Source organism: Lissotriton helveticus, chromosome 6, assembly GCF_964261635.1.
Source record: "Lissotriton helveticus chromosome 6, aLisHel1.1, whole genome shotgun sequence".
NCBI lineage: Eukaryota > Metazoa > Chordata > Amphibia > Caudata > Salamandridae > Lissotriton > Lissotriton helveticus.
In genome coordinates this window covers 178,650,308-178,794,486 of record NC_136067.1, presented here as the reverse complement: position 1 = coordinate 178,794,486, position 144,179 = coordinate 178,650,308, and the positions used below count along the sequence as shown (strand labels likewise).

General features: G+C 45.3%; 1 long non-coding RNA gene across 1 annotated transcript; it reads left to right on the top strand.

The window, feature by feature from the left end:
* Nucleotides 1-58,357: 58,357 nt before the first annotated feature.
* LOC144761274 (uncharacterized) lies at nt 58,358-120,060 on the top strand. The gene is made up of 2 exons (XR_013595656.1): nt 58,358-58,470; nt 119,428-120,060. It is a non-coding gene; the product is annotated as an uncharacterized LOC144761274 (long non-coding RNA).
* The last annotated feature ends 24,119 nt before the right edge of the window (nt 120,061-144,179 follow it).

Here is a 144,179-nt window from a genome sequence, read left to right as displayed (position 1 = left end):
TCACGCTGCCACGTCAGAATGTCCCCACCGCTACCCTGCATTTTTTGTATAGGGGCTAATGCCTGCGACCACAGTGGCTGACACTTACCACGCAGATAAACACATTGTAAGTTTGCATTTTTGATTTGAAAATTGCTTCAGTAATCCCTACACAATTTTAACAAGCATTTGTAATGCAATCGGTCTCGCCTTTGGGACCTTAAATGTATTTAGCAATGCAGCACATCAGCCTGGGTACTGAAACATGGAGGGCTAGTAAGCACCAAACTGCGTGACACACTAGGTATGGGAACACATGGAGAGAAATATTGACTCTCAGAGGAAAATTGTATAGTCCAAAGCTCTGTTTTTCATATAAAATCAGGGCCTTCGGTGGTCATATAACTGAAAATACAAGATTTAAAAAACAAATTATTGTCTACGTGTGCTCTTAGAAGACAATTTCTATGGACTGGAATCTAGAGAATGCAAACGTGATTCTGATATTTCACTGACCTCTGGCAGCAGTTTTCTATCAAGAAAGTTAAATAGAGGCAGTTGAACAAGCAGAGAGCAATTCTGGTGATTTACTGACCTATACTGGTCGTTTTCTATCAAGACAGTTAAATAGAGGTAGTTGAACAGAAAAAAGTCCCTAAGCAGAAGCAGACTGATCTCTAGAGCCCACACAGTACATACACATATCAGTATATACTAAAGTATATACAGGGGTCTTGAATGCTCAACCTAAAAATGACAGCTCCTGGCAGGATATGTGGCGTTGTGCAGCCACAGGCCATCTTGGAACAGGCTTTCAGTTTCAGAAAACTCATTTCAAAGTTACCATTTCATGTGCACATATGTGTCTACATCAGTGCTTCATTTGAAAATAAATAAGTGCCAGGGCCCTCGTCTGGAAGCCACTGCAGTTTGCACCACAGATTGTCCCACTCCCACAAGGGAGACAATCAGGACTATTCCAGGCCCCCAAAGCTATAACAATGGTTTGGGCGGCAGGTATTAGTCATTTTTAATGTGTATTGAATTAATATATCAATGTAGTTGTGCTCATCTCTACATTAGCCTAACAACACCACCATAGCACCAGTGTTGACAAATAGGTGCTGAGCACCATAAACCACTGGCTCAAATTAAACCCTGGTCTACGTAAATGTACGCATATACAATTGCATAAAGGCAATGACAAAGCCAATAGCTTGCCATTTTTTCACGTAACCTATCGGCTTTGCCAATGCTGGTCATGTATTCTCAGGAATACTTTATTCATTCATTTATGTTTAAACCACCATCATCCCATTTGTACGTCAATACTTGGGGCCACATTTACAGTTTAGAGCAGGAGTCTTCTAACTTGGGTGCGGGCCCCGCTAGTGGGGCTCCTAGTGACCCCAGGAGGACTGCCAGGTTCTGGCCAAAAGACGCATTATGTTGACAATAGTCCTTTGTTTTAAGCGGAAAAAAATTAGTGTCAGAAAGCCACTCTGTAATGGGCCATCACAAATATCTTTTATCATTTATATCCTAGCTGGGAGTATGTGTCAAAACGGAAGGGACTCCAAATATTCTTCAAAAACCCCATCTACATTACTAATAGTCATGCTGCGGATACTTTTACACTTTAGTAAGGTCCTCCCGCCCAGAATAGTATATTTGACAATCCTGTATTTTGGTTGCATTTGTAAAACGGTAACATAATTTTACTGCAATGTTTAAATATGTTTTGTGTTTAAATAAGTCAAGACATATTTAAACATTACCAATTTAATAGAATGAGAAAAATATTATGGTGGAGGTCGATGAATTTAATTTTTTCACTGGGGGGGGTGGTGCGGCATTAAAAAGTTTGAAGACAGCTGGTTTACAAGCAGTTACTATGAAGTAGACTCCACAGGCTGAGGTCTTTAGATTGTGACTTAGAGCATGGTGGATTGGTTCCTCCGCCACAAGGTGAGGAATCTCTTGTCTGCTGTTACTGCAGGTACATTAGGATATAATGCACTTCTAATAAGTCACATTTGTGACCGAGGACCCATCCACGAAAGTCTAAACCGGGCCTTCAGTCTCTTGCTTCATTCACTATATGAGATATGTGTATTCATTGTGAAAACTGAACTGTGTATATAAAGCATCATAGCTCACCTTAGACCATTAACAAATAACTGACTTTTAAAACCTGGTTCATGGTTTACAACACATGCAACAAATAGTTCCTTGTTCTCATGTGCTGAACTAAGTACATTTACTGCAATTAATTTCTCCTTGGGAGAGGACTGTTATCAATACTAGGTAAAGCAATTTCACAGGGCAGGGATTTCAAAAGCTCTTTAAATTGTTAGATATCAATTTGTGTGTTGCTATTGCAGCTACATTCACAGCTTTCTGCTGGCAGAAGACACTGACATCATATATTAAACGTGAAAAATGAGGGGCCTGATTCACAAAAGTAATCTGAGACAAAATCTTAACTTTGCGACTTTCGGTATTCACAAAAGGCATTTAGCAGTAGTAAAGTTTGGATTCCTAACTTTACTACTACTAAACTGAGACAAAATCCTAACTTTACGACTTTTGGTTTTCACAAAAGGCATTTAGTAGTAGTAAGGTTAGGAATCCTAACGTTATTACTACCAAATACCTTTTGTCAATACCGAACGTCGTAAAGTTAGGATTTTGTCTCAGTTTAGTAGGAGTGAAGTTGGGAACCCTAATTTTACTACTACTAAATACCTTTTGTGAATACCGAAAGTCGTAAAGTTAGGATTTTGTCTCAGATTACTTTTGAGAATCGGGCCCTACTACACTGGAGTTGTGAGTAGTGACCTCACTCTTAAAATTCAATTAAGAAATGAGGTACTGTTCACATTTGCATGCTTATAGAAATTATGACATAAAATAAGTATTTGTGTGTAGTAATGATAACCTCAATAATAGATATTTTGTTAATTTTGATCCCCCACCATTCTAGGATTACTTTTTATTCCTACGTTGTAACATGCAGAAAAAAATACCCTGTCAGTAGTTATACAAATTTACCTGAAGTGTTATATTGCTTATGTTGGATGCAATGAGTAGTCTTTGGTAGTTCTTGCGGGCAAGATATGATCATCAAGATGTTTAGAATTTGAAACAAAAATCCAAACAGTGAGTGGATGAGAAGCAGGAATGAGCCAGTGCAGTTGAGGTGGTCTATGAGTAAATATGCGGATGGAGGACATAAGTGGGTGTTCAGTGTGAGCAGGTGAGTATCCTATTCTTATTTTGACTGATAAACAATTGTTATCCACAAGTCCGCTACGGTCAAACATGGAGCATCAGATACCAGCAAGAGTTCGACTGCACTGTGTGAGTGGCTTTTGTGTGGTAAATTAATGGGGTGGTTGGGGGAGATGAAAATGTGTGTGTTTTTTAATGAGCGATTATTAACCTACAGTCACTTGCTTCATATACAGGGCACGTGGTGAAGTGGCAGAGAGAGGATTTTAACTCAGTGATGCAAGGTAGCAATCTCGGTCATCCATCTTGTTTTATCTCTTGGTCACACTACACCAAAGAAGCGGCCTTTCTAATACAAACATAGCTAGAAATTTTCTACAATACGATGCAAAAAATTACACACAAATGAAATTGTCATTTCCAACACATTGCTTTGGGCGGTGGTACGCCTGTTAGTGCTGGAAACGAGCAAGACGATCCATAGGGAGCTTGGCTGTGAATGCTGTTGAGCTTTTTATTTTCACCTGAGGGTGTTTTGCTCAAATCCCGGTCACATGCCATTCCTTATGCTACTTTCGAGTACATCATGTGGTTGAAGAAATGCAAAACTCGATTCATCAACCTTGACACACCGTTTATGACCTAGTTTTTTTGAGAGTCAAGGAACTGTGTATTTTTGTTTATGGTAGTAACACCAAAAGGGGTAGGGAGAAAACAAAAGAAATGAGCTTGCAGTGGCACACATAGTGTTGTAAAAAAAGTGCCCTCACTCACACACAAATGTGTGTGACATCCTTCATCATCGGGTCTGCTTACAATACACCCTGACGTAGCCACGCACAGGATCAAGCATAGGAAAGGGGAAGATGAACAACACAAAACAATCCTAATAGGTTACCTTGATGTTTTGGGGCGGAGTCCCCAGTTAGGGGGACTCCCCCCTAAAACATCAAGTATTACGTAGATGCATCCCACGTGATCGGAACGTGGTACGTGGAAACAGGAAATATAACACTCGCCGTACAGACTCTCCTCGAACTACACGGTGGTGAGAGGGGAGCTTTAGGAGGAGCACCACCCTTGGAATAGTACGGGAGCTTGCAGTAGGGCCTGACTCGGAGCGCTGTCTGTCTTACTTGGGATGGCAATGGACATGGTTTTCACTCTGTTCATTTGTCTCCGATCTATGCAGAGTGTGCCTACAGGGGGTTTCCCCTGGCCCTCTGCTAGTTCGAGTTCGACTATTAAATGAACTCGGTGAGTTGAGACCAGGTTTTTGGCCTGAACACTACAACTTGATACATGTCAGGTCAAACGTTGTTCTTTTTAACCCGAGTAGGTTGAGTAGTGGAGAAGCGTGGCTCAGTGGTTAGAGGCGGCAGACCTGGAAGCTGAGATCGACCGTGGACCAGGGTTCAATTCCCCGCCTCGGCGGGTCTCGGGCTCAAAATTCCACGGACTTGACAATTCTCACTCTGGTGCCTACTCAACTCACGGGGTCACACTCTGCGACTCTGGGCAATAGCATGCTTAATCTCCACTACGGCCCCTCGCGGCGGGATGCTTGGCTTTCACCTTGTGGACACCCTGCCGGGGTTTCTCACAGGGGAATACCAGGACGGGTTCCCTAAGCAAGCGCCGGGACGCTTACGGGCAGCTGTGCGCTTTACAAGTCTAGCACATTTACATTTACATTTACATTTAGGTTGATGTTTGTGTGGGTGTTTCACAACAGCTGACGAGCAGCCGTATTCGGTAATACATGTACAGACCGCATTGGTTTGTCCTGAGATTGGGGGGTGGCGTATTAATTGATACTGCACCTGGAAGACTGATATTTCATTTAATATAATGTGTGACATTTGATCTCGTTTTTCCCCCTGCACCCTCTGATTTTTTGGTTGTGTGATGGGGTGATGTATATGAACGAGACTTTGATTTCCTAGCCTAATTCATATATGATTTTGTTTTCAATTGCAGTAATTGTACCTCGTGCGAGGGGAATTTCCTCCACACGGAAGGAGATCTATGTGTTTTGAGACCAGAGAATTGACCAATGAAAGGTAACAAGGGGTGTTTCGACTGGGACTGGTAGAAGTCCTGAGGAAGACCTGTTTGACCCTGAACTGGTGGCATGTTGGCACGGTCGAAACATGTTGACAATCCCGGCAGTTTAAGGAGGAGTGTTAGGAGTACCTAGTTAGCTCTAGACACAACCATCCTTCACTATTGTAATCCTGGCCGTGGGACCCTTGAATAAAGTTGAAGTATAGGGTACCCTTGAGTTAGTTTTAGTCACTTTTCACTGCTCCATCTCTATCACTGTTCCCAGTCACTTTATTAGCACCTATTAGGATTGTTTTGCGTTGTTTGTCTTCCCCTTCCCTATGCTCCATCCTGTGCGTGGCTACGTCAGGGTGTATTGTAAGCAGTGAAAAAGGGGGAGGGGAGGTTGACAGAGCCTCACGGGAGCAACACCCAGGGGAGGATCTGACAGACTGGTACTCGCCTGAATCCTCACTTATCATCATCAGCTACTGTTAACCCGAAAAAAAGGGGGGATAAAGTATGTGCAATCAAACCAAAAAACCATTATGTGTTACACGTGTTACATAACCCATTGTAGTATGCAAGAACCTCTACCATTCGAGATAAAGACGTACCACCATTAAAAAGAGCTGATCTAAACTGGCAACTACAACTTTATTCTGTGCTGTTAGCTCACTCTATTAAAATCAACCGACATGTTTCATCACCGCTATTTACTTTACCAGTGATTTCTTCAGGGTTTTGGGTCAGCATACATATTGCACGTCTAGATTCTCCCTTTATTGTACCTGTAGTCAGACATGGGACAAAAACACACACATACACATATATTGCACTGATTGTGTCTCAATAAAAGTACCGATTAAGATACTGGCTTCAATATGGCGTCTCTACATCTGATTACTGATGATATTTGTTATACATTACCAGGTGGCCTCCAATGTTGAGCCTACCCGGCCCCCAAGGAAGAATGTGTGACTCTCGGACACCCCTACACCATTAGTGGGTTCCGTCAACCGCCTATAGGTCGGTCTCTGCAGTGAAACAACAAACGTATGTACAATGTTTATAAACTTGCCCATTTGCACTACGCTTGAAACCACCTTTATACCCTTCACCTTGCACTATGATTTTTAGCCGAGGGTGGGGATGTTACATGTCCCTAGTTGTAGCTTATCTCTTATACCCCCCTGACCCTATGGCAACTGGTGGTCAATGTCCCTGTATCTTTAATGAGACATTCGCTACGAGGGAACATGTCAAACTACATTCACTCGGTCAATGGACCCATATGGCGTCAAACTTCCATGGCGCTTATACTGCCGACATTCTATATTGCCCGCTCGATGAAATTACCCGATGGAGATCCCATCCCGTGAAGGCTTGTAATGGCTGCTTGTTCCCCTCCTTACCGTCACTGCGCGCTGATGTGGCCTCTGCTCACCCTGCGTGTAGCCTGATTCTACCGGCGTCCGACTTTCATCTTCGGGCTACCGGTCATGTGATCGGGGTGTGTTACGTGAACGTCGACGTGACGTTACTCGGCGTCTCGGCTCTATTCGGCCACCATCTTTGAATGGGTTGTCCTTCCTGTAATATACATCCCGGTTGATTGTAAATGTATCTTAAATCGATCGATGATTCTTACCGCTCGTGTTATTGGTGTTCCTGTTCGGAGTTGTTTAATTACACCCTTATAGATTTGTCAGTGAGCAACAATCAACCCACTACTCAATGTCTTTATTTATAATACTCAAGCCGCCTAACCCAAACACTCATTCATTACGTCAGTGTGCCTATAGGGGCAAATCCTGAGCTCTGCTCCCTGTTTGACGGTCTGTGGATTCATGGTCTCTAACATGTGCAGTACCAGACACTAGTAATCGATCCACCCACTTCATGATTGGTCTAAATTTGGTTATGCATCTATTTGCCACCTATCGTAAAGGGTATCTCTATGTACTGGAGAGGCTGAATGGTAGTGTGCATGTTAGAAGCGGCTGTCTCTAGTTGGCAGAGGTATACACTTCTGACAAATAGGGACACACCTTTTCTAGTCAGGGCAAGGAGATCACACACTTAGATAACCCCTGCTCACCCCCTTGGTAGCTTGGCAAAGCAGATAGGCTTATCTCAGAGGCAGTGCGTTAAGCATTTATGACCACATACAGTAATAAAGTGAATACACTACAAATGGACACGACACAGTAGTATTATAAAAATAAGTATTTTTATATAAGGCTTAGCACAAGACCAAATAACGACAAACATATACCACAATCTTAATAAATACTTTTGGAAGGAAAAATAATAGTTCAAGCACGGTTTCTTCTTAGCACAAAGTCTTTAGTATCAAAAGCAACTCTTCTTCTCTAAAACACAGTTCTTGGCAACAATGTAACCCACACGGGAGTCACACGACGTCGAGGCAAAGTTAATCCAAAGGTTCGGCGTCGACCGCGAGGAGCGCTACGTCGAGCCCGGAGTCGCACAGACCCCAACAACACAGTACCTTGGAAAAGTGAAGCACTCGATGATCAGCGGCGTCGAGATGTCCGGCGTCGCGTCTTCGGCGTCGATCGGGCCTCGGAGTCGGGGCGATCTGCAGCGGCGTCGACCGAAGTCAGGCGGGAGCAGCGCTCACGGGATGAAGCAGGATACGGCGTCGTCGATGTCGATGTTGCAAGAGTGAGCAGCGCTCACGGCGTCGAGAGGGCTCGAAGTCGATGCGATCAGCAGCGGTGCAGACACGAGGTCACTTGGAGCTGGAGCCGAACTCACTACTCACTGGCGTTGTTGCTGGCGTCGATCGGGCCCGGCGGCCGGCGTCGAGGAAGCGGGACACTGGAGCCGTTACTCACGATGTCGAGCTGGATTCGGCGGCGTCCGTCGGCGTCGAGATTGCTGGATTCTTTCAGAGGTGCTGGATTCACAAATTCCAGCAAATAGCACTTTAAGCAGATGAAGTCCTTTAGCCCTGTGACTTCAACAGGAGACTGGCACTCTTCCAGCCCTTGGAGATTTTCTCAGCAAAGAGTGAGAGTACACACACAGTTCCTCTCTCCTGGTTCCTTGGCAAAAATAAAGAAGCAATGCAGGATTCCCCCAACAAACAGCACTCTGGCAGAAGGGGTAGGCAGTCCTTAGATCAGCAGGCTTCTTGTCCTTGGTTCAGGTTTCCTTGTCAGAAGTGATCTGATTTCTTGGTTCAGGGGTCCTTCTCTTATACCCCTTTCTGGCTTTGATCCCTTTGTCCATGCAGGGGAATTTCCCCCCATCCTGGGTTTGTTGTGGGTGTTGCCAGGCCAGAGCACCTGGCCTATTCACTGGGCAGGGCAGAGTCCTCAGCCGCTCAGCAGGAGCGGAGCCAGCATTGTCACTGGCAGGGGCAGGGCCATCAGCTGCCCGGCAGGAGGCGGGCCAGGAAAGTCCCAGGCAAGCACAGAGTCATCAGTCGCCTGGCAGGGGGGCGGAGCCAACATTGTATTAGGCAGGGCAGGCTATCAAGAGCTACTCTCCCCTACTCTCAATGCAAATGCCCCACTCATCCCACACTGACTCATTCAGACTCTCTGGAGCCACCCAGCTCCTGTCACACGCACACCAGAACCAGCAGAGACCGGTAGACAGTTAGACAAGAAAATAGCTACTTTCTAAAAGTGCTATTTTCAAACCCAGAGTCCAAAAACCATCCACACAAACGGATGCGTTATTAAACCCTGAGTTCAGGGATACCAAACTCGACATTGCACCATGCTCCCCGAGCCCGCTAGGATTATAGCATTAATAATCCTGGCAGCCCATTCTAAATGATGGAGAGCAGGTTACCTTACAATAGTGAAAAACGACTATGGCTGTAATTCACTATTAGGACATGCCAACCTTGTCAGGCTTGTCCTACCTTATGCTTACAATGCACCCTGCCCGTGGGCCTACCATAGGGGTGACTAACATGAAGTTAAGGGAAGGTTTAGGGACTGGCAAGTAGGTGTACTTGCGCAGTCCTTGTGACAGTCAGGATGCACGTGGTCTGGCAATGGCAGACCTTCAGACATACTTTTACTAGGCCGCTCTTGTGGGTGGCACAACATGTGCTGCAAGCCCACTAGCAGCATTTGTATTTACAAGCCCTGGCACTCCTGGTGCACTCTACTAGGGACTGATAGTAAACCAAATAAGCCAAACATGGAAGTCAATCAATACAGCAATTTCACATAGGGAGCACTTGCACTGTGGCACTGATCAGCAGTGGCACAGTGCCCAAAGCATATACCAGCAAAAACATCGTAAACAGAGGAGGCAAGCAGAAAAAATGGAGGAGAGACTCATGCCAATGATGCCAGGTCTAACACGTGTCCCCTCCAGCTGAAATGTGGGGAGAACTACCCTTACCCTAGGGAGTCCTCATCACTAAGGCGGAAAAATCTGGACAGACCATCAGCATTGGCGTGATCTGTGCCAGGGCGGTGTTCCACCGTGAAGTCCATCCCCTGTAGGGAAATGGACCACCTCAACAGCTTTGGATTCTCACCCCTCATCTGCATCAACCATCTGAGGGGCCTGTGGTCTGTCTGAACCCGGAAGTGAGTCCCAAACAGGTAGGGTCTCAGCTTCTTCAGCGCCCAGACCACAGCAAATGCTTCTCTTTCTATCGCACTCCACCTCTGTTCCCTGGGAAGTAACCTCCTGCTGATGAAGGCTACAGGTAAGTCTCGGCCCGCTTCATTCACCTGAGCTAGAACAGCCCCCACGCCATGCTCTGAAGCGTCCGTCTGGACAACAAATTCTTTAGAAAAGTCGGGTGCCTGGAGTATGGGTGCTGTGCACATTGCAGTTTTCAGGGTGTCAAAGGCCGTCTGACAGGCGTCAGTCCAGTTCACAAGTCGTGGCTGCTTCCTGGAAGTCAGCGAAGTCAAGGGGTGCACAATGTTACCATAATCCTTGACAAACCTCCTGTAGTAACCCGTAAGACCCAAGAAGGCTCTCACCTGAGTCTGGGTTTTGGGCGGTGCCCATGCCAGGATGGTATCAATCTTGGGTTGCAGGGGGGCCACCTTGCCGCTCCCTACTTGGTGCCCCAAGTACACCACTGAACCCTGCCCAATCTGGCACTTACTGGCTTTGATTGTGAGGCCTGCTCTGCGCAGGGCCAACAACACTTCCTGGAGGTGGCACAAGTGTTCCTCCCAGCTGGCGCTGAACACTGCGATGTCGTCCAGGTAGGCGGCACTGAAATCCTCCAGTCCAGCCAAGACCTGGTTGACCAACCTCTGGAAGGTGGCAGGGGCATTCTTCATCCCAAAGGGCATAACCCGGAACTGGTAGTGCCCATCTGGTGTGGAGAATGCTGACCTCTCTTTTGCCCCATCGGTCAAGGCGATCTGCCAGTACCCAGACGTTAGATCAAACGTACTAAGGTACCTGGCAGCCCCTAACCGATCTATGAGCTCATCAGCTCTGGGGATGGGGTGCGCGTCAGTCTTGGTGACTGAATTGAGTCCTCGGTAATCCACACAGAACCGAAGTTCCGGTGAAGCACCAGGCGCTGCCGCCTTTGGGACCAAGACCACGGGGCTGGCCCAAGGACTGCTAGAGGACTCAACCACCCCTAAGGCAAACATCTTGGAGACCTCCTCCTTGATGTATGCTCTGACCTTGTCAGTCACTCTGTAAGCCTTGTGCTTGACAGGAGTGCTGTCCCCGGTGTCCACATCATGGACACACCACTGAGTGACACCAGGAATCAAGGAGAACAGATCAGGGAATTGTCCCAACAATTGGCGACAATCCTGCTGCTGTTCAGGGGTCAGTGTGTCAGAGAGGACAACACCATCCACTGACCCATCTTGCTCTTTTGCATACAGGAGGTCAGGAAGAGGCTCACTCTCCTCCTCCATTCCCGCATCTGTAGCTAGGAGCATGCCCACTTCGGACCTTTCTAAGTGGGGCTTCAAACGGTTGACATGCAGGACCCGCAAGGGGTTCCTGGGAGACTTTAGGTCCACCATGTAGGTGACATCGCTCTTTTTCTCCACAACCTCAAATGGCCCAGTCCACCTGTCCTTGAGCGCACAAGGTTCCACAGGGGACATGACCCAAACTTTCTGTCCAGGTTGAAGCTCTACCAGAGTGGCCTTCTGGTCGTACCACCGCTTCATCTCCTCCTGGCTGGCCTCCAGATTTGCCTGAGCAAGATCCCTGAAGCGCCTAGTCTGGTTCCTAAAGGCCAGCATGTAACTGTATACATCCTGGGGAGGTTTCCTGGGAGATTGCTCCCAGCCTTCTTTGACCAGACTCAAAGGTCCTCTTACCGGGTGACCATACAAAAGCTCAAAGGGGCTGAACCCTAGAGACTTCTGTGGCACCTCACGGTAAGCAAACAACAGGCATGGCAAGAGGACGTCCCATTTACGCCTCATTGGTTCTTCAAGACCCATAATCATGCCTTTAAGGGTACGGTTGAATCTTTCAACCAACCCATTACCTTGAGGGTGGTAAGGAGTGGTGAACTTATAAGTTACCCCACACTCCTTCCACAGAGACTTCATGTAGTTGGAAATGAAGTTGGTGCCCCGGTCTGACACCACCTCTCTGGGGAACCCCATTCGGGAGAAAACACCCATCAGTGCCCGTCCCACCACGGGGGCAGTCACTGTTCTGAGAGGGATGGCTTCCGGGTACCGTGTGGCATGGTCCACCAAGACCAGGATGAACCTGTTGCCCAGGGCTGTCTTGGGGTCCAGGGGCCCAACAATGTCAATCCCCACCCGGTCAAAGGGGGTACTGACCACGGGAAAAGGTTGGAGGGGAGCCTTCTGCTTCCGCCCGCTTTTCCCACTTGCCTGGCAAGTTTGACAGGTCTTGCAATGGACATCGATGTCCCTTCGCATCTGAGGCCAATAGAAATGGGTGACAAGCCTGTCATAGGTCTTGTCCTGCCCCAGATGTCCAGCTAAAGGGACGTCATGAGCCAAACCCAGTAGGAAGGCTCTGAAGCGCTGGGGTACCACCAGCACACGGGCTGACCCAGGCTCAGCAGCCTTAGGCTCGCTATACAGGAGGTCGTTCTCCCAGTAAACAAAATGTGACCCAGACTGATCACCTGAGGTTTGGGCTGAGGCCTGCTGCCTCATACCCACAAGAGAAGGGCACACTTTCTGTTCTACACAGAATTCTTCCCTGGAGGGACCACCATCCTGCTGCCAGTGGGTCAGCTCGGGCAGGTCTCCCAGTTCAGCAACTTGTTCACCTGTGGGTTCCAGGGCATACCCCTCAAGGTCTGCCTCCTCCTGGACCACGGGAACTACGGGGGACAGTTTCCCGCGCCCCCTGCCTCTTCTCTTCACAGCTGGGTTCTGGGCCATACTTTCAGGCTCCAGAACCCCATCAACACCCTTACTTGCTGTCATGGATCGAGTGGTTGCACACACCCACTCTGGCACACCCAACATTTTCAAATGTGTCTCCCTCTCCACCTTAGCCCAAGGGGAGTCTTCTAAATCGTTGCCCAGGAGACAATCAACAGGCATGGCGGGCCTCACAGCAACCTGAAGAGTACCTGAAACTCCCCCCCATTCAAAGGAAACTTGAGCTACCTCACACTCTCTCTGGGAGTTGTCAGCAGCTATCACAGGGTAGAATGCGTGGGGAACAACCTGCTCTCTGGACACCAAGTGACACTTGACAGCTGTCACACTCGCTCCGGTGTCTCTGAGAGCTTCCACTCTATGGCCATTAATGGTCACCCACTGCCTATATTTCTTAGTGTTACTAGGCAGAGGGGGTGGCGGGACCAATTCCATGTCTCCTAGGGAGACCAGGGACATCTCTGCGGGACCCTCCCCACCATGGGCAACCATCTCCTCCCCTCCCAGAGCTACACTAGCCAACTGACGGGGGGCGGCACGTGGTGGTGCACCGGGTGGTGCACTAGAGTTCTTCAAGGGACACTGAGGATCATAAAAACGGTGTCCCACCTGCTTACAAGCGAAGCAAGTCATGGGGCCCCTACGACCAGGTTTACCTGTCGGGGCCTCTGATTTCTTATCTGGGGGAGGCTGGGAACCCTTCCCTTGGTTCCCTTGGGGATTACTTTGGGGCCCTTTCTGGGACTCCTTCTGTTTACCCTTGTCCCCCCCACTCTTCTGCTGGGGACCCTGCCCACCTTTGGCTGAGTCTCCCACTGGACCCTTGTGGACCCTGGTACTGACCCAGCGGTCCGCCTCTTCAGCAAGTTTTCTAGGGTTAGATATCTTGCTATCAATAAGGTGCTGGCGCAGCTCTGGAAAACAGTTATTAGACAAGTGCTCCCAAGCAAACAAATCATAAAGAGCATCATAACTTTCCACTTTGCTGCCCTTTACCCAACCATCCATGGCTCTGCAAAAATATGACACATACTCCACCCACGTGGTACCAGGCAACTTCTTACATTCTCTAAAGGCCTGTCTGTACTTTTCTGGGGTTAGGCCATACCTTAACATTAAAGCATCTTTCATATGAGCATAAGACGTCCTATTCTCAACAGGCATGTCTAACAGGGTATCTCTTCCCTCATTCACAAAGCGACCCCACAACCCCGCTCCCCAATCCTTCTCAGGGACCCGGTGGGCCAACAATGCTAACTCATATGCTTTAAACCATTGACCAATATCCTCATTCTTCTGAAAATCTTTGATCACATCTTTGGGAAAATAAAACCTACTTTCTGCAGGCACAGATGGGACGCTGCCACCAGAGGGATTCAATTCTAACTTTTTAGCTTGGAGCTCCAACTCCCTCAACTTGGTATCACGCTCAAAAGCTAACTTCTCTCTTTCAAACTCTAACCTTTTTATCTCCAAATCAGCTTCTCTCCTGCCTCTTGCATTCTCTATCTCCAACTGCCCATTTATCTTAAGTTTTGCCATTTCCATGTTGTAGGCTCGCTCCTTCGCCCTTTCTTCTCTTTCTTCAGGGGAAAGACCTTTGGAGGAAACACTGCTGCCAGGAGGGGATACAGGCCCATTCACGGGCACTTCCTCCTCCCCTTCCTCTGTCGGTACCACCACCGGATCAGAGGGGTCTCTGGCCGCTAACCAGGCCTGCAATGCTTTAAAATAATCTTCCTTAACTTTGAGGCCTGTTGTAGGAACTTTCAACTGCTCGCAAAAGTGCTCCAGTTGCTTTCTGTTGTATTTCTTTATCTTCTTCCTATCAAACTCCTCCACAACAACAGGGGTAGTGACTCCGGCATCACTCATGGTCAAAACTGGCAGTTTCAAAAATCAAGCTTCAGGAAATTGGAGAACAAAAATAGAATATCCAACCAAAACAGATTGTGGCTGCGCTATGGTCTGCTTTCACTATGTAGCGCACACTAATCACTGCACATGGGTCATAAATGCAAAGTTCAAAATCCCACCGCTGACCCACCAATGTTAGAAGCGGCTGTCTCTAGTTGGCAGAGGTATACACTTCTGACAAATAGGGACACACCTTTTCTAGTCAGGGCAAGGAGATCACACACTTAGATAACCCCTGCTCACCCCCTTGGTAGCTTGGCAAAGCAGATAGGCTTATCTCAGAGGCAGTGCGTTAAGCATTTATGACCACATACAGTAATAAAGTGAATACACTACAAATGGACACGACACAGTAGTATTATAAAAATAAGTATTTTTATATAAGGCTTAGCACAAGACCAAATAACGACAAACATATACCACAATCTTAATAAATACTTTTGGAAGGAAAAATAATAGTTCAAGCACGGTTTCTTCTTAGCACAAAGTCTTTAGTATCAAAAGCAACTCTTCTTCTCTAAAACACAGTTCTTGGCAACAATGTAACCCACACGGGAGTCACACGACGTCGAGGCAAAGTTAATCCAAAGGTTCGGCGTCGACCGCGAGGAGCGCTACGTCGAGCCCGGAGTCGCACAGACCCCAACAACACAGTACCTTGGAAAAGTGAAGCACTCGATGATCAGCGGCGTCGAGATGTCCGGCGTCGCGTCTTCGGCGTCGATCGGGCCTCGGAGTCGGGGCGATCTGCAGCGGCGTCGACCGAAGTCAGGCGGGAGCAGCGCTCACGGGATGAAGCAGGATACGGCGTCGTCGATGTCGATGTTGCAAGAGTGAGCAGCGCTCACGGCGTCGAGAGGGCTCGAAGTCGATGCGATCAGCAGCGGTGCAGACACGAGGTCACTTGGAGCTGGAGCCGAACTCACTACTCACTGGCGTTGTTGCTGGCGTCGATCGGGCCCGACGGCCGGCGTCGAGGAAGCGGGACACTGGAGCCGTTACTCACGATGTCGAGCTGGATTCGGCGGCGTCCGTCGGCGTCGAGATTGCTGGATTCTTTCAGAGGTGCTGGATTCACAAATTCCAGCAAATAGCACTTTAAGCAGATGAAGTCCTTTAGCCCTGTGACTTCAACAGGAGACTGGCACTCTTCCAGCCCTTGGAGATTTTCTCAGCAAAGAGTGAGAGTACACACACAGTTCCTCTCTCCTGGTTCCTTGGCAAAAATAAAGAAGCAATGCAGGATTCCCCCAACAAACAGCACTCTGGCAGAAGGGGTAGGCAGTCCTTAGATCAGCAGGCTTCTTGTCCTTGGTTCAGGTTTCCTTGTCAGAAGTGATCTGATTTCTTGGTTCAGGGGTCCTTCTCTTATACCCCTTTCTGGCTTTGATCCCTTTGTCCATGCAGGGGAATTTCCCCCCATCCTGGGTTTGTTGTGGGTGTTGCCAGGCCAGAGCACCTGGCCTATTCACTGGGCAGGGCAGAGTCCTCAGCCGCTCAGCAGGAGCGGAGCCAGCATTGTCACTGGCAGGGGCAGGGCCATCAGCTGCCCGGCAGGAGGCGGGCCAGGAAAGTCCCAGGCAAGCACAGAGTCATCAGTCGCCTGGCAGGGGGGCGGAGCCAACATTGTATTAGGCAGGGCAGGCTATCAAGAGCTACTCTCCCCTACTCTCAATGCAAATGCCCCACTCATCCCACACTGACTCATTCAGACTCTCTGGAGCCACCCAGCTCCTGTCACACGCACACCAGAACCAGCAGAGACCGGTAGACAGTTAGACAAGAAAATAGCTACTTTCTAAAAGTGCTATTTTCAAACCCAGAGTCCAAAAACCATCCACACAAACGGATGCGTTATTAAACCCTGAGTTCAGGGATACCAAACTCGACATTGCACCATGCTCCCCGAGCCCGCTAGGATTATAGCATTAATAATCCTGGCAGCCCATTCTAACTGATGGAGAGCAGGTTACCTTACAATAGTGAAAAACGACTATGGCTGTAATTCACTATTAGGACATGCCAACCTTGTCAGGCTTGTCCTACCTTATGCTTACAATGCACCCTGCCCGTGGGCCTACCATAGGGGTGACTAACATGAAGTTAAGGGAAGGTTTAGGGACTGGCAAGTAGGTGTACTTGCGCAGTCCTTGTGACAGTCAGACTGCACGTGGTCTGGCAATGGCAGACCTTCAGACATACTTTTACTAGGCCGCTCTTGTGGGTGGCACAACATGTGCTGCAAGCCCACTAGCAGCATTTGTATTTACAAGCCCTGGCACTCCTGGTGCACTCTACTAGGGACTGATAGTAAACCAAATAAGCCAAACATGGAAGTCAATCAATACAGCAATTTCACATAGGGAGCACTTGCACTGTGGCACTGATCAGCAGTGGCACAGTGCCCAAAGCATATACCAGCAAAAACATCGTAAACAGAGGAGGCAAGCAGAAAAAATGGAGGAGAGACTCATGCCAATGATGCCAGGTCTAACAGTGCACAAGTTGGGAAGGCACTACACTGCTGATAGCTTATTCCACTTAATAATTTCATTGAGGCCATGTTGGTCCGTGGCCTCTTCAAAAATCCAACGTGCCTCTTTCTTGAGTAATCTGTTCCCCATGTTATACGGATCACCCTTCACTCTTTCAATCACTAGCCAGCGAAGATCCCTAGGTTGATGGTTTTGGCTGGTGAAATGCTGCACCAATTTGGTGGTGAGCTTCGCTGCTTTGAGTATACGTAAGTGTTCCTGGATTCTGACTTTGATCTTTCTAGTCGTTAGCCCGATATAATACAGTTCACAGGGACACGAAAGCCTGTAGATCACATTACACGTGTTGCAGTTACCAAAACTGTTTAGGTGCCAGATCTTCCCGTTGGCTCTTGTGATGGAACTAGTCTTCGTAGTGAGGGCACAGATGGTACAGTCCTCACATGGGTAGTGGCCCGGTGGAATACTAGAGTCTGGCACCTTCACTTGGGGGCGTGTATGGACCAGCCGGTCCTTCAGGCTCGATGATCGCTTAAAGGCAAATCGTGGTTGTGGCATTTGCATGGAGTTGGTCCTTAGAAGGTGCCAATGTTTTCTCATTATTTGGCGGATCTTGGTAGAGTGCGGTCCGAAAGTGGTTACTATCGGGATGCAATCCTGTTGCTCTTTGGTCTGTCGGTCAAGAAGGGCTTCCCTTGGGGTATTGAGTGCCCGCTTTTTTGCTTGTTTCACAATTTTTTGTGGGTAGGCTCTAGCGGTGAGTTTGTCAGCTAGTTCCTCGGTCTGCTCCAAGAAGCTAGCAGCTGAAGAGCAGTTCCTCCGGTATCTCATAAATTGCCCCACCGGGAGGTTGTCCCGCAAGGCCCTGGGATGGAACGACCTGTAGTGCAACAGGGAGTTTTTGTCTGTGGGTTTTTGGTGAACTGATGTCATGAGTTTGTTGTCTCTAGCCTGTATGTCCAGATCTAAATATGTCGCTTTGTGCCGATCCACAGTCCATGTGAATCTGAGGCACCTGTCAAGACTGTTAAGCCATGTAAGAAACTGATCCAGTGTCTCTGAGGATCCCCTCCAGATGCACAGGATGTCATCTATATATCTCTTCCAGAGGACAATGTTCCCCTGGAAGAGATTAGATGCATGGTAGATGTAGTTTGACTCGAACTGGCCGACATAGATGCATGCCAGGCTGGGGGCAAAAGTTGCCCCCAACGAGGTCCCCGACGTCTGCAGGTACAGCTGTTGTTTGTCAGCAAAGAAATTGTGTGTCAGCGCTATCTCAATGCACTGCAGTACGAAAGTTTGTGCAGTGTCATAAAACCACTCACATGACCCCAGGGAGCAAGCTGCTGCCACCAGCGTCGCCTCCTGGGGTATGTTCGTGTATAGTGACTCGATGTCGATCGTCACTAGAAATTGCTCATCGGGATCGTATGTAACCGTCTGTAAATGTCTCAGGATATCAGTGGTATCCTGCACATAGGATGGTTGCGTGATCACACATTCACGGAGAAAAAAGTCTGAAAACTGTGACAGTGGCTCGAGTATGGAATTAATGCCGGACACTATCAGCCTTCCAGGTGGGGGCCGTTGTGCTTTGTGGATTTTCGGCACAATGTAGAAAGCTGGTACCCTGGGAGATGGATTAATCAGGAACTCAGCTTCCTTAGCTGTGAGCCATTTCTTTTCCCTAGCAGTTGCTACCATAGCTTGTATAATGGTTTGCAATTCAGCCGTGGGATCTCTGGCAAGCGGTTGGTAATGTTCTCCGACTCCTAAGAGTCTGTTTATTTCATTCTCGTAGTCACAGGTATTCATCACCACCACCGCCCTGCCCTTATCGGACGGTTTGATGGTGATGGAATCATTATCTTGTAGAGACTTCAAAGCCATCCAGTCAGCTTTAGACATATTACTTTGTTTCGCGGTGTGTTGTTTCCGTTCTAAATCTGTGATGTCTTGCAAGACTTTCTGCTCAAACACTGCCACTTCTGGACCCACTTGCTGGTTCAGGGGCGTGAAGTTGGATGGTCGCCGTAAGTCTGTACAAAACGTCATGTCAGTGGATGTTTTATCTTTACCCTCAAAGAATTATCGAAGTTTAATTTTTCTCATTACACCATTGAGTTCACCCCTTAGTTGGAAACTGTCATGTTTGGGGGTGGGGACAAAGCCCAAGCCTTTATTCAACACTGCATTTTCATTAGGCGTGAGTGGATAATCAGATAGATTTACCACGATGTTGTCCTTTGGATTTATATTGGTGTCCGTCCCCTGCTGCGGGTGATTCTGGGGGAATACATTTGTTGGTTTGTGTTGGTAATGTGCCGAGCTCTGCCCTTGCCCCTGCCTCTCGTGTTTGCCCCTCTCCGGTCTGGTTGATGTTGTCCTAAAAAAGCCCTGAAGAGAGCTCCTAGATCCTGATCAGAATTACCTTGGGGGTTAAACCTAACTCGGGCATTACTCTGTGGGGGTTGTGCACTTAGTTCTTCCTCCTCGCTGCTCGTATTATCAAACACCCAATTGTTTGGGGTTCTCCTTGCCGGGTATCTCCCTCCCCTGCCGCGTTGGGGTGCGGGATTTTGAATGCCTGCCTGTTGGTAATATTGATCCTCTGTATAAGGGAATGCCCACTCATGGCTGAATCTGTCCAGGTTACGTCTCAGGCCCTTTATCTTTTGGTTTACCATGTATGTTTGGTATTCTCCTAAGTCACCCGCAGCAGGGGACGGACACCAATATCAATCCAAAGGACAACATTGTGGTAAATCTATCTGATTATCCACTCACGCCTAATGAAAATGCAGTGTTGAATAAAGGCTGGGGCTTTGTCCCTACCCCCAAACATGACAGTTTCCAACTAAGGGGTGAACTCAATGGTGTAATGAGAAAAATTAAACTTCGAAAATTCTTTGAGGGTAAAGATAAAACATCCACTGACATGACGTTTTGTACAGACTTACGGCGACCATCCAACTTCACGCCCCCTGAACCAGCAAGTGGGTCCAGAAGTGGCAGTGTTTGAGCAGAAAGTCTTGCAAGACATCACAGATTTAGAACGGAAACAACACACCGTGAAACAAAGTAATATGTCTAAAGATGACTGGATGGCTTTGAAGTCTCTACAAGATAATGATTCCATCACCATCAAACCGGCCGATAAGGGCGGGGTGGTGGTGGTGATGAATACCTGTGACTACGAGAATGAAATAAACAGACTCTTAGGAGTCAGAGAACATTACCAACCGCTTGCCAGAGATCCCACGGCTGAATTGCAAACCATTATACAAGCTATGGTAGCAACTGCTAGGGAAAAGAAATGGCTCACAGCTAAGGAAGCTGAGTTCCTGATTAATCCATCTCCCAGGGTACCAGCTTTCTACATTGTGCCGAAAATCCATAAAGCACAACGGCCCCCACCTGGAAGGCCGATAGTTTCCGGCATTAATTCCATACTTGAGCCACTGTCACAGTTTTCAGACTTTTTTCTCCGTGAATGTGTGATCACGCAACCATCCTGTGTGCAGGTTACCACTGATATCCTGAGACATTTACAGACGGTTACATACGAACCCGATGAGCAATTTCTAGTGACGATCGACATCGAGTCACTATACACGAACATACCCCAGGAGGCGACGCTGGTGGCAGCAGCTCGCTTCCTGGGGTCACGTGTGTCAGGCTCAGTCCTCTTGTGTCTTCGGAATTGTGCTGAAGATAAATGGGTTCCACCTCCTGACGTCCCCGGTGTCTGGAATATATATACAGAGCACCAGGATAGTCAAGCGAGGGAGGGAAAGGAAGGGGACAGCGGGGAGGGAGATCTATAACAACAATAACAAATGCACTCAATACACATAATACCAGGATGAGTATGTGTCATGTAAATTCACTTCCTTTACCTCAAGTAACAATTTGGAATACCCCCTACCTGAAAAGAAAAATGTAGTGCTTTGTATATAAGAAGAGATAAGGAGACTTCAGGAGATATCAGACCACTAGAAAGAAAACAACATTCATTAATTGATATTGTATTCTAAGCGTAAACATACGTTATAATGTGCCCCACTACATACCAACACAGTAGGTGCGATATCCTAGGACTGATCCCCTGTAAATCCCCTGTAATTCTCTCTTCTATCGTGAAACAAAAAGAACAGGTTGCGAAGAAAAGAAAAACAGGTAAGCACTGCAAGAAACGGTAATTCCTTTAGCGTTTTCTGCACATTAGGGAATATCACAACGAATAAACTCTGTATAGTCTGTGAAGTTCTTCATCCAATATGATACTGTTCTATGATTTCCTTGGGTGTACAACGGGAGTTCCTGATGGCAATAATAGTCCCCTCTCACTGCACCCAAATAACTCGTGTTGCTCCACACGATACAGTTCTGTTGTAGTGTTAACACCACACGAAGACAACAGCGACTGTCTCTGAGCACACAGCCTGCAACACAGTTCCAAAATGAACGCTATCAAACAGAAGGTGCTCACGATCACCAGAGACAGAAGGCAACTCAGGTTCCAAACCAGCAATACATGAAGAGTAGCGAACCATGCAACTCTTGAACAAAAGGCTCGATATTTGCATACCAAGCACTCGGCGACCTCAGGGTATCAGAGAGGCAGGGCACAGCATCACAGAACTTACCCCGATTCAGACGTCCGTAGGTGCATCAGCAAAGGCGAGAATAATCAGCAATGCCGGGTCCCACTGTTCCATACTTATTTCCTGGTCACATGACGGCGTGGCACGTCGATTACGTCCGGGGCATGATGGGAACTGTAGTTTCATGCCCTGGAACGTAGGAAGACCATTACAAGCAAGGTCAGCTTTACGATCATATCCAGTGAACTGTGACAGTACATACCCCTTCACGAGGAACGCTGACCAGCACCCGGCTTACCCGGATTTAACCGGTGGAAGTTCGCCACCAAACGGGGGCATGAACCGCCCCCGCAGGTTCCCATGAGTTTTCCTCAGGTCCATAACCCTTCCAAGAGATCAAATAGTGCACACGACCCCTTACCCTCTTGGAATCCAGTACCCGCTGTACCTCATACTCCTGTTCCTGGTGTACCCACACAGGTGAAGGGGACCTCAGAACAGGACAAAGCGAGGGCTTCAAGAGGGATACATGGAAAACAGGGTGAATTCTGAGATGCGTAGGCAACTGTAGTTTCACCACCACAGGGTTAACATGCTTTATCACCCGATATGGGCCAATGAACCTGGGATTGAATGCACTATGCTTCTTGAACCTGATGTATCTAGTGGATAACCACACCCTCTCCCCCTTCTTCTACACCGGACAAGGACGTCTACGCTTGTCTGCCTGGATCTTGTACCTAGACTTGGCTCGCAAGAGATTCGAGCGTGTGGCAAGAAGGATCTTGCGGACACGCAACAATCTATCCCTGACGTCTGGCAATTGTGTGTTGGTACTGGGAATCAACAGTGGGTTAAACCTAGGATGGTGACCGTATGAACAGAAAAACGGGGTACGTAGTGTGGAGGAGTGTTGCGTGCTGTTGTATGCTATCTCCGCCACCCACAACTAATCCACCCAGGCATCTGTGTTATCCTGCACATAACACCGCAGATATTGTTTAAGTGTTTGGTTCAGCCGTTCTGTTTGCCCATCGGTTTGGGGGTAAAAACTAGTAGAAGGGGAAGAGGAAATCTGTAATTCTGCACACCATGTTTTCCAGAAACGAGCCGTGAATTGAGCGCCCCTGTGAGAGGCTATGATCCTGGGGAGACCATGTAGTCGCACAACATGCACAAGAAGGAGATGCGCCAATTGCCCTGCGGTGGGAACTTGTTGACAGGCAATGAAATGTCCCATTTTAGTGAGGTAATCTATAACCACTATAATGGCCGTTTTTCCTTGGTCCTTGGGGAGGCCCACAATGAAGTCCACAGAGAATCTTTCCCACGGCAACTCAGGAGTGGGCATTGGTTGCAACAACCCTTGAGGCTGTTGCCTATCCGATTTTATTTGCGCGCATTTCACTCATTTTTTCACCCATTCCTGCACATCAGGACGTATGGAGGGCCACCAGAACTGTCTTAAGGCCTTTTCCAATGTTTTTGCATACCCAGTATGTCCCGCACAAGGAGCGGCATGACACCATGAAAACACGACCTTCCGTAAGGCGATGGTGGGAATCAACACCTGTGGCCCTTTCATGGGTATTCCATGTTTCAACTTCCACTCCTTGTGATGTCTCAACCAAGTTCTCCAGGTACAGGTTTGGACTCCTGATTTCACTCGTTCTAGGAAATCTTCCGTCTTTGTTGCACACAATACATTAGAGGGGTTGATTATGGCTCTCTCCGGGGTTACAGCATGCATGGTCGGATTTTCTTGACGCGTTAAGGCATCCGCCTTCTTGTTGTTTGCCCCAGGCCTGTAGGTCAACTTGAAATGGAATTCTTCGAAGAATAGCATCCACCGCAACTGCCTAGGTGTGAGATGGCGTGCAGATCGCATATACTGCAAATTGCGATGATCCGTGTAGACAAGTACCTGATGACGAGCCCCCATGAGCCAATGTCTCCATTCCAGGAACGCATCTCGTATGGCCAATAACTCTTTTTCAGCAATCGTGTAGTTCATCTCAGCCTGTTTCAGTTTTCTGGACATAAAAGCAATAGGGTGAAGTTGCCCTGTCATGTCATTTCCCTGGGATAGAACTGCTCCCAACGCTACTTCAGATGCGTCCGCTTCCACCAAAAAAGGCAAATCTGGGTCTGCATGAACAAGAATGGGAGCTGAAGAAAACGCCTTTTTTAATTGCAGGAAAGCGTTTTGTGCTTGTTGATTCCATTCAAACGGAGTGTTTTTCCTCGTAAGACGAGTCAACGGGGTAACCATCTCAGAGAAACCCCAAATGAATCTGCGATAAAAATTGGCAAAGCCAAGCAGACTTTGGATATCCTTAACGTTTTCGGGGCGAGGCCAGTTCTTCACGGCCTGAACTTTCCTTTCAGCCATTACCTGACCGGACGGAGTTAACATAACCCCCAGAAATTCCACTGTAGTCACATGGAACTCATACTTGGTGATTTTACAGTACAATCGATGTGTTTGGAGAGAGTGCAAAGTTCTTTTGACGTGTTCCACATGTTCCTCCGTTTTGTTTGAATAGATCAAAATGTCATCTATATAGACAACGACGTATTGGTCTAGATGTTCTCTCAATACCTCGTTCAAGAAAAATTGGAAAGCGGCTGGGGCATTACAAAGCCCAAAGGGCATTACCAAATATTCATAGAGCCCAAACCGCGTCTTGAATGCTGTTTTCCATTCGTGCCCTTTTTTGATGCGAACAAGGTGGTAGGCGCCCCTCAAGTCAAGTTTGGTATATATTTTGGCCTGACGCACTTGTTCCAATAGCACCGGGATCAATGGTAACGGATACTGGTTTCTCACTGTTATGGAGTTGAGGGCCCTATAATCGATGCAACATCGTTTCTCCCCGTTCGCCTTCGGAATGAAGAACAAAGGGGACGCTGCCGGAGATCTCGAGGGTCAAATAAACCCCGCAGCCAGATATTTGTCCAAATAGGCACGGAGTAGATCATTTTCGGGCAGAGTAAGTGCATCAATTCTTCCGCTAGGAACCACAGATCCTGGGAGGAGATCGATCCAGCAATCATATTCCCTGTGTGGGGGAAGAACTTCAGCTTGGACATCGCTAAAAACTTCTTCATACGCTCGGTACACATGAGGCAGCACCGTTTCCTTTTCCGCAGCTGTGGCAATGTAAGAGGAACAAGCAAGGTCTCTTGCAGGATTGCCTGACTGTAATATGCAATGGGACAAGCAATAATCTGATTCAAACCGCACTGTACTGGAAAACCAATGTATAACAGGTTTGTGTGTCTGTAGCCACGGAAGACCCAATATAATGCCATACTGGGGGGCTTGAATTGTGTTAAAGGACAAAAGTTCCTGATGAAAAGATCCGTATGTAAGGACATACCCAGGAGTATGATACCGAATGGGTCCAGCTTCCAGTTCTTTCCCATCTACAGCATACACCGTTTCTGGTACATTCTTGGCCACTAGAAGAGCCCCGAGTTTATGTGCCACATCATAATCCATAAAACAACCCTTGGCTTCTGCATCCACCATTGCACGTATCTCATTTTCTACTTCGTTTATGACCATAGTCATGGTAATGAACACATGGTTGTTCACTTGCATGGTACCCGGAGACAATGAAGGAATAATGTTAATGCTCGAAGGTCCTCCTTCATCAGCCTTCAAGCTTTGGAGTTTTCCGCCTCCTTCTCAGCGATCCCAGCCACATTTTGTCCGGATCGGAATCTTCCGGGTTTTGGTTTAACTGGACACTCTAGAAGATAGTGCCCCTTTTTTCCACAGTAAAGGCACAATCCTTGTTTTCTTCGGTGGTCCCGTTCACTAACTGTTAGTGAGGCCCTCACTGCCCCAATCTCCATGGGTTCTACTGCAGTTGTAGGTTTTTCGCCTTGTCCCGCTCTGTCATAAGGTGGTAAAGAGCGTTCCTTTTTCTTATTGTCTCCTTTTCTATCCCTCAGTCTATGGTCTAACCGTAAGGTGAGTTCGATGAGTGCAGTACTGGTGCGAGGTTGAGGATCGATGTGAGCCAATGCATCTTTTAACTCATAATTGAGTCCTTGATAGAAAACAGCAGACTGCTTGGACTCAGGCCAGTCGGTTTCTACCACCAACCTACGATAGTGGTTGAGATATGTTACCAAGTCTGATGATCCCTGCTTCAACTCCAAAAGATCTCTATCTGCAGAGAAGGTTTCCGCTCTCCGATCAAAAGTTTTTTCAAATTCTCTGCGGAACTCATCCCAATCGTACAGCAAGGGATCCTCTCTTTTTACTATGGGTACCGCCCACTGCGCTGCATCGCCCCCTAAGTATGAAATTACAAAAGCCACCCTGGCCTGATTGGTGGAAAACATTTTAGGTTTACACATGAAGTGGAGTAGGACTTGTGTCATGAATACCTGTACTTTTTTGTTATCCCCAAAATAGCAATCAGGGGGAGTTAAGGGTATCTGAGCAGGCATTTACACTACCACTGAAGCCTGAGGGGCTTGGCTCCCACTGGCGCGGAATGGATTTCCCTGTAACCTGTCTACACAGGCTTGTAGTTGAGCCGTTTCTGCTCTGGAGTCAGCTACTTCTTGACGAGAAGCAGCTAACTCGGTTTGTACCAACGCCAGGGCGGCCATAACATCATCATGGGTAGCCCTGATAGGTTATCTTCAGCACAACTAGGAAGTAAATCAATTCTTGGGCCGATTATTCTGTCAGGCTCAGTCCTCTTGTGTCTTCGGAATTGTGCTGAAGATAAATGGGTTCCACCTCCTGACGTCCCCGGTGTCTGGAATATATATACAGAGCACCAGGATAGTCAAGTGAGGGAGGGAAAGGAAGGGGACAGCGGGGAGGGAGATCTATAACAACAATAACAAATGCACTCAATACACATAATACCAGGATGAGTATGTGTCATGTAAATTCACTTCCTTTACCTCAAGTAACAATTTGGAATACCCCCTACCTGAAAAGGAAAATGTAGTGCTTTGTAAATAAGAAGAGATAAGGAGACTTCAGGAGATATCAGACCACTAGAAAGAAACAACATTCATTAATTGACATTGTATTCTAAGCGTAAACATACGTTATAATGTGCGCCACTACATACCAACACAGTAGGTGCGATATCTTAGGACTGATCCCCTGTAAATCCCCTGTAATTCTCTCTTCTATCGTGAAACAAAAAGAACAGGTTGCGAAGAAAAGAAAAACAGGTAAGCACTGCAAGAAACGGTAATTCCTTTAGCGTTTTCTGCCCATTAGGGAATATCACAACGAATAAACTCTGTATAGTCTGTGAAGTTCTTCATCGAATATGATACTGTTCTATGATTTCCTTGGGTGTACAACGGGAGTTCCTGATGGCAATAATAGTCCCCTCTCACTGCACCCAAATAACTCGTGTTGATCCACACGATACAGTTCTGTTGTAGTGTTAACACCACACGAAGACAACAGCGACTGTCTCTGAGCACACAGCCTGCAACACAGTACCAAAATGAACGCTATCAAACAGAAGGCGCTCACGATCACCAGAGATAGAAGGCAACTCTGGTTCCAAACCAGCAATACATGAAGAGTAGCGAACCATGCAACTCTTGAACAAAAGGCTCGATATTTGCATACCAAGCACTCGGCGACCTCAGGGTATCAGAGAGGCAGGGCACAGCATCACAGAACTTACCCCGATTCAGACGTCCGTAGGTGCATCAGCAAAGGCGAGAATAATCGGCAATGCCGGGTCCCGCTGTTCCATACTTATTTCCTGGTCACATGACAGCGTGGCACGTCGATTATGTCCCGGGCATGATGGGAACTGTAGTGTCATGCCCTGGAACGTAAGAAGACCATTACAAGCAAGGTCAGCGTTACGATCATATCCAGTGAACTGTGACAATGTGAGTGGTTTTATGACACTGCACAAACTTTCGTACTGCAGTGCATTGAGATAGTGCTGACACGCAATTTCTTTGCTTACAAACAACAGCTGTACCTGCAGACGTCGGGGACCTCGATGGGGGCAACTTTTGCCCCCAGCCTGGCATGCATCTATGTCGGCCAGTTCGAGTCAAACTACATCTACCATGCATCTAATCTCTTCCAGGGGAATATTGTCCTCTGGAAGAGATATATAGATGACATCCTGTGCATCTGGAGGGGATCCTCAGAGACACTGGTTCAGTTTCTTACATGGCTTAACAGTCTCAACAGGTGCCTCAGATTCACATGGACTGTGGATCGGCACAAAGCAACATATTTAGATCTGGACATACAGGCTAGAGACAACAAACTCATGACATCAGTTCACCAAAAACCCACAGACAAAAACTCCCTGTTGCACTACAGGTCGTTCCATCCCAGGGCCTTGCGGGACAACCTCCCGGTGGGGCAATTTATGAGATACCGGAGAAACTGCTCTTCAGCTGCTAGCTTCTTGGAGCAGACCGAGGAACTAGCTGACAAACTCACCGCTAGAGCCTCCCACAAAAAATTGTGAAACAAGCAAAAAAGCGGGCACTCAATACCCCGAGGGAAGCCCTTCTTGACCGACAGACCAAAGAGCAACAGGATTGCATCCCGATAGTAACCACTTTCGGACCGCACTCTACCAAGATCCGCCAAATAATGAGAAAACATTGGCACCTTCTAAGTACCAACTCCATGCAAATGCCACAACCACGAATTGCCTTTAAGCGATCGTCGAGCCTGAAGGACCGGCTAGTCCATACACGCCCCCAAGTGAAGGTGCCAGACTCTAGTATTCCACCGGGCCACTACCCATGTGGGGACTGTACCATCTGTGCCCTCACTACGAAGACTAGTTCCATCACAAGAGCCAACGGGAAGACCTGGCAACTAAACAGTTTTAGTAACTGCAACACGTGTAATGTGGTCTACAGGCTTTCATGTCCCTGTGAACTGTATTATATCGGGCTAACGACTAGAAAGATCAAAGTCAGAATCCAGGAACACTTAAGTACACTCAAAGCAGCGAAGCTCACCACCAAATTGGTGCAGCATTTCACCAGCCAAAACCATCAACCTAGGGATATTCGCTGGCTAGTGATTGAAAGAGTGAAGGGTGATCAGTATAACATGGGGAACAGATTACTCAAGAAAGAGGCACGTTGGATTTTTGAAGAGGCCACGGACCAACATGGCCTCAATGAAATTATTGAGTGGAATAAGCTATCAGCAGTGTAGTGCCTTCCCAACTTGTGCACACTACCATTCAGCCTCTCCATTACATAGAGATACCCTTTACGATAGGTGGCAAATAGATGCATAACCAAATTTAGACCAAATCATGAAGTGGGTGGATCGATTACTAGTGTCTGGTACTGCACATGTTAGAGGCCATGAATCCACGGACCGCCAAACAGGGAGCAGAGCTCAGGATTTACCCCTATAGGCACACTGTCGTAATGAATGAGTGTCTGGGTTAGGCGGCTTGAGTATTATAAATGAAGACATTGCGTAGTGGGTTGATTTTTGCTCACTGACAAATCTATAATGGTGTAATTAAACAACTCCGAACAGGAACACCAATAACACGAGCGGTAAGAATCATCGATCGATTTAAGATACATTTACAATCAACCGGGATGTATATTACAGGAAGGACAACCCATTCAAGGATGGCGGCCGAATAGAGCCGAGACGCCGAGTAACGTCACGTCGACGTTCACGTAACACACCCCGATCACATGACCGGTAGCCCGAAGATGAAAGTCGGACGCCGGTAGAATCAGGCTACACGCAGGGTGAGCAGAGGCCACATCAGCGCGCAGTGACGGTAAGGAGGGGAACAAGCAGCCATTACAAGCCTTCACGGGATGGGATCTCCATCGGGTAATTTCATCGAGCGGGCAATATAGAATGTCGGCAGTATAAGCGCCATAGAACTTTGACGCCATATGGGTCCATTGACCGAGTGAATGTAGTTTGACGTGTTCCCTCGTAGCGAATGTCTCATTAAAGATACAGGGACATTGACCACCCTTTGCCATAGGGTCAGGGGGGTATAAGAGATAAGCTACAACTAGGGACATGTAACATCCCCACCATCGGCTACAAATCATAGTGCAAGGTGAAGGGTATAAAGGTGGTTTCCAGCGTAGTGCAAATGGGCAAGTTTATAAACCTTGTACATACGTTTGTTGTTTCACTGCAGAGACCGACCTATAGGCGGTTGACGGAACCCACTAATGGTGTAGGGGTGTCCGAGAGTCACGCATTCTTCCACGGGGGCCGGGTAGGCTCAACATTGGAGGCCACCTGGTAATGTATAACAAATATCATCAGTAATCAGATGTAGAGACGCCATATTGAAGCCAGTATCTTAATCAGTACTTTTATTGAGACACAATCAGTGCAATATATCTGTATGTGTGTGTTTTTGTCCCATGTCCGACTACAGGTACAATAAAGGGAGAATCTAGACGTGCAATATGTATGCTGACCCAAAACCCTGAAGAAATCACTGGTAAAGTAAATAGCGGTGATGAAACATGTCGGTTGATTTTAATAGAGTGAGCTAACAGCACAGAATAAAGTTGTAGTTGCCAGTTTAGCTCAGCTCTTTTTAATGGTGGTACGTCTTTATCTCGAATGGTAGAGGTTCTGTCATACTACAATGGGTTATGTAACACATAATGGTTTTTTGGTTTGATTGCACATACTTTATCCCCCCTTTTTTTTCGGGTTGACAGTAGCTGATGATGATAAGTGAGGATTCAGGCGAGTACCAGTCTGTCAGATCCTCCCCTGGGTGTTGCTCCCGTGAGGCTCTGTCAACCTCCCCTCCCCCTTTTTCACAGTTGAAAGGTATAGGGAGGCAATAAGATCGGTGGCGTATGCAGCAGATTTCCATGTTTCTTGGTCATGTTCCTGTTGGAGAACTGCTCCTAGGCTTACTGGGCTGGCATCTACCACTAACTCCGTGCATCGCCCCGGGTTAATGTAGGCCATTACTGTCTTGTCCATGAGGGCAGTTTTGATGGTATTGAACGCTGTGTTTGCAGCTACGGTCCACTCCTGCTGAAGTCACTGGGGGAATGAACCTGCCACAGTAGGTGGCCATGCCATGGAAACTGGGGACCTCTGTGGGAGACTTAGGGGTGCTCGCCGTCCGGATGGCCACCGCTTTCTTGGGGCCCACTCTCAAGCCGTCTCTGGTAAAGATGTAGCCAAAGAAGTCGACCGACTCCTGGTTAAAGGACCACTTGGCCCTGTGGAGGGTCAGTCTGCAGTCTTCTAGCTGCTGGAGGGTGGCTCGAATGTGGTTGTGGTGCTCTTCCAGGGTGTTTGAGAACACCAGGATGTTGTCACTAAGATTTATGATGCCCTGCAGGCTGGACAGTGCTTCCTGGATAGGGTTGGGGAAGACTTCGGCTACAGAAGGTGCCCCGAAGCTCAGCCTCTTGTACCTCCGAAGGCCGATGTGGGTAGAGAACGTGGTGATGCACCTGCTCTCAGGCTCAAGCTCCAGTTGGTGGTTCCCTGCGTTCAAGTCCAGCTTGGAGAAACCCTTGGCTCTATTCATGTCCACCACAATGTCATCCATGGTGGGGGTGAGATGACGTTCCCTTTTAACAGCCACATTTGGGAGTCTCATGTCCACACACAGCCGTGTGGCACCTGGCTGTTTCGGTTTGGGGTCCACGACCAACGGGGACACCCACGGGGTGGGGCCAGACACCTTCTCAATGACATTGATGTCCTCAAGCTTCTTCAGTTCGGCTTCTACTTGTGGTCACAGGATGAACAGCAAACTCTTGTGTCACAGGGCTGTAGGCCTCACGGTGGAGTCAAAGTGGAGCTTGAACTGCTTCCCTTTTTGAGCTTGCCAAGCCCTGTGAACAGTGCCGGGAATTTGTGCAAGATGGTGTTGGTGTGGGAGTCGTGGACTTGACAAGCAAAAAAGACCAGACCAAGGTCTTCTGCGGTGTGGCAACTGACAGGAGTGCCTTTCCTCCCTTCGGTGATGTGGAATTGGACCCTTGTGAAATGTTCATCACTGGTGACTTCAGGATCGATGACTCCTCAGAGGGGCAGAGGGTGCGTGAGTCCATGACTTTGACCGATGCGCTGTATCGATGAGCACCTGGACTGCAGACCCTCCTCCCAGGACAGAGCACATTGGCAGCGGCCTTCAGTGTTTGTCCGATCTGCTGAAAAAGTATTTGACAAACACATCGTCGTCATCTTCTTCAAGTGCGAGGCAGCGCCCCGCATCGCTTTGTCATCTTGTGATTGTGCATTGTTGAGCGACATCTGGCGTAGACGTTGTGTCATTCCCCAAGGCCAGGTGTAGGTTTGTCCAGACCGGCCGCTTCTACACACTTTTTTTTTTTTTTTTTTTTTAAATTTCAAGACCTTTATTGATCACATACGATATCGTTCACACAGCTCAGTGCCTACAACCTTACAAGATAGGCCGGCAGCAATAGACACAAGCATTGACGCATCATAAGAAAATGCAGCGACAGGTGTCACACAGCAAGCCGCCTACAACCCTTCTGGGCCAGCCGCGTCAACAGTTATTGTGGTCTTGAGTTTATTTACTTTAAAACAGGAATCTAAACCAACTTGAATCAGTCCACTACCGCACTCCGTCTCCTCCTAACAGTGTTGTGTTATGTTATCCAAAAATGTCCCTTCCTCCACCTAACTATTATATGAACAGTAGTGGTAGTCCCGCATATACCTCGATTGTGTTCACTCATCCATTCGTGCTGTCAAATATGCTGTTAAGAACACCCAGTAATCCTTTGGCCTAGATCTAGCAGGCAACAGTTCTTCATATGTATGCAGTGTATCCCGGCAATAAGCCATATCCCTGAGCCATTGTTTGACAGTAGGCGCCTGTTTACTTCCCCAGCACATGGATACCCTACGTTTGGCCAGGAGTAGGGCTACAGCGCAAAACCTGCGTGGCATCGGCTTCATTTTTCCCAACAGTCCCAGGAGACAGAGGCGAATCGTGCCCTCCAGGTGCACTCCCACCATTGTTGACAGTATTTTAGTGACTTCCACCCAGTAGGCCTGTATTTTCTCGCAGTACCAGGCCAGATGTACAAAATTACCTTCCTGAGACTGACAGCGTGTGCAACTTGCATCTTCTCTGAGTCCATACCTGTGTAATGAAGCTGGGGTGTAATATGCTTGATGTAAGTATTTAAAGTGGATTATGCGTAAGTTTCCATTCGGTGTTAATAATGAAGTGAGCAAGCATGTGGTTTCCCATTCTTTGTCAGTAAGGTGGACTTCCAATATCAGGTCTCACCGTGCTCTCGCATTAGCAGCGGTATGTCCTATTTCTGTTTGGGCGGCTGCATAGAGACGGGATACCAAATGGGACGTGTTCGGGGACGTTATAAGCAATTGTAGTGTGTCAAGTGTGGGCGGTGTTTCAGGGAAAGTCGGATAAAGATGTCGAAGTGCCAATTTCAATCTATGAATCGTGAATTGAAATAGCAGGGACGGATTTTGTATGTATGCCAGGTCAGCTGCTGTAAGGAAAGTGCCATCTTTGAATACATCCCCCATGGTGACCAGACCCACCTGTGTCAATAGACCCATACCCACCGGTTCCAGTGTTACCGATAGTGCCGGATGATCATGTAAGGGGAGAGCTGGAGCATAAAGTGGTAGTTTGTGGGCTAACTGTCCTAATTTCTTCCACGCTGCATTAGTAGCATCTATGGTATTGATTTCTCTGTCATGAAGTGGAGGCTCTCATGTGTGATAATGGCATCGAGCGGGATAGGAGCTGCATCCCCTTCCTCAACTGCAATATGAGACATGTATGGGGTTCTATGGAACAAAAGGCTGCATACTGGGCCTGAGCACAAAGGTAGTATAAGAAAAAATCTGGTACACCCCACCCTCCTTTGGCAGTCGGTAGCGTCAGCGTGGCCAGGTTTATGCGAGCCTGTTTGCCCACCCAAATGAGCCTCAATACCAAAGAAGTTATGCGCCTGAATACTTCTCTTGGTGGCGGAATGGGTATATTGTTAAAGAGGTAAAGAAGCTTGGGGAGCACCACCATCTTCACTATTGCTATCCGGTCGGCTAGGGATAGTGGGAGTTAAATCCACCTGTTAGTTTTGTCCTCAAGGGCATCAATCACTCTGCCGTAATTGGTTCTGATGACAACTTCGGGGTCTCTATGAAACCAAACACCTAAATATCTTATGGGGTCTGTGTGCCATTCCAGTGGGAATTCTACTGTGTGCGGTGTTGTTGTGTCCGTGAGCGGGATAATTGAGGACTTCTCCCAGTTTATTTGCAGCCCTGAGAAGCCACCAAATTTAATATATGTGCGTAGTAGAGGGTCTAAATTCCTCGGTGAATCCCGAACGTATAGCAGCATATCATCCGCATATAGCGAGATGTGCAAAGGCCTGTTTGGGAATTGCAGAGCAATATGATGGCCTTTCTGTCTCACTACGCAGGCCAGGGGCTCCAGAGCCAGAGCAAATAGGAGTGGTGACAGCGGGCAGCCCTGTCTGGTACCTCTTCCTATGCGAAAGACTTCAGAAACATAGCCATTGACTCTAACTCTAGCATTGGGCGCAGTGTATAGTAATTGGATCCAGTGGATGTAAATCAGTGGAAAGCCCATTCTGTGCATTATTGTTATTAAGTAAGACCACTCTATAGAATCGAAGGCTTTGGCAGCATCCAGCATTACTGCCACCGCTTGCATCTTCGGCTCTAGATAATGTGAGACCGCAAATAATGTACGGGTGTTGTGCGTGGTATTACGTGAAGGTATAAATCCCGATTGATCTGGGAGAACCAAATTCTGCATAAGTGGCTGCAGTCTCACGGCAAGTATGTTAGCTAGAATCTTAGAATCTACGTTGAGTAGGGAGAGGGGCCGATATGAACTGCAGTTTTCCGGGTTCTTGCCTTGTTTGAGAAGGGCCACTATCATCGCCTCTCTGAGCGTTGCCGGTAGTAACTGAGCTTCATGTGCAGCTCCGAACATAGCAACTAAGCGAGGTGCCAGGAGGTCTTTGTAAGCCTTGTAAAATTCGCAAGTGAAGCCGTCCGGGCCTGGGCACTTGCCGTTAGGCAGGGACTGGATCACCTCAGACACCTCCTCAACCGTAATTGGCAACGATAAATATTGCCTCTGGGAGTCAGACAACCAGGCAATGGAGATGTCATCTAAATATTTAAGTGTGTCTGATTGCGACGCCACTGGTCGTGCCTGGTACAGTTCCTCAAAGTTAGTGACAAAGCATTTGAGGATGGCCTCAGCATCCGTGTGAAGTCGATCATCTGCCCCCCTAATCTGCGTGATAGTATTGGGCTGTCGTCCTGTGCATATTTTGTTCGCTAGGACGCGCCCGGGTCGCCCACTTTCTCCATAGACACGGGCTACATGTCTCTTACTCAGATACTTAACCTCGTCCTCCGCAAACGCCTGGTGCTTCGTTAAGGTAGTACGTATTTCTGCAAGTGTAGCTGGGAGAGGAGATACTTCATACTGACGCTCTAATGAACTGAGTATAGCTTTGCATCTGGCCAGTTGCGCTCGTATGTCCTTCAGTATCCCCGCTGTGGCGCTGATGCAAATGCCCCGTACGGTCGCTTTGAAAGCTTCCCATAGGAGGCCCGCATCGTCAGTGGAACTTTCGTTTAGTTGGAAATAATCTCTAATAGCCCTTTCAATGGTATCTGCATAAACTTGGTCGGTCAGTGCCGTGGCATTGAATTTCCAACTATATGGGGGTGGCACATAGGCAGGAAAGTCGAGCGATAGTTTAATGGGGTTGTGGTCCGACAAAGTTTTGGGCATATGTTTGACCTCCCTCGTCCATAGAAGTAAATCGTCAGAGCCCAACCAGTAGTCTATGCGGGACCAGCTGCCGTGTGCTGTTGATGTGTGTGTCGCCTCTTTAGCGTCTGGGTGCCGGACCCTCCAGATGTCCGATATGCGTAACTCTAGCATCATATCTAGCAGTTTGGTGCGAGCCTGTGTGTGATGTTCTAATGTGTCTCCTGACCTGTCAAGGTCATCCTTCAAAGCCAGGTTAAGATCTCCGCCCCATAGTATCGTGCGTGCGTCCACTGAGTGTAATAGCTGCCATAACTCGTGGTAGAAATCAGGAGCATCCGTGTTTGGGCCATATGTGTTCACCAATGTTAGTGGGTGCCCCCGTAGTTTACCCTTAAGGATTACGTATCTCCCATATCTGTCTAGGTGCGTTGCATCTATCTTGAAGTTCGTTCCTTTTTTGACCAGTATTGAAACCCCTCTAGAGTATGAAGAGTAGCGTGAGTGGTATGTAGATTCTGCCCACCGTCTGCCCACCTGAGCGGTCGCCTGTGGAGCTTCATGCGTCTCTTGAAATAGAACAACGTCTATGTGCCATCTGTCCAGGCATGCAAATATCTGACGCATTTTTTTCGGATTGGTGTAACCCCTAATATTCCATGTAAGGAAGGGCAACGATCGTGAAGTTAGCGTGTTAGACGTCATCCGATCTTACAGTAAAAATTGACAGCAATTGAATGGTACATACAGAGAGCCACACACCATTCGTAACCAAAATATCTGTTGTAGGCATTTTCAGAGTAACCGTAGGTACATGTCAAGTAGGTACAGGCAGTGCATCTTAAGTAGACTGATTCCGAATTAAAAACAATGTCCACAACATTCCCCTTCCCACCCACAACAGCAGCCCAAACCTGCTGATGCCATACCCGAACCAAACTGTTTAAATTCAAAAACATTTCGTGGGGGTTTCCCTTAGGGGGTTCCACCAGGGCTACACATCTCCATCCGAAACATCGGATGTGGACGGGCTACGTTAAGTATAGACATCTGATAATCCAGGATTTCCGGTATCTTCAGTGGCCCCTTACGATGCAATATACTAAAACAACAGTGTATACATATTGCAGTACATCATACTGTGACCAGACTGTACACATAGGGACAGATCCGAGTCCCCCTACATAAGTAACGACCAGGAATCGACCAATGCCTAGGTTGAGTATTCAGATGTACAAAAGTGTCTCTCAGGAAATCTGATCGTAGAATCCGTCGCAGGAGTTAGATGACAGGTCTAACAAATTACCTCAGTACTGCGCTCCTCTAGCTCTGCATGAAGTCACACACCTCGCATTATATGGCAACAGTGAAGGGCAATGTCCATATGTATGCATTTAGTGACTAGGCCCTGATATTAGTCTTGTAAATGATATGTGGGTCATGTTCGTGAGTACCTAGTAAACACGTGAAAGAGTAGTGCCTCTTCTGACCTCAGGAGTATCCTCCGATAACTAAGAGAGTCTGTTCCTGAGTCGCCACATAGACCAGCACACCTCCACCATTTCTTACCTCGTCTGAGAGGAGTGTACATAGGTATCAAAATACAGTCTTTTGCAAGCGTAGCATTCCAAAGGGGTAGTGTGGGAGAAAGCAAGTCTGACATGCCAGGACATCGTTCCGGCGTCATGCATATCCCCTTGACATTATATCAAACAGTAGACATGTGACCGGATATGTCGTTGCCATCCCCTTCAGTGCATGTGAGGTCCTGCATAGTTTCAGCGCAACATACAAGGGTAGTGATAAGGAGCATATGGGAGCTAACTCTGCCGGTGCTCAAAAGTCGGACTGGAGGAATAGCATATTGTTCTAAGGAATCATGTAGGAAAGACTCACCATACACACCGTAGTCAGTAGCATCTAGCACAGGTCAATCCGTTCTGTGAGAAAGTTCTCCCCAGGTGCCCCGTGAGTAGTCAAGTCTCTGCTCCTGTCGCATTTGAAATATCTGGAGATCCGCTCATTCCATATCTTTGTCTTGTTCTTGTCTGTCTCTGGTCCGTCGCGTGCTCACAATGGTTTTGATGTAGTCGTTAGCTGCCTTTGGTGTAGACAGAACCGTTGATTTGCCCTCCCTTGTCACCTTTAGACGTGCGGGATACAGCATAGCGTAATCTATCTTCAGATCGCGTAGTTTGGCCTTGGCTGCGTTGAATTCTTTGCGTGCCTGTTGTACTGCCATTGTATGATCCGGATAGAACTCCAGGCGATTATTCTGGAACACAAGATCTTTGCGTTCACGAGCTAGCCGTAGTATCGTATCTCGATCTCTGTAATTTAAGATGCATGCCACGATGGGTCTCGGCGGCGTGCCAGGCGGAGGTGGAGGTGCCAAAGTACGGTGTGCTCTTTCCACGATGAAGATTTGTGACAGAGCTTCCTTGCCAAACAGCGTCATGCAAAGCTCCTCTACATAGAGCTCCATTTTACCAATGTTGGTCGATTCGGGCACTCCCGCGATGCGCACGTTATTACGTCTTGATCTAGCTTCCAAATCCTCCACCTTGGATCTTATGACATCCAGGATTTTCTCAAAACCCGTGCATTTGGAGGTGCTAGTATGCGCTTCGTCCTCTACAGCTGTTATTCTGGTCTCCGCCTCATCTAGCCGCTCCCCCGTGTTTGTCCAGCTTAGCCGCCATATTATCTACACGACAGGTGAGGTGATCTAATTTCCCATTTATATCCTGTAAGCTGGACTGGATGGCCTTGAGTATGGTCTCCATCCCATTGGACGCCTCCGTTACGGTATCCGTCTCCGTGTCCGAGTGAGATGTGGGCGCACGTGTTGTCCTGCGCTGTTCAAAGTTAAGCTTAGGCTGCTGCCTGTCCGGCTTACCCATGGTGAAGTCCTGGTCTGCACACTGCTCAGCAGGATTGGGCACTCCGGTCCAGCTCAGTAGATTGTGGCTGCGGACGCACTCTGATCAGATACACTGTCCTCGGATATGGGTCTGAACGTTCCGTAGGTAGCGCAGCTGCTAACCCGTCGCGTGGGCAGGCTGTATGCGTTGTCGCCGTTAGGTAGGCAAAGCCGGCCCGAGGGCAAGCAGCCGAGTGTCGGACGTCGTCGGGCTGGAACCCTTTGTAACGACCCAATCCCCAAGTCGTAGCGTCGCAGGAGATGTGCAGTCACTATAGTTACATAGGCCGTAGTAAATATGTGAGCTCCAGACAAGGGACCTATGTTGAGGCTGCCTTTCAGACCCCAGTACGCCTAGTTTGATGCACGAATCCTCACAGGTGCCGAAACAAGCACCGTCACCAGTATGCAGGGGGCCGTTCCTCCGTTGACTGTGCAGGGCGAGTCGTCATCATACACTGTGGCTGCTTCCTATCAGGTAGTGGAGGTGAGGCGCATCGCTCGCGCTATATGCAGCTGGTTATAGAGCGCCTTGCAGCATACGTAGCTAACAGTGGTGGGGCTCCTGTCGCTTCAGCCTTTTCTATCGGGGAGAATGGGCGCCGCCATTTTGTCCTCGCAGCTACGCGCCGTTGTGTGTTGCTGGCTCAAGCGCTTGGCGCTATACGTTAGACTTGTGTTTCGAGTACGCAACTTGCCGGCTTGCAAAGCACCCATCGACACCATAAGGGGTACGGTGTGTACTCATGGACCGTTCGTTCTTTTGCTAGGTCTCCGGCTGGGAGCCGCCATCTTGGCCAGTATGTCGTCCGTTGTCCGGTGCCCCACCAAACAAAATGCAGCCTGAAAGACACTTAGCTGTCCCAGTCTTTACGTCTCCCGCAGGGGAGCGTGTTTAGAGCGTTTGCCGTGATGGCCGTGTCGGGACATCAGAATAGTGCGCATTACGCTGTGAGTGCGCTAAGTGCTGGGGAATGGCAGCCGCCATCTTACCCGCCGTATGTCCGTGAGCGCTTCAGGGTGCAACGTTGAATTCCTTCGTGTTCGGTATCTTCCCGGCCAGCACACGCATCTCACAGACGCCCGGCCTCATCAGCTATCGATTGGTGGCACTCGGTGCTGTCATCAGTAGTCCGTTGCGGGTCATAAGTTGTTCATCAGAGCCCGTCCGGCGGAGCTGTCAGTTCAGGCAGCCATCCCGCAGTGCGCCCTCTAGCGCCCCCGCTTCTACACACCTTGGCAAAGTGATTCACCTTTCCGCAGTGGGAGCACGTCTTCTCCATTGCTCTGCACACTGCCTGTGGCGGGTGTTCTACCCCACAGTTGCCGCACACCCCACTTGTAGACGGCCGCGGTGCAGGGCGGGCCTTACACAGGCACCGTTGTAGGGCCTCGACTCTTTCTTCCTTAATGGGCGCATACTTCAGTGTTGGTGGCGCTGCGGCGGTCCTATGCAGGGCAGCTTCCATTTTGCCCTCCAGTGCATCTGAGAGTTCATGGGACCTGGTCTGAATGAAGATCTCGTCAAGAGAGATCCTCGGCTGTCGAAGGATCAGTTTCCGTAGCAGCGCTAAGCGGCATCCCTGGATGACTTGTCCACAAATTTCTTCATTTTGGTCCGTGAAAGTAGCATGTGCCTGCCAGTCCGCACAGCCGTGCATAAAACATGTCCACAGACTCTGGGTCTGACTGTGACACTTGTCTGAACTTGAAACGCCCGAACTCCGGTTTGAACAGGGGCACGAAATGCCTGTTGAGTGGGCGACCGCAGCTTCATAGTCATCATAATTTCCTGTGTTGGGCAATGTCTCAAACGGATCGTAGATCTTGGCGCCACCATAGTATATGAGCAGCGACCTTCTCACAGCACCGTCTGTCTCCATGGTGAACCCCTAAAATAGTGGTTCAATTGTCCGATCCACGCTTTCCATCGTGGGGCAGCCTTGGCCGGGTCAGTGGTCTCGCTGAAAGGCTGTAGTGGTGAAATGACCAAGTGGCTGTGACCTGGTGGTGGGCCATCATCACCTCTGCGTGGTCCTTTCTCTCTGGCCTGCTGGCCATCAGCGCCTGTTGCGGCCGGGTGCTCATGGCGTTGATGTGCTCTGGCGCAGTTGCGGTTGCTTGGCCACTCCTCTAGGGGCCTTGGACCCTGGTGCGAAGTGGCGTGTAGCCACGTGACTGGCGGGTCTGAGGACGTGCGATGTATGGGTCCCTCCTTCCTGGGCGAGGTGGCACTATAGCTTTGTGGGCAGAGTGGCAGAAGGGGGGGTCTCCTTGCATGGTCTTCCCCTTGGCTGCAGCAGTGTGCAGCCTGTTCAGGTAATGTGGGGCCTACTGGGCCTGGATGGCTCACCTTGGAGTATGCAGAAAAAGTGTGCTGAGCGCCTTCCTTCTTTTATTGTACACTTTTGCTTGTTTCTGACAGTTGAGGCCTGCTTGCCCGCTCTGTGGCGCTTGACTATCCCCAGCTGCACTTATTTGGGGGCACTGGTCACATGGGGTGATTTCTGCTGAGGTTGTGGGCGCGTGAGGCCTGCTGTGTAGCCAAATGCTGCAACAGCAGTTCCCCGGGGGTGGGGCTGACTCACCGGAGCGCATCTCTAGCATTGTCCATCGGGCATGCACGCCTCCGCCTCAAGCACGCGCCCCGTCGTGCTGGGGATGTGTGCCTGCAGGGTGCTGAAGGCTCCAGACGATGCCACTCATGGCAGAGCCATGGCTGGAAACGGTGTCACTGGGCCATAGTCCACTGCAGCTGGGGCAAGGCAAATGCCAGGCAAGCCAGAGGTGAGGGGGGCACGGTAGAGAAGCAGCGGATGAAGGAGTCTCGCAGGTGCACTCTGCGCACGCTGCAGCTTCCCTTGTGTGAAGGAGTGTTACGGGTGGGCTCTGCGCACTCTGCAGCCACTCACAGTTGAAGGAGTGTCACGGGTGGGCTCCGTGCACACAGCAGCTAGTACGGCACTGCACCGGGGTTCTACCTGCCTCGTTGCCAATGTAGCGCGGCGGGGCCTGGAGTGACAGGGTCTACGCAGCGCTAAGATAAGGAAACACCACTCCGTTGGTTATGTGCTGGTGAGAAGACCCAACGCGGTTTATCACCATGTATTATATCTCCTCGGGCCGAGCCCGCTCCAAGGAGTGCATGCCTGATACATTGTCGGGAGAGCTCAGATGGTTCTCTACACACACTCCAACCACCCACTGTCCTCATTCTCTGGTCAGTAAGCGGAGTTTTCTGCTGTGACAATTCAGTGGGTCTCTCTTTGGGATGCGCTAATATCCCTTGCTCTGCCTCAGTCCTTTTGCCCTCTAGTTAGCCACCTCTTCATTGGGATGGGTTGTCGTGCCCATTCTGGGTGTTTGCTGAACTCAACCAACTCACGACTGCTAATGCAGGGTTGAAGATTGTAGTAGGTGGCACTTCAGAGATGGGGCTCTTCGGTGGAAAGTGGTGGAGAGAAACTGGCTTCCGGATACGCAAAGAGTAGGGCAAAGAGCTGGAGTCAAAAGGTGACAGTGGACTCGGTGCAGGAGGAAAGGAAGAAAGGAAGAGGAATGAGCCAGTCAACAGAGGGGCAGAAAGGAGTAGGATGAGCCAGGTAACAGGGCAGAGAGAGAAAGACTAGTTCAGGAACAGTAGGAGGAATATGACAGTGCAGGGGCGAGTGCAGCGAGCAGCAGGATGAGCTAGGAGGCACATGAAGCAGTGGTACAACTAGGTGGAAGATTGTGGCTGATAGAACAGGAGTAGCCACATAATTGTGTGAGCTCCAGTTCCAAAACGTAAATCTCATTAACACTTGGAAATCACAATGCATAGTGTAAAACAACAGACTATACAGCATATCACACGCATGATCAGTACTCTTATGCAGCACTTCAACACTTTGGTCACCATGGCACACCGGACTCCTGTATGGCAAAATAAAAACAAGCAATAATGAAGTCAATAGATTTCAGTTTTAAATGGCCAAGCTATTGACTTTGCTAATGCTTGTTTATGCCTCAAGATGCAGGAGTACACATGTCATTTTGGAATGAGGTTCCTATAAAGAAAATACTTTTCAAGACGGACGCCATATTTCATGACGATTGTGTATGAACGCTTGAAGAAGTGCGCATGTTTAATGACGCGCACGTCATGATGTGTATACACATGTAGGTTATGGCTCGTAGACAACAGCATCATGGTGTGTACGTGCTAACGCGTAATTACATTGGCCATCATTTCTTCAGTTTTTTTCTCTATTTACTTTTCCCAGATGGCGGACATCCATCTTGGAGCGGTAAATTAAGAAACAAGCATTTGCAATGCAATAGGACTCGCATTTACACAAGACCTAGTGCATTGCAAACGTGAGTGCGGACACAGAAGTGCAGACAGGCGGGGACATGGGGGGGCGAGAAGGCACGGACTGTGGGGGGGGAAGACACGGGAAGTAAAGAGTGCTCACAATCTAGACAAAACATACAGTGCAACACTCCAAGTAAAAAGGCCAGTAGCCGTGGAAGGATACAAATGAGGACATGGCCATAATAAGGAGGGACTAACAAGCCTCATAATCAATAAGACGGCAGCATATAAGAAAGAAAATAACAGAAGTCAATTAAAAACATGAGCAGAGGGTTGGCGGAGCTTCCACGGAGCTTCCACTTCATACTAGATAACTGCATGCCTCACAAAGCGAGCAGCGGATGTGCGCTGCCGCTATAGGCTCGACCTAAAAATGAAGTGCACCTTGTAAAGGGATTGGAGAGTGTGACATTTACCTTTTGTCTTCCCACGCATGTAATGGAATTACACATGGGATCAAATACATTGGTCTGTCCCTCCTCACAGCTCATTGTCATCCATGTGGGCATGCACACACATTTCCAGTGGATTTGTGTTTTATTGTTGGGTATATGAAAATGTGTGTTTCTCACCTGTTGCCTGTTGTGGACTAACGAGGGAGCTTTGGACTGCGAGCACGCAGGAGCGGCTCTTCCTTCAACCCTCATTCAACTCCTCGCGGAACCCGCTCCGCGGGTCCCGCTTCGCCCCTGGTTCTGTGTCAGCGCTGCTGGAAGTGCGCTGTGTCTCCGAGGACTTTATTTGACTGAGCCTCTGTGGCGGTGGTGTGGGCAGGGCTGCGAGCGTGGTCAGGCAAGGACTTCAAGTCCCAGGAGCGCCTGACCCTCGGCATCACCAGCAGCTGACCCGCTCTCCCTGCTGGCTCCTCCCCCGCCTCAGCGCGGCTAAAACCAGCGCGTCAGTTCTTCCATTGGTTTCTCACCTGTTGCCTGTTGTGGACTAACGAGGGAGCTTTGGACTGCGAGCACGCAGGAGCGGCTCTTCCTTCAACCCTCATTCAACTCCTCGCGGAACCCGCTCCGCGGGTCCCGCTTCGCCCCTGGTTCTGTGTCAGCGCTGCTGGAAGTGCGCTGTGTCTCCGAGGACTTTATTTGACTGAGCCTCTGTGGCGGTGGTGTGGGCAGGGCTGCGAGCGTGGTCAGGCGAGGACTTCAAGTCCCAGGAGCGCCTGACCCTCGGCATCACCAGCAGCTGACCCGCTCTCCCTGCTGGCTCCTCCCCCGCCTCAGCGCGGTTAAAACCAGCGCGTCAGTTCTTCCATTGGTTTCTCACCTGTTGCCTGTTGTGGACTAACGAGGGAGCTTTGGACTGCGAGCACGCAGGAGCGGCTCTTCCTTCAACCCTCATTCAACTCCTCGCGGAACCCGCTCCGCGGGTCCCGCTTCGCCCCTGGTTCTGTGTCAGCGCTGCTGGAAGTGCGCTGTGTCTCCGAGGACTTTATTTGACTGAGCCTCTGTGGCGGTGGTGTGGGCAGGGCTGCGAGCGTGGTCAGGCGAGGACTTCAAGTCCCAGGAGCGCCTGACCCTCGGCATCACCAGCAGCTGACCCGCTCTCCCTGCTGGCTCCTCCCCCGCCTCAGCGCGGCTATAAACCTCCTCTGTGACACCGCAACGCGGGAGCGCGCGGGAGCGCGCCGGGAGAAGCCCGGGACAAGGGCGGGACCGTCTGAGGCCGAAGAAGGCTGGGCTGGGCCCCCCCCCTTGGTTCTCCGGTATCAAATTAGTGTGTTATTGCATCTCCAGGCTTGTATTGTATTTTAAGGCTTTGTTTATTAGGTTTTACACTATATAATTGTTATCATTTCATTTTTTCCCTCCTTTTAATATAAGTCTCATGACGGCTAAAAAACTACGCTCTGGGCGAGTGATTGTGGGGAGATCTGGGTCTAAAACCAAATCCAACCCTCTACGGAACAAAATTGCATCTTCCATGCAATTGAAAGGTCAATGCCAGCTTTTCAACTTATGGGACAAAGGGAAAGATAAACCCACTGATTTGCAGTCCCCGAATGAAATTCCAGGTTCTAATGAATCGGTGCCTGTTAACCGGGTCATTGATGTTTCTTCTAGTTTAAGCTTGGTTGCTAGTCAATCTTTGCCTATTCTAGTTAGTCCCGAAGTTTTAAGGGGTTCGCCGTTGGCGTCTAACAATGTGCATCTGAAACAGAATGTTCCCCTTGAATCTCTGGGTAATATGCCCTCAAAATCTGTTAAAATTGTCCCCTCTCAAGTTGCACCAATGGATGCTCCTAAAGTTCCAGTGAATATTGATCTTTTTTCAGCCGCGTTGGTTAAATCCCCTGTAGTAGGGAATGATTTTACTCTGCCTGACATTGATTTAACAGCTCATAGGGCGCGGGTAGGATCGGTACAGGGGAACCCTAAAGGTGAACCTTTAGAGGAAGTAATAACGATTTCAAGTTCCGGTCCTCTAAGTAGCACACCCTCTACTAAAATAGATTTTTCCCTTCCACAATTAAACTTTACATCTTGTTCAGGTCAAATGTTGAACAATTTAGTGGAGGGTTCCCCAAATATTAATGGGAGGTTAATCTCTAATTCTTTGTCCTCTTTGGAATCAATTCTCTCTTCGATTTTAAGTTTGCTTGAAAAGTTTGTGGGAGGTTCGGAATGTATTTTTGACACTGTAACGCAAATTTTGCAAGTTCTCTTGTTAAGTAAAAATGAGTTAGTGTCAGATCTTCCCATACCATCGGCCTCTTTGTTGGTACACCCGAAAATAAGCGCGCCCTCCGCTTCGGCAGTTTTGGATTCAGCTCTATCTTCTCCTCTGATAGAAGGCCAAAAGGAAAAGAAGCCGGTAGTTCTCCTAGCTGTCCCCAATCCTTCCAAAGTGGTTTCGGCTGGCGCTAATTGTATAGCTCTAATTAGCGACAAGATAGAGGCAACAGTAACTTCTCCTCTCATTCCCAAATCCGAAATTCCATCTCTTTTTCCGATATTCTCCTTGCCATCAAGTAAAGAAGAGGAGATTCCTAAAGTAAATACGGGATTGATGGGAAAAGAGAGTCCTCTGAAACACAAAAAGATTAAAATAAAGAAGAGGAAACCCATTCGAAGGTTTGCTAATAAAAGACAGAGGAAACTTTTCTTTGATAAGAATGCTGAATTAAGTATGGATGATTCCCCGCAGGTGGAGCAGTCTCCTCCCTCTCATGTAGAAGTTAGGGTTGTCTCGCCCAAAGAAAATGCCCCCTCCCCTGGTCTAGGTCCTATAAGCTTTACTAATCCTTTTCTTCCCAAGGTTTCCTACCCCTCCGCAAATCCTTTTTCTTATTGTAACGTTAAAGCAGGATCCGGCCAAGTAATTTCTGAGGTTTCCTCTCCCTCTGTCATCCCGTTTGCGCCTCCGTTGAATCCGTCAGCAAGACCTTTTCAGGTTTCATCCTCAACGACAGTTAGTGTCCCAAAAGAAAAAATAAATGTGGATACGTTATATCTTGATTTCTCTCCCTTATTTGAACCTGATTTAATTTTAAATCAATCTACCTTGTTGATCTGTTTCAAAGAGATCGAAGGTTTGAAATTAATTCAAACGTCCGATTTAGATATTGTATTTCTCCTTAATTCCTACATGGGGAAACCACTAAGATCAACAAGGGTGAAATTTTATTCGAAAGTTGTATTAAATCTTGTTCTACAGTGGGCAGAGGAATTACAAGTTAGAGGGATAGATGTCATGCCATACTTCGGGGAAAAATGTTCTCAAAGTATTTTTGCTGATTCTTCACTATCACTTCCCTTAAATACGGGAGTGCAGTTGTCGGATTGGTCTAATCCTAGATCAGAGGACCTAAAAATTTGTGTGGCTAAGAATGAAAGGCTAGTTTCATACAAAAATCCTCCCCTTAAGCAGACAGTGAAGGATGATCAATCTAAATGGAGTTGGTTACCTGGAGTTCTAGCGAGTAGATCTGCTCCCGGTTTTAAACATCATTCCAATTTTTAACAGAGAGCTGAAATTTATCTCATGGAACACTGCTGGATTCAAGGATTATAAGGAGAAATTGGGTTTGCTACATTCTCAAAAGGCTGACATAATCTGTTTGCAGGAAACCTGGGTTGAAGGAAGATTAGCTTTGGAAAAAGATTTCTTTGTTTTGGATTGCAGTGCAACCAGTACTAGAAGAGGCCATGCTAAGGGAGGGTTAGCATGCCTGTTATCTAACAGATTGCATTGGAACTATTCATATTACTTAGATCCAGGAAAACTGTTTCAAGCAATAACGCTAAAAGATGTTTTTGAGGATTGCCCTAATAGATTGTTGATTGTGGTAAACATTTATATTCCTCCCAATTGTAGTTTTAATGCTGGTCTAAAAACTCTGTTCACTTTTTTAACTAAAGCGTTTGATATCTCCCCAACTCCGCATGTGTTAATGTTTGGGGACCTAAATTGTAATATATCTAACTGTGGGTTGGAGTTGTTTAGAAATATTTTATTGGAAGAGTCTTTGAATATACCATCAGCCCAGTTTCCCTCTAAAATTAAAATTAACAAAAGAGGAAAAATTATATTAGAGGGTCTACTTAATGTTGAATGCTTAATAGTAAATGGGAGGCTTCCATCCGACATCCCGGCAGCTTATACTCGTAAATCTGAAAAGGGAAAATCTATTATTGATTTTATCATGGTAGACTATGCCGGTTTTCACCTATTGAAGGATATGAAGGTCATTGAGACTAATCTTAGTGACCATAATGTGCTGACGCTTTCTGTTTCCGTTAAGCTTCAAAAAGCGGATCCGTGGAGTCTGGATATAGATTCTGTGAATTTTGACTCCAGCTCAGGGAAATGTTTTTGGAACCCTTGTACTGTTGGAAATCTGATGCCTCTTTTGTATTTTACTGTTGAGAATTTACCCCTCTGGGAAGGGAGAGTGCTGTTATGTTTTAATAATTTTTTAGATTCTGTAACGGCTAGTGCAAAAAAGAAACCAGGTCTGAAACAATCCCCTGTAGTCCCTCATCCACTAAGGGCTTTAAATAGAGAAATAAACAAAGTTGTAAGGGGGCAATTTTTATTCTTTACCCAAGAAGCTAAGTCTAAGTTGCTTATCTTAAAAAGAAGGAGAGTTAGGCTTAAGGCCCGCTTAAAACGGTCTAAGGAAGATGCCCTCTGGATCCAACTGAGGGAAGCTTCTTATAATGGCCAAGCCAAGACATTCTGGTCCCTAATTGGCAAAGGTTGTGGTACCAGAGCCAGTCCTACGCCTATTGCCATTGAGGAACAGGTGTGGGTTAATTATATTGAGAAGTTGTACAGTAGCAATAATTCTCATGTTTTTAATGTTGAATTGGATAATGTCTCACGTATACCTGATTGTCCTACAGAAAAGGAAATTGAATGTGCCATTAAGAATATGCGTTCCTCTGGTGCGATGGGTCCTGATAAAATCCCAATTTTAGTATTAAAAAACCAGAGCGAACTTTGGAGTAAAATACTCTTCCCAGTGTTTAAATTTTGTTTTTCTAGCGGAACAGTCCCCCCCTCCTGGAAAGGAAGTATTATTGTCCCTTTATATAAAAAAGGGGCACGAGATCTACCACAAAACTATCGTCAAATAGCTTTGCTTGATGCGATTGGTAAGGTCTTTGCAAAATGTGTGCTTACTTTAATGAATCAATGGGTATTTGAATATAAAATCCTTCCCATGGAGCAAACAGGTTTCAGACAAAATCACGGAACTCTTGATAACCTGACTGCATTGCAAGTTATCAATGAAAAATATGTGAAAGTCCGTGGTGATCAGGTATATGGCGCCTTTATTGATTTCTCCACCGCCTTTGATAAGGTAGATAGAATTTTGCTTTGGAGAAAGTTATTTAACTTGGGTATGCCTTCATTCCTTATTAAGTTAATTCGCGCCCTTTATTCTGACACTTGGTGCAGAGTTCTACTTGGAGGTGAACGTGGTGTATCTAAATTAATTCCCACCTCCAACGGGTTGAAGCAAGGTTGCCTTTTGGCTCCATTGCTATTTTCCTTATATACAGTTGATTTACCCGTCACTCTCTCTGCTTGCGCCGGTATTGCCCCGTATTTGGGTGGAGCTCCAATTGCATGCCTTATGTATGCAGATGACATCTTGATTTTGGATCTCACCCCAAAGGGCCTGAACAATCGGCTGCATGCATTGTCTGAATATGCTGAAAGCCATTTCTTATCTATAAACACGGCAAAAAGCAAAGTTATTTGTTTTTCTGGTAGAAAGAAGCCTAAATGCCTTAATTATCCATGGGTTGTGGGGGGGAAAAAACTGGAATGTGTGAAATCCTATATCTTCCTAGGTAAAATTGTCACTTATAATTTAAAAGACAAACAACACATTGACAATAACTCTTGTAAGGCTATTTCGCAGGGAAAGAGCTTAGTTTCCCTATATAAAGCCACAGGTAGAAGGCATTTTTCTATTCTTTTAGATGTTTTTAGAGCGAAAGTTCCTGCCTCCCTGTTATACGGTATTGAGTTAGTTGATCTAAAAAAGTGGAGTTTTTTAAACTCTGCGGAAGGGAAAATTTTACGTAGTTTAATGTCTGTAGGTACTGCAAATTCAACTGCCTCCTTGAGACAGGAACTGGGTTTACGTAGCAGCTGGGTCCAAGGTTTGGCAAGTATCATACGTTGGGTAGTAGCTTTATCTAAAGGTGAACCTAATACCTTACGAGTTCTTATAAAAAATTATTAGGATCTTTTAATGACTTCTCACTGATTGTAAAAAACTTCAGATTTGCCGTGTTAAAATTGAAATTGGATGAGGAGACTTTATTTCTATTGTCCTCTCTCCAATTAAAAACGGTTCTGAAGTCAGCCTCCTGGGAATTGGGGTTTTGTCAGGATAGAGACCTTTGTCTAGCAAAAAAAGGTTGTACGCCTGTTATTGAATCTTATACCCTGCGGAAAGCTCAACCATATATGCATTGGAATATCTCCCATGGCGCCAGGCGCCTTGTGTATTTATTAAGACACAATTTGCTTCCGCTGAAAGTTCTACATGCCAGCTGGTTTGGTCATTCGGCACGCTGTGATCTTTGTCAATTGTATGATCAGGACTTAGATCACGTCATGTTTGTCTGTCCGACACTGATGCCTTGCAGGCGTAGATGGTTAAGACCAATTTGCTTACAACTCAACATATTATCTGCTTCTTTGTTTAAGGCTGCCTTGATTAACCCACCTAATGAAATGTTTGCTTTTAAACTGTACAACTTTTTAAAATGTTTTTTGGACCTGTATTAAGATGTTTCTTGTAATTTTGATGGAATAATATTTTAAGTATGTTTTGTTTGTATGTATATGCTGTTTTATGTGGACCTCATAAAGAGTTCCTTATCATAATAAAATAAAACTTGAACTTGTGTGTAATGCAGACTTCTCACACAGGCATGATGGTCTGCCCACGTAATGTGCATATACATTTGTACACAGTGCTGTGTATTAATGAAGTCTTGTCCAGCTTACATTCGCTGGCAGCATTTTGGTATGATGTTGTGCTTTTTGGCAATTAAGGTGGATTTTGTGAAGTGACAGCAGCTATTTACAACTCTGTGTTTATGCTGTTTTACCACCTGTGATGTGTCATCTACTCACAGGGCTGGGTGCACATGATTTAGCAATGTACCATATGCCTGCCAAATAGGCTAATTTTGTTTTAACAGTAGTTAGTATGTACACCCTAGCTACCTAATTGACTACAAGGGATCAAGGTGTGTATGCTTGTCACGTGTGCATTACACTGATTCAATAGTTCTGTCAATGTTGTGGTTGTATGAGTCATTGTGTACGTTTTTACCGGCATCTCATCTTTTCCTATTTCCACACGTGTCCCCTGCCAGATTGCAGAGGAGAAGACCTGTTGACAATGGAGGTTAGAGACATTGCCTTACCCTTCAAGAGCTTTGTGCTCAGTTGGAGCCCTATTTAAGGCCTCACAGAATCAATACGACACTTTTGACAACAACAGTGAAGTTGATGGCTGCCCTGCATTACTTTGCCACCGGTTCGTTTCAGCACATGGTGGCCATCGCAGTGGGGTGTCTTAACCTATGTTCAGCATGGTGTTGTGTGATGTCCTGTCTACATTGTTAACATAAAAGGACAGCTACATCCAGTTTCCAGAGACATGATTTGCCAAATGTGAAAGGGGAATTTTATGACCTTGGTCACTTCTCAAATGTTGTTGGAGCCATTGACGGCACACACATTGACCTTGTACCACCACAGGTATGACAGCACATCTACTGAAACAGGAAGCATTACCATTCAATAAACGTGCAAGTGGTATTCCAATCCGATCCGATAATATCCCACGGTTGTGCAAATTTCCAGGCTCAGCACATGATTCCTACATACTGAGGAACAGCATCATCCCACAGTTGATGGCAAATCTTCATCCATAGAGGGCCTAACTTGTTGGTGGGTGATATGTGTCAATATTTGTGGTCTATGTGTGACATGCTGGCCCCCTCCTCAAATACTTTAATTACATTGTTCCTCTGTATTTCACACAACTGGTGACTCAGCGTATCTCAACCGGTCTTGGTTGCTGAGCCCACTGAGGAATCCAAGGACGACAGGGAAGGTCTGCTTCAATGATGCCCATGGGAGGACACGTCGGATAGTGGAGCGGGCTTTTGGACTCCTGAAGGTAAGATTCAGGTATCTGGACAAAAGCGGCAGTGTACTCCTCTACTCTGCATGCTCCACAACCTGGCCTTGCGCAAGGAGATCCCCCTGATTCAGGACGATGATGAGCAGCAGGAGCCCCCAGCTGCAAATCCAAGCATGCCCAGTGACGATGAGGAAAGTCTTGACCTGCATCAACAGCTCATCAACAACTACTTCCCACTGCATTGAGATACTGTGACTGTGGGAGCAAGATATCCTTATACCAAGACCCATCAATCACCCAAAGTGATGTCTCATCATCTGGGTTTAGGTACCATCCTATCAAGGAAAACCGATCTATATGTTTGATCGGAAAAACCTTGACTCGTAGGAAGGCTACAGGATGACTGGTTAACCCACAAAGAGCTTGCTCACATCCATAGACTCACTTGAAAAGGTGAGAGGATCAAAAGAGTGTGAATAAAGTGCAGTGCTAAATAAAAGTGGGAAAAAGTAGTGTTCTAAAAATGACTAAGGAGTACTTATCGCAACTTTATTCATCAAGTCCCCTTGCCATTGTTAAAAAGCAGGATGTTGACGCTCAAGATATTCAAGACGTCAAACAAAGTGAAAGGTCGACATGTTTCTGCCCTCGCGAAGATCTAACTGTATCGGGGCATTCTTCAGGACCAGGCTATAAACAAATACAGCTGCTGCTACAAAAGTGTAAATTATAATAGTGCAAAATTATATTATACAGTACATATACTCCACCGGTAATGTCCAACTTGAGTAGTTTTACTGGTACATTAACCGAAACCTGTAAAAAACAAGCATCATGTATATGTCAAAAGAATTACTCCTCAACTGAACTCACTCTCAAACACACTGTACTAGCGTGAAGGAACGCTTATGCATTTCTTATGTTATGTGGTGATACTCATAGTTGGTTTATCACTTACCCATAACAATTGGGTGTAGCCCTCACCTCTACCTGGCTCATTACTCAGGGAAGGGGGCCCCGCTCTAAAATAAGGACAAAAACACACAGTCAGTGATATGCCTGCATCACTACTATGAACGTCTTAAGTTTACTAAACTCTCTCATGACTAGGACCAATGATCAGTACAGCCCCGCCGATCTAATCCTCGAGGGGTACCTATCATTAAAAAGAATTGAATCTCTGCTTAACAAGAGGATGGTGTCCTCTCCATAGTGAAAACCATTTCAAATACATTACACATCTTAGTGTTCCATAGCTCCTCATTGGGGTATCCTGATGTCAAGTATAGATAAGTTAGCGGTATCTCAAAGCAGATATCAAGGAAGATATTAATGCAATCACAGTAAAGCATGCTGTTCCCTGATACTACTTTTAGTACTTATTTTAGAGCGGGGCTCCCTTCCCTGAGTAATGAGCCAGGTAGAGGTGAGGGCTACACCCAATTGTTATGGGTAAGTGATAAACCAACTATGAGTATCACCACATAACATAAGAAATGCATAAGCGTTCCTTCACGCTAGTACAGTGTGTTTGAGAGTGAGTTCAGTTGAGGAGTAATTCTTTTGACATATACATGATGCTTGTTTTTTACAGGTTTCGGTTAATGTACCAGTAAAACTACTCAAGTTGGACATTACCGGTGGAGTATATGTACTCTATAATATAATTTTGCACTATTATAATTTACACTTTTGTAGCAGCAGCTGTATTTGTTTATAGCCTGGTCCTGAAGAATGCCCCGATACAGTTAGATCTTCGCGAGGGCAGAAACATGTCGACCTTTCACTTTGTTTGACGTCTTGAATATCTTGAGCGTCAACATCCTGCTTTTTAACAATGGCAAGGGGACTTGATGAATAAAGTTGCGATAAGTACTCCTTAGTCATTTTTAGAACACTACTTTTTCCCACTTTTATTTAGCGCTGCACTTTATTCACACTCTTTTGATCCTCTCACCTTTTCAAGTGAGTCTATGGATGTGAGCAAGCTCTTTGTGGGTTAACCAGTCATCCTGTAGCCTTCCTACGAGTCAAGGTTTTTCCGATCAAAAATATAGATCGGTTTTCCTTGATAGGATGGTACCTAAACCCAGATGATGAGACATCACTTTGGGTGATTGATGGGTCTTGGTATAAGGATATCTTGCTCCCACTCCAACAAACTGGTACCCTAGTTTTTGCTTCATTTGGCTGACTCACTTCTCTCTCACTCTGTCTGTGTAGACCCAGGGTGTTCTGTATTGAGTATATATGTGAATAGGGGATATTCACCCTGCAGGTCTGTAAAACATCCCTTAGACCCCCCAGTATTGTTGTCATGATTAGATACTGTGACTGTGACAGTTTGCTTTGATGTTACGGCAGAAGCATTGATGATGTGTTGGGATGCTGGCTGTTGTTAGCACACTACTGTGGGGTACTTTGTGCATCGCTGCATTGATGATGTGTTGGGATGCTGGCTGTTGTTAGCACACTACTGTGGGGTACTTTATGCATCGCTGTGTTTGTATATCCACTTATCTGATGTCTATGTTGAGGCTGTTTGTCAGTGTTTTCTGATACGATTCTTGTACAGTGTTGACCGGTAGTGTATTGTTGCTGTGCTGCCTCAATTTTATCTTCTTGTTGTGTCGTTCTACGTCCTTGCCCTATCAATGAATTGTCACAATCTCATCTGGTAATATATTTAAATTTGAATTTACATTGTACTTACTCTGACAAAAATACAACTCACACAGGCATGGGTGATAATTCTGTTTATTTTCATGCATATGGTGTTTCTTGAAAAAGTGGATTAGATATTAATTGTGTATAAAGAGTGGTTCAGTTGTCAGTGATGGTAACAGAGAAAAAAAGTAGTCACCGCAATAGTGGAATACCACAGTCCAACAGACTCCTGCCATCAATATGGCAATGGGGGACAGGATGTTCAACAAAGTCAATGTTCTGGCAACACTGGTGACATTATGGTTGTCTTAGCATCCTGGCTTGGCTTGGTACTTTGCCACAAGATTCTCCTCTGGTGTTTCTTGGACGTCCTTGCCTGTGCTTGGTGGTGGGGCTCTACTGTAGGCTCAGAGGTGTCTGAGGAGTCATCGGCTTGCACAGCTCATCCCTCCCTCTGGCAGCTGCAGAGGTGGTGGAAGTATCAGCAGACTGGCCGCTGGAGGGGGCGGAGGCAATACTTGAGCTGCATGTATGTCACTCAGAAAACCCACAAGCTGTCCCATGAGATCTACCAATTGTCCCATACGGGTGTCCATGGACCTCTGCGGCAGGCGGAGCTCACGCAGTTCATCTCCAACCTGGCCCATCTGTCCCTGGTTCTGCTGGTGTGCCCCAAGGACTGCAATGGTGGCCATGTCTTCGGTCTCTGTGTCCTCCTGTGACTGGCCCGCAGTTGCCCTCTCACCTGCACTGCATACCAGGATGTGTGGACTTGGCTGTACATGCACCCACACACTGTCCTCAGTATCCTCGGTGTGGGTGGGGGTGTTGGTAACCTCTGAGGCAGGGACAGTGTTGCAGGCAGCAGTGCTGATGGTGGTGGTGGTTGCTGCACAGGTAGTTGGTGCAGGGCTCAGCGTTGCTGTTGCTGTGATGGCAGTTGGGGTGGTGGTGGGGCCAAGGAGGCCCTCAGAATGAGTACCCCTGGCAGGCCTGAAGGGCCAGGCTGGTGCTCCTCATCCGAGAATTGAAGAGAAGTTGCATCCAAGAGTTCCTGTTCCAGGGAGGGAGACTAGCTCTGCTGGTTGCTGGTTATCTCGCCAGCTTTTGATTGTGATTCACCTGTTGGACAGAACTTATATCGTCAGGATGTTAAGTATATTCCACAATATTGGTAACAGTTTTTGATGTTTAACCCGTTTACATCGGCGGACATTCTGCCACGGTGCGGGCATTCTACAGAGAGGGAGGGGCTGCGTTGGCCAACGGTCATGCGCAGCACCCAGAAGGTAGTGCTCACGTCAGCCGTTGACCGACGCGAGCACGGAACGGGTTAAGTAGAGAAGTCCAAACCTTTTGCATTGAAAATGCTAGTCATTTGTAACAGTTTTTCTGCACTATGACATGATCTTGAGGTACATACATTACTTGTTTAAGAGGTGGCATATGTTTTACCTATGCAAACATTTCCTAATTTGTGTAGGGCATTTTGCATTCCCAGCATGTGGGTTGTGGTCTTTGAATGAGTGTCTATGTATGTATTTTGTGCATATGAACCTTCATGCTTTGCTAAACTAGGACTTAAACATAGAATTTTGCACATATCGTTATTGGGCTCTGCATTTCTTAACATGAGACTTTGTGATTGGAAGTGTGGGTTATGTGACTTAAATACGTGAGCATAGCTGTGTGCAGTGGATGTGACATACGGAGGATTGTAGAGTTGGCTAACAAGTGAGGGATGTGGTGGGCAGATTGCTCCATCCTGTTCAGGGGTGATGCAAGTGAGCATAAGCTGGCTACCTACTTGTAAAGTGAAGCAGAGGAAGGAGATGGCTGCCACATGGCTCTGGGGTAGGGAGGGTGTTCCATGCTGTTCAGGGTTGAGGCAAGAGAGCATGAGCTGGCTGCCTACCTGTAAAGTGAAACAGAAGAGGGAGATGGCTAACACATGGCTCTGGGGTGGGGGAATGTTCCATCCTGTTTGGGAGTGAGGCCAGAGGGCCTTGTGGGAGTTGTAGTGCTGTTCTCATGTCCCAACAACCCTCATCCCTCGTAAGATGGCTACCTACCTGTAAGGAGCTACAGAGGAGTGAAATGGCTGTCACATGGCTCTGGGGTGGGGAGGGTGTTCAATACTGTTCAGGGTTGAGGCAAGAGAGCATAAGCTGGCTACCTACCTGTAAGATGAAGCAGAGGAGGCAAATGGCTGCAAATGGTTCTGGGGTGGGGAGGTGCTCCCTCCTATTCAGCTGTGAGGCAAGACGGCCTGGTGGGTGTTGGAGTGCTGGCTGCCTGGCCCCATACACCTGTGGAAAGATGGCTACCTACCTGTAAGGTGAAGCAAAGGAAGGAAATGGTAGCCATGTGAGACAAATGGTTATAAGCGTGCATTGTACATAAGTACATTTTTGTCTGGGAAATGTAGCTCAATGGTTGTGTATGACAGTACATGACAGTATGATGGAATAAATGTGTTCGTACTTACCATTCTCCACTCCCTCAGCTATTCCTGTGAGACTCTCTGGATGCAGGATGGCAAGCACCTTCTCATCCCATTCAGTGAATGTTAGTGGTGGAATGGGAGGGCCTCTGTCAGTCCTCTGAGCCTCCTCATGGTTCCTGTTGGCACAGTATTTCATCCTGCTCTTGAGGTCATGTCACCTCTTCTTAATGTCACGCAGGGTGGTACCTACTGCATTAACTTTGTTGACAATTCTTTCCCACATTTTATTTTTTTCTAGCAAGTAGGGTCTGTTGGACCATGGCTCCAAACAAATGTGGTTCTACTCAAATTATCTCATCTACCATCACTGAGTACTCACTGCCTGTGTATTTGAGCATTTTTTTCTGTGACATGGTGTATGCTGTGCAAATTTAAAAAAAGGTGCAAAAAGGAATGTGTTGCTGGAGGTGTGAAAGGTGTGTGGATGAAAAGTCTTGGTGTGTAGAGATAGGTAGGTGTGATGGTGTGCTGTGTGATAAGTTGCCTCTCGTAATAGCTGTTGTGTCTGGCCCTTCAAAGCTGTGGTTTTGCAAAGGATGCTGGTCAGGGAAGTGGTTAGTTTTATTTTCTGCTATGTGGGTGTGTCCACCTGAGGAATGACCATCTGGTGTATTTTTCCGTTATGACATTGCGTTTGACCATTTTTGCTCGTTACCACAGGTCTGCGATCTCATCATAATTTGCCTTGTGGTCATGCTGCTGGTAAATTGGCTTTTTTATTCCAGAAAACTGCTTTTCCATCCACCCTGGTTGGATTTTCAGGATTCCCGACTGTAGCGGACAGAGTTTTGTCAAATCCCACCGCCGGGGTCGAATTTTTCGACCATTACATCGTAATGTGACCACCGGAATTGCCGCGGAACATGTGCCCATTTTTTTCCGTAACCACAGCCGTCAGGGGACTTTTCCGTCTGCCATCGTAATGAGGCCGTAAGCATTTAAAAATTGACAGTAAACCTTTGTGAAAAGCCTTTCACTGTGCACGAACACATGTTGCCACATTTTCACTAATTTTTGATTTGTTGACCTCGAAACAATTTTGGCTAACATCTGTAGATTATGCAGCAGATGGTGTATTTGTGACAAATGTGGCAAATCCATATTTACGTGAAAAAAGCAGCGCCTGTATAATTGTATTATAATTTCAGTGGCTCTGACAATAGCTGAACTACGTGGCTGTGTCTCCTGTGTTTCTGACTCATTCAATATTGCCCAGCTCACATTTCCCCTAGGGAGACAATGCGTCTATGGGTGTTACAGCTGTTTCCTTTTCTCTTTAGTGAGGAGGATTCAAAGATTATCTTTGGATTTTCGCTACCCACAAATTGTGATAGCATTCACGTTTGATATGACTTACCTTTGTCTTGATGTTAAGTCCTTTTTCTTCTTGTGAGAACCAGAATATGAGCTTAGAAACCTAAAGGATTCGGCGTCTGCTAAATATCCCCACACAACAGTGCAAAAACCTAGATCTTTGAAACTGAACATGAGAGTTATTGCCCTTTTTTCAGTATACACCTATTTCCCATGATATTTATGTTCAAAAGTATCTAAATGTGCTTTTACTTAAATGGGTGAAACTGTATCTTTTGCATTGTCAAAGGGACATTAATCTTGGAATGTTTACTTTTTTACAACAGATGTATGCCAACTCTACACTTTGAACATCAATACATTTTCTGAATTTATCTCTAGGTTTTGTGGAAATAGTGTTTCTCCAGTATACATAGAGGCAGGATCCAACAGCATACACCTACTGAGGTCAGGACTGCCTGTTTCTAGCGTTGACAGCCGTCCCTCCTCTGCTTCCACTAAAAGGTCCCAGGTACTGGCCGAGGCAAGGCTTCTGGGCTTTCTTCTCTCTGCACCTTAAAGTTGACGGCAACATGAAGGTTCTCTGCGTATTGCTTATGATTATCATCTTCTCTGTGAGTGCCTCTGGTAAGGTCTTTTCTAGGGAATACAAGTGGGCCCTAACAGTGCAGCCTTATGGATTGTAGTACCTGCGGATATAGTGCGAGAACTTGCTTGATGTTTATAGATTGCCCTTGCAGATCCAAACTGTTTATGTAGCTCTCCCAGGTGACAAATTTCATGAAGGGTAGTGTTTAAAATAAGAGAGATTTAAACAATGAGTAGTTTATGAGATAGGAGATAACCATGGATCAGTTGGAGGTCTTAAATTGTTGTAGTGACTACTACCACGAAGAGCTTAATACAGGTATTTTGGGGTAGTGGCGATATAAGCACCTGTCATGGTGCATCAAGGATCGCAACATAGTGCTTGAATATTTGTTTCTTCTATCATGGTAGCCAATGATGCTGTAGTGAGTCAGGGGATGGAGCACCCAAAGGGTTTGGTCTCTGATCGTAGGACCTCATACTGGCAGAATAGATGGCACTGCGAGATTCAAAGAGCTATCGAGATGGCATTGGCAGTCAGCCAGAACCTAGGAATGGTTTCAATGATTCCAGCTCCCCTACAGTAAAGTTTGTCCTGTCATCCACGCCGTGGTCTCAGTCTGGGATTTCCGTTGCTATGGAGTACCTTCCTGGGAGAACCTGAAAGATGTCCTGCACATCTAACCTGGGCTTCTATTGGAATTCTATAACGCATATTAGCAAGCCCATTATCGCCGTTAAAGCGGCAGTTTCCTGCGGCTAAAACAGCGATAATTTTAACGAGGTTCTTGCTAATATGCCCCTATGTTCTTCCACTCTCTGCCTCACTCTTTTTTTTGTGACTTTTTCCCGTATTTGTACAACTATTGCTCTCTTCTTTTTTTCCAAGTTTTTTAATCAGACCCCCAACCTCTCCTACTTTGGGTGCCTCTTTGGCCTTGGTCATTTCTTCCATCCTTCTTTCCACCACTTAACACCTTTTCTTCTTTTCATCCTGGCTCTTCTTCACTAATCAGTCTGCAGTGGATTACCAGCATATTCATTCTCCCTTAGTTCTTCTTGCAAACCTCCCTAGCCTACTCCTAACCCTGCCCTCATTGCCACTCGCTTTGCTCTTTATTGCCACAAAGGAATGTGTATAACGATTCACACCTCTGAGGATCATATGATCTTGCAAAGCTTTTTACTATTCCTTCTTCATTTGATTCTGGTAGTCACACATCAGTATTTTCACATCCAGACCACTATTTATCCACTCACCAAAATTGTCTTTCCTCAAGTAATATGTCTTCTGTGTTCACATATGAAGATTAAAGCTTCTTCGTACAATTTGTGGCCACCTGTCTGTCTGTGACTAAATCTTGAAGATGGCATTCGATGTCCAAAGTGTAAAATTTATCTATTTATGGAGCTTTGCGGAGTACTGTCTTTTGTTGCATTTTCATATTATAGTCCTAAGAATGGGTAACTAAGGACACTGTTCCTGGAGCTACTTAATCCATTTCCTACTATTAACTGTCAAACAAAATTTTAGACTATCGGGTTGAAAGCCTGCTACATCAGATCTGTGCTTCCGATTTGATCACACTGCATTCATAGGATCTTCTTGAGGTGTGGTAGTCCCAATGTCTTGGAATCTTATTTTCTGTTTCTTATTGTAGGTTTCCAAGTTTGGTTTATTTTTCAGGTTTGTGCTCAACGTATTCCAGACCTGGACTCACACCCCACGGATTGACTTTCCAACATGCGTCTTTCGTTTGATCTTGTTTGAAAGAGCAGGTTAGCCCTTCTGGATCTCTGATTTCTGTTCTGGATGTAATAGGTGAACAGCGACCGCATGTATTTTAGGATGATTCCCATTCAAGCTTTGAAGAAGACGCAGAAGGCTGTAAACGTTACTCTCTGCACCCTGAAGCCAGTGCAATTGTCCTGTGTAGAGCACATTACATTATTTTAGTCTCAAAAGCACCAGGCCTCTTGTCAGTCTGGTGAAGATTTTGGATGTTGTAAGGTTCTTTCTAAGCAACATGAAATGGAGGTTAGTGTTTTTGGTTACTGGTTTGATCAAATGAGAGACCTGGCTCAAACCATGGGCCAAATGTACAAAGCATTTTTCCAGTTGTAATTAAGGTCGCCTGCGACCAGAAAAATGCTTTTTACAAAGTACAAAAGAAAAATTGCGATTCGGTAACTGTTACCAAATCTTGATTTGCATTTGTTACCAACTACTGATTTGGAAGTTGGAAGGAGCATTTTTTGGGCGTCCCTTCCAAATACCAAATGAAAACGGTATGTATTAATTAATATTTTGAGACCAAATTACTTCTTCAAAACAGTAATACTTTACTACCAGTTTAAAATTTATGTTAACCCATTCGCAAAGGGGAATGGATCCGTTGGGAACCCTTTCCCCCTTGAGAATGTTACAAAAATATTTTTTTGCGCAGGCTGTGGTCCCACTGCCTTTTATGAAAAAGCAATCACAGACATGGTGGTCTGGTGGACCTCAGCAGTGTACCATCCATGTGATGGCTGTGATTCCTAATGGGTTGCAGATTGCAACCTGCCTCATTAATATGCATGACCCACTAGGAATCACTAAGGAAACTCAAAAGAGTTTCATACATTAGGAATTCCGATTTCCTAACTGCAATTCAGAGAGAATCACAATTAGGATGTCAGTATTTTACTGCTTTGGGCGGCATCGGCGTGATTAAATCTCCTCCAACTCTCAGGATTATGGTTTCAGTTTTGGTAATGCATAGTTGACTCTCTTTCATTCATTAACAAGGTTCTAGTAAACAAATAGAAATTGTCTTGCCTTCTTATTTATTTATTTATAAAGCGAGACATTCATCCCATTGGGATATCACAGCGTTAACGTAGAGGGAGGGTGGTGAACTAAGTTGGTCTGCTTAAGATCAGTGGCAACAATTCTAAGGAAATAGGTAAGTTTTGAGTTTCTTTCTGAATGCCATATATTCCTCAGTTAGCCGTTGTACCAGTGGCAGCTCGTTCCAGTGTAACGCTGCAAGGTGGGAAAATGTACGCCCACCTGCCCTGCTCTTACTGATTCTTTTTAGTCTCAGCTAACGCTAGAGAGCATGACATTAAGCACCTGGGCGGGATGTAGAATTTAATTCTATTTTAGAGAATCATTGGGCCTGTACAATGGAGTGCTCTGTGTGCATATCCTAAGAGCTTAAATCTTGCTCTTTGGTGCATGGGCAGCCACTGGAGTTGCCTTAGGCATTCCGTCGCGGAGCTGTATCTGTCCTTGTTGCACACCAGTTTGGCCGCTGCATTTTGTATCACTTGCAGGCGTTTGAAAAGGTAATCTGGCATCCCAATGAAAAGTGCATTTCCATAGTCTAGCCTACTGACAAGCAGCACTTGTGTGACTTTCCTCCTGCTTTCCAGTGGGATCCATGGAAAAAGCCTTTTAAAGAGCTTCAGTGTGGCAAAGCTTCTGCCACACAGGGTCCGCAGGTGATCCTGCATAGATAGGGCGTTATCAATGATGACACCCAGGTTTTTAACACACTTCTTGGGTGCTGGGGCCATGCCCAAAGAATGGGGCCACCATGACGCATCCCAGTTATGGTTGGCTCCACCGAGAAGCAGGATTTCAGTTTTCTCGACGTTGAGCTTTAAGGGGAAACATCCTTTACAACGAAACTTTTACAACGCACTACCATTACGACGCAACTTTTACAACGCAAACTATTACAACGCATAGCGCTTGGGGGCGCTCTAGGATAGGGAATAGGTTAATTTACTATCCAATAACCTTCCATAGTGTCCACGGGGACTGGAGTTGGAATAGTAAATTAAACTATTCACTATCCAGCGCCCAAAAGCATTATGCATTGTAATGGTATGCGTTGTAAAACTTGCGATGTAAAGGTAGGCGTTGTAAAAGTATGCGTTGTAACGTCATACATCCAGCTTTAAGCAATGCTATGACATCCAGGTTGCCTTTCAGTGAGACAGTTGTTAAGTTTGGCTCTGGTATCATCATGCCTATTTCCAATGGCTATTGTCCGTTACGTGTCATCCGCATAGGAGCAGAACCCGAAGTCCCATTTCATGGCAATTTTTGCCAAATATGATATATAGGCATTAAATAGTGTGGGGCTCAGTGATGGTCCCTGCGGGACACCACAACGGGGATTTTTTGGCATAGATGAGCAGGCCCTCTGTTGCACAGTTTGTGTTCTGTTGCACAGAAATGAACTGAGCCATTGAAGGGCTTTTACATGTATCCCTTTTTCATGCAGATTTTCCAATAGGAGTTGGTGGGAGACTGTGTCGAAGGCCGCCAACAGGTCTAACAGGATCAGGGCTACTGCCTTTCCCTGGTCCAACAATGATCTTGTGTTGTCCAAGACAGCCAAGGGAGTTGCCTCCATACTGTTGGTGGCCCTGAAACCTGTTTGGGAGGGTTCCAGCAACTCGTTAGATTCTAAGTAGTTAGATAGTTGTCTATAGACTAATTTTTCCAATACCTTGGAAAGATAGGGGAGCAGGGAGATTGTCCTGTTGTTGGCTGGGTTGTTTAGATCTGAACCTATCTTTTTCAGTAAGAGGGTCACTATGGCTTGTTTCCAAATCTCTGGAAAGACTGCTGTCTCCAGAGATTGGTTAAACAGCTGTGTGATGTAAGGGCACAGGGTAGGTATAATTTGTGAAAAAATAAAATGTGGGCAGGAATCAAGAGGGGATCCCGATTTATTTCCCCCACTGCCTTAGCAACCTCTTTTTCTGTGAGAAGGACAAAATTGCCTAGACGTGCTGGGTTGTCGGGTTGGGGGTCCTTGCTTTCCCAGTTGATAAAATCCGCTGGGGTGGTGGTGTTAAATGGAGAGTAAATTGTGCCTATTTTGTCCACAAAAAATTCACTGATTTTTTCACAGCTTTCTGCAGAAGGGAACAAAGTTTGGGACAAACGGGTTGTATTGCATAGCTCGCGTACTATTTTATATAACTTTTGCAGAATTTGCGTTCTCGTGAATTTGTTGTGCAAAGTGTGCCCTTTTGGCCTTCTTAATTGCATGGGTGTAGCTCCTGAGTTCTGTTTTGTACGCTGATTTTTCAGGGTCCATTCTGGATAGTCTCCACTTGTGTTCCATTATTTTGCACTTTTTTTTCAGTGCCTTAAGTTCTGCTGTGTACCACTTTTCAGATAACGTTTTTCTAGATTTAGTTTTAAGTTTCAGTGCGCATAGGTCTAGTTTCTTGGTGATCTCTGTTTCAATGTTCACTGCGCCTCTGTTGGTGGGTAGTGTTCCCAGGATTGCTAGATCACTGGGAGTGAAGTGGTGATGAAATAAGTCAGGTGTGACTAATTTCCAGGCTCTATAGTTTCCGTGCATGGGTTTGGTCACTCTTGCTGTGTCACGGGTGGGGAGAATGAAAAACTGATTAATGAATGATCGGTCCATGTAACTGGTTTGATCTCCTTGCCTATGGTGGATTCTATGTTGGAGAACAATAGGTCCAGTGTGTGCCCTGCGATATGTGTAGGTCCCTTAATCCATTGTTTTAGTTGAAGGATAAACATGTCATTCTCTAGATGGGTTATCACCTTGTCGCTGGTTTTTTCAAAGTGGACTTTAAAGTCTCCGATGACCAAATCATTTTTGTATTTTATGCAGGCGGGAAATAGCTGCGAAAGCAGTTTGACCCTGATTTCTGTCTGATATCCAGGGGGATATAGATCACATCCCCTGAATAGAATATGATTCCCTTTTAATATTTCGAAAGGCCGTAGTTCGTGCTCTCCCAGCTGAGCTACTGTGATGGGGAGGTAAGTAAGATAGTCTTTAAAAAAATAGCTAGTCCCACCCCTTCGCCCTTGCCTGTCTTGCCCTAATATTTTGTACTCAGGTAGCATGGCATTTGCAATATCTGGGGAGTTGTTACCACCCAACCAAGATTCGGTGATAAAAACCAGGTCTGGATTTGTCTCCCCTAATAGTGTCCCAAATCTCGAGAGAGTGTTTGGGCACCAACCTAGCATTAAAGTAGATGCAGTTAAGTATCATTTGATCATACACTTCTCTCTGTGACTGATCGGACTGTGCTAAACTGCACCATTGGCACCACAAACAGGAGAAAGGCCCTTCTGTGTGCGCTGGGGACACTTCGACGCATGTTGTTTGTTTACAAGAGGCATGGGTGGCTAGCGCTATGAGTGACTCTCTTGAATAGCGCAGAGGGCTCGTAGGGTCTTTCTTGGGAGGGGCAGGGGTCCTGGCCCCTGATCCTGGCCGGCGCAGACGGGAGCAGATTGGCTTGCCCTAGGCTGGCTTCGGCGCACCAGCAGTGCGTCTGCTGCACGCACGCTGGCACACCGGGTTAAGTAGGAGGGCAAGCGGAAGAGTTCTTCTTTGTGTTCCCTCAAACTGATGTGGAGAGGAATATCAGCCCCAAACATTTGGATCTGAAATGATGGTTGCTGGATCAACTGGGAGGTGTTTCCATGCATATTGAATTGAAAGGTGAGATCACTTGATCCCTGTGGGGCACGGCATAAGATAAAGGAACTTAGAGAGACATTAATCCCCATCCATTGCCCTACAGTCAGCTTTTTCAATCTCTCAAAGCCTTTCTTTGTTTAATTCAAATTTAATGAAACACAGTTTCTGAAGTATACAAAACAAACAAGCTTCCATAAATATTTTAAATGTGGAAGATGAGTTCTAAAAGTTGATATGTGCAAAGGAGAATCACTTGATTTTCTCCAGTTCGCTTTAAACCCTGAAGGGTATTCAAGTATGCCAATAAGCTGTAATACACAAAATATATCAGGGACATGTTGTTAGTTACTAAGACAACCTTAAGTCAGATTAACAGGTGCTGCAATTACCCCAATTATGAGTTAAACACTGAAAAGGAGTTATAGCATGTGGATTTTGTGATTTCTATACCAAAATCTGCAAGCCCCGATTTTTACCGGATCTTTTTCATGTGTTAACTTTAAGCAGATTTGACCAGCTGAAACTGAAAAACGGTGAGGACTTCATAATTCTGACGGTGTGCAAACAGTGGTTCATGCAGGGTTCACAATATTCTGTCCCACTTGTAATCAGTGCCCGATCCTGGAATGTCTTTGTTCTTAATGTCACATGAATGACTCTTTCTTTTGTTCAAAGAACCTTATTGAATTTTATAAGGCCTCAAAAAGAAATGAAAGTAGGATATAAAATGAACATAGTACAGTGAGTATTGCAAATAATGACATGGACCTGTGGAACTTACATTACACACTCAGAAAAATAGACATTATAAGACAACATCTGGAGCCAAGTGAATTCCAGCAAAATAATTATTGCATCAAGCAGTTAAGTATCAAGGTCACTGAGTGAGAGCATAAAAGGAGTTAGATCCCAAAATAGAATAACTAAGAGTAATTGTTTATAGGAGTATTTCTCTAAGCCTCAATCCATTAGAACATCAGTCAGTTCATAAGACCTTCAAGCTGGTTTTGTGCTACCATGAAATTGGCATGTAGAGTTTTCTAGGCTGAGCTTTCCAGGGAGAAAATTGTAATCTGCGCTTCTAATATAAGAAATACCATTTTTCCAAGGGGCAAAACTAGCATTGTACGTGTTTTTCTAGTTTATAAGGATTAGTTTTCACGCTAGAGTGATCAGTATTTCTCAAAGGTGTCTGTCCATTTCATGAGGAATGCGAGTGTCAAGGGGTCTTGTTAGAAGGTATGTAAATTCCTAAATTGGTTGAATTTGGAATAGTGATTTAACAAATTCAAAAAGTTATTTCTAGAGGTTTTTACGGTGGGGCAATAGAAAAGCATATGAGGTAGGTCACCAATATTATCATTGCAATTCCAAAAGGTGGGACTCTGTCTAAGGTTCAAAAAGGTCTAAAAGGTCCTATGTACTATCATGTATTTAGTTTGTGCTAGGATTGGGGTGATCTTGTCAGTAAAAAGAGATTTCCATATCTTCGCCCAATTAAAGGAATCACTATCATTCAGACCATCTCTTACCTAATAATTCTGTCATTTCCCTAATAATTTCATTGATTTAGGTTGCATATGTTTGTAGATTTTAGAGACTTCATGTTCAGACTTAGTAAGGATATGAGCAGAATATGGATGGACAGGTTCTGTGTCAGGAAATATAAGTTTAAGTAAACATGCTTTTAATTTAAAGAATTTGCAGAAATCAAGATCATTCAGACCATAGGCATGTTGTAAGTTAGCAAAGACAAGGGAATTTTGTCTGTCCCAATTTGTTTAATAGTGAAAAGACTCCAATTGGTCCAGTCGATTCAATGGCACGATTCTCTGTTCAGTTTCATTTTAGGGTTGTTGCAAATGAAGGCCAAGTTAGAGATACAAATGTTATTGTCAAAAGTAGAGTCAACTTTCAATATAGCTGCTCCCGTGTTGTTCAGCATATATTTGGAATGTAAGGGTATTGCTTTGTTCATGGACAAAAATGAAGCAAGGTTGCCTATAGAGAGAGTTCATTCTATTTTTAACCATAGTTGTTGGTAATCTTCAATATGGGTTAGCCACTAAATGCCATGTTTAAGTAGAAAAGCTCGTTCAGCAATTGGCTAGATTAACTCCATCTAGTTCCTTTGGGAATCTTTAATTTCTTTTTAAAAAACTCTAGGTTTTTTATTTTGCCAGAGAAACAATTGAAGTTATGATAATTTTCAAACCTTCCTCACCATGTTAGCCATTTTGTGAGACAGCCTTCTGGTCGGTCTGAGATTCTATTAGTTGCCAGTGTCTCGTTATGCCTAATGGACTCTATCAGCTTATTTCAAAATTCTAAACCTAAATACTTTGTGCAGTAGGGTTGCCAAGCAAGACCTTTATTGCCCACTAACTCTTTTGTTCCTATATGTTTAGCAATGTCTCTTTAGACTTATCTTTTATAAGAGTATATCCCAATATTCTAGAAAATTCCTAACTTGTCACCATTAATGCCTGAATGGATTGGGTCGCCTATTAGGTTATTATTAAGATATCGTTAGTAAATGCTGATGTCTTGACCGTCAGATTTTTACATTTAATGCCAGCAATATTGTCATTAGTCCTAATGTTATACAGAAGGGGCCCAAGGACAAAAAATTAATGAAGAGGATGACAAGGGGAAGACTTGTCAGGTGCCTTGTTTAATGGCAAAAGAGTTACAAATAATCCACCTGCCCTAGAACTAGGTTCTGAGTATAAAGTCATAACCATTTTAACATAGGATTCATCTAGATTGAATGTATCTAGGACCTCGTGTATGACTTTTAAAATCTGTTTGAACCAAATTGGTTTCCATCTTGCCTTTTTAGGGCTTTTAATAAAAGTGCTATACAAATTCAATAAATTCTTATATAAGTAGAATATTCTCCCAAACGAGAATCTACCAAAATGACCTATATGCAGTAAAGATGATGTTGATCATTGGATCAAGATGTGTTAAACAGCAGCCTGCCCTTTACACAGTGCAATTAGTGGATTTGCCACCTGTCTTTACATGCCTGTGCTCAGGGTGCATACTCACTGCGTAACAGTCATATTTAATGAATACGGATCCTGCTGTCCTTGCACACACTTGGCCTTGCCAATAGGACTATGATGATATGATCCAGTGGTTATGTTGTTGGCACCTAAGTTTATTTCCTGCTTTTCTTGCTTGCCGTCATGTCGTTTTCATATCTGCAAAAACCGAGATCATTCAAAATGGTAATATTAGTAATACATAAATGATCAATAACCGAAAACCGAGAGTATAGTGATATGTTTCTGGAGGGATTTTAACCCACACATGCGCTGAGTCCAGCTTTAAAAAGGGAAAGGGCGGGCTATGGGGAGGCGGGGAGTGGGCAGGGATGGGCAAATATCACAATGAAATATTTGAGTAGAATTGTACTTAATCATTCAGTGTACATACTCTCCGCTGGGTCAACTTTGGCAGTTTCTGTATGGTCAAGGATGTGTACACTTGTTAAGAGGATAGTAAACTAGAGAAAGGCACATAATGTATGTTATGGAGGAAACACAACTCTATGGAATCAGCATGTTTAACGGAAAAAGTGCCTCCACAGAGTCGCCCATTACGTAAGTAAAACAATCAAAAGAGACTTATATGTGCCATTAAAATGTGGTTACCTTTTAATATAAAATTAGAAAGTTCATTTTTTTGTAAACAAAATGTAATTTATCTGTAAAATAAACACAGAGTAGATAAAGACAATGCACAGTTCTCCTCTGCATATGTTAATCATCCATGCATTGGGGTCTGTCTGCATCATTTGATTTGTGCCATCACCTCAACACAGTTATACTAATCCCCATGGCATCAATGTATTGATCGGCTCAGTCCACCATGTTCGGCCAGGATGATCCCATGCCAGATCGACATAACAGAAGCATTATGTCAGAGTCCACAACAAGTCGGGTCCGGGCAAGCACACTCACACCGTGTCATGTCCTTGAGAATAGGTCTTGCCCCAATATACCTTCTGATTGAAGTATACGATCTTGCTCAAAATTGCTTTTCCGCAAAGGTGATGGAAGTACTGGTCTTTGCCATCTGGACATAACTATGAACCTCATTTAGAGTTTGGTGCATGGGGTATTCTCTCAGAAATGCAAAAGAGTGCTCTGTCCACCAGACTGTTGGTCCGACCACCTCATTTAGATTTGAGTAGACCTCAAGAATTCCATTGATGGAAAACCTGTTGACTCTGTCAACAGAAGACTTCCTCTGTCTGCCCGACGATGTAGGGGCCATCGGAGGAAGGACATTACACTTTCTGTCATATTTAGAGTGGGTGGTACGATATTTTGCTTTTCCAGTCCCTAATCACCAGGTAAAACCTGCAGGTGAGGTACAGAAAAAAATGATGGTCCGCACACCAGGTGAGAATACTCCAAGGGTGTGGAGGTTATTAGTTTTTTTTATTGATTTTCAGAAACAAACTCATGCTATAGGAACTAAAAGAAATTGGTGAACAGCCTTCAAAACCAACAGCGACCAACCTGCCAAACCTTTTGTACATTGTACACCACTGTGACAGCTGGTCCTTTCAGTGTACAGAATTGACCCCTGGGCCGGTAGTCATCTCCAAATTTGATGGACAGGAGTTTGTCAGAATGATAGTGATAAATACATGTCCTCTGCCATTCTGAAGGACAGAGTACCATCCATCAAGATTACAATCAGGCTTTAAGTTACTTTTGACAGTCTGACAATAATGACATGACATAGTTTACCTTTCTAAAGATGTTCTTGTACTTAACTGCATAGCAAAGCTCATGCTACAAAGGAACTAGCTGCTGCATACCCTTGATTTTGGGAGCCCTCTTGGTTAAATTTTTCTAACCCACAAAATGTTAGGATAGCCAAATCTCTGCAGAGAAAGTGTTTTGATCCTATGAAAATCTTTGGGGCATATGTACAAGCCACTATCGCCACCACAACATCACTTTTATTGACGATGTGGTGGCGATAGGGGCTTAGCCTTATTTACAAGGCAGAGTTAAGCCACTTAACGTGGCTTAACGCTGCCTTGTAAATAAGGCCCACTTTCATGCTATGGTTAATGTGAAAGGGGTGGGCAGTGGGTATTGCAGAGGGCGTTCTACCGCAACACCCATTGATGTTGACGCTGCCTCCTATGTACAAGGGCAGCGTGCATAAGAAGCAGCGCCAAAAGTAAGACCAGGTAAACCTGGTCTTAAGTTGGGGAAACAAGGAGAAATGCATTATTTCTCCTCGTTTTTGCTTTTTCCATGTGTGCTGCCTTTGTGCATCACACATGGAAAAAGCAAAATGCCATGGATTGTTTATGTACAGGAACTTCCCCCTTCCTGTACATAAACAATCTAAAAAACAAAAGCTATTTTGTGACTTTCATATGTGCTTCATGAAGCAGCACACATGAAAGGCACACAATGTCATTTCAGGATTGTTTATGTGCAGGAAGGGACACCATCCTACACATAAACAATCCTCCCTTGCACGCAGACACCCTTGCACTGTGGTGCAAGGATGCCGGCTTTGGCACTACACTGCTAAGTGTAGCGCCATCGCAGGGGGAAACACAAGGATGCACCATATCGTTGTAAATATGGTGCAGCCTTCTGTTTCTAAAGTGGCAGAGTGAGACGTTAAGCCAAGTCGGCTAACGCCTCACTCCGCCACTTCATTGTACATATCCCCCTTTGTATCCATCACACTTCAGAATTACAAAAACAAGTGCTTCATTTTTGCTTTCCTAACTACTGTATGTGTATTGTTCATTTATAGGTTGTTACATTTTGTTGTGTCCCAGAAGAAATTACATAGTACAGCATGTATTTTTACGCTGCCAGTAACCCAGCAAGATTGTCACATAATTCTCGCTTTCTTTCCCTGACTGCAAAGTGAGAGGAGTTTGTAAAGATGAATCCCCATGTTACAAAAATAAGCAGCGGTTTGTCAGAAGACATAGCCTGACAGTTGACCTCTGTATTTGAAGCACATCAAATGTGACAAGATAAATACAGTATTTAAAGGAATCGTTATTTACTGCTTGGACTTTCATGACCCACAAAATATTGTTTTGTTGCCCAATCCGCAGTTAGGTAAACACTGTCCTATACCACTGACATATTTGTTAAACCATTCAAAGCCCCTTTATAGCAATTCTGGCATAATAATAGTGAAGAGGTAAATACCTGACATGGTATCTTGACTAATGAACTAACTTTATTTAAGTAGATATTCTTCTTATGAGAGAATCTTGATGGTTATAGTCTTCTAGCTTTGACTAGTCTGAACCCACACCTGTTTGGGGTCTTCCCAACTTTCCTTCTTGCCTTTCTTCTTTCTTTTTCTTTGCTCTTCTTTTTTTAATTTCCATGATACACAAGCCCTAGAGAGGAATGCAAATGTATGAAGGACATTATCTTGTTATTTAAGACTGCTCTAATCGATTACTTGAGAAATACTTCCCTCCCTATCTCCCCTTCGCTTTCCATCCATCTTATTCACTATCCTATCCTCCCATCTCCATTCCCTATGAATTCATTATAAAGGAAGCAGCAGTAATACTTGTTCTAATCAATGGTATAAAGATGCATCACATGCCATTACATCGCTTGGCATTACAAAGGAGCTGTTATAACGCAAGTGTTGGTACAACGCATTGCCATTACAACTGAAACTTTTACCACACTTATCCCTTTACTAAACATGGTATACAATGCATGGTACAGGCATACGCTTGGTAAGAATGGTTAAGGTAAGTAAATATATATATATATATACATATAAATATATATTACCTACTGGCGGTCGCCAGTAGGTATATATAGTTAGGATTTTTCCTAATGGGATTTTTGAAAATTCTATGTCTAATAACTTTGGCGTTTGTGGACGGAATTGGCTGAAATTTTCAGGAAAATGGCACATTTTGTTTCTGAGCAGCCCTTGAAAATTTGGGGGGGGTTCGTCAAGGGGGGGCCGAGAAAAAAGGGGGGTCCCAAAACGTGTTTTTAACATTGAGTTTTCCATAGGCGGTTGGCCTCACTTTTAGCCCGAACGGCTGAATGGATTTGCACGAAACTTGGCAAAATTGTAGGGACTGGTAGCCCGATGTGCCTTTTGTAGGTCTCAATATATGTGCTCCAGTGGATTTTGAGAAATTAACGTTTAAAAAAAGATATATATCTGTAACAGCGGACCGGGCAGCGCTCCAGTACGCGTACTTTTCGCGCAACGGAGCTTTGTGAAGCGAAGCTGATTGGTTCTCCGGCGTCTGTAAACATTCCAAACAGTCCGTAGCGGCCGCCATCTTGTCTGTCGGTAGGATCGAGAGACAAGAGGAGGCCAAAGCGAAGGGGCAAATGACCATAAGGGGGAATAGTAGATCCTCGCTGACCCCCTACGTTTGATGTGGAGGTTTTAAAAGGGCCCCGCGGGGCAAAAAAAAAAAATCATAATAATAATCGAACGGCTGAATGGATTTGCACGAAACTTGGCAAAATATTAGGGACTGGTAGCCCGATGTGCCTTTGCTAGGTCTCAATATATGTGCTCCAGTGGATTTTGAGAAATTAACGTTCAAAAAAAGATATATATCTGTAGCAGCGCTCCGCTTCGCGTACTTTTCGCGTTACGAAGCTTTGCGAAGCTGATTGGTTCTCCGGCGTCTGTCAACATTCCAAACAGTCCGTAGCGGCCGCCATCTTGTCTCTCGGTAGGATTGAGAGACAAGAGGAGGCCAAAGCGAAGGGGGAAATGACCATAAGGGGGCATAGTAGATCCTTCCTGACCTCTTAGGTTTGATGTACCATTTTGCCAAGTTTGGTGTAATTCCGTTCAGCCATTCAGGCTGTAGACGTATGTAAATGTCCTATGGAAAATTGCATGGGGAAAACACATTTGAAAGTGTTGAAATTTAGAACCAATTAAAATGTTAGTTTGGTTTTGTATTTGTGTGTGATGAAAGTTAATTGGTTATGTATATATGTCAAATGAGAGGAAACCACAGCCATTTTGTGATACTACTGTCTGAGGTACATTTGTGAGGAATTTTTAATGGTGAATTTCTGGTGTTTGATTTACACAGTACTAACACTTCTCCTACTTTTAAAAAGGTGAGTTGTTAATTTGTAAGGGGAACTATGTTGTACACTTGAAGATAATTTGAAAAATGTTTTCTGTTATTTATTTGCAGTCCTTCTGTTATACTAAATACTTGATAAAGTTAGTTTTATATTATGTATTACTAAAAACGATAAATGAAAGTGATTATTTTTTTCTGCAATTTACAGCAAGCAATTTCAAAATAAAATGGCTCACAATGAAGAGACCGTGGCAATTTCTTTTGAATTGTCCACTACATTGATTGAAATTGAGAGCACCAATAATGAAATATTGTCACAAGGAGGAGATGACTTGTATGATTCCATTAGATTGATTGAAATGGACAGCACCAATAATGAAATATTGTCACAAGGAGATGACTTGAATGATTCCACTACATTGATTGAAATTGAGAGCACCAATAATGAAATATTGTCACAAGGAGGAGATGACTTGTATGATTCCATTAGATTGATTGAAATGGACAGCACCAATAATGAAATATTGTCACAAGGAGGAGATGACTTGAATGATTCCACTACATTGATTAAAATTGAGAGCACCAATAATGAAATATTGTCACGAGGAGATGACTTGAATGATTCCACTACATTGATTGAAATTGACAGCACCAATAATGAAATATTGTCACAAGGAGGAGATGACTTGAATGATTTTTTTGATCAATCTGTTGATGGCGAATTTATCGAATGTTTGGAGACCATAGAGTTAGAAGAATCATCATTGCAGACTTTTCATGAGGAAATTGCTGATGAGGACATGTTACTAGTTCTTTCAAATTTAGAAAATTCTGAAGAATAAATTTATATTTAGAAATCAAAAATTGTTTGAGACATTATTCATTTTTATTTTTAATTTATGAGGTTGTAGCGAAGTGATTGTACTATAAAATGAGACTTATAGTATAGAGTGCAACATTTTTATGTTACATGGTAAGTTTACTCATATTTACTTCCCTTCTGCCACTATATTATCTCCAATGTGTATTTGACATCTCTTCTTCATCTCCGGCCTCCTTTCTCTCACTGTGTGTCTCCGATGCATCTTATCGCTGCTATTTTGTGTAATTACAGAAGAGAGTAAAATAAAATAGTTCGGAACGTGAAAAGGGGGCAAAGTAGAGTACTCCTCACCCCCTAGGCCTTTTTAGGCGGTCCCAAAAGGATCAGTTTCTGCTTTCCTGAGAGATTATGGTATGAGTTCCATATACCACAATAACTTGCATTACAACATGCAAGATATCTATCTCCTATTACCAACTTTTGGAGATATTCGCGCTAAGCGCGAATATCTCCAAAAAGTAACACCTGCCCTGAGCAGTTCTTAGCCATGTTATCCAATGGGAGGTGGATAACATGGCTAAGAGCATTAGCTCGGTAATGCATGAATATCGCTGAGTTTTTAGCGATATTCATGCATTGCGGCCGTTTATTATCGCATTTGCGATAAACCTTGATAATAGCAAGGTTTATCTTCGATAATTTCTGACGATGCTTAGCGGTAAAAAATTCGTTGGTAAGCATCGTTAGCGATAAATATCGCTTAACTTTGGTAATATGCCCCAACGTCTGTTAACGTTCGATTCGAAGGAAATGAGGAAGTGTTGAAAAACATTGTCTGCGCCATCTTGCCTTTTTTGAAATGCCACACTTTTGTCGTGCACGGCAGCCATTTTAGATGTCTTGACCAGACCCACTCTCTGCACGCTGTCGATTCGTAGCATGGCTCCTCACCCTCGCAAGCATCTTCCCCAGGCACTGGTCACCCCCGCTCTCTGTCTTATGCATGGGCAATAAACCTCCCCCCATCTGCGCTGCTCTTCCCTGAGAATCACACTCTGTGCCCGCCCGACACCTCCCTTTCGCCCTATTCACTACCGCACCCTCTGACACTCCTCTTCCTCTGTGTCCGATTGTCCAGGCTATCACCTAGCCCTGCAGATGTAGTTTATGGCCCCAGCTGTAAAGAATCACCCCTCTTCAAAGGAGTTATAGTAGATCAAGGCCCACACCCGATGAGATCCGTCACACCACACGTGTTCCTACTATCTGAAAACCATCCTGTATTGTGATTGGGGAGGGGACCGAGCCTGAAGCGGAAGATTCCAGGAATGACTCTTTGTACATCAAAGTTTTTACAATTATGTGTCACATTAAAAATATATAGCACTCCAACAAAGTAGTAGGAATATAAAACTTTAATAACATATAAATATATACAACAAAACAAAAACAGTAAAAACATTTAAACAACGAAGAGACTGTGGCAATTTCTTTTGAATTATCCAATAGATTTATTGAAATTGACAGCACCAATAATGAAATATTCTTGTCAGTAGCGGTCTGTTGTGCGAATAGTTCCAAGGCAGCCGAACGCGCTGAAATCTAGATGGCACGAAAGTGATGTCTAGTAAGTTGCCGCCCAGCAAATAACGGCGTGGGGCGCCGCGGGGGTGAGTGAGTCCAGTAGGCACCACAGCTATTCTTACCGGCATTGCAGAATTACTGCTGGGGACAATGCCTGTGCTGTAGCAGGGTCACAGCAGAAACAAAAAGGATTCTGTTGAAGATGTTGTTGGTTTTAAATTTGAAAACAGTTCTGGTGTCAACTGCTATGCTAATGTAGTGGTTAATGTTTTGTTTTCTCTAGAAAATGTACAAGAGGGGGAGGCAGTCCAAAGTTCCGTTAAAAGGGCAAAGGAAAGGATCGGTGGTTTGAACTATCAGTCAAAAAGGGGAGGGGGTGCAACAATTTTTCCTACCGGGTCACACTGTGCTTTCACCGGAACTGAGGTCTGCAGGATTCTAGTAATTCAAAGTGAGGCTGGCGCCAGCATGGGAGCGCCGACGTCCCGCGGATACAGTTTCGTCACTCCACGGGCGATCATGGCAGTCATTCCCCATCGGGGGTCGGAGACTCCCGCGGCTCCTCTAGAATCTTCAAGGTCGTGGAGGACTACGGTGGTGGAGTCAACCAGTGACCGGGCCATTTCTTTATGCTGGGCCCGCTCTTGCCAGGTCGACCGCCATTTTGAGAGTTCGGTAGCTACTGGCGATCGCGGGGTCAAATGAGCGGACGGGCTCCACCCTGCCGGGCGAGACGTTGCAGCATGGCCACAGTGGAAGAACCCTTTTCCGGGCGCCTGGAGCGCTGAGGGTGCAGCTGGGAAGCCTCCACCTTGGGAGGCGGGAGAGGCCTGTTCGGACCGTCTCTCCCTCCCAGTGCACCCCACGGCGTCTCGCTTGAGATTTGTTATGGCCGGACCAGGCGATGAGGACGAGGGGGGGGGGGTCGGAGGCATGTGCAAGACATCCCCCCAGTGTTGTCGCAGCCATTATTCATGAAAGAAGAAGTGTCCCGTCCGTCTTCGGGCCGGGCTTCCGGTAGATGTCGGCCGGACGCCCCTGGCTCTGGCCCCATGAACGGGTTTCTTGGTTTATCGGCTGCAGCCGGATCCCGTCGGCCTCGGCCCCCCGACCGTTGGTGGCCGGACCGGAAGAGCATGTGGCGGGAGTACCTGCAACTCTCAAGGGCCACCGCGGCCGGACTGGGAGAGAGAGGGGAGGGTCGAGGAGACATTCCCCCCCCCTGCAACTGTTCAGCGTTGTAAAGGCAATCCCCTGGCCGGGTCCCGCTGGCCTCGGCCTCTCCTCCGGCTACACCCTACGTTAGGATCTCCTGGCCGAGGCGTGGCAGCAGGACCTGCCTTATATGGGCTGCTCCCGGCTGGGCGTAGCCGCAACCCTGCCCCACCTTGGAAGTTTCCAGAGTGGGGGCGGATGTTCTACTGACTTGCATTTTCCCTAGTCTATCGATTTTTTTGGCGTGGCAGGCGGTGGGACAGCGAGGGGTGATTTGGTTTCTCTTACTGTTTTTCTGGTCTCTCACCACTGGCATATTTTAACGTTTTCTTGTTTCTAGGACATTAATAGGTTTTATCATTACGTTATGTTATCGTTTCTTTGTTCGTTGTTTAATAAAAGTTCATGTTCATCAGTGGCCTACTGATTTTCGTTTTCCTATTCTTTTCTTTCCAGGTTGTTTCATGCTAAAGTTTCTGTTAACAGGATACAGTGATCACTTCGTTATTATTGCATATGTCCTTTTCACTAGGGGTGCTCTCTGGTCGGGCCAGATGACGTATCTCTAGTAAATGGTCCGGGTGAAACAGGTGCATCAATCAGTGGGGAGTAGATAGGCATGACAGATTACAACGGGGGAGAAAGGTCCGCATTACGTACCCTTTCACTACTTGCAAAGATTTTCCTACGTTTATTTGCAAACAGGGAATACCTCCAAAAAGAACTAATTCCCAAACAGTCAATGTTCGGACAATCAATCAATCAATGAGGAATGAAATAGGTACGACGTGTTAAAGGCTTGCGTTACCTACCCTTCACTATCTGCAAAGGGAGAGAGAATATTCCTATTCTTCCTCGTTTGCAGGCAGAGAAGATCCTTAAGAGAACCAACTTCGAACAATTCAATGCTCGATTCAAACAATCAACAAGGGGTACTGTGAACACAAATGAACGCCGCTTATGTACATACGCATTGCTATTTTCAACAGGTTGTTCCTAATGTTTCTATTTTAGCGAGGTCAAAAAGAGATCCCATTAGTGGCCTACTGATTTTGCTCGATTCCTTTTGTTTTTTTACACGATTTTTCGCTATCTGCAAAGACTAAACAGAGTATTGCGACTCTGTGCTTGTTTGTAAATAGAGAATGAACCAAAGAGAACAATCAATCAAATGGAGAGAGAAGCGGGCACGACGGATTACAAAGGGGGCAAAGGGCTGCGTTAACTACCCTTCACTATCTGCAAAGAGAGAGTACTCCTAATAGAAATGAGGGGTGGGGGGCAGCATTCAAAGCAGATCAGTGTGCATAAACACGAAAATGTTTTTACTTACCACGTACTTGACATTCGACAGCTTATGATATTTGCTATTAAAAAACCATTGAAATTCACTGAAAAAACCATAGGTTATAGACCATATATAGTTAGGAATTAGCATTTACAAAACCTTGAAAATTCACTGAAAAAACCATAGGTTATAGACCATATATAGTTAGGAATTAGCATTTAAAAAACCTTATTTTACTCACACAAAACCATTGAAATTCCATATATAGTTAGTTGTTCTAACTATATATCGCGCACCCGCAATCCACTGCTGATCATGTCACATATTACATCATTCATGACATGGTCAGTGACATCACTGATGACATCACTGATGACATCTCAAATGACATCACTGATGACATCACTGATGACATCTCATTTGACATCAATGACCACATCACTGATGATATCATTCATGTGACAATACAATGCATCTCCTCACATTTTAATATAACCTCTGTTTCACCCAGTGTTAAAAAGAGAGTATAATTTTTGAAACCATTGACACACCAATACTAGTTACTACATACGCACTCACTGATTGCTACGTCTACACACACCTTCACTCATTCACCCATACAATCATTCATACATACAATCACTCATCTTTACAACACTATCATATGCACTCATACACCTATACAGACACTCACAGTCTGCCACTCATCCATGGAGTTACTCACACACCTAGTCAGTCCTGTAAAGAATCAATGACACTTCCATTTTCTTGTCTATACAGTTAAACATAGAGCACCTTACATTTTCAAACATATACTAACACATACTTACCTTCTTATACAATCATTGATACAAGTACAGATTGATCTGCACAGAGTCACACACCTCCCAGCTAGCCACACACACACTCAGTCTCCCATACAAATACTTGGGCAATCAATCAATAACCCATATAGTTACTCATATAGCTACTGATCAACACATGCAGCAGTTTACAGAACAACAGACATAATGATGCACAAATTAAGACAGTTTAGTCACTAACCCATGCACTCAGTGAGACACATTTAATCACTCACTCATACAGTCAGTCATGCACCTACTAAATCCTTCGTCCAGACACTTACACATCCACTCATTCTTCAATATGTAAGACATATTTAAACTTTATAGAAACAAAAAATCACTGGATGTTGTTATCAGTGATGTCATCAGTGATGTCATTTGAGATGTCATCAGTGATGTCATCAGTGATGTCACTGACCATGTCATGAATGATGTAATATGTGACATGAGCAGCAGTGGATTGCGGGTGCGCGATATATAGTTAGAACAACTAACTATATATGGAATTTCAATGGTTTTGTGTGAGTAAAATAAGGTTTTTTAAATGCTAATTCCTAACTATATATGGTCTATAACCTATGGTTTTTTCAGTGAATATATATATATATATATATCCAAAAATATCCTTCCTTTTTCACTATGCCCCCGGGATTTGGTCCCGCTGGGGGGTAATTTGAAACAAAGCAGACCGGGTTTAAAAAAAAAAAATTGGGGGGCCTTGGGGTTCCTTGTGGGACCACCTGAGCAGGCCTAGGGGGTCAAGCTGTTTCTACCCTGCCCCCTTTTTGCATTCTACAAGTTTGTTTTTCTGCTTTCTTGTGCCCCGGTCTACCGAGGACAAGATGGCTGCCAACACTTCCTGGTTTGGCATGTTCACAGCCAATTAGCATGCAGCTCGTACTCGGAAAGGTACGCGTATGGTACTCATACTCTGCGATTTTCTGTCCCCAAAAAAATTGGGGGGGTCTTGAGGGTCCTTGTGGGGCCCCCTGAGCAGGTCTAAGGGGTCAGGGTGTTTCTACCCTGCCCCCTTTTTGCGTTCTACACGTTTGTTTTTCTGCTTTCTTGTGCCTCAGTTTACCGAGGCACAAGATGGCTTCCAACACTTTCTGGTTTGGAGTGTTGACAGACAGTTGACAGCCAACTAGCATTCAGCTCGTGCTTGGGAAGGTACAGAGTACAGTAAGCTTACCGCACTCGTACGGTACTCGTACAATATTCGTACCCCGCGATTTTTGTCAAAAAATAAAATTTGGGGGGGCCTTGGGGGTCCTTGTGGGACCCCCTGAGCAGGCCTAGGGGGTCAGGGTGTTTCTACCCAGCCCCCTTTTTGCGTTCCTCACGTTTTTTTTTCTGCTTTCTTGTGCCTCAGTCTACCGAGGCACAAGATGGCTGCCAACACTTTCTGGTTTGGAGTGTTGACAGACAGTTGGCAGCCAATTAGCATTCAGCTCGTGATCGGGAAGGTACAGAGTACAGTAAGCCTACCGTACTCGTACGGTACTCGTACGGTACCCGCACCCCGCGATTTTTGTCAAAAAAATTAATTTGGGGGGCCTTGGGGGTCCTTGTGGGACCCCCTCAGCAGGCTTAGGGGGTCAGGGTGTTTCTACCCTGTCTCCTTTGCGTGTTTTCCACCTTTGTTTCCCTGCTTTCTTGTGCCTCAGTCTACCGAGGCACAAGATGGCTGCCAACACATTCTGGTTTAGAGTGTTGACAGACAGTTGACAGCCAATTAGCATTCAGCTCGTGCTCGGGAAGGTACAGAGTACAGTAAGCGTACAGTAAGCTTACCGTAACACCTCCAATATATATCTATGATTTTAATTTTGATTTACTCCTGAACTACTGAATGGATTTACACCATTTAACAAAAAGCGTGATCTGCGAACAGAACTCTACCTTTTTGCCAAGTTTGGTGTAATTCCTTTCAACCTAAACCCACCCTGTACCCTAAAATGACCCCTGTCACCCCAAAAACCATTCCTACCAGAGCCTCAATATTATCCTTTGGCAACCCAAAACCCATTCCCACCCTGAACCCTAAAATTACCCATGGCACCCCAAAACCCATACCCACCTGAACCCTAAAATTACCCCTGGCACCCCAAAACCCATACCCATCTTGAACCTTAATATTGCTCCTGGCACCCTAAAACCCATACCCACCCTGAATCCTAAAATTAGCCCTGGCACCCCAAAACCCATACCCACCCTAAACCCTAAAATTACCCCTGCCACCTTAAAACCCATATCCAACCTGAACCCTAAAATTACCCCTGGCACACCAAAACCCAAACCCACCTTGAACCCTACAATTCCCATTTTCACCCCAAAACCCAAACCCACCCTGAACCCCAAAATTACCCCTGGGACAGCGAAACCCAAACACACCCTAAACCCTAAAATTTCCCTTGTCACCTTGAAACCTATATCCAACTTGAACCCTAAAAATGACCCCTGGCACCCCAAAACCCATACCCAACCTAAACCCCAAACTTACCCCTGGCACCCCAAAACCCAAACCCACCCATAACCATAAAATTACCACTGGTAACCCAAAACCCATACCCACCCTAAACCCTAAAATTACTCTTGCCACCCTAAAACCCAAACCCACCCTAAACTCCAAAGTTACCCCAGGCACCCTAAAAACCAACCCCACGCGGAACCCAAAAATGACCCCTACCCTGAACCCTAAAATTACCCCTGTCATTCCAAAACCCAGCTTGAACCCTAAAATTACCCCAGGCACCCCAAAACCCATACCCACACTGAACCCTAAAATTCCCTTTGGCACCCCAGAACACATACCCACTCTGAACCTCAAAATTACCCTTGGCACCCCAAAACCCATACCCACCCTAAACTCCAAAACTAACCTTGGCACCCGTAAAACCCATACCCACTCTAAACCCTAAAAACCCATACTTACCTAATACTTACATTTGAAACGAATATGCCTTTACCATTCATGCCTTTGCAACAAAATTAATTGTAAAGGGATGCATTGTAAAGGCACGTGCGTTGTAAACATTTGCGCTGTAATGGCATGCAATGTAATTACATTTGTGGTGTAACAACCGCGCTGTAATGGCAACACGTTGTAACATCTGCGTTGTAATGGTTGTTTCCCCGTTCTAATCTGCTCATTTTATACTGTCTAGTGGATTCCAAGGCTGTATTTATGGTTCTGCCTGAGTAGTTGAATCTATTCTGGATGTTTGCTTCTGTACAAGGGCATGGGAAGAAGTGAGTGGGAGTTTTTGATTGTTTTGCGATTGGAACTTTGCGTAGGTGATTGATTGGCCCGTCACAGCAACACTCTGGTATAAGTGGTTAGAACTAAAAGTGGCTTTACTGCTTTGGGAATCTGTTTGCTATTTCATTAAACTCATAGGAATTGTATGTTATTTTTTTACTCCGTTAGTTTTAACAGAGTCAAACTTCATGGGACTATCATGTGCTCTCACTCTCTGTAATGGTATCAGTGGGTCAAGGGACATGGAATGTCACTTTTGCTACCCATGTAATTATGTTGAGTCAATTTCCACAATAGAGATGGGATGATCAAACATTTTGTCTACCTCCTGGATGGTCTATAGTCATCACCTTGCTCAGTTGGTGTGTTTTCCTAACATGTTTCCAGGTTAGAACATATGCAGAAGCTGACCAGAAGTAACTGATTTACCTGGGCACTGCCCTATACAAATCAGTGGTTGCCTCTTTCAAATTTGCATTCCTTCATCAGCGCCTACCCTTGCAATCTATTTTAAAGTACCATATCAGCCGAATACATATTTGATGTCTTTGTGTTTTATGGACTGACTTCTATTGCCTATTGTATGGAACTATTTTTCCTAAATGGTTCATATGCTAGGTTGACAGTACCCTCTGACTTGCATAGTGTGTGTTTTTATGCTAATAAATAGATGTCCCCTTTTAAATACGGCAATACTGTTGTGGTTTGTGTACGCTGTGCTCTTTGCACAGTTCCAAATTTTTTAGATCTGGCTTGGCAGGGTAGTGGTCTCTAGACCCTATGTAATAAAAAAAAACTGCTTTAAGAAGAACTATTGAAACCCAAGCATTGGACCAGAAACCTCAAACAAGTCCCCTTCCTGGACCTAGAAGCCAAGATCTGTGAACAACTACAACGTCTCCCTTCCCCGCATAACGTAAATGACCTGACCACCCACTTCAACACTGCTATAACGGAAGCTCTCGACCTAGTCCCACCTCTCAAACTAAAACAACTAAGATCAATTTAATCAAAATCTTGGTTTACCTCTGAGCTCAACAACGACAGAAGACGTCTTAGGCAAGCTGAAAGAACCTGGAGACAAAACCCATTGTCAGTACATCTTACTCTACTCTGAACAGCAAGGATGACATTCAAGAAGCATATCTTCAGAGAAAAAGCCACATTCTTCCGCAATCAACTTAACCGTGCAAAGAACAGGCCCAGAGAACTCTTTAACATCGTCAAACAACAAACCACTTCCTCCTCCACACATGAAGACATAGCCTCTTAAGAACTGTGTGAAGAAATTGCCAGTTTCTTCACAGACAAAATAACGAAAATTGATCAATCTTTCCTTCAAGTCACAACCCACACCCCTTACAACCAATCTGCTCTGACACTCCCTACACTTCCTCAATCGCTCCTCTGGTCCTCGCCAAAGACAAAATGGCTCCTAGTGGAACTAACAGCAACCTTTTCAACATCCAATTGAAAAGCAACGCCAATTGGTCGATCTTCAAACCCATGACAGAACTTGAGGTTTTCAATATTATTGTGAAACTAAAGCCCACTTCCCACACCAAAGATCCCCTCCCTGCTAAAATGGTACATAACCTTAACCACATTATTTCCCCGTATTGGACAAAAATCATCAATTCCTCTCTCGCCTCAGGTTTTGTTCCAGAGTCCCTTCAACAAGGACAAACCACACCCAATCCCATGAATCCCAGGGCTGACCTGAATGATCTCATCCACCTCAAACCCATGAAAAAATGCATATTACAACAACTCAACCGACATATTGAGGACTTCAACTTACTTGACTTCTTCCAATCAGGGTTCAGAAAAGGCTGTAGCACAGAAACTGCCATGCTTAATATCACAGATGACATCCATGGATCCTTAGAAGATGGTGATGCATGCGTACTTATTCATCTTCACTTATCAGCGGCCTTCAACATTATAAACCACACAGCCTGCTGGAATCCTTGAAAATCTGCTCCGGTATTAATGGCACTGTTTTGAAATGGTTCACTTCTTACCTTCAACACCAATCACAACAAATCAAAATCAAGTCTTGCCTCTCAAAACCCACACCGGTCTCCATTGGCATACCCCAGGGCTCAATCATCTTCCCATCACTGTTCAATCTCTTCATGGAACCCCTTTCTATCATCCTGAAGCAAGCCTGAATCAAATTCCACCTCTATGCAGATGACACGCAACTCAACTAAAAAATGTAAATCTCCTAGTGACATTCGACCTCTCAATGTCACACTGTGTAATATTCAATTGTGGTTTAACTCTAACTATCTAAAATTCTGCCTCACCAAAACAGAAATTATCTTGTTCTCCCCCAAAAGTAACCACCTCCCTATCAAAGACTGGATCACTGACATGAAGGCTCTAAACTGTACTCTCACTCTCTCAAATTTGGCTAAATCCCCAGGATTCACCCTGAATTAAGACTTGTCAATGAAGGAGCACCTCAAAAACTCAGCCAAAGGAGCGATTTACAGACTAAAACACCTAAACAAATCATTCCCTCAGATGATTTCCAAGGGGTTGTTCAATCTCTGGTCCTCTCCTAACTTGATTACGGGAATGCCATCCTCACAGGGACCCCAAAATTGCACCTTGCTCCCCTCAGATCAGTGGTAAACATGGCAGCCAGGCTTGTTACAGATTTCAAACGGTATGAGCACATCACGCCTGCACTCAAGACCCTTAAATGGTTTCCTATAGAAGGAAGATGCAATTTCAAGACTTAAGGAAGATGCAATTTCAAGACTTCCTGTATCACCCACAAAGCCAGCCACTCTCACACCCCAGAATATTTAGATAACAAACTAATTAAAGCAGGAAGAACCAGATCACTGAGAAGCTCTAACATACTTCTTCTCGTCCCTCTCAAACTAAAAAAGAAATCTACCCAGTCTTGCTTGTTCTTGGATAATGCCACCAGCATATGGCACTCTCTCCCGAGGGACTTACGATGCAACCCCTCCTTCACTGGCCTCAAAAGAGACCTAAAGCGCCATCTCCTCAATAAATACTGGAACACTTGAGCTATTTAGTGACCTCAGTTATATTAGCTGGCTGTTTATTTCTGTGTTTGCCTCCGTCTACCTTGAGGGTTTGTTCTCTCACGGGACTCAAATTGGCGACCTGCCCATTAACTGTTATCGCCCCAGGGCCTAGCTGATGTCCGTGTACATATTGTATTCTACCTGCTTTGCCAAATATTTCCATGTGTATTTACTGTTTGGACATGATCCTTAGTTTTGTTGTGCGCCATTTATGAAGTGACTGGATTATAGTCTGGCTCTTGATTCTGTAAAGCGCTCCGATACCCCCGGATCTAACTAGCGCTATACAAAACGTATAAATAAATAAATAAATAAAGCGTAGCTTTGACTCTGCCCATTTGTTGTTCTTCCTCCCTACTGGAATTGATTGGGCAAAAGCTCTGTTGAAAAGGAGTGCTTGTATTGCACAGATTAAGCTCGAAACAGTTGGCCTGAATTGGTTGTGGTAACAAGGAAATGAACAAGGCTGTGTATGCCTTACTAGTTCTTTGGGAAAAGATGTATCAGATTTGGTAGGTTTATTATGAAAGATAAGACAAAGGCAGTCCATGTTAAATCCAGTAGGTCTTTATCAGTGGTTTGTTATTACACTGTGTTAACGCCTGTAGACAAGTATTTTCTAATGCAGACCACTGGTCAAACACAGAAGTGCATAGTGTTACCCACTAACCGATACAGCGGGAAGGGGATTGATATTCGGACAAAATATCAAAAATTAAATATCGAGATACATAAATATTGAGTTGGAAATATCGTGATACAGATATCATGTACAAGAATATCATTGACAAGAATGTCAATTTTAAGGTAAGTACTATCGATTTTAAAAATATCAAAATCATTATTATTGTTTGAAAAAATATTTCTGTTGCTAACATCAATGTTAAAAATATCTATGTTTTTAATACCAGTTCCAAAAATATTGTTAATAATATCATTTTTTTAATCCTTATAGTGTTTTACTATATATTTTAATTGTATATGTTATAAATTGTTTGCATAATTATTGTTAATGTTGTTGTAATATAGTTTGCACATTTCTAGTAGTTTTAAAATTTAGTTGAATCGTTTTTTTGTCATTTTTAGTATCGTAGTGGGCTATGGGGTTTATAGGGGTACAGAGTGGGAAGTAAATGAATTATATAATTAATTAATAGTTAATTTGTAGTTACTATTAATTATTTCATTGATAATTATTTATGTTAATTGTACAATAATTGTTATTAAAGTTAAGTTTCAGGTGCGAGTTGTGTGTTTTGTAGGGGTGTAGGGTGGGAAGTAAAATAATTACAATTATTTAGTACTTATTTATTGTTATAATTAATTATTTAATTGATAATGAATATGACCATTTTGTAATACATTTTTTTCATTTGTTTCTTTGGTGCGGGTTGATGTTTTTGTATGGGTAACGTGGGTGTAGAAAATATATTATAATAATTGAGAATTCATATTAATTTATAATAATTGTTTAATTGATAATGATATAAATTGCATTATGAAGATATTGTTTATGTTATATATTAGGTGTGAGTGGGCTCATTTGTAGGGATAAAGGATGGGAAGTTAATTCAATACAACTAATTTATTATTAGTTCATCAGTATTAATCGTTTAATTGATAATTAATTATGTAAATTATGTAATTAGGATTTCCGAATTTATGTATTACGTGTTGGTTGTTGGTTTTGTAAGGATAAAGAGTCGGGAGGTAATTAGTTAATTATTAATATTTGAATTGATAATTAATTTTGGAAAATGTGTAAATCTAGTTAAAAAAATATATTTTAAATGTATGTTTTGTAGTTTGTAAAGGTATAGGGTAGGAAGTTATTTAAGTAATACATTTTTTTTGTTAATTATGTTTATTATTATGTTATGTGTTAATTGTGTCGTGCATTTTAATTCTAAATCATGTATTTATTGGTTGGTATTATTTTGAGAATATAATTTGGTATATTAATTATAATAATAATATTAATTTTAATTATATGTATTAAATATCGTAATACATATGTATTTTTTTATTTTTATAAACGTTATATATATATTGAATTTTTATATTTATATTTTTTGTTATTTAGTATAGTTTTTTTTTTCTTTATTTACTTGAAGTGAACTATTGTGTTTCTAATGTTGTACATAGTGCGGTCGGATTAGCACATTTTACCCCTCCGCAATCGAACACTTTTCCTACTGCTGCACTTACTGGAGTGGGAATAGTAAATTTTACACTTCCGCAATCCAAAACTTTCCCTACTGTTGCTCTGACTGGAGTTGGAATAGTACATGTTTCCCATGTGCAATCCAACACTTTGCCTACTGTTGCACTGACTGAAGGGGAATATTAAATTTTACACCTCCGCAATCCAACACAGTTCCTGATGTTGCACTGCGTGGAGTTGGAATAGTAAATTGTACCCGTCTGTAATCCAACACTTTGCCTACTGTTGCACTGACTGGAAAGAGAATAGTACGTTTTACCCCTCTGCAATCCAACACTTTGCATACTGGTGCACTGGCTGGAAAGGGAATAGTACATTTTACCCCTCCGCAATCCAACACTTTCCCTAATCAGACCCGCCAGGATATTGCAGCATAGATTTGCACATTTTGTGGCACAGAAATTGAAATTTAGCGCAAAAATGGAAACTTTGCAGCATTATTGCGGCACTTTATTTTACTCATAATCAGGGCACAAGTCCTGAAAAAAGAAGTGGGGGGACGCTGTCACCGGAAGTGACGTCACGACAGGAAGTGACGTCACGAAAGGTGCCGAGCTCCTCATCCCAGAGAGGCCAAAGAGTGAAGTCCAGCTGTTTGGCAAGGGGGCTGGCGTCCCCCCGGTAAAATAAGTGGGGGGACGCCGTCCACCCGCATGGTACCCCGACTCGAGCCCTGCTCACAATCATTCATTTTAAGCCTTAAATCAATGTAACCTGTTTCAGCAAAGTATTCCACTTTGAAATAGCCGTGCTTTAAGTTCTGCAGCTCTACGGAAGCAAAGCTCCAGGCCTAACCTTGTGGGAGACGCTGTATTCTCCCTGGGATGTTTTAGCACCCGTGTATGCACCCCTGCCATGGCACCACTTTCACCACTCCCTGGTTTCAGTCACACTGCCTCCTCCACTCTCTGGTTTAAGTCACACAACTCCCTTCACTCTCTGGTTTCAGCCTCACAGCCACCTTCACTCTCCGGTTTCAGCCTCCCAGCCAACTTAGCTCTCTGGTTTCAGCCTCACAGCCCACTCCCCTCTCTGGTCTCTGTCACACAGTCCCTTTCAGTCCCTGGTTTCGTCAAACAGCTCCCTTCACTCTCTGGATTCAGTCACATAGCCTCCTCCACTCTCTGGTTTAAGTCATGCAGCCCCTTTCTCTCTCTTCACTCACTGGCTTCAGTCAGTCTCTGGCCTCAGCCCCCTTCGTTTCCTGGTGTCAGTCACACAGACCCCTTCACTCCTTGGTTTTAGTTACACATCTCCCTTCACTTCCTGGTTTCACTTCCTGGTTTCCATCACACAGACCCCTTCACTCCTTGGTTTTAGTCACACAGCTCTCTTCACTTCCTGGTTTCAGTCACACAGCCCCCCTTTGCTCCCTGGGTGCAGTCACTCAGCCAACCCACCCGCTTTTGCTCCCTGGGTGCATTCACACAGCCCCCTCTCGTGTTGCACGCACCCTGTCCATTCCCCACGCCGGGTCTGGGCTCAACGAAGCGCGAGAAGGGCAAAAATACCACCCTAAAGCTTGCTCATACATTTAAACTACCACGCATCCGTATTTGGCGTGCGTTTAACAACATCTTTCCAAAGGTCTGGTTATTCATGTACTGGAAATGGACAAAAGGGAGTTGTTTTATTAGATAACACGTAATACAGACGTCCTCGGCGTACCATCAGGTTAATGTAGAGTGTCCAGTGTCTAATGTTCAGTCTGTTCTTTGCCTCGTAGGCCTCAATGACAGATTGTATTGCAGGCTGACCTTTGTTGGCTATTGTGCTCACTTTATACAGTTGCAGAAGTTATTTACTGAAAAGGTGAAACAAACCTGCTTCTCACGTCATCACACAGTGTTTTAATCCTGTGATAATGACATAAACAGCCTTCAGATTGGCATGCAGGAGGTGGGCCACAAGCCTTGTTATAATTGTAATTCCAAAGCTGTACAATCGTGACGTGGAGCCAGGCAAGAAGGATTAAACCTTCTTTCATAGATGTGAGAACAAATGCCGATAACCGGAGCAAAAACACCTCTGCAGCTTGGCAGCAAGGGCTGCGGGTGCAGTGTCCTATTAGAGCGGGGTCTTAATCACAAGGCTTGGGTTTATTCAGTGCCCTCGTGCCGACAGCGCTACCCTGCCCCACAAAGGCCTACGTCGGCACGTTGATTCACACTTGGGGCCTAATTTAGCCGGCTTATAAATACGTATCGTCCAAATGCCAGCGCTGGGAAGGCATTACCCAGCAGCGGCCTTAAGAAGGTGACTGCCATCTGGGAATGAGCGTGAGCCATTGAGTAAAAAAAATGAGAGAGAACTTTATTGAATGCTATGTTTCGGTACTCAAAGCTTTTCTAATTTCCCTCTTGCCCAGCTACTGCAGGGATTACAGCCCAGCATGTGAATCTCTGCCGCCATCTGATAATCAATCACTCATTTCCCGGGCTCTGCCATGGGGGGCTTGGGGGAGGGAGCTGACCGAAGGGAGGTCTCCTCCCCCGGGCTGTTTGGGAGGGCTGCGAGGGGTTTTCTTCTAGTAGCTACCAGAATGTTCTGGAATTGGGCTGGCCTAGTAGGACTGGCCAGCCCAATTATAAATTTTCCTGTCCCTGCCCCCTAGCCACCATTTTAGGTTTGGTGACCTGGTGGCTAGGAGGGCTGTTAGCGTTTTTGTCTGTGGTACTTCAGTATAGAGCATTTAGGTAGCATTATTAGCTTTTATTGTTATCTTTACATCCTGTAATGGAAGATCACAGGGTCCTCGAAGCGATGCGCCTTCTTTCTGAGGCAGGTCGTATGGACTTGCTGGTTGGGGGGGGGCCGGCGCGCCCTCAGCGCCAGGCCTCCGCTGGCGTTTCCGCAGCGGTGATGGCGTGCTCCTCTCCAAAGAAGAGACGCTCCGTTCAGGTAAGCGAGAGGGGCATGTCCCGTGTGCGGAAACCGGCCCCTCCTGGGCATGCGCGAGGGGCAGGTGGGTCGGGATTGGCTCCGGCCGTGGCTCCGGCAGTGTCCAGCGCGGCTAGTGGTTTTGCGAGGGAGGCGCGGTTGGCTCCCTCGGTCGCAGCGCGAGTAGCGGTTGGTGTGGGGGGAGCTCCGGCGGTGTTTTTGGATCCCGCTGGGCTCCTCAGTGCAGCGGGAAGCGCTTTTACAGGCGCGCCGGTTGGGCAGGAAGGCGGGGCTGTTATGACTCGGGGTCTCGTCTCAGAAACACCGGCTGCAGTGAAAGCGGCCGGTAAGAGGGGGGGGCGGAGAGCGAGTGCAAAGCGCTCCGCCTCTGACCCGGTTGCTGAGAGGATCTCGGAGCCTGTTAAAGGGCGGGCAGTGCGTGGTGCGAGGAGAGGCTCCCTTCAACTTGAATCTCGGGAGGCTGGTCAGTTTATGAGGGAGGCAGGGGGGCGGTCATTATCCTCTCCAGTACGGTTAGTAGTGGAACCACAAGGTTTGCTTGGCAATAAGGAAGGTGCATTGTTAACACCTTCCAGGCAGTTTGTTACAGATATGCCTATTCTTGACAGAGATGCTGCATGTGGGTTTACTTCAGGTGGCTTGGAGGTTGTGGGGAGTTCAGCACATACAATGGGTCGGGGGTTATCTGGTGCTACTGTAGGTGTGGTTGTCAATGAGATGGATAACGTAGGGAGTCCTTTGTTGTTTTCTACGCCTGGTTCATCTGTGGGTGATGCATTGTCAGTGGGGGGGGGTTCTAGGGGGGAGGGGGAGTGTGCCCAGATGGGCGAAAGTGGTTCTAGGTCTGCTGTTGCTTTGGGCCAGGATCTTTCTCGGTCGGGGGGTTTTGTATTTTCTGGTTTGCAGGAGATGGATGAATGTTTGCAGAGGGATGGTAGGAGGGTGTCACAGGTGGGTCATGGAGCCTTTTCTTGTGATATACGTGGGGCTGGACCTGCGCCTGGCCCAGGGTTGGCGGGGCTTGGAAGGCCAGGTGTGGAGCATTTTGTAGGGTTTTCACAACCTGGTGTGAGGTATGCAGGGGCTGTGGGTTTCCCGGGCACGTCTTTGGGGCATGATGGGTTTTGCAAGCAAGTGAGTGGTGGGCCTGTTCAGGGGGTTCGAGATGCGGTCCCAAGTTGGACTGGAGATGCAAGAGGTCCACAATTTATGTGGGGTTCACCTGGATGGGAACATTTTGGTACTGCAGGTTTAGCGCAGCGTGGTTTTCAGAAGGATGTTGAGGGCCAAGTTTGGGGTGCGGGGGCCCCTCTTCAGGCATCTTCTTCAGCGGTGGCGGGGGTTAATTTGGATGAGAGTGAGGATGAGGAGATAATAGGCGACTCTCCGGCCAGGGGAGTGCCTTTGAGGGGCTGTATTCGAGGGCGTTCTTTGGATAGGTTGCAAGGGATGGTTGTTGATGCTAATTTGCAGAGGTCAAGGTCTGTTTCAGGTGTTGTTTTCAGGGACCCTAGCACACCAGTCCAAACTTTTTCTTTTCAGGATAGGAATAGGTGCGGCGGTCCAGACTTGGCAGGACGCGGTCCAGTCCACTTTCGCCAAGGTGAAGCGAGGAGAATGCCTAGCGCGGCCCTCTCTGTTCCACCGAGGGAGCCCGCCGCGGCCAGCACACGAGGGTCCAGCGTGACCTCTCTGGCCCCATCGAGTAGCAGGTATAGGTGTCCTACCTTACCGGCGGCTATGGAGCCGCAGAGTCAACGCAAAGGGAGCTGCAGGCGTGTACAGTCTGCTCCCCCCCCTGGAGGTTCTTCAAAAACATTTAAATGTACTGTTGTTGATACCGGGTTAGGTAAGACCCGTGGTGATCTGTTGTCTACTGGTATTGATTCAGTGGTTTTGGACTATGACGAAGATAGTCCCGAGGAAGGAGAATTGCGGGACGTAGAGGGGGGGGGCCCTCTCATGTCTCTGATAGTGTTTTTCAGGCTCCAGTGGTACAGAGTCAAGTGCAAGTGAGAAGAGAGCACGGCCCATCGTTCAGGGCGCCTCGCAGACAGGACACATTGACTTCAGCGCCACGGGCGGAGCCTTCGAGAGTGGTCTCTCTGTTGCCAGGTGAGCAATTAGCTGCACAGGCCAAACCTACTATGGTGTCTGTGGGCACAGGAGGGGAAACCGATGTTCTTATGGGTGGGGGGAGGTTGGTCAAAGGTCGTTACGTGAAGGACACTGCTGTGGGCACTGATGATGTTGTGGAAGTCACTGGTAAAGTGGAGAGTGGTATTAACACTGGTGCTTCCAGTACAGTTAAAGAGCCATTGGCCAGTAAAGAATTGAAAATCAAAAAGTTACCTTATATGGGGGTTACAAAGCCTTTGGGTGCTCATTTGATGTTGACTACAAAAGAACGTTTTTGGAACGGTGAGTATGTTGAGCTTCTTAAGCTCCTACACCGGGAAGTCCGGTCCAAAGAGGGGTCTAAGGAAGAGGAGTTTGAGTTGGCAAAACGTCCTAGAGTCCCTTTAAACATTGAAAATTGGACGGCTGCATTCCTTATTTATGCGAGTGTATACTGTGAAAAGTTTCCAGAGCGCAGCGTGTCTCTTTTTAAATATATGGATGTTATACGCAAGGCGCAGATTACTGGGGGGGGGGGGGTTTGCTTGGTCCCAATATGATGAGGAGTTCAGGGCCAGGATGGCTTGGGATCCGGAGGCCAAGTGGGGGGAATTAGATCTTGACTTATGGCAGCATACCATGGGGTCTGCATCAGGGGGAAAGACTATTTTTACAGCTAGTGGCTTCCCTTTAGTTTACCGGCCCTTTCAGGACAAGCCCACCCGGGGAGGGGTGGGAGCTACTTCAACCACACAGTCGGGAATTGGCGCATGCTGGGAGTTTAACAAGGGTTATTGTACCAGAGAATATTGTAAGTTTAAACATGAATGCTCTGGCTGTGGTAGGAGACACCCATTTTCCAAATGCTGGGATAACCAGCCAGCAGGAAGCCAACAGGGAACACATGTGAGTACAAGGGGTTCAGGGACGCCCTCACAGTTCTCAGGGGGACGGGGATACAGAGGTGCTAAGGGTGTTGGGTCCAAGGGCTCATACACCGGTTAAGTTAGAGAGGTTGCGCCTTGCGCTTCAGGAATACGAAGATGAAGAAGTAAAGAAAAAATTGTTGGATGGTTTTGAGTTTGGTTTCCGTCTGGGTTACATGGGCCCCAGGGGGAGGAGATGGTCTGCTAATTTGAAATCAGCATCTGAGCATGACACAGTGGTGCAAGACAAGCTAAACAAAGAAGTACATGAAGGAAGGATGGCTGGCCCTTTTCATGATTGGCCGATCCTTAATTTAATAATATCACCCATTGGAGTGGTCCCGAAGAAAGATCCGGGACAATTCAGGCTTATTCAACACTTATCATGGCCTGAAGGGTCGTCTGTCAACGATTTTATTGACCCAGAGGCAGTTTCTGTCTCTTATTCCTCGGTTGACGTTGCCATGTCACTTGTTGTGACCGCGGGCGCAGCCGCTGAGATGGCCAAATGTGATATAAAATCTGCCTTCCGGTTGTTGCCTGTCCACCCGGATGATTGGTGTCTCCTGGGCATACATTTTTCAGGACAATGGTATGTGGACAAAGCTCTGCCAATGGGTTGCTCCATTTCATGTTCTCTTTTTGAGTGTTTTAGTACTTTTCTACAATGGTACTTTACTCATCGGTCCTGTCACTCACTGGTAACGCACTACCTGGATGACTTTTTCTTTGTCGGGTCCCCGGGCTCCACGGAGTGCCAGTCTGCTCTGGACACTTTCCAAGGGCTCATAGAGGATCTGGGAGTTCCTCTGGCTCCCGAGAAAACGATGGGTCCTGCAACGGCCTTGTCCTTTTTAGGAATTGAAATTGATTCTGTGGCAATGTGTGCTCGCCTGCCTGAGGATAAAAAAGTGAAAATGTTGGAGTTGCTTGAAACCATGTTATCAAGGAGGAAAGTGTTGGTGAAAGATGTTCAGGTGCTACTAGGCCATCTCAATTTTGCTTGCAGGGTTGTAAGAGCAGGCAGGACGTTTTGTCGCAGATTGGGCAGGGCTCTTGCAGGTCAACATTTGCCTCACCATCGGGTTCGCTTGTCGGCTGGTGTCAAAGAGGATTTGAGAATGTGGAAATTTTTTCTCTCTTCTTTTAATGATGTTCCTTTGGTACGGGACATTGACTTCCAGTGGGATGTGCAAATGTTTTCAGATGCTGCTGGCAGTGATGGTTTTGGGCTGTATTAGAATGGTAGATGGTGTGCTGAACGTTGGCCGGATGAGTGGTTGAATGGCGGTCGCAGCATTACATTTTTGGAGCTTTTCCCTTTGCTGGTGGCGTTGACCCTATGGGGGGAGGTCTTGGCACACAAGAAGGTCCTTTTTCGTGTGGATAACATGGCTGTAGTTGAGATTGTTAACCGCCAGTCTCCCAGGGATGAACAGGTCCTGAAGCTCATGAGAGTCTTTGTGCTGGGTTGTTTGAAACACGACATTCACTTTCGTGCTTTACACATTCCGGGGGTGGACAATGACATTGCGGATGCTCTGTCTCGTTCACAGTGGGGGAGATTCCGTGGACTGGCGAGGGAGGCAGACCAAGCACCGACCCCGATGCCGATTCATCTGTGGCACGTAGGCAACGTCGGGTCTTACAACTGGTGGTAGGTTCTTTGTCTGTGTCCACGCGTTCTGCTTATTCTCTGGCCTGGAGGGAATTTCTGGAGTCAGGCGTTTGTAGGCGTGAGGAGGTTTGGCGCCGTTCTGAGGATGTCGTGAACTTCATTTTAGATCTCATGGACAAAGGGCTGACTAAGGTGACCATTGCAGGTAAATTAGCAGGGGTAGCATTTATGGGTAAGTTGCTATGGGGTTACCCTCCGTCAGCAGGGGAGATTGGCAGGAGGATGCTTGAGGGTTGGGCCAGAGAGCAGGGGCACACCAGTAGACTCAGGGCTCCTTTATCTTGGCAGATTCTGGCACGTTTGATAACTGTTCTCCCCGAGGTTTGTTCTGATGACTTTAAGTCATGCTTATTTTCCTAGTTAATGGCATTCATGTTTTTTGGAGCTTTTAGGGTTTCGGAGCTGTTAGGCTCGAAATGCAAGTGTGGCCTATTTTGGCGGGATGTTTTTTGTTCAGATGAAGGGGTACATATATGGTTAGCCAGCTCCAAAACTGATCAGACTAAGAAGGGGAAGGGTGTGTGGTTGCAGGCGCGTGCCCCACGGCTTACTTGCCCTTTACTACTAGCGCGGCGCTGGCGCTCTTTGTGTGGGGGTGGTGATGATGTACTCGTTTTTCAGCATATTGATGGCACCTTGGTTACAGCATACCAATTTCGCATGGTTTTGCGCAAAGCGTTGGAACACTTAGGTCTGGATGGGAGCCGATATGGGACACATTCATTCCGGATTGGGGCTGCAACTGAAGCCTTTAACAGAGGTTGGACTCAAAGGGATATCATGAGGCTGGGGCGTTGGTCTTCAAACTGCTTTCAGCGCTACGTGAGAAGTCAAGCGGAGGAGGCGCATGCGTCATCTTCCTTCACATGAGCTCTAACTCTGTTTTCTTTTATAGGATCTGTTGCTGGGCCTCGTTCTCCTGTGGTGACAGCCTGGATAGTTGGGCATTCCTTCGTGAAGTGGGCCCGAGTCCAGGCGGCACAGAGTTACTTTGGTGAACTTCTGGGTTTTAACGCTCGTATGTTCAATGTGGTTTGGAAGGGGAAAGGTGGGATGCTCTGGAGAGAGTTAATCCCTTGTCTTAACAACAATATGGTGGGCGGGCTGTGTCCTGATATTCTGGTCATCCATCTGGGGGAAAACGATCTTGGTGCTACCAAAGGTGTAGTGTTACTTCGAGCTATTAAGAAGGATTTGGGCCTTATCAAAGAGCTTTGGGCTGGGTGCCATGTATTTTGGACTGAATTAATACCGCGTAGGATCTGGAGAGGAGCGGTCAACCCCAAGGCGGTTGACAAGGCTAGGAAGAAAGTAAACTCAGAGGTTTCGCGCTGCTGCCGTGGTCTGGGTTTTAGCAGGATTTCCCATAGGGAAATTAAGTTTGAGACAGTGGAATTTTTCAGAGATGACGGTGTTCACCTGTCCAGAGTGGGTATGGACCTATACTTGTTAGAGTTACGTGAGGCGTTGGCGCGTTCGCTAGCTATGCAACGTTAGGGTTGGTTCGGTTCTGTTTTTAGTTTACCGGTTGGGGGGGCAGAAAGGGAGGTGGTGTAGTTTCTCTCCCCCTCCTACCTTTCTGGGTGGCGGGGTTTTTTGGTTGCCCCGGTGCTGTTTATGGTAGATTGTTTGATGAGTATTGGATTGATTCTTTGATTGATAGGTTCGGGGGAAGTTGGTCATTGTTTGACCGTTCAGGTTTTGGGGGGTATTGGCAGGAGTGAAGGGTCAGGCAGGGTTTATGGTTAGAGAGGGCCTGGCTTTCAATATGTGATTGGGGTTTGATGAATAAGGGGTTAAATGATGACGTAATGATTGGATTAATGACGTAATGTTTATTGATGATGTTATGTTTATAATGTTGTTGTAATGTTTTAATGCTGTATTGTTGGGTGGGGGAAGGGGTCAAAGAATTTTAGGGGAGGGGGTGGGGGGCGGGGGTTTGTAGTTAATTATTTATTTAGTGAGGTATAGTTTTGTAAGGCGTTGCCAAGGTTTATATTTGTAATGTGCACCTGTTTCCTAATAAAGCGGCCTTTTTCACACTCAAAACAATTCTGGTCTACGTTTCTCCCACCCCTCGCCCTCCCTCCCAAGATTAATCTGCTGTACTAAGCATTCTGCCCGCACAGGTTCTCTTTCCAAAGGGCTAGTCATTCCTGCACTGGAAATGGACAAAAGGCAGTTGTTATTGTAGATAAATGTTCAAGCGAACCTATAAAGGCCTCCTCTGCGCATCATCAGGTTTAACATAGTGGAAGCAGGCAGAGGCTGTACGGCGCCACGTAGTGACGTGTGCACGTACAGCCACTACTGGAGTCCTTTTTTAGCAGCCAAAAAGATGCATTTTGCGGTCCACACACTGACTGGAGTGGGTATGGTACATTTTACTCCTCAGCAATCCAACACTTTCCTTACTGTTGCACTGACTGGAGTGGTAATAGTAAATGTTACCCCTCCAGCCCCCCAACACTTTTCCTACTGTTGCAGAGATTGTAGTCGGAATAGTATTTTTTATCCTTCCTGAGTCCAACCCTGTCCCTAATATTGAACTCACTGGAGTCGAAAGAGTCTTTTTCCCCCATCTCGGTCTAACGTTTTCTCTACTGATACATATATTGGAGTGGGAGTTGTAAATTTTCTCTCTCCTAAATCCAACGCTTCCCTACTGTTGCACTGATTAGAGAGAGAATATTAACTTTTAACACTACGTAATCCAACACTTTCCCTACTTGTGTATTTATTGGAGTGTGAATTGTAATTTGTACTTTTCCTGAGTTCAACACTTTTTCTACTGTTGAATAAATGTAGTGAGAATAGTATATGAATTATTTGTAGAATTCTATAGTTTAGTTTATATTGTTAAAATGTATACTATGTATTTAATATTATATTTTTACTTAGTAATGTTTTTAATTTGTAATATATTTTTTGTAAATTGTAATTTTGTAATGTTGTTTACTTTATTATTTGTAATTAAATCGGTATGTATTATTCTTGTTATATTATTGGGTATATGTAGTATATATATTATTACTTAAAAAAATTACATTATAATATAAATTGAAATTACGTTTTTACAATGGGAACTCTCTGATAAATGTACTAGGAGAGGGTTTAGTAAAGAGGTCCTTTTTGGGTCTGAAAATGTAAAAACAACAATGTGATGAATGTAATGGTTGAATTAATCTCAGTCACTGGCAATCGCTCAGCTGCATCCTAATCCATCCTTTTTTGTCCATTAATCCACTTCAGGTTGGACCCAATCATATGCATATCAGTTTTGACCCTACTCCTCATGAGAAGAGACAAGGCCGAACTTTGAATACCTTTTTATGTGTGTGCATGGTAAATGCTTGGTGTGTGGGAGGGAGATTATATTTTCATGTCAGTGTATTCTTTGGGTCTGTCTAAAATGTTTGATGGGTCTTTCTAGGCAGAGACTCCATGGTCACGGCTATGTTCATGTTAAAGCCAATAGGCTTACTTTATTGATTATTGAATGTGATGACAAAGGAAGCAGTACTCTTGTTTTACATTGTGAATGTTCCAAACAAAAGAAGAGTGTAAAGACTCTAAGTAGTACAACCAGAGCATTGTGAATGACCTGACAAAGCCTGTAGATATGACATTTTTGATTGTGAAAAGCCTCATATTTCCCAATTGGGCCATATAGGACCATTGCTGTTTTTTACAATTGCTCCAGGTGACCAAACAGTCCCTTGCCACCTCCCAGATAAATAGAAGCGATACGGGCGCCAGATGTATCAACGTTGATTTTTTTTTACTTTAGTGTACTGGCAGAGGTAAATATTGGTTGACAGCTTTGTTTGCCTTGATGCAGGCTGAATAAAATGTAAGCCAACCAGTTAAATCTGTAGAGGCTTTAAAAACACTTAGGGCCTTATTACGAGTACAGCAGTACAAAGGACCGTCGTATGTGGTGGTCCAACCATCACCATACTGCGGATCTGCCCGCTGTATTACTCTTGGGGCGGTTGGACGACCACACGACCGCTGAGTCCCCCAGGAATCCAAGATCAAATGGTGGTCATGCAGCAGTCAGGAGAAGCAATACGCCGGCGGTGCTGCTGTGGCACTGCCAAGCATATTCGGAATTGCCCTCTCACTGTCATTTTCAGGGTGGTGAGCCTGCCATGAAAAGAGTGGTGGAGAGGCAACTTAGAGGGCCCTAACTGGGCCTCTGTGTCATTCTTGAGCAGGGGGTGCATGCAGGGGGGTCACTTGTTGTGCTCCCTTGGAATTGCACCCCTGTTCCTGCATAGTGGCATGCATGCCACACTGTGCAGGAAAGTGCTGCAAGTGCTGTCACAGCAGCAGCCTGCATTTTAGGCTCTCCAGTGAGCCTAACAGCCCACCACCGCTAGACTGCTGCAGCCCGCCCACCCGACCAGGATTAAACTCCTAATCGGACAGGTGGGTACACCAGGCTTTGGCAGTCCTCTAGATCTGTGGTTCTTCAAATTTGTTATCAATGAACACCAAAACAAGTGTTGGGGTCTCTAAAAACTCTATCTTGTGGCCTCCTGTTGATTGCGTGCCCTGGGCTTTTCAGCGCTTGTCTTACTTCTCTCTTGTCATCCCTTCCAAACAGATAGCCACGCAGATATGCCACGATGGTTGAAGAACCAGTGCAGCCTCTACTGGGCACTGTAGACTTCTGGGGAAGTCAGGATGTGTGTCTTCACAGCAATCGCTTCGGTGCAGTGGATTTACCGGTTGACTCTGTAGAATTGACAGGGCCGGCTTCAGTACCGGTGGCGCCCTGTGCGCCAATATTTGTTGGTGCCCCACCCCTACATGACCTCATCCATGGATTTCCTCACTACCACCTAACAAAAGTGCCCCTCCTCTCTCCATAACCCCTCTCACATACATGTCATTTGTTTTAAAGTGATGGTAGTGGCTGGTTTTACTATTCCACTCAGCTATCCGAATAAAATACAGATTTGTTCTTTGCAGCACGCAAATTAACCCTCTGCGCTAATATGTCAAGTCAAAACTGCCACTAGACAAAACTCAAACCTCTTTCTCTCTAGCAGGAACTTTAATCACAAGAGTTATCTTGACATTTTGATTGCTGCCTGAAATCTGGATGAACAAAGAGATCTGCAGCAGGTGCCTTAAAATTGTAAGGTATTGCTGAACACGGAGCCCCCCCCTCATGGTCACTGCCCAGTGCAAATGCACCGGTCACACATCCCTAAAGCTGGCCCTGAGAATTGGCACTGGTAACTAGAGGGGGTCCTTATAGAAAGATGAACGCCACCCTACTGAAGTCTTGTGTAAAGACGTACAAGACTTCCAACTAGTAAACAGTCCTTCTAGTGAAAATAGAACCTATACTTCTAGCTTCCCAACAATGTTTTTGAAAGAAGGGGCCTTGTCTTTTGCGATTACCGCACATCGTTCTGTGGTGCTATTATATCTTGACGAAGTTAGCTAACTCAGTTAGCATTTGTCAGAAGGAAAGCGGCTTATACTGATTAAGCAGTAAATGAACCAAAGACCGTTTTTGTTTAATAGAAAAGGCCCTAGCTGGACACCAATTTATGGAGTGTTAATGTTGTCTGTCGCTGTGTTTTGAGTGGAGGTCTTTCCTCGATGAAAAGGCTGGCAGTCCTGAAACAAAGGGTGCTCCATAGGGCCTCCTGTTGCTCCTGTGCATGGGGATGCATGCAGGGGGGCGTGTGCATGCACCCCAAACTCCTGCACAGTATAGACTTTACAGTCCATGCCGTGAAGGAACTGTTTTTGACATTTCCATTGCGGTGCCCATTTTCAGAGGCACCGCCAGGGGACTGCCAAAAACAGCCTGAGAGACACGAGGAAACTCATAATCTGGCGGGCGGTTGGACCACGGTTTTGGCTGGTCGGGAGCTAGCATGGTGGTCCCCTCTCGCCCACCAAACTTATAATCAGACCCTTTGAGAAAACTTTTAAAGAGGCACTTGGTTCCCAGTTTGAGGGTCTGGCGCATGGAGGCACCAGGATCCAGAGGTGACAAACACCTGTTGACTCAATTGAGGCTACAAACTGCTGACTTGCTTGGGGCCTCCTGAAACAGATTTCTCAAATACAATAGGTAGGGGTTTCACATCATGAACCCTCTGACAAATAAAAAAGGAAGAGTTTTAGATGGAATACTTCAACACATATAATATGGAGGGGGTTGTCTACTCTAACAAATATAAGAGAAAGGAGGTATACAATGTTTACTTTATGACACCTGCAGTAGGAAGGAATTTTAGGTCTCTCAAATCCATCGTTTTTGTGCTCCCCATGCCATTCCAGTCTAATCCTAGCCATATGCAAATCAGTCTTGACACTAATCCCAATGGGAACAGTCCAGCCCAAACTGCCAAGCCAGGTCCCCCTGGACTGGAACAAGCATTCTGCGACTTGTTTTGGGGTTTCGACCCTCATCCACCGGGCTAGCTTGACTCCAGTGGCATGAAGAGCACAAGACCCACGTCTGGGCATACTTGCCCCACTTAGGGTGACAAATCCAAAACAACAATTGACGGAGAGAATGCTTAACAATGTCAAACACTCACACCAGTATAGAGATCTGGGCCTAAATCCATCGTTTGTTTTGCTTTCCATGGCATTCCAGTTTAAATCCAGTCATATACAAGGGAAATTCGATTTTGACAACGTTGTAGTGAAAAATGTAATTAACCCTCCATGTTGGGACAAAGGGAGGTGTAAGAGCAGAGGAGAGATAAAGAGAGAGACAGAGCCAAAAGGAAAAACAAGCATTTGCAATGCAATAGGTCTCGCATTCATTAAGTTTGACCTATTGGCATTGCTAAACATTGCAACACCAATTGCAACAAAAGTCTATAAATTGTAGGACAAAAATGTGTATTTATTTTTGTAGTAATGATAGCATGCTGCGCTTTAGATGAATATATTTAAAAGTAAAGTGCGCCATACTGCGATTGCTACAATAGTTAATTGTGGATATGTTAACAATTGATGTGTGCACTGATGGCTGGTGGTGTGTGTGCCTGGTGGAAGAGTGCACTGCCGGCTGGTGGTTTGTGCTGGTGAAAGCTTTCACTGACAGCTGGTGGTGTTTGTGCCCGGTAAAAGCGTGCACTGACGACTGATGGTGTCTGTGCCTGGTGAAAGTGTGCACTGATGGTGTGGTTGTGTGTGTGGTTGTGTGTGTCTGTGATTGTGTGTGTGGTTGTGTGTGTGATTGTGTGTGTGGTTGTGTGTATGGGTGTGGTTAGGTGTGTGTGGGTGTGTGTGGTTGTATGTATGGTTGTTGTTAGGTGTGTGTGATTGTGTTTGTGTGTGGTTGTGTGTGTGTGGTGTGTGTGGTTGCGTGTGTGTGGTTGTGTGTATGGGTCGGAGACAGAGGGACGGAGAGGGAGAGAGAGGGAGAGAGAGGGAGACAGAGAGAGAGAGGGACAGAGTGAGTGAGACAGAGAGAGAGAGACAGAGACAGACAGAGAGGGAGATGGAGAGGGAGGGACAGAGAGAGAGAGAGGGAGGGAGGGAGACAGAGACAGACAGAGATAGAGACAGACAGGGACAGAGAGACGGAGAGGGAGACAGAGAGACAGAGAGGGAGACAGAGGGAGGGAAACAGGGACAGATAATGACAGGTACAGACAGATAGAGGCAGAGACAGGGACAGACAGATAGAGGTAGAGACTAAGACAGACAGAGAGACAGAGAGGGAGACAGAGGGGGAGAGAGAGAGGGAGGGAGACAGAGGGTGACAGAGTGAGGGAGACCGAGAGAGAGAGAGAGAGGGAGACAGAGAGAGAGGGACACAGAGAGAAAGGGAGACAGAGAGAGGGAGACAGAGGGAGGGAGAGGGAGACAGAGGGAGGGAGACAGACAGAGGGAGACAGACAGAGGGTGACAAAGGGCGACAGACAAAGGGCGACAGACAGAGGGAGACAGACAGAGGGAGACAGACAGAGGGATACAGACAGAGGGAGGGAGACAGAGGGAGACAGACAGAGGGAGACAGACAGAGGGAGGGAGACAGAGAGAGAGAGGGAGACGGACAGAGTGAGTGAGACAGAGAGAGAGACAGAGACAGACCGAGAGGGAGATGGAGAGGGAGGGACACAGAGAGAGGGATTGAGGGAGACAGAGACAGACAGAGATAGAGACAGACAGAGACAGAGAGACGGAGAGGGAGACAGAGAGACAGAGAGGGAGACAGAGGGAGGGAAACAGGGACAGATAGAGACAGGTACAGACAGATAGAGGCAGAGACAGGGACAGACAGATAGAGGTAGAGACTAAGACAGACAGAGAGACAGAGAGGGAGACAGAGGGAGAGAGAGAGAGGGAGGGAGACAGAGGGTGACAGAGTGAGGGAGACCGAGAGAGAGAGAGAGAGAGAGAGGGAGACAGAGAGAGAGGGAGACAGAGAGAAAGGGAGACAGAGAGAGGGAGACAGGGGGAGGGAGAGGGAGACAGAGGGAGGGAGACAGACAGAGGGAGACAGACATAGGGTGACAAAGGGCGACAGACAAAGGGCGACAGACAGAGGGAGACAGACAGAGGGAGACAGACAGAGGGAGACAGACAGAGGGAGACAGACAGAGGGAGGGAGACAGACAGAGGGAGGGAGACAGAGGGAGGGAGACAGAGTAGGAAATAGAGGGAGGGGGATGGAGCGAGACAGAGGGAGGAAGACAGAGGGAGGGAGAGAGAGAGTTGGAGAGAGGGAGGGAGACAGAGATAGAGGGAGAGAGACAGAGAGAGATAGAGAGAAAGAAAGAAAGAAAGAAAGAAAGAAAGAAAGAAAGAAAGAAAGAAAGAAAGATGTGTGTATGCCGGGTCTGGTGGCTCAGTGGACGAAGGCGTCCGCTGCAGGGGCATGTGTTCAACCTCATGGTCACAGGTTTTTTTGTTGCTCTAGCCCCACCCCCTCCCACCTGACCCCGCACCCACCGGTGCGGCCCTCGGCCACAAACCACACTGTAAATTTGGCCCCCAAGAGAAAGTTTGTGAGTACCCATGCTCAAGAACCACATCAACCTGATTTAGAATGTTTTTGATTTTTTTCCGCCATTTTTAGTTTCTCCCTCTGTTTTATTGTAGTTGCCAGGTCGTCAGCTGTGTCGCCTCACAAGATTTTTCTCTTCCCCCTATGGGTTTCTTTGTTTATTTAAGCACTTTGTCTTATTAGATTTTTTTTAATGTATTTAATACTTGTGCTTAATCATATCGGAGGATGGTGATGAAGTTAAAATGTTGCCCCCCCCCGAAACCATTTCTGTGGATGCCCATGCTAGCATCCTAAGATCAGTTTCGAAGGTTCACCCCTCTTCAGCCAGGCTAACTTGACTCCAGCGTCATTGAGAGATCGGGACCCAACTCATTTGGAAAATGTATGCACCGGGTTCAGTGCTGTTTTACTATAGTTGATTGTGAAAACTCTAGACATACCACAATGTAAAACACATTAGAACGCACAACATAGAAAAATATTTTTGATTTTATTATTCTTTTTGTTTGTTTTTGTAAGTAGAAAGCGATATATATATTGAAAAAGATTTTTCTTTCTCCAATTTATATACAATTAGTTTCAAAGTGTAAATAAGTATACATTTCAACAATTTAAATACACTAATACATAGAGATCGCTCTTCATCCATTTAGATTAAGAGCTATAAATTGCCATCCTATATTCGCACTTATTATAAAAGAGATGAGTCTTCAGATATAAAATAATGATCTTATTGCTGAGGCAGGTACGTCGGTTTTCTTATCTGCTTTATCTATCTTTTTCTCTTGTGTTGTTCATCACTAACTGTTGTTTAGCTGTTGATGCTGGTCGGAGGTCTGATGAGTCATTCCATCTCATTCTAAAGTGTAGATGAATCTTCTGGTAATCGTCTGTTTATTATTTTCTTAGTGCCATTATTGGGTAGTACGATACGATAAAATTCTTCTGTCCTGAGGTTAGATGTAGTGTCTCCCTGCCTTTCATCCAACCAGCTTACCGGCAAATGAGATCGGGACCCAAGTCTGTGCATACCCGTCCCATTCGAGGTGACAAATGCAAAAAGAACAACTGATGGACAGAATCCTCCCTGTACTGGAACAAGCATCTTGATATTCAGACGTGGCTCCATTGTTCGCTGTGCCACTGGATTTAAGCTAGCCTGACTGATGAGAGGAGTTACCCCAAAGCTGGTGCATGGATGAGGAGAAGGGTCAAGACTGATTTAAATAGGGCAGGGTCCAAACTGGGATGGCGTAGTTAGCAAAGGAATTATGGATTTAGTCTGGATCTCTTCACTGGGGGGGGGAGCGGGGGTGAATGCTTGATTTATGTAGCATTTCATCCATAATGTGTTGCTGCAGCACTTTTTGCCCTAAGTGGGATGGTTATACCCAGACATTGGTCCCTTGCTGGGTCCCTTGCTCGATGTGGCACAGGATTTAAGCTAGCCTAGCTAATGAGAGGTGTTACCCCTAAAAAAGGTGCCAGGATGCTTATTTCTGGTCCAGGGAGGACCCGGCTTGGCAGTTCTGTCTGGACTGTTCCCATGAAAAGCAGGCTCAAGACTGATTTGCATATTGCTGGGCCCAAACTGGGGCGGTGTAGTGAGCAAATGAAATGATGGATTGATCCCAGATCTCTTGACTGGGGGTGAATGTTTGATTCATTCAGCATTCCGTCCATCATTTATTGCCAAAGCTCCTTTCTTTTTCCGGCACCAGAAACTGCTTGATTTCTCCAGTAGGAGATTTCATGTTCATATCAATGTATATTTTCAGTCTTCCTTAAATGTGTTTTGAGTCTCATTAGGAAGAGACCAAGTGGCCATGTTTATTTATTTTCATGTTTAAGCCAACAAGCTTGCTTTACTCATTTTTAAATGTGGTGTTAATGGCAGCATCCCTCTCATTTACCAATTTAAGGGCTTGACAAAGCTTCTTGACTTACCCTTTTAGTGAAAAACCACATGTTTTCCTATAGGCCCCTAGAGTAGCAATGCTGGTTTTAGGATTAAAGCCTACCTGGCTACTCACAGGTAATGAGAACAGACTATATCTATAGAGTAAGTTGCCCTCTTATAATATATCTGTAGGGAATGTGAATTGCACCCTCTTTAATCTGCAAGGAGGGATCCCAATTTGTAATTTCACCTGAAATCTTATACATATTTGTCAATTTTAGTATAATTATGTAGCTGTGTGTGCATTAATGTACTTTTTCTTTTTAAGGGAAAAGCATTGATTGATTTATTGTGTGTGTGTGTGTGTGTGTGTTGCTCAATACTGAGTTTCTAACTCACAACCCCTCCCTGGGTCAGTCCTGGACAGCTCTGCCTAGATACTGCCAGACAGGGGCTTATAAGCACTCTCTGAAGCCCGCGGCATGGGATGCAGTTAGGCTGATTGTTTAGAGGGCACTGACTTCCTTGCCTAGATACTTTTGGGCTGAGGAGATGAGGTCTGCCTGATTAGTGCTGTGTAGGGACTTATAATCTCTCTCTGAAGCCCTTCGACATAGTTAGTAACATCTAGAAAATCTAGAGTGGTATGATGTGCCTTGTGTCTGAATTTTAGATATTCATGGCAAGTATTTAGCCATGTGAGAAAGTCCAGAATGAAATCAGTGGGGCTCTTCCCGATCAAGAGGATGTCATCTATGAATCTTTCCAAAATAATATGTGGGTCTTGAAAGGGTTTTGAGCTGTGTAGGATGTGTTTTTCTTCAAAGTCACTTACATAGAGTCCGGATATGCTTAGAGCAAATGTACATCCCATGGATGTTCTCTGGGTTTGAAGGTATAGCGTGTCTTCAAATTTGAAAAAAAATCCCTGGTAATGCTATCCAACAGCATTCCAAAACAAAGTGTCTGGGACTGTTAAAAGACCAAGTTTCTTTCATAAGAATTTCTTTTATAGTTTGCAATGTTGCCTCTTGTGGTAGACTTCTATGAAGGCTTTCAATGTCTAAACCTACCAATATGCTGGGTACTTTGATCACATGTAAGTCCTTTGAGGTGGTTTAAGAGGTTGTGTGTGTCCTTCAAGTAGGTTGGAGTTTTCTGTACCAGTAGTCTAAGGAAATAGTCGAATTGTGAAAGAGGTTCCAAAATGGAGCCAAAGCCGGACACAATTGGGTGGCCTGGTGGAGATGTTTTGTTCTTGTGCATCTTGGGTAGTGAATAAAATTAGGGTGTTCAGCATTTCTGCTTCTCATTTTGAGATCCAATTGTATGTCTCTGCTTCTTCTACCAGGTTGTTTATCGTGAGTCATAATCTTGGTGTTGGATCCTCTGTTAGTGGTTTATAGAATCTTTGTTCAGAAAGCAGCAAACTAATGCATTGTCCTATGTAGACATTTTTGTGGAGCAAGACAATATCCCCGCCCTAATCGATCGGCTTTATAACCAGACCTCGATGTTCTTTGTTTGTCATGTTGTGAAATTCTTTCTTCTTTTGGTCTAGATTCTCTATTTCAAGAACATCGCCTGTTCAAACGTGAACATCTCAACTGGTATAGATTAAGTGGGCGGACAGAATGTAGATTTACATCTCAGATAGGTGTCGCAATACTTCTGGGGGGGCTTCTTTATCCATGAAAAACAGTTTGAAACGGTCCAATCTTGGTGTTGGTACTAAGCCTAATCCTTTATTTAGGACTGATTGTTGGTTCTCTGTAAGTGTAATGTCAGTCAGTTGAGGTTTTGTAGTAAACTCTTTAGCAGGGAGCTCAAGTGTACAACAGAGTCACATCATGTAATCAGAACACAAAAACAATGTTGTTATAAGTTAAATGTTCACACCAGGTGCTAAAGGGAATAATAAAAGCAAAAAGGGAGATATAATTAGCATTACTACTAACAAGAAAAACAACATTATAAAAGTTAATTAAAAAAACAAACAGTGTAGATGCCCATTCAATACTGAAAGCATGGAATATTTTGCTCCCTGCAAATATTGGAGTTATAGTACAATCCAATGTCACATTAAACCATTACAATAATGCCCCTTGCCTGACCTGATGTAGAGGGAAGAGCATACGCCATATATTTCACAAACCCTTCACGTAGGACCTCTCCCTCGACCCATGTTTCCTGTAACAAAACTATGTTGAATAGGTAACACATTTGTCCCACTCCTTAAACCCTAACTTTGCCTTGGTTACTGCTTTAGTCCAGCTTAGGATCTTAATACCATTGGTACTGGGGCATTGGGAACACGCACACCCTTGTCATCCCCCTACTCTTCTGCCCTCATGCTGCTTATTAGTACCAGGGTTCTGCAGCATTGTGTGGAAGGTTGTGCAGTGCATTAGCTCATTCAATCTGCTCAGGGGGTTCTAAGAGTATATATTCTAGACACTACCTCTACTTAGCAACCCATTTACTCTGATTAGCTGACAAAACACCATCAACAGATGCAAAAATGGGGGAGCCTTGTTATACTATGACCTGTGCTCCCTGTGCTGGTTTCAAATCACTATAAAAACAGAAAAGGCAAAGCTATACTTTTCCTGACCTTACAAGGTCCAAGTTTGCTTACTGTATCAATCCTTCAACTATATCTGGCCTTGATAATAATACAATCCCCCTAAAAACATTTGGTTTGGGACACCAGCCAACTAACATACCACTAACATATCATCGCTAGAACAAGAAATACATGTGGTATTGCAATATAACCAATGAGTAACCTCATTTTTAAGCTGATCAGTTGGTTCCACAGATTGGGACGATAATATTGGGACATTTGCCAAAACCACTACATACAGGCAAAAAGCTGATGGTAGGTGCACAATGGGCAACCCCTCCCCCAAAACCCGAGAGTCACCACTAGCCCCAATACCAGCTCTCCAGATACAGCCCACTCCTATCCCCCCACTCGTATCATGTGCCAAGTTCTCAACCAAGTTGTTACTGCCCACTAAGTTCTCCTTATGTGATCTCATAGACTTATTGTGTAGGACGTTTAGCCTAGTAGCACCACTTGCAGAAACCAGAACATAATCTGGGACAGGCACAGCAGCAAACATCCTTGTTTTTGCCAGCTGGAGCTCTATTGCCTTTAAGTGTTCAAAGAAGGGATTAAGGGGCATATTTCCAAGCCCCTATTGCCACAGAATGTCACTCTTTATGACGTTCCTGTGGCGATAAATCCTTCGCCTTATTTACATAATGGCATTAACCACTTAAAGTCACTTAACCGCGCCTTGTAAATAAGACCCCCTTTCATGCTACTCTTAGCATGAAAGGGCGTGCAATGGGTGTTGCGGTGGCCGTTCCGCCGCAACACCCATTGATTTTACCGCTGCCTCTATTTACAAGGGTGTCATAAATAGGAGGCAGTGCCAACATTAAGACTAGGGAAAGCCTGGTCTTAACCTGGCGAAAAGAGGAGAAATGCTTAATTTCTCCTCGTTTTTGCTGTTTCTATGAGTGCAGCATTGTGCAGCACCCATAGAAATAGCAAATCACCATAAATGAGTGTTCATGTGCAGGAAAGTGTCCCTTCCTGCACATAAACAGTCCTTTAAAATATGACGATTTGCAACTTCTATGTGTGCTGCACCATGCAGCACACACAGAAGTTACAATTCTCCATTCTGGATTGTTTATGTGCAGGAAGGTACACAAACCTTCCTGCACATAAACAATAATTCCCCCCAAGACAGACACCGTTGCACTATAGTGCAAGGGTGCCTGCGTTGGAACTAGGCAACTAGATTTAGCGCCAGCACTAGGGGAAATGCAGGGACGGGCCTTACCATTGTAAAACAGTGCATCCTTGCCTTTTCAGAATAGCAGAGCGTGGCGTTAGCAATGTTTGCTTAACGGCACCCTTTGCCGTTCCATTGTAAATATGCCCCTAAGTTTGATATCCAAAAGGCCACTAAACTTTTCATACAGCATTTCAACCAAGTTTTTTGCCATATTTGTGCCCCCCTCCCCCGAAATGAATCCCTTGACCATTTAAATTGTTGCTTTGGCCCTCACTCTTCTTTGCTTTTGCTAGTCTTTTCCAATGTTTCACTGCCGGTGCCACCACCAGATATGGATGTGTCTTTAGTCTGAAGACAAGAACTATCTACATACCTAGAGCAAAAAACTGTATTTTCTCATGTAATAGTTTTTACCCAAGACCACTCAGAGAAAACTATCCTTACAGGCAATATTTACGTACGAACCCACCAAAACTGCAGTGAATCACAGGATGATAAAAGTCAGCCTACAGATAAAAAAAAAACACAAAACAGAAATTATCCTCAATAAATGCCAAAAAAGAGCAAGAAATCAACATCGAGAAAGCCTTTTACAAATAACATAAAAAACAAATGAGAATGATGTCCTTAGGTCTGTCACAACATGCAGCAGGGCTGCCAACATGATAAAAAAAAAAGCAATTAACAAACACTTTTTTTTTTTCTGTTTAAATATTTATTTGTTTTAGATAAAAAGAAATACATTTGCAAGGCTGTAGCAATACATAGAAATCAGTAACAGATATATAATAATGAAGAATTAAAAAGATAACAAGTAATACACAACAAATACCATCTGGACTGGGATAAAAAAATAGAAAAGTTATCATATAAAAATGATCAGATAAATATCATGACAGATAACAGGTATCACAAATTCATCAAGTACTAACTATAAACCCAGGAAGATGGGACGGATGGAAAATCTACATATATCCCAGCAAAGTCATGTGAGAGTTTGTATTGCTTGGTAAATAAGATACATCAGTGACGGGAAAGAAGTGAAAATGGGAAGAGAGAAAGAAAGAGAGAAGGAGGAAAGGTTATTGGAAGGAAGGAAGGAGGGTGGGATGGTGGGAAGGGACGTCTGCTACACTGCTAAAAAATTAAAGTAAGAGACAGATTCAAAAGGATATTGAGCTACCAACCCCTGAGTAGACAAATCCATATAATTGTCCAAAGAATGCCATACAGTACTAGCAATTAAAGGTGAATAATGTTTTCTTTCAACAAAAGTATGAGCTCCACGAAGATATGAATCTCACGCCCACCAGGTATGGTAAGAAAAGAGGTGAAAAGATTTCCATTCTGTGAGTATAATTTTGACTGCAATGGATAAAAGCAAATCTAAGAGCTCTAAATCCATATCGTCAAGAGGTAAAGGGATAATTATAGCCCATGGACCCAGTAAGATAATAGGTAAAGAGAGAACTTTAGGTGTATTAATTAAAGATAAGTGATAAATATTTTTGTATAAGCCCCCAAAAGGAGTCTAATAGCATACATTGAAAGAACATATGTTGATGGATGCCTGATACTGAATTGCAATTCCAACAAAGATCACTATCTCTTAATCTCAGTTTATGCAAATGAGCAGGAGTCCAGTGCAAAAGGTTCATAGTAAAGAATTTAGATTGAATCAGTAAAGGAGCAATTTTGTTGCGTAGAGATAATTTCCCAATCAGTTGCCAGGTATTCTCTGAAATATGTTTCAAAATATAATCTTTAAAATGGTGAGACCATTTAACACAAGTAATTGTGGATTGTAAAGGCAGTCTAGCAGATAAAAATTTATACATTTTAGAAGCAGTGACAATAATCAAATCTGTAGAAAGGGGTATTTTAGAAAGTTTGACTTTTAGCTTCAAAAAAGTATAAAAATCCATGTTATTGAGATTATATTTTTTGGCCAGGAAAGAAAAAGGAAGAGGATCATGATTAGTATCATAGAGGTCTTTCACCAGTCTGGTACACTTGTCGGCCCACAAAAAGAGTGGTGTTAGGTTCAATGTCAGGAACAAGTTTAGGATTAAACCCTAAAGATGTCCATCTTTATTTATGAACAGGTTTCACAACTTTCCAATAGATGTATTTCAAAGCACTAACCCTATCTGATATAATACGCTGAGAGTGCGCTAAAGTAATTTTCAAGGCTGTGAGTAAAGAAAGAGTGCAAAAGGGAGCACACAATTAGCCAGAAACGGGTCCCAGGGTGCTTGTTTCCGGTCCAGGGAAGACATGGCTTGGCAGTTCGGACTGGACTGTTCACATGAGGCACAGGGTCAGACTGATTTGCATATGGCCATGTCTGAACTGGGGTGTCGAAGTGAGCTAAAAAATGATGATGGATTAAACCCAGATCAGTTGACTGGGGGTGAAATGATCAGGACTCTTGAAATAGAGATATAAACTAGGACTGCATATAAACTAGGACTGCATGTTGTTTAACTTGGGTCACAAGATACCATGGCTGCAATATATTCAGGCTTCCTTCCTCAAATTGGGAAGACCAACACATCTTTTTGGACTCGTGCAAGCTAAGGAAAAAAGACAAAAGCTGGCTCTGTATGACATTCCTGGTTGATTGTGCCAGGGACCGGGAACTGTCTAATAATAATAATAATAAGGACATTTGTAGAACGCATGGATTACGCCATCCCGGCGTGTCCCCACGCTAAAAAGGAGAGGAAAGAAGACACGTCCGAGGGGGGTCGGAAAAGCGAGGGAAACAGAGGACCTTATGAGGAGAAAAGATGGGTTTTCAGCAGTCGACGGAAGATAGGTTCTGTCGGCTCCAAGCGGAGGCTGATAGGGAGTTTGTTCCAGCCTATGGCCACCGCAACCTTGAAAGAACGGCCTCCCATTTTTTCTCTCCTATATCGGTGGGTCACAAGCGTGCCCTTGCCTCCTGATCTGAGCGATCTGCGTGGTTCATACCAGGTCGCCAGACCTGTCAAATAACTAGGAGCTTTATGCCATAGGATTCGATGACATGTAAGGAGGGCTTTGTACATTATTCTTTTTTTCACTGGGAGCCAGTGGAGAGCCTTCAAGGCGGTTGCGGAGTTGGCTCTTCTTGGGAGTCTAAGCACTAGGCGAGCTGCAGCATTTTGCAGTATCTGGAGTCGGCCAATGCTTTTACTAGATGCTCCCAGGAAGAGGACATTTCCATAGTCCAGGCGTGAGGTAATCAATGCGTGGGTCATGGTGCGCCGAGCCTCCAAAGGAAGGAGGTCCAGGGTTTTATTGAGAGTCTTTAAGACACCATAGCACTTGCCTACTAATCGATTGATGTGAGTCTCATAGGAGAGTGTCGGATCCATCCATATCCCTAAGTTCTTTGCTTCAGGACAAGGTATAGGCATAGCGCCTAGACAACTAGGCCCCCAGTCACAAGTCCAGAGCCGCCGATCCCCACCTACTACCAAGACTTCAGTCTTGGAGCTGTTGAGTTTAAGGCAGTGACTATCCATCCAGGTGGCCACTGCTTGCATACAAGCTCGGAAATTATTTGCCCCCGCTGCCGAGGTTTGTGTGAGGGTGAGTAAGAGCTGCGTATCGTCGGCGTAGGAGACAATCTCTATGCCGAACGAATGAACTAGCTCAGCCAGGGGGGCCATATAAAGATTAAAAAGGGTAGGACTCAGAGCGGAGCCCTGTGGCACCCCCTGTTCTAAGATCTTCTCCTCCGACTGAAAAGAGCCCCGTTGGACTTGAAAGCTTCTGCATGTCAGAAACGATTTAAGCCATCCGAGTGCTCTGTCGGTCACACCACCTCTGTTCAGACACTGTAGTAAGGTGATATGTGCTACAGTGTCGAACGCTGCGCTAAGGTCTAGCAAGACAAGTGCCATGGTTAGGCCTGCATCAGCTCCTAACCGTAAAGTTTCGGTGGCTCTTAATAAGGCCGTCTCACTGGAGAGACCTCTTCGGAAACCCGATTGAGAGGGGTGCAGGAGATTGTTCTTTTCCGCAAATGCCATCAGTTGTATATTAGCAATTTTCTCTGCAATCTTAGCAGTATATGGTAGCAGAGAGATAGGTCGTAGATTTTCCAGAACATCATGGCTTACATTTGGTTTTTTCCTGATAGGTAGCACAATCGCCTTTTTCCAATTTATCGGCAGGGTCTGGGAGTCAAAGGATGTTGTGAGGACATGGCGGATATAAGGTTCTAGAACAGCTAAGCTAGCACCCAGCACTCTCGGAGGAGCAGGATCTCTAGGAGAGCCTGATTTTATACTAATACAGATGGTTTCAAGTTCTTTCCTGGACGGTACAGTAAAACACTCTAACCTCTGTTCTGACTTCAGCAGTTCCTCTGCCTTCAGTTCTATGAAGGATTCTCCATTAGCAGGGCAACTGGAGAAGGAGCTGTAAATATTTTTTACTTTATTGGCAAAGTAGTCTGCCACCTTATTGCATTCAACGATAGAGTCTGTTTCTGGGACATTGGAGTTAGAGACGACAGAGATTTCTTTATATATTTTAAAGAGTTCTCTAGATGAACAGTCCGCCTCACTGATTCTGTTCCTATAAAAGGTGGTTTTAGCAGCCCTGACTTGTTTTTGGTAGCTTCTCATTGCTGTTCTATATTGACTTTTAGTAGACTCATTCATATCCTTGCGCCAGAGCCTTTCTAGTTTTTTACATGCTGATCTGATAGTCTGCAGATCTGTATTATACCATAGGGCTGATCTTCTAGCTCTGTTACCCTGTTTAGGGATGGATATAGGGGCTACCTTGTTCAGGGCCTCAAGGATTCGGGTTTCTAGGTTTAGGTTAGCACTTTCGCTATCCGTGCCTCCTGGCATCCCTCCTACGCTTAGGCACTCGCTGAAAATATGTTGTGAAAATGTTTTCCATTGCGGTAGGGGTAGTTATTGTTGCCATCCAGCATGGGCGTCGGCTTACCTAAAGTGCAAATTTCAAAAGGGACTAGAAAATGGTCTGTCCAAGGAAGAGGGTTAGGAGAATTCGTCGTTATGCCCTCCCAGTTAGCAAACACCGGGTCCAATAAGTGGCCAAGAGTATGGTTGGGGGTTAAGTTTATAAGTGACAGATTCGTATGTTGTAAGACCTGTCTCAACTCCATGGCTTCCCTTAGCTGGACATCATCGAAGTGAATACCTAGAAGGAGAACCTTCCTGTGTCTGAGTGCAAGGTGAGCAAGGTGTTCTTGTAAGCTCTGCCTAAAATTTCCCAAGGTCCCAGGAGGTCGATAGAGAAGGACACCCGAGATGTGGTCCTGAGGGCCCAGTTTCAATGCGAATTTTCCAGCTTCACAATTCTCTATTGTAAGAGGTTCAAGGGAGCAAACCAGAGGGGCCTTGCTGATCACTGCAATCCCGCCTCCACGGCCTGCTAGTCGATCCACCCTGGCTATGTTATAGCCGGGTGGAAGGGATTCGATGATCTCAGGGTCAGAATCGGCACCCAGCCATGTCTCCGTCAGAAAGAGCAAATCGAGCCTCTCCTCAGAGAGCAGGTCCCAAATTTGCAAGGCATGTCTAGGTAAGGATCGACAATTTAACAAGCCACCTTTGAGGTTCCTTGACCGTTCATTAGAGTCTATCTGTTTAGTGGTTTTAAACGGGCACTGAGGGCATTTGGTAGAGGCTACAGCCTCCATTTTGTGCCTGCACCACTCAATGATCAGTGGCCTTAAGTTCCATAGGTCCTGCCTGCTATATGTTATCCGGTCATTAGGAAAATGGGCAGGGGTTGGGGCCCTGGACCGCGCCGGCCGTGGACGGGCGCAGACGGGCTTGCCTTAGGCGCGCCTTCGGCACGCAAAGGGCGCGCCCGCTGCGCTCGTCCGCTGCGTGACCGATGAAAGCACATAATTTATGTTATTACGGGCAGTGGATTGAGGGGGCGTGGCCAGAAAGGGGCGTGGCCTCTGCTCGTGGCGGGAGGGCGCGAGGGGGAGTAAGCGATCAGCGTGCAGCGTCAGCGCTGGCTCCGCTGCATACACCGCCTGTGTCTAATGAAGGTGAGTTATGACAAGCACAAGCAAATCTGTGATCGTAGCAAAGTTTTAAAAACACAAGCAATGACACCATAAAATTCTTACACAGAAGTAATCTGTGAAGTTAAGTTTAAAAACAATAGCACCTCCCTCCCGGCTTTCCGCCTCAGGAGCTTACCTCTCAGTTTTGCTAGGTCGACCGAGGAGTGTAGGCTTTAAGCGAAGTGGCTGGGGGCGTGGCCAGAAAGGGGCATGGCCTCCGCTCGTGGCGGGAGGGCACGAGGGGGAGTAAGCGATCAGCGTGCAGCGTCAGCGCTGGCTCCGCTGCATACACCGCCTGTGTCTAATGAAGGTGAGTTATGACAAGCACAAGCAAATCTGTGATCGTAGCAAAGTTTTAAAAACACAAGCAATGACACCATAAAATTCTTACACACAAGTAATCTGTGAAGTTAAGTTTAAAAACAATAGCACCTCGCTCCCGGCTTTCCGCCTCAGGAGCTTACCTCTCAGTTTTGCTAGGTCGACCGAGGAGTGTAGGCTTTAAGCGAAGTGGCTGGGGGCGTGGCCAGAAAGGGGCGTGGCTTCCGCTATTGGCGGGAGGGCGCGAGGGGGAGTAAGCGATCAGCGTGCAGCGTCAGCGCTGGCTCCGCTGCATACACCGCCTGTGTCTAATGAAGGTGAGTTATGACAAGCGCAAGCAAATCTGTGATCGTAGCAAAGTTTTAAAAACACAAGCAATGACACCATAAAATTCTTACACACAAATAATCTGTGAAGTTAAGTTTAAAAACAATAGCACCTCGCTCCCGGCTTTCCGCCTCAGGAGCTTACCTCTCAGTTTTGCTAGGTCGACCGAGGAGTGTAGGCTTTAAGCGAAGTGGCTGGGGGCGTGGCCAGAAAGGGGCGTGGCCTCCACTCGTGGCGGGAGGGCACGAGGGGGAGTAAGCGATCAGCGTGCAGCGTCAGCGCTGGCTCCGCTGCATACACCGCCTGTGTCTAATGAAGGTGAGTTGTGACAAGCACAAGCAAATCTGTGATCGTAGCAAAGTTTTAAAAACACAAGCAATGACACCATAAAATTCTTACACACAAGTAATCTGTGAAGTTAAGTTTAAAAACAATAGCACCTCGCTCCCGGCTTTCCGCCTCAGGAGCTTACCTCTCAGTTTTGCTAGGTCGACCGAGGAGTGTAGGCTTTAAGCGAAGTGGCTGGGGGCGTGGCCAGAAAGGGGCGTGGCCTCCGCTTGTGGCGGGAGGGCGCGAGGGGGAGTAAGCGATCAGCGTGCAGCGTCAGCGCTGGCTCCGCTGCATACACCGCCTGTGTCTAATGAAGGTGAGTTATGACAAGCACAAGCAAATCTGTGATCATAGCAAAGTTTTAAAAACACAAGCAATGACACCATAAAATTCTTACACACAAGTAATCTGTGAAGCTAAGTTTAAAAACAATAGCACCTCGCTCCCGGCTTTCTGCCTCAGGAGCTTACCTCTCAGTTTTCTGTGTCAATGAAATCTTTTTTTAAACATTATGCTCTAGTACAAACCTCATTGGGGAAGGAGGCACATCTGGATTGAGTTGTACATTTGTGGGATAGGCTTCGATTCAGTAGGTCTCATTTGCGGTCCATTAGATGGAACCTTTGTTTCCCTTTAGGCAAAATGATGTGGCGGAAATCTATTGTAGCACTTGTGATGAGACATCTACTCGAACATTGCTACATTTTATATTTTTTTGCAAATTTTACACTAATTTGTTGTGAGCTTTTCTATTCCCTAGTTCAAGGACGTTTTGATTTAAGAAATTTAGAGCGGCACTAAATGTATTTGCCGCTATTGAGTAATGAGGAAAGATGGATGTTTATTTAAAATCTGCTATTTGATATCGACATCCTTTAAAGTTTTTATCTTATATGCTTGTTTTTATATGTAAGAAATTGGGATTTCTTTCTTCCGTTTATTGCCATATCAAATGTGTTTATTTTGTCATTTTAAATTAGTGTGGTTTTCTTTTAAACCTATATGATGAACCGTTTTATGTAATAAATTGTTATTAAAGGGTAAATGTATTGTTATTTTATGATTATCTTTTAATGATCAAATAAAGATGTATCTATCCACCCTGAGGGCCAAGTTTTACATTATGATCTCTTTGACAAATGCACTAGGAAGGGGTTTACACTGTGAACACACTAAGAAATACAAGGCAAAAGATTTTACAATAAAAATGATGTTACAACTACAATTAGAAGAACTTCTCTTGATGAACACCATAGGGAGGGGACATACATTCCTAACACTAAGAGACCTTCTAACAGATATTTAGGGCCCAATTTAAGTTTTGGCACACAAGTATTCCCTGTTGGCCTGGCGGAGTACTTAACATCTGCCAGGCAAATTGGACTACGTCTGCCAAATTTAGAAATCATCGCCAAGCTGGCAGTCATTTCCAAAGCAATGACAGGAATCACCATCATGGCGGGTGACTGTCGATATTTTTTTTTATTGATGCACGGCTCCATCAACATGACGGAGAAGTCTGTCAAACTTATTTTCTTTTAATCTTTTAATTCTTTTTTAGAATTAAAAAAACATGCTTCCTTTGCTATGGGAGTGCTATTCCATGGTGAAGGGAGCATTGAGCAGTTTTAACTGCCCCTTACTGCCAGGGTTTTCCTGAAGGTGACAGGTGCTAAATACTGATGTGCATGTCCGCCCATCTAAATTAGGTGGGCTGACATAGCGGTCTGCCTCTGAGGACTCTTACACCATCGGGGCGTTGGAGATATGTAACCATGGAAGAGACGGATTAGCCACCATCGTGTTAACACCAATGATCCACCCGCATCAAAATCTGGCAGGTGGACCATTATGTTGGTGGTATGGATACTGTGTCGCCTTTCTGACTAATTCCTAGCCCCTGGTACAATTACCAGACAAATTGGATCTTACCTTCTATCCATACACATTATTATTATTCCTCTTAAATGTTACTCACTTTTAAAGAACTTAAGGATAATTTGTCCTTGCTTCAGAGGAGAAGGGAGAAAGTTAATCATGTAGGTAGCTATCTTGTGATGTTTGAATTATAGGAATGCAAACTTGTTTGGCTTTCTAAAGAATTGTATCTGTCAACTTCAGATTGAACAAAATGCATCTGCCATGTCTGTTTCTTAATTTACCACAGCGCATCTTCAGCTATATCCCAGTTGGATTTCCTCCTCTGGTTATGAGTGAAGAAACAGATCTATTTTTAAGTCACACTGCATGGTGCACTAGGCACTTACTGGGGCATGTGGTGAGCATCTCAGCTATCAGCTTCAGCCTTACATGACTTTTCATATGCTTAGGTTTGCTTCTAATGCACTCTTGGTTGTGCCTTTGTTCCCTCCAAGTAAGCGTTCTCTCTTGTGTGGTTCTTGCTCCTATTCCAAGTGCACCAAAGGTAAAAGACTCTGCCCATGTGAGTGCAAGGTCAGTGATGAGCCTGTGAACGTGCAGGGTGCAGCACATTAAAGCAAGACATATGAGCATTGCCAATGCTTGTTTCAGATTATAGTGTTATATTTTGTATTATGATCTTAATAGTTCAAAGCTATCATCCAGTCTGGCGGTGATGAACTATAGTAAATGTAAAAGACATCATGCATAAAAATATATATTAAGTGGTTCGTTATAAAGCACTTAATATTAACACTTGCGTCATGAGCATTCACTGGTCATGTTTGTTTCTTACACAGGGCTAGGAGTAAAATTTCCACAAGACTCAACTAACTGCCAAATAGCTCTCAAAGGCCGATGCACTCAGGAACTCTGCAAGTGGGGGGAAATGCGCATTTCAACCTGCAATGATGCAAAGGGGAACTGCTGTCTTGAAATACCACCTGAGAGCGGGAGAAAATGAAAGTACCTGAAGAAGAAAGAGATCAGTTGAACAACTGCTGGTATCAGGGGAGACACCAGCAAATGTTCACATAGTAAAGAAATGCAAGAGGTGAAATGCCACAATGCTTAGAACATACATCTATTCCTAAAATATATTTTTGAGTAACCTGCTTCTCTATTATGCAGTAAGGTCTACACTCACACGTGCAAATGCTCTTTTGTCATATACACGCACGATTTCTGCTAATACTCTGTTTATATAAACCTGAATATCCTGTGCCTTTTGATGTTGAATATCAAATGCCACAAGAGATTAAGAAGTAGGATGGATTGAAGTCTACGCAGCTGGATCTCAAAGGATTAAAGGGCTGACATTTTGATTTTTCATTTATCTTGATGCTGTTGTGGATTGCTTAATGAGCAATGATAGTAAGACATGTAGCCTGAACAACACAAAAAATAAATTTCTAGCCAATGCAAAGAAGCTGCTCAATGTGTCATGTTTTTTGTACATGCTTAGTGGATTTGATCAGATGGTTAAGATATCAAACAAAGAGCTGAGGTTCTGATGAAGAAGTTTAGTAAATCCCATTACTGATGATTCAGCCTCCAATCCTCCAGAAACAGAGCTACATATTGATCCTAGATATTTTTAATTTGCTATTTTTATATAATGGTGGGATATATGTCATAATGTTGAGACACTAGATATCATCCTGCCGCAATATCATATCCAGAATATCATCAGTCACAATGGGTGAATCTAAGTACAGATTTACCAGTATTAACTCTACATCTACATGCATGTATCTTCCTTGAAGATACAAATATTAACCTCATAACTATGAAACTTTAAGGTTTTATTGCATTAAAGGTGCATAGATGTGGCGTTCCGAATGGTAATATTTACAATGATCACAAGGTTTGTGTAGTCTAGTGACCGTTATACTGATGGATTTCAATAAGGACAAAATCGTTAGTGGCGGACTTAACTATAACTACAATTGCATTTCTTCTCACGAAAACAAAAACACTAGCAAGAAAAATGTAGTGCCCTGCATGCTTCCTAGCAAATAGACTCAGAAACTGACTTATTTAGGCCATTGGGTCAATCCTTTTAAATTTCCCATTTCACTCAGACTCCTCCTGTGGCTTATGTTCATCCCTGCTGCGAAGAGAGCATCCAAGATTCACTAACATCAGAACACATACAATCAATACTAGAATATGTATGGCTTGGAGACACCTAATTTTGAAAATGTCCTGGGGTGGTATACTACTTGTGTTTCAACCCCTTGTGCTGTGAAAATATCACAGCCCTTCACCTGCTAGGTTACAGCCAACATTTTGTTAATTCAGATCTTTGAGGACCACAAAATCCAGTAGAACATTCTGCCATTGTGCATGGAGAGACCGATGCTTCATCGTGTTCTTTACATAGAGGATTTGCAAATATTCAGAATATCTTTACATATTCAGAACCCCTAAAGTCTCCCGTAGGTGTTCCAGGGATGGGGGGTCCTATACATATAGGCAGGGCCCTTACAAAAGATGTTTTATAAGCCCTGGTGTAGGAAAAAGTGCCCAAGTCATTTTCACCATTGCAAATCCCCAGCCACATAGGATAACATGGTAGTTATTCATTAATAATTCCAGTCAGGAGAATCAGAAAAATATAATTCAATATTATACTATTGTTGTAATGATCCTAAAATGTACAGAGAAGAGGTTATATCAGTACCCCAAATTCACCTATCCGAATGGTCTTGCACAACGGCATCAAGCCCAAATTCATTCACACTTCACAACCCACCCTTATTTGGCCACAATGCTACACAAAGAGCATAGAGATGCTCGATGGCACCAAGTTGCTGCTGCACCAGGCAACTCTTATAGTATTCCAATCCAAAACAGATTTAGTGCACTGTCCAATCTGGACTTTAATGATTGACATAATCACGACCAGCCCGAAGGGGCAATTATGGACACATCAACCATGAGGGGACCTCTAATATGTAATACCCCAGACAGGGTGGAGAAAGATGTAACATTTGTTTCCGGTAAACACTCTTCTATCGCCTCCTCGCTATGTTGCTCGGGTGATTTGGCTAATTTATTACCAGTCACTTCCAGTTCTAGCCCAGTGGACAATTCGACGAGCACACCAATCCCTTCTAGTCGCAACCTACCTACTTTCCAAGTACATATAATGTTTTGGAACATAGCCGGTCTGTTTGCTAAACAGACGAACCCTAAATTCCTGAATCAGGTTAACCTGAGCAATATTATCTGTCTCCAGGAAACTTGGGCTATCGACCCAATACACATAATGGGGTACAAGGCCTTTTTCTCTGCAGCTAAAAAATCATCCTCTGGAAGAAGTAGTGGTGGTCTAGTCACCTACATCGCAAACACTTTGAATAACGAGGATATTTTACCTCTAAAACTGAAAGAGAGCTTTCAGTTAATAGTTCTAAAGAGAACTAAACAGAAGATTTACGTTATAGTAAACTTCTATAACAACTTGAATGTAGATGACTTGTTGTACCTTCTTTCAGAGATTTCCCTAGTCCTCCAAGATCTGCAAGCACAGTACATCAAGAAATCATGTACAATAGTGTGGGGTGGTGACTTCAATCTCCACTTATGTAGAAATAACAACACTGATAAGTGTGGAATTGAAGAGGCTGATGGCAACAGTATAACACACTTTCTCCACTCGATTGAGGGCGAAAAAATGAATGAGATTATGACGGAATTGGAACTGGGTTTCGCTAATGAGTTATGGACCTCCCCAGTAGCCTTTACGCCAACATTCAATGGCAGGGGATTAATAAGCCTGATAGATTACGTCTTGATTTCATCATCCAAAGTCCCAGACATCGAACTATTTAAAGTAATTAAAAACCCACAGAGCGATCATTTCCCAAACACCATCACCTTTCGCGATTCAAAACCCCCCAAAAAACCTGACATAATGAAAATTTTAGACCAGCAACAACTCGAGTTAGGATCTTTGAATGGTTACACCCTAAAATGGGGAAACATTGATAAAGGAGCTGCAACTGCAAAAATAGTCAGCCAAAGTCAGACAGACATTATAAATTGTCTAGACCTTAGGACAAAACCTAGTGATGTCCTGACCAGCTTTAACATCATTTCTCAAAATATTAAGAAAGTACTCACTAGATCATGTAAACAAAAAAATCAGGCGAAAAAAGGCTGGTTTAGCCCAGCCTGTACCAAAGCATACTCAAAATTAAAGAAAGCATTAAGTAGGGGTAAAAGAGACAGAGGGGAGGTTATTAGATTAAGGAAAGAATATGACTTAGCCTTAAAAATCAGAAAACAAGAGATAAAAACTGATCTATGGGAGCGTCTTAGTAAAAGTACGGAACTAAAAGATAGTGCAACTTTCTGGCAAATAGTCAGATCTCCCTTCCTAACAGATAAAGAGGACTTACCATCCATCGACGTTGCAATCAGCGACCATGAATGGGTGAATTATTTCTCCAAAGTCTTCAGTGAAGGGAAAACACGGGGTACGGACTACGTAGATCCCCTGAACCAGGTTATCTACCTAATAACACTGCACTTTTCACATGACGAGGTACAAAAAGCATTAAAATCGTCGAAAACAGGTAAAGCTCCAGGCCCCTGTCGATATATTCAAACATGAAGTAGATCTTTGGTCCCCACTACTTACAAATGTCCTAAATGCCACCATAGAAGAGGGCCTAATAAAATCTTGGAAAACATCGATACTGGTCCCTATATTCAAAAAAGGGGACCGAAATTGCCCTTCCTGTTATAGACCCATTTCACTCCTGGACTCGCTCGGGAAGATGGCAGGTCGGATTCTTCTCGAGCGACTCCAGGAGTGGGCAACTACTCAGAACATCATCTCGGTAATACAGTACGGATTCCGAGAGGGGCTAGGTACAGTAGACCAAGCTCTGAACCTGTCCTTATTGGCAGGGAAATATGTGGAGGCTAAGGGGACTGCGCTCCATATGTTGTATGTAGATTTATCCGCAGCATTCGATTGTGTAATACACTCGAGGCTGTGGAAAATCATTTTAACAATGGGAGTTGATCCCCCGGTCGTAGACTTCCTTCGGGAATTGTACACTGGAACAACAGGAAAAGTTAGATTTGGAACCAAAGGACAACTCACAGAAAGTTTCAGGGTGGAAAAGGGGGTCAGACAGGGTTGTGTGTTGGCCCCCTTTCTTTTCACCCTTTATACAAACGGGCTTGAGGCCGCTATGTTAGAAGGAAGTGAGAGAGCGCAAACTGACCTAAATGTATGAGTGCATCACACTTACCTGTAGTAAGCACAAATCATGAGGAGAAATGCCATGAGTGCTAATAGTATCTGCAATTATATTCTGAATGTATAGCTAATGTAGAGATTTAAGTAGAAGTGGAACTAATACAGAAATGTGTGACACTATATGATTTTATTAGATGTGATTATTCCTGAATCCATGTCGTGTAGCTGTTAAAATGTAAGATGGCATGTGGTTAAACGCAGAATGTGGTAGGCCTCAGGGCCAGAGCTAGAAGGGAAAGGGAAGGTGTTTCTTTTCACGACATAGATTGTACTAATGTTTTGGTCATTGCATTAATGGGCCATGATTTATAGATGTGTTTACTGAATAATAGAATAAGAGTATTAACATGCTTTAATTAAATGAAGAAATTGAATGCTATAATCATTATGAGAAATGCTGTAGGCCTGAAATGTTTTAACGTTGGTTTACACGTACATGTCTGGGCCAAGAATTGTTGCGAACCTTTTTGGAAGTCTATGAGAGTTGGGATCTTGGCTGCAGATGTCTGTCTGCAAGAGAAAAGGGGGAATCCAATTATAAATAATATGAATAGAGGTTTGTTCAGGAGACGGCCCAGACATGGAGGAGGGTTTCGGAATGTTTAAGGGGTATCAGCGGGCCGGAGAAGAGTCTGAGAAGCAAGGTCAACTCCAACGTATGAGGCCCAATACAAAGCATCATGGAAAAAGCCAGAAGCTACACCACGTGAGAGGCGTCTCACGAGGGCGTCTCAAATGTTGTTGACTGTTTTGTATTAGGGACAGCACCCCTGGGTGGAGTTAGAGCAGATACCTGAGGACCCTTTAGAGAGCGGATGGGTAGGCAGAGAGGGGTCATGACTGGAGAACTATAGGTTTTCACCAAGAGACTAAGAGTGAGTGACTTCCCTTGGGGGTCATTCACTGCTGACACCTTTGTTAGGTTGGGATTTGGTTAAGTAGGGATACCATCTAGAGCAGGGTAGGGACAGCCTAACCTGTGCGTTTTTCCTCCAACTTAAATGAAGGAGAGATCTCAATATGCGTCAATGCTGATAGCTTTATTATTCTTAGAACTTGTGTTAGTAATTTCCGTTGCTCGTCTGAGGGCTTTCAGAGAGCACATGTATGTAGTTGGACCTGTGTATCTCGTGAATCTCATTCTGAGATGCCTGTATTTGCAGCTTATCCTATCCTTACAATAAACTTTTGAAAGCTAGAAGTTGTTTGTGATCTTTGGGAGCAGAGTCCTTTATTGGGTGAACTAGCTTGGAAATAGATGCACTTTCTTCCTCAAAGACAGGCAACAAAGGTTCAGTCGACCAGATCGAGGTTTAGATCAATAGTGAAAAGGTATCGATCAAAATCTCGCCCTTCCAGTTGGTAGCTATAGAGGATGGTTGCCTTCTTGAGGACGGTGACCTAGGCCAGGTTAGCTTACCCCAAGGCCCCTAGAGATCGATGATCGGAAGAACCGCCCGCTGAAGAAGATCCGGATGACGTGAGACAGAAAAAGCAGCAGTATCGGTCGAGAGTGAGTATAAAGGGTTATGCGTGTTAGATTGCGGTGTTTTTGTATTGTATCTATGTTGTAATGTCTGGCGGAGTTGAATGTCTGTAGAGTGACTGTGGAACAGGTTGTGAGCGCGCGCAACCGGTGGAAATCTTAAGTTCAAGGAGAGCTTAAGTGGTTCGGGTGTATCGGACACCCAGAGTAATTGTCAAACTGGAGTGAAGGGGGTCATGAGGTACCATTGATCACCCGAAAGACCGAGATAGGGGGAACGTAAGAGTGAGTGCGTGAGTAACGGACGCTGGTCGGAGGTTACTGTGTGTGTAAGCAACCTATCAGAGAGACGATAGACATTTCGTCAGTTGTGTTGACAATTACATATAGACTGTGGACGTACAGTCGAGGGAAGTGACCGCTTGGTCGGAAGTAGTCATTTTTCGGTGTATGAATGGGACGCATGCATAACCGGGAGACGAGTTGAGAAAGGAGGGGTGCTGCTGCGAAGCGGAGAAAAGTGACGTCAGGAAGTGTCGCGACGTGATTGGCCGACCGGAGAAAGACCGCGCTGTGATAGGCCAGCTAGCAAAGACGTCAGAAAGTGTCGCGACGTGATTGGCCGACCGGAGAAAGACCGCGCTGCGATAGGCCAAGTTAGCAAAGCCGCGACAGGATTGGTGGATTGTCATCAGGAAGTAAACAGAGTAGCGAGGCTGGATATTGTGCGCATAATTATGAAGTGTTTTAAATGGCTGAGAGCGGCGTTTAGGAAAGAGAAGCGGGGATCGGAAGAAGGGGAAGAAGCCCCGCCGGAGGGTACGCCGGCTTGTTACATGGCAGTGAATGTTGGGCTGCATACGATCCTTTGGATATCAGAGTGGAGTAAGATTACGGAAGGAAATGAGGAACTGACGTTCCCGAAGTACGGGACGTTCAGATTAGAGGTGTTACATCGATTAAAATCAGTCATGACCTCAATGAGACCCTTGCCTAGACCGACCCAGTTTGAAGCTCTTGATGCATGGATTAGGGCAGCGCATGAAAAGAATATGAACAGACGACAAGAAAGGGTGAAACGATCGGTAAGGGCAGTGCAGGATGCCAGGTGGGATGCGGATGCTAAAAGATGGAGAGTGCATAACATGGAAGTAAATAAACTGTACCCAGTGTTAGAGGTGCCCGGAAATAAAAGCCCCCTAGAAGAAGATGATGAGAGCGAAACAGAGGACAGCCTGATAAACAGATTATTGACAGACAGGCCACCCCCGTATAATAGAGCAGGGGGAGAGGTCGAGCATAGTGAAAGAGAAAAGGGGGGCAATGCAGGAGAGCATGGACCGCTTCCCAGTTCAGAGTGGGATCCTGAGGCAAAGAAAGAGCTGTCCCAGCCTAGTCAGGTGCAACAGGTAGTCGGTAGGTTTGTGGTACAAAGAGCGCCGGAAACGGAGAGCGCCACATCCTACGCATTACCAGATGCATTACAGGTACCTGTTACCATAGGTCCTATAATATCGATATATGACCAAGAGAGAGCAAGAGGGGAAGAACGGGTACGGAAGGACAGAGAAAGAGCAGGGACGGCAAGGAGGAACGATACGATTAATTCCCCAAGTCAGATGCCGATACCAAGAGAGTGGAGCACTCCGGTGCACCCAGCAGAGGATCCAGGAGGGGATCCTGGGGGCCCTAGATGGCCAGTGGATCTGAGGGGATCTGGACGAAAATCCTTTCAAGAGCTAAATGAGTACATGAAGCAGTGGGATGAGGCAGTGGAGGCTCACAAGAGCATCATAGCTGCGGAAGCTGAAAGGGAAAGTCAGGACAGCAGAGCTCGGACTCACTGCGGGGCTGGGGAGAGCAACCCGGAGTGGGACGGGAGAGAGAGAGATAGTAGGGGAGTCACCCATTGGGCCCGGAGTGGAGATAGAACGGACCTGGAAAATGGGGGCCCCGGGAGTGGAGGGGTGTCGCGCCCAATACTCAGTGAAGGGGAGAGGAGAGCGCAAGAGTACAGAAACAGCTTTAAGTGTCCCCACTGTGTGCCCGGCACCAGAGAACTGAATGGGAGTTGTGAGAGGTCGCACCATAGTCCCTGTGATGACGGACACGAGCGCAGCCCAGGGAATATGGGGAACCAGGAAGGATCGTATCGGATACTGAGTGATACTAGGCAAAGGGAGAGTAGTGACCAGAGGGAAAATAACAGAGAGGTGTACGGTGAGAGGAGAGAAGAAGAAGAGAGTGGGCAGAGCAAGAGTAGGGGTAACAGGCCCGTGTTCCATCACCTTCCAAGATCGGATGGCCGAGCATGGGACCTGGAGAGATGGGAGCAAGGGAGAGCACTCATTAACTCTCCCGAGCCCAAACGTAGAGCTCGGAGTTGGGATGGTAGGGAGACCAGTGAGCCCCCTTCGAAAGACATATTGCGAGCTGAGATAAAAGCCAAGAGACTCGATGTCGCCAGCTTAAGGTCAGACCTGGATGACATGGTAGATGGTACCCTGCCTTTAGAAAGAATGGAAATGTATGAGCAGGATGAAATACTGTATATGGCAAAGGACATCACTCGAAAGGCGAGAGCAGTCCACGAGAAGTTAGTCGAACTAGCAGGCAAATATATGGTGGACCTGTCAAGAACCAAAGCATTACAGGGTAACCACAGGCTACATTACACAGATCGAGACCTAGATGAGAGGAGAACGATTGGGCTGAAAACGCACATAAGGGAACTGATCGCTGGAATAAGGACATGGAGGGCACTAGATAAGTGGGAAGAGAGGTGGTCCAAGAAAGGGACCGTCAGGAGAAGCACGCTTGGTATGACACCAGGGCTGCAGGGAATAGAAGCATACCCTTTGCGTGAAGTCGCAAATGGGAACTATGTGCATGTCCCTTGGAGTAGGGGAGATTTAGCTGCTTTTACCACCTCCTTCCCCAAATTGCGGGAAAACCCAGTGGAGTGGTACAAGCAAGTCGAGAGATTTGTAAAAATCTCAAAGGTCCTATGGATAGATCTGAACACGCTGTTTGACATTGTAGTACCAGGAGATCTGTGGACAGCATGCAAGGTTAGCGCTGAGTGGCCCACAACGGAGCCAGAGAGAGATGCTAAGACTAATGGGCCGTCCGAGATTGTGATGGCAAAATTCGAGAGAGTGATGACTTGGCTGAAAGAGAAAGTGCCAATGCAAGACATAGATTGGGTCAGAATAGACCGAACCAGACAGGAACCCAAAGAGACAGTCCACGAATATTACGAGAGATTGCTGAAGGCGTTTAAACAGTATAGCGGCCTGGATGTAATGGATCCAAAAGACATAGGGCAATTTGTGTCCAAGTTCGTCCTGGGACTGAGACCGGATATTAGTTTAATGATTCAGCAACACTCGATTTGCTGGCAAAGTAAACCCCTAGACGAAATACTGAGATATGCCAGGTACTGCTGTGATGAGATAGACTCCAAGGCTAAGAAACTAAAAGAAAAGTTGATGGTGGTACAGATGCAGGCAGCAGGGAAGGGGGGACAGCAGCAACAGCAGCAAGGAACAGGTACAGGAGGAAAGAAGCAGTACAGTCAGAACAAGGGCAATGAGGAGAGTTCTACCTTTAGACCCAGATTAGACATAGCTGCCTTGAAGAAAACGACTAGGTGCCACCAGTGTAACGAGGTGGGGCATTGGAAACGCGAGTGTCCCTACAATGTAGAGATAGGAGAACAAGAGATAGAGGAGGAAGAGGTCCAGAGCGCACCTACAAGAGGGGTGACGACATACCAGGGAAAGGTGCTCAAAGGGGGGGGGGCTCCTCCCCGAGCCCAGTTTCCGCAACCTCCTCGAGTAGGGACTATGGGTAAGACCTATAGACAAATGCCCCTGTTTGTAGAAGGAGAAGAGTGCTATTATGTGGACCCATTAACCGGACAGAGAGTGGAAAGAGAAGACTGCACCCTCGGGGCAGCCTTAGAGGTGGACCAGAGGGGACCCTATGTGGAAGCAGAAGTAGCAGGGTGCCCTACGACATTTCTGGTGGACACAGGAGCCACTAGATCCACGATTAGATCAGCTGCAGTTCCAGACCTGCCCATGTCTGGAGAGACTATACAAGTGGTGGGGGTCGCAAACAGGAGAATAACCAGCCAATTGACAGAACCGGTACAGGTGAAAATAGGGAAGTACAGCGATGAGCACCAGTTTGTGGTTTGCGATTCAAGTCCTGTGTGTCTGCTAGGGAGAGATCTGTTGTGTAAATTGAATTGTACAATATACTGTACACCTCAGGGAGTGGAGGTATTGACCAATGATGATGACGCAGACTTCAAAGTTGCAAACTCAAGAATATGCGTGGAGCTGTACCCTACTTTGACAGTAGATGAGCTCCCCTGGGACTTGAGAGAGACAGTGGCACCAGAAGTATGGGACTTCACTGGGGAAGAGATTGGATTGGTCAAGGGGGTGGACCCAGTGAAAATTATAGTGAAACCGCATGCTGAGTTCCCAAGAACACCCCAATATAAATTGACTCCAGAAACGATTGCAGGCATAAAACCCGTGATCGAGTCCATGATTAAACAGGGAATACTGAAAGAAATCGTGGGTAGTCCATGCAACTCCCCGATTATGGGTCTGCAGAAACCAAATGGGAAATTTCGGATAGTACAGGACCTTCGAAAGATTAATAACATAGTCGTTTCGTGTTGTCCAGTGGTACCGAATCCATCAGTGATACTGTTTCAGATTCCATTCCAAGCTGAGTGGTTCACTGTGATCGATCTTTGTCAGGCTTTCTTTTCGATCCCTCTGGACGAAGAAAGCCATTTTCTTTTTGCATTTAAGCTGGAAGGTCGCGTCCTAACATGGTGTCGTATCCCTCAGGGGTATACAGAGAGCCCATCTATCTTTAATCAGCTTTTGAAGAAAAATCTTGAAAGTCTAGTGCTGCCCCAGAAGTCAGTTCTGGTCCAGTACATAGACGACCTCCTCGTGGCGTCAGAAACAGAAGAAGCTTGCAGGGAGGACTCCATTGCTTTGTTAAATCACCTAGCTGCCAATGGGCACAAGGTGTCCCCGGGAAAGTTGCAGTACTGCCTGACAGAAGTGCAGTACTTGGGACACAGAATAGAGAAGGGAAAACGAAAGGTGTCACCAGACAGGATAGAGGCGATCATGAAAATGAATGCGCCTAGGACACAGAGAGAGGTCAGGATGTTCCTAGGGATGGTGGGTTATTGCCGACAGTGGATCGCGAACTTTTCACTGAAAGCAAAGCCCTTGCAAAAACTGACGCACAAGGAGGTGAGCGATCCGGTACCATGGGACAAAGACTGTTTGATGGCATTCTTACAGCTGCGAGAGGACCTGTGTCGTGCTCCGGCATTGGGAATGCCTGATTACAATAAACCATTTTTGCTTTACTGTTGTGAGAGAGAAGGTTGCGCGTTGTCTGTGTTAGTCCAAATCCATGGGAATGCCCGTAGACCAGTTGCTTATTTCTCGGCTACTTTAGACCCAGTAGCCGCAGCGTTGCCCGGATGTCTCAAATCCGTTGCTGCAACGGGTGTCAGCATTGAGAGATGTGAAAATATCGTCATGGGGCACCCGTTAGAGGTGTGCGTGCCCCATTCTGTTGAACTGTTGATGACCAGGACCAAAACACAGCATCTGACCAACAGCAGGCTCACGCGCTATGAGCAAGTTATTCTTGCTGCAGAGAATGTGACCCTCAAGAGATGCTCTGTTTTGAACCCTGCCACCTTGATGCCACTCCCAAATGATATCGAGGATGATGATGAATGTACAGACCATGACTGCCTCGATGTGACTGAACTATGCACCAAACCCAGACCCGACATCGTAGATGAGCCACTGACCGACCCAGACGAAATTTTCTTTGTCGATGGCTCATGTGTAAGAGACGAAGTTGGGCAGTTGAGAGCAGCTTATGCTGTTTGTACAATTAAGGGAGTTGTGGAAGCTGGGTGCCTGGAAGGAGTACACTCCGCTCAGGTAGCCGAGATTATTGCCTTGACACGTGCTTGCTTGGCAAGCAATCAAATTCGAGTCACCATATACACCGATAGCCAATATGGTTATGGGGTGGTTCATGATTACGGGCAGTTATGGTCTCAAAGAGGGTTCATGACCTCTTCAGGCTCTCCCATTCGCAATGGAGAGTTTGTGCGCCTGTTGTTAGAGGCGTTGCAATGTCCAGCAGGTATCGCAGTTGTAAAGTGCACCGCACATACCAGAAATGAGGACTTCGTTTCGAAAGGCAATAGATATGCTGATGAAGTTGCGCGGTATTGCGCGGAGCAAGGGTACTCTTTCACAGAGGTGGAAGTGGGTGGAATAAATGTAAGGACTGAATTAGCCATGATATTGGAAACTGTTGATACTTGGGATGAACTGTCAAACATGCAAGAAAATGCTCCTGATTTTGAAAAAGAAACATGGGAAAAGGCAGGATGTGTAATGGGTGAGTCCCATTTTTGGGTCTCAGCAGACGGCAGAGCAGTGTTGCCCAATGAGATGGTGAGCCCAATGGCCAGACTCATACATGGTCCCGTACACTTAGGTAGAGATGCTATGCTGAGAGTGTTTAGACAGACCTGGTACAATCCTAAGTTTAGAATAGCAGCAGAAGCAGTGTGCCAGCGTTGTGTGACCTGTCAGCAGCTGAACGTAGGAAAAAGAACACCAGTTGCACTGAGCCACATAGGAAGGTCTGGAGGTCCATTCAATCGAATGCAGATAGATTTCATTGAAATGCCGAGGTGCAATCGCCTCCGCTATGTCCTGGTGGTTGTTTGTGTATTCTCCAGATGGGTTGAGGCATACCCTACACGTAGGTGCGACACCCTCACAGTGGCCAAGTTACTGCTTAGGGAACTCATTCCGCGCTTCGGGGTGCCGGCCTTTTTGGAATCAGATAGGGGAACGCATTTTAACAGCGAGCTTGTGAAGATGATTTGTGCAGCTCTGAATATCGATCAGAAGTTGCATTGCAGTTACCGACCAGAAGCCTCAGGAATTGTGGAGCAGATCAATGGCACGATCAAGGCCAGAATAGCAAAAGTTTGTTCCTCAACGACCCTGAGTTGGCCTGACGCCCTGCCATTGGTCCTCATGAGCCTTCGTAGTACCCCAGACAGGAGAACGGGGTTGTCACCACATGAGGTGTTAATGGGGAGAGCAATGAGGCTGCCATCTGTCCCAACTGCTGCACTGTTAAATATCACAGATGATATGATCCTGGACTATTGTAAGGGGCTGTCTGACGCCATTCGTTCTGTGTCCCTTCAGGTGCAGGCTGCCGAGGTTCCATCGTGCCAGGGCCCGTGCCATGACCTGTATCCTGGGGACTGGGTCCTGGTGAAAAAACATGTGAGAAGAAGCTGCCTGGATGTTCGTTGGCGTGGGCCCTTCCAGATCATCCTGATCACGAACACGGCTGTGAAGGTGGGAGGCCTGCCCAATTGGATCCACGCGTCACATACGCGAAGGGTTCCAGCACCTCTGGAAGAAACAGCTCCTCTCTCGGATAGACGTCCAACAGAGGACCGAGAAGCCACAGAGGGGGCTAGCCAAGCTGTAGAGGTGCCAGCGGAAGCAGGGAACGAGTCTGACCAAGCTGAGGACGGTCAGTACAACAGCGAAACAGAAGACGCTACAGAAGGAGAAAGTAGCTGGGAGTACGAGTCAGACACTGACAGGTCTGACAGAGAGCGAGAACAGACAAGAAGGAGAAGGAGTAGAAGGGCACGTGGAGAAGCTAATTGGCCGCAAAGAAGGAGCTCTAGCTTGAGGTCAACTCCAGAGATAACCCTTCCTCCGATATCAGAAGACTCAGACCCGGAAGAAGGTGCTCAGGGGGCTGAAGCACCGGACCGAAGAAGGTCAAGAAGAGTGCGTGTGCCTAACAGAAGATACTCCACCCCTGAGTGGACATATCTGGCGACAAATGTCTGTGAAACAGGAGACAGGGAGGATCCGAGCGGTGGTGGTGTCCAGTTCTGAGCCCATTGTCACCGTGGAAATACGACTGTTGGTACCCGGTGTCGAACAAGAAGGGTCACTAACATTCATGCTCCCCAGACCTCCCCGCCTCAGCAAGTTAAAACACATGTTTCTCTCAGAATTGCAATTCCCCGACTTTGGTACAACGATAACAGCACATGAAGAGCACAATCTTCGTTTGGAAATACTGAACTATGCTATCGAAGCTGCAGGCACAAGCCTGATAGTAGATGCTTAAAGGACTTTGTAAATAAAGCGAACAGAAAAAGAAGATTACCTAGCGCCCAGGAAGCAGAGAATATTAGGGAACTTCCCTTGAGTTGATGGAGAAGGGCTAGGGTTGTCTTTATTGAACTGTTAAAGGACTTTTGCGAAGAAGGTTGTCAGCTCCCAGTTGTGTGGATTCTAAAGACAAAAGGAGTAAAAAGAGACTGTAAAGGAACGAGAAGAAAAGAACTTTTGCCAAGATAAGAGAGAGCCATATTGTCTGACGAAATGGAAGCCGGCACCCAGAACCGCAGAGCTAAATGTATAATAGGTACACTAATAGTAGGAGTGATAATATTAATAGCTTTAGTGGTAACAATTTCTTATGTAAAGGGACATGAGGAAGAGGCGAAGGTAACTGATGTGAAATCTGTAGAAACGCTTACACCTACTGTTGCTGGTGAGAAAAGGGAAAACACTCAAGAGAAAGCGTTATTAGCTGCAGAAGCCCGCAGGTTACACGTAGATGAGTCCCAAGGAGACTTTAGGTCAAATACTTATGCTAAACTCTTATATGAATACGTGGATGCCATGGAGGTTAAGGACTGTTACGTCTGCATGCAGTTGCCGGCGTCTGTAGATGAAGGCATTAGATATCATCACCTCCCGCTGACATATGGCATTACATGTAGCTTATTGCTTAGTATATTTTATGAGAGAGATAGTTTTGAATACTATTTCTCCAATTATGATTCAGTGTTACCAGAAGTCCCCAATTATAAGCAGATGAACAAATGGGACTACTGGAAGAGTGAAGACAGATTGGCTAAGTTCTTCATTCCTTGGATTACCTTAGATACTTCACATGCCCGTAGAAATAACCTGACATGCAAGGTGTCAGAAGTCGAGAAGAAGTTCATAGGGCAGGTGGATGATCGTTACAGGAGACAAAAGATTTTGAAAAAATCAGGACAATGGAAAACAGATTGGACCGAGGAAGAGAAGGCACACAAGAGAAAGGGTAGTAGTGGTCCAATAGCTTTAGATAAGACACAGAGAGGAAAGCTATGTCTTCACCGAGCCAAAACGTATTATGAAAATGTATACGTGGGAGAAGTCGACTGTGAACATGCTTTCAATATAGAGTACTATACTAAAGATTTCCTGAAGGGAATGCAAGTGATTCCAAATGTGTATTTTGTATGTGGAAGAAATGCCTACGTGAGACTACCTGACAACTGGTATGGATCATGTTACCTGGCAATTGTCTTCCCCAAAATATATCATGCACAAGACTTAGAGATCATTGAGGGCAAGACATCATCGAGGGGAAGGAGAGATATAGGAGATGCAGAAATGGTTGGAGATGTCTTTGGAGCTATGTTCCCTCTTTTGGGTCTAATCCTTAATGATGTTAAAATTAGACGGCTGGCAACAGTCGTCGACAGGTTGTCTGCCAGCACTGCTCAGTCCTTAATGCTGGTAGAAGGAGAGATGCAATCGATAAGGGCTATGGTTCTTCAGAACCGTCTTGCGTTAGATGTCCTACTAGCAAAAGAGGGCGGAGTCTGTAAGGCTTTGAAGGTCCAGGAATGTTGTACTTACATTCCAGACAATTCAAAGCCCCTTGAGAAAGTTATTAGGAACATAACTGATATTCACAAGGAGATCGAAGACTTGAGTAGAGAAAATGTCTGGGAAAAGGTGGGCCACGGAATGAGTGCAGTTGGAGGGTGGATCTCCACCTTAGGCAAAAGCTTTGTGTGGTATATACTAAAACCTGTCATCATAATATTGATCTGTGGGATCATATTGTGGGGATTGGTGAGGGTATTCAAATGGTACAGAACAAAAAGGTCAGAAAGGGCCCAAAGAGAGCAGCTGCAGAGATTGGCTGCCATACAAGATAATCAGTACAGGAGTCTGAGGGCTCTGGAAGCGCAGAGACAAGTTATGCTAGCAATAACTGCAGTTTAAATGTTAGTGATGACCCCGAGAGGTCATCAAAGGGGGGAACTGAGAGAGCGCAAACTGACCTAAATGTATGAGTGCATCACACTTACCTGTAGTAAGCACAAATCATGAGGAGAAATGCCATGAGTGCTAATAGTATCTGCAATTATATTCTGAATGTATAGCTAATGTAGAGATTTAAGTAGAAGTGGAACTAATACAGAAATGTGTGACACTATATGATTTTATTAGATGTGATTATTCCTGAATCCATGTCGTGTAGCTGTTAAAATGTAAGATGGCATGTGGTTAAACGCAGAATGTGGTAGGCCTCAGGGCCAGAGCTAGAAGGGAAAGGGAAGGTGTTTCTTTTCACGACATAGATTGTACTAATGTTTTGGTCATTGCATTAATGGGCCATGATTTATAGATGTGTTTACTGAATAATAGAATAAGAGTATTAACATGCTTTAATTAAAAGAAGAAATTGAATGCTATAATCATTATGAGAAATGCTGTAGGCCTGAAATGTTTTAACGTTGGTTTACACGTACATGTCTGGGCCAAGAATTGTTGCGAACCTTTTTGGAAGTCTATGAGAGTTGGGATCTTGGCTGCAGATGTCTGTCTGCAAGAGAAAAGGGGGAATCCAATTATAAATAATATGAATAGAGGTTTGTTCAGGAGACGGCCCAGACATGGAGGAGGGTTTCGGAATGTTTAAGGGGTATCAGCGGGCCGGAGAAGAGTCTGAGAAGCAAGGTCAACTCCAACGTATGAGGCCCAATACAAAGCATCATGGAAAAAGCCAGAAGCTACACCACGTGAGAGGCGTCTCACGAGGGCGTCTCAAATGTTGTTGACTGTTTTGTATTAGGGACAGCACCCCTGGGTGGAGTTAGAGCAGATACCTGAGGACCCTTTAGAGAGCGGATGGGTAGGCAGAGAGGGGTCATGACTGGAGAACTATAGGTTTTCACCAAGAGACTAAGAGTGAGTGACTTCCCTTGGGGGTCATTCACTGCTGACACCTTTGTTAGGTTGGGATTTGGTTAAGTAGGGATACCATCTAGAGCAGGGTAGGGACAGCCTAACCTGTGCGTTTTTCCTCCAACTTAAATGAAGGAGAGATCTCAATATGCGTCAATGCTGATAGCTTTATTATTCTTAGAACTTGTGTTAGTAATTTCCGTTGCTCGTCTGAGGGCTTTCAGAGAGCACATGTATGTAGTTGGACCTGTGTATCTCGTGAATCTCATTCTGAGATGCCTGTATTTGCAGCTTATCCTATCCTTACAATAAACTTTTGAAAGCTAGAAGTTGTTTGTGATCTTTGGGAGCAGAGTCCTTTATTGGGTGAACTAGCTTGGAAATAGATGCACTTTCTTCCTCAAAGACAGGCAACAAAGGTTCAGTCGACCAGATCGAGGTTTAGATCAATAGTGAAAAGGTATCGATCAAAATCTCGCCCTTCCAGAAGTAAAGATCTCCCCTCAATTGGTCGTCGGCAGATACCTGCCTTGTTATATGCCGCCGACTCGGTTATTTTAGCTAGAACTCCTGTTGAGTTGCAGCGAGCACTAGATAGATACTGTGCTTTCATGATAAGTCTAAATCTGACCCTGAATGTAAAAAAAACTTTCACCATGCACGCGGGGAAAAAAAATGTAAATACTAGAAGATTGTTTGTAAAAGGTGAAGTATTAGACAGAACCGCAACATACCCATACCTGGGAATTGTCATCGATGAAATATTTAAGTGGAAGGCAGCGATTAATGCAAGGAAATTGGCTTTCCTAAGAGCAACTACAGCATTAAAATCGTTTGCACAAAGACTGGGTCAGAGACCACCATTAGAAATGTTAAAAATATATAACGCAAAATGTGTTAGCACCGCCACGTACGGGTCTGGGATATGGGGTCTTGCAAATGTGGATGAACTGCAAAAAATAGAAAACTCTTTTGTAAGATACCTACTTGGAGTATCAAAGAGTTCCTCCACATATGCCTGCCACTTAGAGTTGGGCATAGACTATCTATCAGACACCATAAAAACCCAGCCAGTAATGTTGTGGCGCCGAATTTGGGTAACTGAACAATATCATCTAACAAGATCAATCATACAAGACATCCAGACACTTGACCATTGTGGAAGGATAAAATGGTTAGCATATGTCAAAGCCCTATTAACAGACTTGGGGTATGAACATTTTTTTACAGAGCCACTATCCATAAATGAGATTTCAAAGGCGGATCTAAAAAAAGCATGCTTGGCACATTTGCGCCAGGTACGCCTGCTAAAAGAGATAGAGAGACCCTCTGTTCAACAGGGCTTATTAGTACAGACTGTGTTTTCCATAGAACCATATTTGACGTTCAGATTAACTCAATTTGAAAAATTGCTGCTGACACGTTTCAGACTTAATATGTTTCATTTAATGGTCCTTTTTCCCACTCAAAATGAATGGTCATCAAAATCAATCCCATGTCCTTGTGACTCTGTTTCGAAACAGTCGACCATACATACAACACTTTTTTGTAAATTTTATATAGCACCACGGAGGCGCTGGCTACTGCCTATACTGAAAATATGGGGCCTGCGCCAATGCCGTCCTGCATATTTGGCGCTTCAGTACCTCGAAGACGAAATAACAGCAAAAGCAATGGCGCGCTTTCTTAAATTCTGTGTTCGCCACCGTTCAAATCTTTAACAAAGATGAGTCTTTATATTCGCAGAACAGAGGTTTGATGAAGTTACTGTAATAATTGCATGTAAAGGTAATAACTTCCTGAACTGTGACTTTTGTACAATCTGGTTCTCACTGTATAGTAGTAACTAAATTTTAAAATCTTTTTAATTGTTTTAATAATTAAGAAAATTGTGTAAAATGTATTTTATGAACTTTTATGGTATTTCTATAATTATGAAAAACCGAATAAAGTTGGTTTTGATTTTATTTTATTTTGATTGGTCAAAGTGAAGTGGATTAGCCCGGCTGCTTTGATGAGGTGATAAGTAGTCCTGGGGTGAAGGAGCCATTCTGAGAGGAGATGGTTCTGCTACATTGGAATGCCAGAGCAAGGGGAGGGATTGAAAACAATAATCTTTAATAGAAAAAGAAGACAGGCAGGTAAAACCAGTTTCAATTACACCCCTACTCTTTGAAGCCAGGAAGATGACAGGTTTAAGGAAGGAATTTTCAGATGCCATAGGGAGGGAGCATATGGAGATGAGCGATCCTGGAGGTTGGTTTGGCCAGCTCTTACCTCTCTGCTGAGACTGCAGCCATATTCAATTTTGGAGAAATAGTGCTGCCTGGGAGACCATTGTGCCACACTTTGGAGGAAATGGTCATGCTCTGGGGTGTCGTCCTGTACCTCATTAGACAGGTGTGGCCCTCAAACGTCTGCTTGAAACAAGAGGAAGAAGAATGGTCCATGTTGAGAAGTTTGATTTGCACCAACCGGTCCCTGCCCTCTGTCTGACTGCACCTGCTGCACAATCTAGAACAACAGCCCTGTGGACCTAACTTGCTTCAAAAGGACTAAGGAGTGGACTGCCTGCAAGCTACAGGTTAACAGAGCTCACCTGGACCATCACCACCAAGAAACCCCAGCCTGGAGTACTACCCGTGGATTCTTAAGGGTTTCGTCGAAGTGGTTTGTGGGAATTGAAGTCCCAAACTTTCATGGATCATGTTGGAGCTTTCCAGACCATTGGAATAGGGTTTGAATGCTTTGGGACCCTCAAAGGAACTTCAGGAAGAAGTCCCAGAAGTTTGAAGAACTTTGGAGAAACTTTAGAAAAAAGTTCCATAAGTGGAGCGACTCCACCTGGCCAGCCAAGCCGGCGACCCTCAGCCACGAGCCCACATGCTGTCCAGGTTCGTCCTGCTAAAAAGCTCCAGAGGTCGGACTTCCAGAGTTTGACCGGGAATTGGTCAATACCCAAGCCGGTGAACCCTCAAAAATTCTGGCCTGGTGAAGATCATCGAGGGACCCCAGGAGAAAAAACTCTGTAAAAGTTTCTAAGTCTGAGTGTAGAAAAGGTGCCTTGGACCAACCCCAAGGGCCAAGCCGCCACCTTCAACCGTGAGCCGACCTGGATCCTTGGTTTGCCCTGCTGGAAAGCTCATAAGTTTAACCAGGAGCTTGTCGCAAGGCAATCCGGCGAACCCTCAACAAACCTGGACTGGCTGAGAGCTTCGATGGACCCCAGGAAGAAGAGCTCCAGAAAAGTTTCTAAGTCAGACGGTAAAAACTTTGAATGAGTCCTATCTGCGAGGGCTAGGTGTGCAGGGCTTCATCATGGTCAGCCTCAAACTTTGACTTTGTCCCGGTCTAGCGCGACCAGATGTCCCAATAGGGCTATAGGTTTCTAAGTTCTATATGGTGCTAAATCTTAATAAATTCATATCTTCAGTTCCCTACATTTAATTCTTTTCATTTTGGTGTCATTTTATAGATACAAATATGTCCTTTTGTAATAAGTTGATGTTCAATTTTTATTATTATTATTATTGTGTGTTTTAATTATTTACTGAATGGTGGTTTTAAATGCTTTATATATCTGTTTTTGAAATTAAGCCTACCTGCTCACAGGCAAGCTACGAAGGGTTGAGCAAGGAAATAATTTTACAAAGCCTATTCTGAGCTCTATATTGGGTTTATGGTAATATCAGCAGTGGTAGATGGATATTTACCACTGATAATAAGCCACTTTCAAACAAATATGTATTAGGCATATATCACGACTCAGGTGCAGATTACCCCTATTCAATATATTAGTGCTCAATTAAACATAGTCCTCTTTGATTCAGTCTCACCACAGCACAGATTTCAGTATTCGCATGGGCCCCTTTGTCTTCTGTCTCTGGGAGGATACAAGTATCTGTTGGCTCAACCCGTGATTTACGTAGGTCACAGTAGAACACAGCATTGGGGGTCACTACCTAATGTCCTTGCAGATGGACTCAGGTACTGCAGAGGGTCAAGGTAGGAGTCAGACCTGTTTCTGTGTCTCATGATAGGGTGCAGTAGGTGGGCTGCCAGGGGGGGTCAGGTGTTACAGTGGCTTGAAGACAGCTACAGGGGCTCCTCCCAAATGAGGTAGCTGCGTCTGCCTCGGGCACAATTCTTGGATGCATCAACACAGTCCACCTTGGGTACAGTTGAGGCCAGATCTGCCACAACAGCTTCACCACAACTCAGGTCACAATAGCGAAATGAGGCCCAGTACATGGTCGAAGCAGCAATGACTTCTTTCCGCAGTTTATGCTCAGAACCACACCCTCTCTGAGAGCTAGCCCCCATGTTTCTAGAGCTTGCTTATTGGGCTCCACAACACTTCTTCTCCTGGCAGGCCCTCACATCACCAGGGTCAAGCTGCTTCAGACACTCCTACACAGTTGCAACTCCGGCAGGGTTAGCAGGTTGTTTCAGTCTCTTAGCAGGCAGGCTTCCTTCTAGGTGTTCAGGTTTTTTCAGCAGGTCAGGCTTCAGGTGATGTCCCTTCACCTCTAAGACAGATACCAGCTTCGGTTTCACAGCAGTGCTCTTAGTGCGCTGCAGAGCATTCCCTTCCTTGGCCAAAAAGAACTTGGAACTGGAACAACAAATGGGTCAGTGGTTTCCATATTTATACAGTCACAGCAGACAGGAGATGTGGATTCTTTGTCCTGACTGTAAGAATAAGTTTGGGGGTAGTTCTTGATGCAAATGCCCTTTTAAGGCTGCTCAACAGTCCTAGCCTTTGTGTAGAGTAATTTACCTCACAGGTGGGTAGTCTCCAATCTGGAGCACTTGCAACAAAGACATAGGGAGGTGTGGGCTTTCTGCATCTGACTAGGACTAGCCACACTGAACAGTGATCAGGGGTGAGACAAAAGAGTGGCATCACCTAAAGGGTCCCTTTCATTCTGAACAGCAGAGACTGCATTCCTAACCTTCGCCCCCACCATCGACCAGTAGCAGTGCTACAGGAAGACAAATCATTAGTTCATCTCAGCAGAAAGCATAACACATTTTCTAAAGGAGCCTAGTCTCCTTTTCCCACCTCAGTATCTATGTCTCCTCTCACCAGCTTCAGGAATTGCAGGAATGCACTTCCGCTGCCCGGGAAAATAACCTCCCATTCATCTTATGGACAGGAACAGGCCACGGACTTCCAAAATAGACCCTACAGTCCTCCATCACTCTAGCTTATGCATCCAGAAAATGCAGGCCACATACACAAACATGCATGACATACATTGGGATATTAGCTCCCGGATCGGAGTTAGCGCATAGAAGCAGAACTTTACATGAGTTGGGCAGTAACCCTCTACTCCAGTGACACAGACAAGAAAGCCTGGTCACAACTATGAATTCACAAACCACAACATTCTCCCACCCCCACTCAGCTTGCTAAACCCCTGATAGGAACAGTAGTGCTCTCAGTAAAATGAAGGCATGCAAAGTGGCCCCTCCAGGTCACAGGACAGGTCCAGGACCTCACAAATGTAAAGGGACAAGCCTAGAACTACACTAGTTTAGTGTGAGACTCATGCCTAAATCAGAAATCAGGATCTTAGATATTCTCATTTAGGCACTCAGAATAGTGAAACATGACTGTACACCATGCAGGGGACATTCTCATTCGAATACACATACATTTTTGGTGCCTCTCCCTTATAAGCTGTTGCATAAACCCTTATGGCTCACACACATTCACAGGGGGGGCACCATCACTGTCCTTAGTGGTGATTATTTAGAAGAGATGTACATCTGATCTAGAAAATGAGCACGGGGCAGAGCATGCTCTCTGGTCACCCACCCACAGCAGACGCACACTAAACTAGTCTTAATTCCCCATCAATATAATGAACTTCTTTCACTTGATCTGAGCATCTATCCCTCACTGAACTTAACCTTCTCGGAACTATCATCCAACTGAAGCGTTTCTCCTCTTCACTCACCATTAAATTGATCCTAAAGCAACCTTTCCCTTAGTGAGTGGGCACTCTCTCTTCTAGTGTTCGTCTTCCTTCCCCCCGGCATGTATTCTTTTGACATGAATCTTGCCGTCATAGTCCTCACATCCCTCCTTCACTTCACTTGCCTTAACCTGTGCTCATGGGATGTCAGGGCGCTGTCCATAGCACCCTTTTCTTATTTAAGAATCCTTAAACATGAGTCATACATCATGCAGACAGTAATTTGGACACACAAAATAACTTTTGAGAAATTAAAGTGGCTGCAACTTTGTTTTGGCTTTATAAGTGTTATCAGTTGGTATTTGAATATGTCACGAACTATCCAGGAGATGAACCCTGACTAGAGAGAACTGAGGACTGATGGAGCGTGATGGTATTCTGAAAATTGTAGGGTGCATCATAATCAGAGAATAGTCCGCACCCACATATATTCGTATGTTGCATTAACGTTTGATCATTAGAAGCGTTTAGTAAAATCATGTGGAAGTACAATGGTAGGGAAAGTGTTGTAATTATTTAGAAGAGATGATTCATTTTATGTTAATAATACTGTGATCCGTAGTATTTGATGCCATTTGCCTTATGAAAATGGCTTATATGTGATAATGTGTATGCTCACGACGTGCACCATATTAAAGTTGCATATAGATCTTATAAAGTTGCATTTAATGTGTAGGGCTATATATGAAATGGTTGTAGCTAACGTACATTAATGTGCTTTGTAATGCAAAGATGTAGAAAGGCCTAAATGAAATGTTCAATTATGTGTGTATTTGAGAGGCCTGTGTATTTCATCCTTATGTTGCCCGATTTCTGTAGGCCTGAAATGTATTTTCCCTGAGGGCTCTGTAGTGAAGGTTTTAGAGAATGTTCATGTGCACGATGAATTTGTTCTATTCTCACGTTTCTGCTGCAGGTCGAGAAAGTCATCTTTGTTAGTTAAAATAATGTCTTTTGTTTAGAATAGTTAGGCTCTGGAGGATATGATACAATTCGCTGAAGAGAGCTGATAATTGGGAGCCGTGTTCTTTCTCTTTGAGGGAGGCTTGGGAATCAAGGTCACCGGGCCAGGGGCTGGGAGCACCGACACCACATGGAAAATCACCTATGAGAAATGTCCAGCGAGATGAGGTGATCTGTGGGCGTGTTTTGTGTTCATTTGTTTTTTTTTAGGGATAGTGTCCTGGGGTGGAGACAGGAGAGAAGGGGTGTGGAGATCGAAGGAGACAGAAGAGCATCTTAGAACGAGCTCTGTAGCTTTGGCTACTTGACTCATACAACATGAGTGTACTTCTTAGAAAGTCTTTACGTGCTGACACCTTTCCTTTTTCCTGATCTTGCCTGGGAAATGCTAAGTAGGGATGTCACAATAGTGTGGGTGTAGGGACAGACTAATGCTTTTTCTTTATCCACGCCAGATGAAGACCGAACTTGACGTGGGGGCAATCATTGCCTGCGTTCCGCTTCTGGAAATCGTTATTCTGTTTATGATCCATCGCATTAAGTTGGCCCGTATGTTTTGATTTGTATCAGTCCCCATGTACTTTTACAACCTCGTAATGAGGTGCTTGTACATCCAGTTGTTTTTGGCTTTGTAATAAACCCACTAATTTGGAATCTGGAGTTTGTGGTTCTT